This window comes from Podarcis tiliguerta, assembly GCF_965153285.1.
Source record: "Podarcis tiliguerta genome assembly, chromosome: 16".
NCBI classification, from domain to species: Eukaryota; Metazoa; Chordata; class Lepidosauria; order Squamata; family Lacertidae; genus Podarcis; species Podarcis tiliguerta.
In genome coordinates this window covers 6,420,567-6,548,812 of record NC_139549.1, presented here as the reverse complement: position 1 = coordinate 6,548,812, position 128,246 = coordinate 6,420,567, and the positions used below count along the sequence as shown (strand labels likewise).

The window sequence follows — 128,246 nt, the reverse complement described above, 5'->3', positions numbered from 1 at the left end:
TTTCTAAGTTCCTGCCACTTGAGCTTAAAAATTGTTGGTGAGGAACATATCAGGAGGGAGGTAGTCTAACAATCCTCCTCCCATCTAGCCATCCTTTCATTTTCAGCTCATAAAAGAATAGGGCTGTAACATCAACACTCCATCTCCCTTGAGGCGAAACTCTGCCAGTACATCAGCTGCCATTAAACCCAAATCAGGTGATAACTATTGTCAAGAAAAGGGAGCAAATCATATTACACAAGCAAAGGTGCAGAGACACAAACACATGCCCAGTTTACTAGAGTAGCCCGACCTATCTGCATTAAAAAAAATAAAAAATCCTTCCAGGAGTTACAGAATTATCACACGGCCAACTCCTTATTACATCAACAGGCTCCTATCAAAGATACACAGCCCTGAATCTAGTCCTGAAATGCAGGGATTTTCTGGGCAATTAATTCACTGGCTTTTCTATCATTTCAACTGTGTGCAGAGGAGGGCAACCTAGATGATCAAGGGCTTGGAAGCCAGGCCTTGTGAGGAATGGTTGAAGAAGCTGGGTATGTCTAGCCTGAAAAAACAAGGCTGAGAGGAGATATGATAGTCACCTTCAAATATCTCAAGGGTTGTCAGATGGAACATGTAGCTTGTTTTCTCCTGCTCTGAAGGGTAGGACTCGAACCAATGGCTCCTTGTTACAAGAAGGGAGAGTCCATGTAAACATCAGGAAGAAGTTTCTGACAGTAAGAGCCATTTGACAGTGGAATGGTTCCCCTCAGGCGGTTGTGGACTCTTCTTCCTTGGAGGTTTCAAAGTAGAGGTTGGCTGGCCATCTGTCATGGATGCTGTGGCGATCATACAGGGTCTCCGGACGTTTAATGGCCTATTGATCCCTGTGCCACCACTGTGCTTGCTTCCCCACCAACCAGTTACTCTCTGGTAAAACACTGAGTCCAGTCAGTTGTTAAAAGTAAACAAAAAAACCCCCAAGTTTATTTTACAAACATTAACGAGTTTATGGTTTCTCAGATAATATTCATGTCAGTATCTTAACTTTAGTTTCTTTACCGGCCTATACCTTCCTAATACCTTCTGACTGATTAGCTCAACTGTTTGACTGACTCCTCTTAACAAATTATCTCCCTCTCTCACACCAGACTAGCCCAACCCACAGACTTCTCTGTCTCTCCTAACTCCAGACTGTCTTCTCAACAACTCTAACACACTAAAAACCTCTGTGCTTAAACTTATACACAGTTAACTCTGCCCACTGTGTTCCCACTGGAAAGTCATATTACAAATAGTTAACCCTTTCCCTATGAACCCAGTATGATGTCACACACATAGGAGGGCAGACACCACAGATGCTTTAGTTGACTAGATGTCCCTTGGGGTCCCTTCCAACTCCACAATTCTATGATTCTATGATTAACTGGAAATCAGAAAGGGGGCTGGATCTGGAGACTCAAGATGCTACTACTACTTTGCAGTGGAGACTGGCTCATCAGGATGAATGAGGCAGAATTCCACAAACCTCTGTCTGCCTTATTAAAACCAGACCACAGAGTGGCAATGTCTGCCAGCTTCCTCCTCCTTAGTCTTAGGGTTTAGCAACACTAACCTTTCTTGCCCCACCCAGCACTCCTTCTGCAGCGGGTTGGACTAGATGACTCTGAGTGTCCCTTCCAACTCCACAATTCTATGATTCAGTTCTGTGATTATTTACAGGCACAGGGCCACACCGAAACTCTTTGTGTCTGAGCTTTGTTCCCCCATCCCAGTGTTGGATTTACGTATAAGCTAAACAAGATATAGCTTAGGCAGCCTTCCTCAACCTCGGCCCTCCAGATGTTTTGAGACTACAATTCCCATCATCCCTGACCACTGGTTCTGCTAGCTAGGGATCGTGGGAGTTGTAGGCCAAAAACATCTGGAGGGCTGAGGTTGAGGAAGCCTGGCTTAGGGTCCCACTCTCTTGGGGGGCCCCCAAAAAAAATTAAAGGAAAAACAAAGTGTTTCTAAAGGAACCTTTGTTATTGCCAAATGCCAATGTGTTTGCATTATTAAGTTTGTTATGAATAAAAAAATCATTTAAAGTTATAGCTTAATAATTATTTAACTAATAATATACTTCTTCTTAATTGTATTTCACTATTAATACACTTCTTAAATCAGTTCAACAATTACTTTGATAAAATACATATTTTGTTATGTGCAAATGGCTTTAGATACTTCTTAGGTCCATAAAGTACCATATAGCATATATTCTACACAAAAAAAAGTGACAATTTGTTGTTGACGAAGGACAGCTGGACATATAAAGGGCCCCATTACCTTCAGTAGCCTAGGGCCTCATCAAACCTAAATCCAGCCCTGCCCCATCCCCAGGCTTTCCTCACAAAAACCCATTCTTTAGAGCTCAACATCAATTCAGTTTTTCCGCAGTTTGCCATTTGCTCAGGTTGAGCTTTAAAGAGCTGGTTTTCATGGAGAAAGCAGGGAAAGGCACTCAGACACTGAGCTTTAAATCATGAACCATGCCTGGAAAGAATCATAGAACTGAATCACAGAATTGTGGAATTGCAAGGGACTCTGGGGGCCATCTAGGGTCAACTAGTGTGGATAAGCCCTCCGTCTTGTCCCTTGTAGAACTCAGTGGGGAAGAAGATGGAGATGATGTTACAAGCAGTTGGGACCTGGCTGCCATTGGCTCTGGCGCCACCTACTGTTTGGGTTCCATGCATTCTACCTCACCAGTCCCAGTGGGTGCCACTCACCACTGCTGCTGGTTAGGGTAAACACTTTTGAATTTCCTACAATAGAGAGGGCAAAACCAAGGGCAAAGTTTGCATTAGGGTTGTGCGTGGGGACCAAGATCCTGAAGGAACAGAAAAGACTTCTTATGTACATGACAACAGCTGTACAGATGTTACTAGCCCAAGAGAGGGAAACAAGAACAAGTCCCTATCAGAGAGGAATGGCAAACTAAGCTGTTGGAATAAAGTGGTACCTGGGGTTACAGACGCTTCAGGTTACAGACTCCGCTAACCCAGAAATACCTCGGGTGAAGAACTTTGCTTCAGGATGAGAACAGAAATCATGTGGCGGCAGTGGGAGGCCCCATAGCTAAAGTGGTGCTTCAGGTTAAGAACAGTTTCAGGTTAAGAACGTACCTCCGGAACGAATTAAGTTCTTAACCCGAGGTACCACTGTATGCTGAAATGGCAAAACTAATCGGTAAGCTCAGGAACCAAGAATACCAAAACTTTAATAAAGAATGGAGAAAATTTATAATTTACCATATTTTTCCATGTATTAGATGAGGTTTTTTGACTCAAAAATCATGTCAAAAAACTGAGGTCGTCCAATACAAAGATAGTGGCATGGGGGGGGGGGAGAAGCAGCGTGCCCCCCAGCCAGCTGATTGGCAGGAGTGCAACTTCCCCCAATGCCGCAGTGAGCGGGAAGCAATCTAGGGAGTGTTTCCTGCCTATAGCTGGTGGGGGGCTCAACAACTTTGGGCCATCTCCCCTCATTTTCTTAAAATTTAGTCCCACAAAATAGGGGGGTTCTTATACATGGGGGTGTCTTATAGACAGAAAAAGTACGGCACTTGGGAAACCACTGTAAGATGAAACCTTTAGCAGGATTGCAATAACACTTGTAATGTAGCAAATATCATGGACAAAATGGAGAGAGATAAAATATGGCTTACTGAATAATATGCAGTTGAAAAGCTGACAATAGGACCCATGGAGGGGAAGGTGGGAAGTCCAGAGAAATCTCTATTATTATTATTATTATTATTATTATTATTATTATTATTATTATTATTATTATTTTAAAAGCTGTGCATGGACATTTTGATCCATCCTCTGGTCCTAATCTGTGGCACCCTGATGGGCTTATTCATCCTGTGACACCCTGGCAGCTACCCACCCTCTCCTAGATCCATCCATGAAACCATCTGTGAGTGAGGCTAAGGGTTTTGAAAACTGAATTTTGTGAAAGTTCAAATAGGATTTTTTTTTTTTAAAGTAAGGGGTGCACCAGCACCACAAAGACCAGAGCCTCTTGCTTAACAGCTGTTCTCTATAACACAGGGCACGTTGTCACCCTGCAGCTAACCAGGAGGTTGCTGTTGGAGGAATTCCCAGAATGACCTGTGAAGGCAGATTGTTAAACCTCTCTGGGAATTGTAGCTCTGAGAGGGGGAAAGGGGATCTCCTAACAACTCTCAACTCCATTAACCAGTGTTTCCCCAACTTGGGTCTCCTGCTGTTTTTGGACTACAACTCCCATCCTCCCTAGCTAGCAAGACCAGTGGTCCGGGATGATGAGAATTGTAGTTTAAACTGGTATCACACCGCTTTATGATGTATAGTGTGAATGTGGCCCTATTCATGTGGAGAAACCCTCTTGCAAATCTCCATGCTTTCTCATCAAAATTCTTCAAGGATCTTCCTTTGGAATTACCTGGACATTCCACACACTTACAGGCACAAAATTTTAAGGTAGTTGCTCTGAGCAATATCTGAAGGACTGTGTCTTCCCATATAATCCATCCTGGACTTTGCGTTCATCATCTCAGGCCCTCCTTTGTGTGCCTCCTCCACATAAGGTCCAAAGGGTGGCAACACAAGAACGGGGCCTTCTCTGCAGTGGCTCCCTGTTTGTGGAATGCTCTCCCCAGGAAAGTTCACCTGGTGTCTTCATTATATATTTTTGGGAGCCAGGCCTTTAGCTGACTGATATTCTACAACCTTTTAACAGTGTCTGTTGGAAGGGAGGATTATTGTTTTGTTGTTTTCGTTTTAATTATCTACCTGTGTTTTTATCCTGTATTATATTCTCTGAACCACCATGAGATCTTGTGATGAAGGGCAGTACATAAATGTGGGAAGCGGGTGGCACTATGGACTAAACCACTGAGCCTCCTGGGCTTGCCAGTCAGAAGGTGGGTGGTTTGAATCCCCATGACAGGGTGAGCTCCCGTTGCTCTGCCCCAGCTCCTGCCAACCTAGCAGATTGAAAGCACGCCTGTGCAAGTAGATAAATAGGTACTGCTGCGGTGGGAAGTTAAACAGTGTTTCCGTGTGCTCTGATTTCCGTCACGGTGTTCTGTTGCACCAGAAGCGGTTTAGTCATGCTAGCCACATGACCCAGAAAACTATCTGTGGACAAACGCCAGCTCCCTTGGCCTGAAAGTGAGATGAGTGCCACAACCTCATAGTTGCCTTTGGCTGGACTTAACTGTCCAGGGATCCTTTACCATTAAAGGTAAAGGTACCCCTGCCTGTACGGGCCAGTCTTGACAGACTCTAGGGTTGTGCGCCCATCTCACTCAAGAGGCCGGGGGCCAGCGCTGTCTAGAGACACTTCCGGGTCACGTGGCCAGCGTGACATTGCTGCTCTGGCGAGCCAGAGCCGCACACGGAACGCCGTTTACCTTCCCGCTAGTAAGCGGTTCCTATTTATCTACTTGCCCCCGGGGGTGCTTTCGAACTGCTAGGTTGGCAGGCGCTGGGACCGAGCAACAGGAGCGCACCCCGCCGCGGGGATTTGAACCGCCAACCTTTCGATCGGCAAGCCCTAGGCGCTGAGGCTTTTACCCACAGTGCCACCTGCGTCCCACCCTTTACCATTACCTTTACATAAATGTTAATGATAATGATAAAGTGCTGTGCTAGTCCAATTGTAAAAGTGAGAGGGCAATACCTTTGATGTTCTTCCAACAGTTACCCCTGTTGTGTGAGATATAAATTGATTCTTTGTTTTTTTTATTGCATTGAGATCATCCCTTTTTCTTATTCATAGAGCTCAAGGTGGCCTGCAAGTTCTCCCTGTCCTCATTTTATCCCCACACAACCCCATGAGCTAGGCTGGGCTGAAAGACAGGGACTGGTCCAAGGTCACCCATTAACCTTCATGGTTAAGTGGGGATTCAAACTCTACTCTCCCAAGGTCGCAATCCAGCAATCTAACCAACTCACCACCACTGGCACTCACTGGAGATCCATCAAAGCATTCTATAGTGCAGAAACTCATAAACATTTTTTTTTTTTTTTATGGAGGCAGGAAAGCAGAGAGCTGTATTTCATACCTTCCAAACAGCAGCCTCCTATCCACAGTGGTGCCAGCTAGGCTGGTGCAACCACATACACGCAATATAATTTAATAAGTAACTATTATACTGCAATCAACAATCAGCATCACAGGCTGGGCTGGGCTGCCCCCACTTGCCTTCCGCCTTAGCAGCAGCCTTAGCCAAGGCTGTTCCCTGCTGCCTTGCTCTGGCACATCCTGTCCCAGATCTAAAGATTGCTGAGAGTAAACCTTGAACACACCAGGCTTCGGAAGAAGTGGGCTTTCTTCCTTCATCCCCAGGGATGAATTCCCCATTAGCCTTCCTTTCTCTTTCCCTGTGTAATATTCCAGTGTGTTTTGACTGCAGCAAAACTCCATGGTGGACTTGGAGATTCATGTTTGGGGTAAGAATCCAAGGACTTTCAAGGGAACTTTGTCAAACAAAACAAAACAATTGGACTTGCTCGCTCCATTTTGCTGGTTCCTGACATTCATTGGATCCTATAACTACAGTCTCTTTGTAGCTTCTTGCTGGTCTTCCCCTCTCCCAGAAGTTTTTCCCTAGTGGGTTTCAGTAGGAGGAGAGAAGTGGGGAAAGAAGGCAGAAATGTAGGATAGAAAATGTAGATAATGAAACAGACTTTTTGCATCTGAATCTTGCAGGAATGACATTTGGCAACATATGGGTTGATTTCCGTCCCGTCAGTTTCTCTCATTTTCTCATTTCTCCAGTCTTCAATTCAGTTCTCCATATTTCTGCATTAGTTCAGATTTGCTTTTAAATCCTCATAAGAATTCATCAGCATTTTAGTTCACATTTTCACAAAAGCACACAGTTTGTCTGCATTTTTCCTCCTTCACACGTTTTTGGAAACAATTTCCCTTACTAGCATGCACAATTGCTTTCCATTTTTGTAGGCATAAAAGCATTTTCATGCCCCTTCCTTTCTCTGCTTTTGAACATATTCTTATGTTGCAAAATTGCGTTGCAAAATCTGGTGAACTGCAAAATTTGTAGGGTGGGACGCAGGTGGCGCTGTGGGTTAAACCACAGAGCCTAGGACTTGCCAATCAGAAAGTCGGCGGTTCGAATCCCTGCGATGGGGTGAGCTCCCGTTGCTCGGTCCCTGCTCCTGCCAACCTAGCAGTTCGAAAGCACGTCAAAGTACAAGTAGATAAATAGGTACTGCTCTGGCGGGAAGGTAAATGGCGTTTCCGTGCACTGCTCTGGTTCACCAGAAGTGGCTTAGTCATGCTGGACACATGACCCGGAAGCTGTACACTGGCTCCCTCGGCCAGTAAAGCAAGATGAGCGCTGCAACCCCAGAGTCGGCCACGGCTGGACCTAATGGTCAGTGGCGCCTTTACCTAAAATTTTTAGGGTAGGTGTTTCTGTTGCAGATCATTAGAGTATAAGAGGTTGGTTTTGGCCCAGCCTTATTTGAATTGGGAGAAGCAGTTGATGGGTTTTGAGGGCAGCAAAATAACTTTTGGCAAAGCCAGCAATCCCTCTAGCTTCAATCTGCATGACCGCTTGATGTGGATCTCAGGTAGAGGTGTATGAAACAAATACTCTGAAGCAAAACTCCATAACCAAAACCACTATGGTTCTTCTTGACAGTCTTCTAATTTCCCAGGACATTTCAGAGGTATTTCATCCAAGTAGAAAGGTTTGAAATCTGCTTTCAAATTTTGCTGTACATGAAGGCTGAAGAACATTTTGCCCTCTGGATAATAGATGAAATACAGTTTCCATCAGCCCCAGCAAGCTCGGCCAACAGCCAGGGGTGATGGGAGCTGTAGTTCAGTAACAATTGGGAGACAAAATCTATCCACACCTGTATTAGATAATAAGGTGGTGGAGATGCTCTGGGAGGTACCCCCTGGAGAGCTTATGGTCCATGTTTTCCAACAGAAAATGAACAAATCCTGGAACAGATACTCCTCTAGCCCCAAGAAAGAGATTGTTCTCAATGAGAACTGAAAGCTTCTACCAGACTGCTTAAGGGCAACAGTGATGAGAAGGCAGGTCACTCTCTGCAGGTCATTCTCTGGGTGATCTGAAGTGGATCTGTTACGGATTGCAATTCCAAATATTTCAGCAGAAGCAAGATGAACTGCCTATGCTTCCATGGTCAATGTCCAGAGAACCTTCCTAATTGTTAAGAATTGTTTGCTGGTGGAACAACCAGCCTCTGGGCAGCCATCTTTCAGGAGTGTTATACTTGCAAGATCCCTGCATTGAGCAGAGGGTGGTAGGCATGGCCTTGATGGTCCTTCTCAACTCCAAAATACTATGATCCTAAAAGTCACGTTTTCAGATTTTATTTCCCAGTCTCGAGCACTACATACCAGCAATGTTAAAGTTTTGTTAAAACAAGAAGAGCTATGCAGAATGACTTCAGATGCTGGCATCTGACTTTGCATGATGCATCTTCAGACAGGGCTCTGCCTCCCAGCTGAATGTTTTCCATGTGGAAAGAACTTCTAATTACAGTAAGTAATTGAGCGCTCTGTTTATGAGCATGAGTTGCTCACAAACCTCAGAACAATACCGTGTGCAAGCTACACCCTACAGGTCCTTTTCCTCATAACAAGCTAAAGCCACATTCTTGTATGAGATGCAATCTCTCAATTCCTGAGGTTTCGTCAATTGAAATCAAAGGAATCATCAAAACGATCAATGTGTCTCTGGTTTCTTGCGTTTAAGCTGTGCAAGAACAAGGACTGATGGATACAGTCTTGCCACATGAGAAGGAACGTTTTAATAAATAAAATTTCTCATTTGCTTCTTTGTTCCCTTTCATCAAAGGTAGGCTGACTCCAAACGTGGATGTTCACTAATGCCTCCTTGGTTATGATTGAGAAGATGTTGCTCAGAGTTCCAGCCAACCATGCCCTCTTATAAGCTACTCCATTCCATTCTCCTGAACAATCCTCCCAGTTTTCCATTCCCACACCCCAAAATACTGTGTTTTGAGCCCCCTGCACATGCTCAATCCTCATTGATCTACCCAGCTGAATTTGTTGTTATGATCTACCCAGTTGAATTTGTTTTGTTCTTCTAGAAACGTTGTGTTTTCTTCCCAGAGCCTGCTCATAGCCCTCTCAGGAGGCATTTATTTAATGAATTTGCTAGTAGAATCTGATTGCCAGACCAAGACAGCCTGAACACAGCAGTTCACAAATTCATAAGCTCAAGACTTGATTACTGTAACACTTTACAGTGGTACCTCGGGTTAAGTACTTAATTCGTTCCAGAGGTCCATACTTAACTTGAAACTGTTCTTAACCTGAAGCACCACTTTAGCATGATTTCTGTTCTCATCCTGAAGCAAAGTTCTTAACCTGAAGCACTATTTCTGGGTTAGTGGAGTCTGTAACCTGAAGCGTATGTAACCTGAAGCGTATGTAACCCGAGGTACCACTGTATATATATATATATACCTTAACACTTGTTTCTGATGCAGAAGCTGCAGCTAGTGCAGAATGCAGCAGACAAACTGGTCGCAGGAGGAGGCGACTAGCAATATGCTACTCCAGTCCAAGAGAGCTGCACAGATTACCTGGGCCTTGCTTCAGGTTGTTGTGTTCATTTAGAAAGCCTTAAAGATCACATGGTTCCTTGTGCTCTGCCTCAGTTGCTGAGGTCTTCTGATGGAGGATTTTGGGTGGTCTCACATGACCTTCGTATTCAGCTGGCTTCTGCTAGGGGGCAAGCTTTCGGTGTAGCTTGCCTCCCCCATGGAACTCTTTGCCAGTGGAGACTCAGCAGGAATCATTCCGACAGGGCTTTCAAAGTCTCTGGGATTAAAAGGTAAAGGTACCCCTGCCCGTACGGGCCAGTCTTGACAGACTCTAGGGTTGTGCGCCCATCTCACTCAAGAGGCCGGGGGCCAGTGCTGTCCGAAGACACTTCCGGGTCACGTGGCCAGCGTGACATCGCTGCTCTGGCAAGCCAGAGCCACACACGGAAACGCCGTTTACCTTCCCGCTAGTAAGCGGTCCCTATTTATCTACTTGTACTTAAGGGTGCTTTCGAACTGCTAGGTTGGCAGGCGCTGGGACCGAACAGCGGGAGCGCACCCCGCCGCGGGGATTCGAACTGCCAACCTTTCGATCGGCAAGCCCTAGGCGCTGAGGCTTTTACCCACAGCGCCACCTGCGTCCCCTAACTTCTACTGATGCAGATATTATTATTTAACCTTTTTACTGTAATTTGGAAGTAATACTGTGTTTTTAGGTTGTACCTTGTGATCTCTCATACAAACATGCAATTTGTATCTATTCAAGTACTTAAATTAGAAAAATAAAACTGTGCTGGAAATGGTTGTTGAAGGACAGCATAAATTCTGTGAAACAAAGCAGTCTCCATTAATGTTATCCGTTCAACTCCACTGTTCAACTGCACTGCATATACTGTAATGTTTTATTGTTGCTATGGCTAATGCGGATAAAGTTTTTCTCTCTCTCTCTCTCTCCACTGTTCAACTCCACTCATTTAAGGGTTTCTAATGGTTCTCTGGAAGACACTTCTGATGTAGAATGAGAGCCCCAAGGTATCATTTGGAGCTGGATGCTGCTGAAACTGTGCTGAAGCTAAGCTGGTCTAGGTCAGCTCAATTCCTGGACAGGAGGCAACAAGGGAACCGTACGCATTGCCACATTTCAGTTCAACCATAGAAGAAAAAGGGGAGGCAAATGTTTTGCGATGCAATTGAAATTTTAATATGAGAGCAAAGAGATGCAAATAGTTCAGTGAAAAGGGCAAATAGAATACAGACTAAAAGACACCATATTCCATAATACTTTCTTCCCACAAGAAAAAGAAGGGTCATAGAACAGGATGGAAGAAGGCCACGAACCAAAATGGTATACAATGCATTTTCAAAAATGGGAGCATTCACAATCAGGGTTGCAGTTCCTTTTTCTTTTTGGGAGGAGAGAGATCTTCTTAGGATATTACACTGGGGAATTTAGGGAAGGGCCCCAGTGTGGCATTCATATTGCAATCTCTCTCTGGCTCTTTCTCCCAATTCCATAATTCCCAATTCAGATGCCACATGTTGTTGCTTCTGCCAGTTCTGATGCTGAGTGTTCAATCTCTCAGAAGGCAGTGGTAAGAACTGATCTTCCTTTATTTTTGTTTGCCCCATTGTTCTTCCATGCACATTCTTCTTCGGTCTTGATTTAGAATTGGCAGCTACCATAATTGCATGGTAGCTGGGGCTGAGAGTAGAAGTCGGACACGTTGGAGCCACCACTGCCATACAGAGAAGGTCTGCCGAGAGGGTATCTAGCACATGGGTTGTACTGCTCAATGCAGAAAGGCTGGTCAGGGCAACAGAGAGCTGGCCCTGGGATGGTCAGGACAAAAGGTGGTGGTCGGATGGTCACTGTTGAAGGAGGGCACTGGGCATAGCAAGGATCCTGCCACATACCAGAACGATGGCCATAAGACATCTTTGAGGTTTAGAGGTGGATCTAAAAGAAGAGTCAGTGTTATGCAGAATTCCCAGAAGTTTGAGACAGACACAGGTTAAGGGCTCTTGGTCTGTTGGATCAGATCAAAAGGCCATCTACTTGCACACCATGGAAAAGATAATCCGATCGCTTGGTAACTTCCTCTTTGTGGGACTCATAGCCGGGCAGTAATATATTCTGGATTATCTAGCTCTGTATTTTCCTCATTGAGTAAAAAGTTGCTCTTGTAAATCTACATGGCCTCCTCCAACTCTACAATTTAGATGAGCCAGTCTTCTGGCTTGATATAAGCAATCCCCATAACAAAATGAGAAGGTGCAGAAGGGCCAAGGTCTAAATAGTGGTGGTATCAGTTTAAAGGACCTCTCATAGAAAGAATGGGAAATACTTCAGCCTGACACAGTTTAGGATAGATAGTCAAAGGGCCTGGTAGTTTCCTCTTGGTGGGACTCACAGCTTCATGGTAGAGCTATGTAGAAGGCAACAACTGCTGCCCCCACTGCTATTGCTACTGCAAAGCTTGTGAGTTCTAGCAAAAAGGAAGCTACCTTCCATTTGGACCAATGATAAACCTCAATCAAGTATCTCATCAAAGCATGTAAATCAGTGGTGAGAAACCTGCGGCAACAACTGGCAACCATACCTCTACCACAGAGGTTTTGAATTCTACTGAAAAGGAAGCAACCTACAATTGGACTTTCTACCCCAATAACAATATTCAAGAATGATTCTCATCTATGCTGGTAAATCCTTGGTGAGGAACCTGCGGCACTGTAGAAGGTGCTGGACTGCTGCTCCCATTTGTTGGAGAGTTGGAGTCCAATGACATCTTGAAGACTGCATGTTCCTTACCTATATTGTAAGCCCCAGAGCTTTTGCCGGTTGCACTACCCCAACCCACTACAATATTCCAACATGCAAAGAAGAAGCAACACAGGCTGATTTGCTTGAAACCCTCCCACAATGCAGCAAATCCCTGAGCCTACTTAATCCTCAACAATCAGCAGCTACTGACAGACCCCTGCAGAACTGTGGCACACTTAGAAGAAGAAGAAGAAATAACCACAGTTCCAGAATCCAAGTGGACTTACCTATTTCTCTGAGAAGTGCAGAAATTAAGATAAGTGTTTGGAAGAAGCCTAGAGCAAAGGCTTTTTATACTGCTTGGTGGTAGCAGGAAGTGTATTTAATACTTCCTTTTTTTTCTTAGGGGGTATGATGGTGAGCTGATAAATTGCCACAGGGAAAATCCCAGATTGCTTCAAAGAGCTGACACCCTTTCCTTTATAATCTAATATTCATGAATTATCACCTCACTTTCATCATACATTTCTCTCGAACTCTGTATCAAAGTCTTTTACAATACCAGTGGCTGCATGACGAATATTTCAGCCGTGCATGGACAAAGTGCCATGACTCAGCATTTCGTCTTCATGAAGCTGCTTCCCGGAAAATTGTACATCACATCAGCAAGTGGTGTTGGGACATAGCTGGTGTTGGTGGTCATCAGGATAGAGTCACTGTCAATACCTTGAAGCCACTAATTTGGCCACTCAATTCTCCCTTCATGGAAGACCCTGAGAAGATGGGGATCTGGAAAAGGTGCAGAATAAGGCAACCCAAATGATCAAGGAGCTGGAGCAATATCAGCAAAGCTTGCAACATTTGAAAAGCTTGCAACTCTTTAGAGAACAGACAAGAAAGGGGAGAGAACATGATAGAGGTCTGTGAGATTATGTTGGTGTGGACAAAGTGGACCCTCTCTCAACCCAATGGGGCCATCCGATGAAGCCGGATGTTAGAAGATCCAGGTGAGATGAAAAGAATGATTTCTTCATGCAGTGCATAGTTAAACTATGGAATTCACTCATTAATATACAGTGGTACCTCGGGTTAAGTAATTAATTCATTCCAGAGGTCCGTTCTTAACCTGAAACTGTTCTTAACCTGAAGCACCACTTTAGCTAATGGGGCCTCCTGCTGCTGCTACACCGCCAGAGCACAATTTCTGTTCTCATCCTGAAGCAAATTCTTAACCCGGGGTACTATTTCTGGGTTAGCAGAGTCTGTAACCTGAAGCATATGTAACCTGAGATACCACTGTATAGTGATGGCAATGAACCTTGGAAGACTTTAACAGAGCAATAGACAAATTCATGGTGGCTATCAATGGCTCCAAGTCATGATGGTTGCCCATTACTTACTCCACTCTTGACCAGTGGCCATGCTAGCTGGGCCTGGTGGGGGTTGTAGTGCAACAACAGCCACAATACCACAGCTTCCCTACGTTGGTACTAAACCAATGCTTGAACTAAACCTTGCTGCCTGTACCACCTCCATCAAAGCACAGGAATAGGGAACTTGTGGTCCTCCAGATGTTATTAGACTACAGTTGTCATCACCAAACCTGACAGTTATCCACGCTGGCTGTGGTTGACGGGAGTTGGAGTTCCACATCCTCTAGAAGCAGGGCCTCCACTCTTGGTCCACAACAAATTTTCTTGAGAATCTCCTATATTCTCAGAATAACAACTGACGGGAAGATGTCATTTTGCAGCTTCTCAGCTAGTTGTTGATGATTTGTTAGCTGTTGCTAATGTGTTCTACAATAGCTAACTGATTTAAGATAGTTTGGCAAGTAGAAAAAATATATATAACAATCTGTTTGTGGCAGATTGGTGCTGTTTTATTGTTTATGCTAGCAAAGTTGAAACACCAAGAAATGTCCAAGCCACAAACGAAACTCAATAGCTGCTCTGAACATCATGGACTTGAAATTTAATAATTCCTGTCAGGTAGTATTGATGGATTAATGTTTATAGTTTGTTTTCAACGCTTGTTTGGAACTCCCCTTGTCTCCTCTACAAGATGAGAAGGGAATTAAAACTATTAAAACTATGTTAATTACAATTTTTACTTTCACCATAGTGTTGTAGGGGATGCAAGTAAGTATGTGATTATAGACATCCCTGGGATTGTGGAAAAATACAAAAGTCCTGGCTTTCTGTGTTTTAAGAGATAATTGCAATTACAAATTGTAGCACATTACCCACCTCACAGCTGGCTCTCCTAAACATTTTGGAAGAGAATATTAAAAGATTACACTGTAAGGAGTTCGTTATTCATGTGCTAAATGTGGCCAGAGTCACAATAGTCCAATTTTCAAGGGATCTAGTCAGGGCAGATATTTCTTCAGGGGACCCAAAGGTATGGGAATCAGCCCTACCAGAAAAATCAAAATATAAACTGAGAACCAACAAAAACCAGGAACAAATTTATTTGTTTGAAATTACTATTATTTGCATCAATAATTCAGAACATAACCAATCTCCCTCCATATATAAATGGCTGTGAGTTATAAAAAAGGAGTATGTGTAGAGTTTCACAAGCTAAAATTTGTTGGAAATACAACTCCTCCCCTCACCCCAGAAAACAAGGAATATCTGTCTATCCGTCTTTCACATTTATATCCCATATTTCCCCCAAAGAGTTCAAGTTGGCATACATAGTTCTTCCCATTTTATCCTCACAATAGCCCTGTGAAATAGTTTAGGTTGAGACTGAGTGATTGGCCCAAAGTCACAACCCAGTGAGCTTCATGTCCAAGCGGAGATTTGAACCCTGGTCTCTCAGATTCTAGTCCAGAACTCTTAATCGCTACACCACACTAACTCTCATTGCCAGTGGTGTTTCTTAAATTGTTTATAGACTAACTATAGTTTCTATTATATCTAAAGAGAAGAGGAGGTTAAGGGGTGATATGATAGCCATGTTCAAATATATAAAAGGATGTCACATAGAGGAGGGAGAAAGGTTGTTTTCTGCTGCTCCAGAGAAGCGGACACGGAGCAATGGATCCAAACTACAAGAAAGAAGATTCCACCTAAACATTAGGAAGAACTTCCTGACAGTAAGAGCTGTTTGACAGTGGTATTTGCTGCCAAGGAGTATGGTGGAGTCTCCTTCTTTGGAGGTCTTTAAGCAGAGGCTTGACAACCATATGTCAGGAGTGCTCTGATGGTGTTTCCTGCTTGGCAGGGGGTTGGACTCGATGGCCCTTGTGGTCTCTTCCAACTCTATGATTCTAAAGTCAGGAATGTATTGCTGATGTCTCTGGGCCCTCTTTGCTTTGATCTTTCGTACCTGCTTTCTGTGATGATTTTGTTCTATGCTTTATTTTTTCATTTTAATAAAATAAGCATTGAAAAAAGGAATAGCAACCGGAGGAGCTGACCAGCTTCACAGACACACGCACACACATCCCACAAACACAACCCTGGTGGGGACGGTGGAGGGTAAAGGAAGCTCTGAGACATCTTGCCAGAAGTCTCATCTTCTAAATGTGAGGACAGTTGCAAACCTTATTTGTTTACATGCAACATTCCAGACAACCATCTTGTGACTCCCAGTTCTGAAGATAATGAACTGTGGTTGGTAGTGCGTTGATTTGCTCAAAGCTACCAGGCAAGTACATGCCTCCACAGGCAACTGAGTCCCAGAATGGTCCACACCTTTGTGACTGAGCTCTGCCCACTTGGACCACACTGAAAGTGTGATTCGTAAGTTAAGTACAGGAAATATGTTGCTCAAACCACAGGTAATACTCGCTATTACGGATGGTGTTGACACTACGAATTGATATATCTCATAATTGCTGGGTGCCCTGGGACACCAGGTAATAATTACCTGGAAAGATATAGAAGGGAAGGTGTAATTATTCGGGCCCAAATTGCAGCGTGCTTGCCATCTGCCAGTGTTAACTGGAATGCTTGTAGGAAGAGAAGTCCAATTTGGAAAATGATTACCAGAAGTAACAGCAATTGCCAAGCAGTTGAGGGTAAAACCAAAGATCATTGCAGCAGGCTATTTGGTGTTCTTGGAGGAAATAGATTATCTTGATCCCTTTCAGTCTGGTATTAGCCAGGATTTCAGGCGACTGAAACCATTTTGGTTGCCCTTAATTATGACCTACTGTGCAAGAGGTACGTGTGTGTGGAGGCGAAGGCTATCAGTGGCTATCAAAGCTATGCTTTGCCTCCACAGCTGGAGGAAGCAATGCTTCTGAATATCCAGCTGCTGCAAACCAGAGGAGGGGGAGAGGGCTCTTGCGCTTGAATCCTTCTTGTGGGCTTCTCATTGGGGCATCTGGTTGCTCACTGTGAGAACAGGGTTATGGATTAATGGGCCACTGGCCTGATGCAGATGGCCTCTTCTTGTGTTCTCATGTGTGAGAGAACTTCCGACTTCTACTTTAAACTAAGGATCTCATTATATCAGAAGAAATTGCTTTGCAAAAAATGCATATTTTAGGCAACGTTGCATGCAAGATGATGTTTATGAACAGAAATTCATAATAAAATCTTGATGAACTGTCATAGGGACTTCAAAAAAATAAAATAAAAATATTCCTGAGCTACTGGGGAAGTCTGAGTAGCAGACCTTATTTCCTTTTTCATTCAGTTGAACCCACCCACCAAAGTAAAAAAAAAAGAAAAGAAAAATATTATTCTATTTTATTTTAAAAGGGAAAAGAAAGGGGAGGGAGCCTTTGTTGGAACTTGGTGGGCCTGTCTGTCTAATGAAACCATAGGAAACTTCAACTATAAAGAATAGTTTCCAACACTATGTTTTACTCAGATCCTGGACTTCTCATTGGGCCATCTGGTTGGCCACTGTGATATCAGGATGCTGGACTAGATGGGCCACTTGCCTGATCTTTCTGGCAGAGAGACCACCTGCTTGAAACCCAGGAGAGCCACTGCCAGTCAGTGTAGACAATATGTATGTAACGCAGCTTCTTATGTTCCTGTTGCCTATTTTTGACTGGCATAGCCTAATTCATGGGTGGGAAACCTGTGGTCCTCCAGATGTTGCTGGACTTCAACTCCCATCATTCCTGACTGTCAGGGAACTGCCATTGGCTCAGGGACGAGAGGGGGAAAGGTGGATGGATTACAGAGAGCCCCCAAAGATCATGGGAAGCAGCACTTCCTTAGCGGAGGAAGGAAGCCATGCCTCTAGTGGGGAGGAGATGCAGGGCTTGGAGGATGCAAGGCGGTGCAGGACACCTTGCTTGAGCAAAGCAGGGAGGAGGGAGGTCCCCCTTTACCCACACCTTCCTTGTTCAGTAGGCTTTCACGCAGAGAGGGGAGGCGCAGACTGGGGGTCAAGAAACTACTCTGCTGGGGAAGGTTTAAGGACCGCCCACTCTCAGATTCTGACAGTGAGTGAGCAAGACATGGAATAGAGGCGCTCTGCATTGTAAAGGTTTTGTTTGTGCAAACAAGAAAGCTTTAGGACAGACTAGTGAGGCATAGTGCCTGATTGCTCTTGAGCAACCACCTGATACCCCTAACACTGGCCATTGACCATGGAGGATTGAGAATGATGGAAAATGTGATTCTGCCATAACTCAGAGGCAGAAGGTCCCAGATTCAATTTTTGGCATCTCCAGGTATGGCTGAGAATGTCCCCTTGTCTGAAACTCTGGAGAGCCATAGTCAGTCAGTATAGACAATATTGAAGTAGATGGACCAAGAGTTTGACTCAGGATAAGGGGTATAATATAAGGAAAATAGGATATAAATGCTAGAAGATAAGTAGATACACAGCCAGTCCACTTGGCCTCCGTACATCAAATGGAAGATATTATCTTGTCCTTTTCCAGAGGAACCTACTGGTCTTGGGTTGGCTCTGGGAGCAGTGGAAATCATTTCAGTGAGTCTTGGTAGTTTCCTTGTAGCAGGAACCACCCCTAAGTTCCCAGGGGGAAATGGTGAAATCCAATTTAGATTGTACAGCTGTGAAAGGAGCCTTGTCATCGGTGGATTACCACACAAATCCTGTGTTCTTGGGATGCTTTCAGGAGTATAATTGCCTGGAGAAGGTTGTTTTCAGCATATCTTCCATGTTCATCAGAAGCTTCAATGTGTTATACATTTACCCATCCCTAATCAATAATTGCAACCAAGAAATCTGAGCCAATATATTATGGGAAGCATCTGCCTCTGCTAGATGTCTCAACGGTTTCCCAACTATTGAAATAAAGGCTTGTCTATGTAAAACTCACAATTTAGATGGCGTCTTCCTGCTCATTTTGGTAGATTTGAATATCATTTTGGGATATGCAAATGAAGTATGTCTGTATTAAGATGTTAAATGGCCCAGATGTCTCCCCTATCCCTAGATATTGCACAGGGAGTCATTGAAGGCTGGCCAACATTGGGAGTGGTTGGTCAAAGAACCTAACAGTAGGTAGAGTCAGAGCCAATGACAGCCAGTGCCCAACTCATTCTGGTTTTGTCCCCATCCTTTTCCCCACTGCTGAGTTGCATAAAGGGCAACATTGAGACCAAGGGAGATGAAACTGACAATCTGATACTGGTTGTCAGTATGAAGGCTATCAAAGGAGAAGAAGGCAACTGATGGCCACTAGGCATGATGCCTATGCTCTCCCTACATGGTTGGAGGCAGTTATGCTTCTGCAGGCCAGTTGCTGGAAACCACGTCAAGGGGGATTTCTCTTGTCCTTGAGTCTTGTTTGATGGTTTTCCATAGGCACCTGAGAAGCTGTGAGAACAGGAAGCTAGACTAGATGAGCCATTGGCCAGATCCAACAGGCTCTTCCTCTGTTCTGAAGGCAAGTGGGGGGGCACTGATTTAGGGCAGACTGAGTTGCTGAAGCAGTGCTCCATTGGCCCTAACACAGCAGCCACCACTGTAGGGAGTTTAACCAAGAAAGGGGAAACCAGTGGTTACTGGGGCACACAAACACCCCACACTTTGAAGGAGCGGAAACATCTCCCACCTATGTAATATTATATTTGGGTAGAAAGCTCTGTACCTCTGTGTTCTAGCTGGAGCCAAGGCAAACATATATGTGAGGAACTTTTGGCATCAATGTATATTTTTTGTGGGGAGAACAAAATGTGTCTCCACCTCTGCTACCCCTTGGTTCATCTTTCTTTTACCACCACCTGTTCTGCACTGGTACAACTTCTTGGGACTTCCAACCAGCCTCTCCCTTTGTCCCCCCCCCCCCCGACAATGTTACTACAAGAGCCACCAGTCTCTGTGGTCACAGTCATACCACACATTCAAACCACAAGGACAGTACTGTGAACAGTTACGGCTTCCTCAAAAGAATGAGGGGAACTGCAATATGTTTAGGGTGCTGAGAGTTGTTAGGAGGACACCCCCCCCCCCAGCTAAAATTTGCCAAGTGGCTTAACCTGACAACTCTTTGCTCCCTTAACAAACTACAGTGGTACCTCAGGTTACATACGCTTCAGGTTATAGATTCCGCTAACCCAGAAATAGTGCTTCAGGTTAAGAACTTTGCTTCAGGATAAGAACAGGAATCATGCTCTGGCAGCGTGGTGGCAGCAGGAGGCCCCATTAGCTAAAGTGGTGCTTCAGGTTAAGAACAGTTTCAGGTTAAGTACGGACCTCCGGAACGAATTAAGTACTTAACCTGAGGTACCACTGTACTGTTCCTAAAATGTGGCCTGTGGGTAGCACCATCGTGCTCTCCAGCAAGTTCTGCCAATTTTCGCTCCTACACTCCAAGACATCAAATGATCAAAGAGACCCCTTGACTTTGCCAGATGTCAATGGGGAAGTGAAATTGGGGTAAGGGCAATGCTGCTTTTTCAGCTGTTTGCTGAAAGGTCTTCAAGGTGGTGTCAGACCATGAGTTCATCTCATTCGCCATTGCCTGTCCTGACCAGCAGTAACTCTTTGGGTGTTTCAGACAGAGATATTTCCAAGACCAACATAAAGATTCCAAGAATCGAACCTGGGATATTCTACATGCAAGACAGATGCTCCGCCACTGAGCTACAGCCCTACTAGTGTATTGTCGACACAGCATCTGAGTCTCAGGTTGAAAATGCCCATTCTTAACTGGAGATTCCATGGAATGGACATGGGAACTTTTGCATTTGAAGGAGATTCTCTATCACTGAGCTGTGACCTAACATGAAAAATAAAAATGTCTTGAAAAAGACACCCACACAAAACTGGTAGAATTAGTCTTAGCCAAAGGAGGCCACTGCCAGAAGAACTAAACAGAACATGTTCACATGAAAAGTGAAGAATGTAAAAAGGTAATGACTTGGCAACTTCACGGGCCAAAGACAAGTTGCCAACAGTTTTCTCTTTTGCCCTGGCTTTTAATTTGAGTCTGGGCAGAAGCACCAACTTGAATAAAATATTGGAGGGGGCAGGTAAGCCCCAGTCTGTGTAATCAATCACAAGGCGTGGTCTATGCACACCATTTGAATGGCAATGTCCATCAAATTTGAGGTGACCCGCCCTACTCAAATATTTTAATAGGGGCAGAAGGGACTTTGGACCCTAGGAGTTGGCTCCTATCAGTCTAGGTTGTATCCAACATAGTCAGAGTTAGACCCACGAAAACGAATGAACCTCAGTTGGAGTAACACATCCTTCAGTTATTTTGCAGACTATCATTTCTTGTGGTTTGTCATTCATGAGCCGGAGGGTTGTTGCTAGTCCTGCTTTAGCTATGCTTTAATTTAACAGGCTGTTACTGTTTTTCTTTGTGGTTTGCAGTTGTTGTTATTGTTCTTCCTTGACACTTGAATGTTATTTGCATCTCCAGACTTGCAACCTATATCAAAGGGGAATCTTTATGAGGGAAGATAAACCGCAATTCAGTAAACAGATAAACATGCATCCACAGGGAGGCTGTTCCATAAGTAGGGCATCAACACAGGCCCAATGAGGGGGCCACATAGGCCCCTGGCATAATTCCATGCATTTGGCAAAGAGGGGGAAATGAAGGGGAAAGGGTGGCTGAGAAAGGGGGAGGGGAGCAGCTGAGAAGGAGAGAGGAGAGGGGGTGGCAGAAAGAGGGGCAGAAAGACACAGAAAGTAAGCAGTGGATGAAAGAGAAAGAAAGGGCAAAAGGTAGCAGAATGAAAGAGAATAAGAGAGTAGCAGAAAGATAGAGGGTGAGAGTCAGGGGTGGAAGAATGAGGGGCTGAAATGGGATGGAAGAAAGCGGGAGGGAGGAGTGGGAGAGGAAGGGAGAGAGAGAAAATCTCTACTCACTTCTGGCCCACCACTGACCCAACCACCACCAGTATGTCACCTCTGACAGATGAACCTTTGAAAGGTAAAAAGTTACCCACCCCTGCCTATATCTACTATATCCTGTAGGCAGACACCTCACCACTAACAGCCAGAAAAAAAATGGAGGTGGCCCATGGATGGTGGCCTCACACAGACCCTTCAAGTGTCCCTATTTTCCAAGAATGTCCCTGATTTAGAGAAGCCATCCCGGTTTCTGATTTGATCCCTGAAAATTCCGATTTTCCTTAGGAGGTCCCTATTTTTATCAGAGAAATGTTAGAGGGTATGGAGTTATCCAGCCCCTGAGCTGTCTGAAGGCAATCCTGTATAGGGGAGTTTTTTAATGTTTGATGTTTTATTAGGTTTATACAGTGCTTTTTTTTCTAAAAAAAAATGTTTAGGGATACTCTCATTTTTTCGCAAGAAAATCACCATTTTATAGTTCAAATCAGGAAAAATAAATACAGTAAATCGATACGATACAATACATCAATACAATATTGTCATTGTCCCATACAGAACAATGAAATTGAAAATCTACATCAGACATTCAGAAACCAACAAGCCTGCTATCCCAGCTATCCCAGCCTGGTTGTCATCCTAAAAACTCTGATACCCCATAATTGAATACAATATACTCCCATAGAGACGACCTTACACTGTGTTTAAAACCAAAATCGCATTTGAATAGAAACTGTTTCTCAGGCAGCTAGTGCTAGTCTTTATAACCCTGTACCTTCTTCCAGAAGGCAGAAGCTGAAAGAGATCATTTCTGGGGTGCACACTATCCTGCGCTAGCTCTGCAGCTTTCTTATGACACCTGCAAGTGTAGATTTGATCCAAGGTGGGAAGAGCGCACCCAATTATTCTCTCCGCAGTCTTTACAACCCTGGACAGCATTGTTTTCCCCCTGACTGTGCAGCTTCCAAACCACACACATAGACCATAAGTTAATACACCAGTACAATGGTAAAATGCCATCAACAGGTCCTTTGAGAGATTATTTTTCCGGACAAAATGGACAAATGTTTAGTGTACCCCTGCATCCCCCCCCCCCAGAATAAAAGCACTGTGGGGGGGGGGGAAGCTGCCCAGAGTGCTAGGGCAACCCAGTAAGATGTGTGGTGTATAAATAGTAAATAGCTGCTCCAAGTTGCCCAAGGAGGTAGGCTGGCAGGGACAGCAGCAGCAGACACGGAGAGGCAATGGGATACTCTCTCACAGCTGCCGCCACCGCTGGCAAAAAGCACCAGCTCATCCTCCTCCCGGGAATGTCCCTGGAAAATCAGGGCACTTGGAGGGTATGAGATGGTCTCTATTTTCTGGTCCCTGTCTTGAGAATCTCTGCCCCTGTCTGTGCCCTTAACTCCCTAGAGTCTCAAGAACAGTGATGGAGGAACTCAAGTCCCAGTGACCAGGCCCTCTAAGCCTACCTGTGTGGCTCGTGTGCCTTTATCTAGGCCACAGCCCTCACACTCTCATTGAGTGGCCACCGAGACCATATAACACTGGTCCTGAAAAACTTACATTGGCTCCCAGCATGTTTCTGAGTGCAATTCAAAGTGTTGGTGCTGACCTTGAAAGCCCTAAATGGCCTCACCCCAGTATACCTGACGGAGCATCTCCACCCCCATCGTTCAGCCAGGACACTGAGGTCCATCGCCGAGGGCCTTCTGCTGGTTCCCTCCCTGTGAGAAGTGAGGTTACAGGGAACTAGGCAGTTCTCAGTAGTGATGCCCACCCTTTGGAATGCCCTCCCATCAGATGTCAACGAAATAAGCAACTATCTGAATTTTAGAAGACATCTGAAGGCAGCCCTGTTTAGAGAAGTTTTTAATGTTTGATGTTTTATTGTGTTTTTAATATTCTGTTGGGAGCCACTCAGAGTGGCTGGGGAAACCCAGTCAGATGGGCAGGGTATAAATAATAAATTGTTATTATTGTTATTATTGAGAGCCCTTGCTGGGCTGGAATGTGCCATTGAGTTCTGTCTATGCCTGTGGCTTGTCTGGGTGGAGGATGGGTGGGGGTGGGGTGAGCATGTTTTGTTTGCGCCAACACCATTGGTCTGTGGCCCCCTAAAAGGGTGACCAAGAGGGAATGTGGCCCAACCTATCACAGAAGTTAAATCTCCAGCTACAGAGCACTGGATTAATTGTCCCTCTAATGGGTTTTTATATAAATGTGCATAGACACTGAGGCACGGCAAAGTACAGTGTGGTGTAGTGGTTAAGAGTGGTAGACTCGTAATCTGGTGAACTGGTTCACGTCTCTGCTCCTCCACATGCAGCTGCTGGGTGACCTTGGGCTAGTCACACTTCTCTGAAGTATCTCAGCCCCACTCACCTCACAGAGTGTGTTTTTTTGTGGGGAAGGAAGGGAAAGGAGAATGTTAGCCGCTTTGAGACTCCTTCAGGTAGTGATAAAGCGGGATATCAAATCCAAACTCTTCTTCTTCTTCTTCTACACAGCCTGCCATTTCACAGAAGAGCCCGCGCACCCCTCTAGTCCATTGGTCACATTGTCAAATTGCTCTTGCCACCAAGGTTTTTATCCTTAAGTCCCAGTGGAATCCACCCTCATGTCGCTTAAGCTGGTGAGACCTAGTCCCTTGGGCTTTTCTGAGGGAGATAGAACCAGCAAGAGAGGCCTCTCTGCTGATTGTCTATAGGGTTGGTGGCACTTGTGATAGATCTCAGATTTCCAGGATAACATGCCACATTTAGGCACGTAACCAAGAACATTTTCTCCAAAGCATCTTTATTTATCTTTGACCTTTTTTTGGGGGTCCATCTTGTTTTATTAATACAGAAAATAATGTATTTAAAGATAGACAGAGCAGCTTACTAGAGTTTAATGGCCTTCTTTCTCCTGGGAAAGCCTCTCACATTACAATCATACCTCATGTTACGTTGGCTTCAGGTTGCGCGTTTTCAGGTTGCGTCCCGTGGCGACCCGGAAGTAATGGAACGGGTTACTTCCTGGTTTCACTGCGCAAAATACCGTCACACGCATGTGCAGAAGCGGCGAATCTTGACCCGTGCATGCGCAGATGCGCAGACGTGGATTGCTTTCTTTTCGGGTTGCAAACGGGCCTCCGGAATGGATCCCGTTTGCAACCAGAGGTATCACTGTATAGGGAAAGGCTACCCGTTCACTAGGAGGTCTTGATTTCTGGCACAGCTACATAGTGTGAAATTCAGTGTGGTGTAGTGATTAAAGTGTTGGACTAGGGCCTGGGAGATCAGGTTTCAAATCCCCACCTGGCTATGAAACTGACCAGGTGACTTTGGGTCCTTCGCTGCCTCTCAACTTAACCTGCCTCACAGGGTTGTTGGGGAATTAAATAAAGAAGGAGGAATTGCGTACACCACCTCGAACTCTTTGGAGGAAAAGGTGGGGTATAAATGCAACAAGTAAATAAAATTATACCCCCCTAGTTCAAACAGTGAAAACCTTACACGTGAAGAGAAGCGGACACGGAGCAATGGATCCAAACTACGAGAAAGAAGATTCCACCTAAACATTAGGAAGAACTTCCTGACAGTAAGAGCTGTTCAACAGTGGAATTTGCTGCCAAGGAGTGTGGTGGAGTCTCCTTCTTTGGAGGTCTTTAAGCAGAGGCTTGACAACCATATGTCAGGAGTGCTCTGATGGTGTTTCCTGCTTGGCAGGGGGTTGGACTCGATGGCCCTTGTGGTCTCTTCCAACTCTATGATTCTATGAATCTATGATTCTATGAAGATATCAAAGAGGTCTCACCAATCATAGAAGGTTTATGTCCCATGCTAGTCCTACACAGAATAGACCCATTGAAGTCAGTAGACATGACCAACATAGGTGGTTTAATTTCAGTAGGTCTACTCTGAGTTGGAATTAGTGGAATACAATTCGAAATATTTCCACTACCACCCTTGGGCCAAACCTCTCATACATTGCAATCTCAGAAAATCCACCAAGGCAAAAACACGGAATTTCCATTTCAATACTTTTTGGCCACTATGGATCTGAAACTCCTGACGTTTTGGGAGTGCCCAAGGTATATATCCCAGGATTAAAGTATTAAAACAGTTCTAGTGAGGATGACAAAAATTAAGGTTAATCCTTGTGCTCCCACATGCTGTCAAAAGTATATAGAAATCAGGCTGTCAAAATAATACAAAGTTAAGGCCACCCCACCAAAGAACAAACAGAGAATAAAATAACAAAAGCACAGCATGTGCTTGGCAATGCCAAGGGGCAATTATTATCAGGACATCTGAAATGCTACATGAAATCATCATGGTTGGCAACTCTTAACAGCTGGCATTCTCCCTGTGGCTTTTGGTTGAGAATACCTAGATCTATTGATTCCTATGTTTCCAAGGGTTAGGGTTCCAATGTTTCCCACTTTTCCAGTGGATCCGGTGAGAACAGCCCAAGAAACAGGCCAGTGCTGTTTTGAAATAAAACCAGGTATTTAGGGTGTAACATATTAAAACATAGGGTTGCTGAATCCAGGATAAACTCATAAACACTATCAGCAAGATTATTATTCACAACATTTTGGTAATCGCCGTCAAGGATGTAATTATTTCTTTTTCCAGCGTGAAGTAACAGCACACACAAAAATGTCTCAACTTCTTGAGGCCACCCAAGAAACCATATAAAAAGGCAGAGCTTGAGGGATCTTCAAACCACTTCTTGCGATTTCTGCTCCTCCGAGACATCAGGTAAGCTCTGAGAGGAAATCTCAGCATGCATGGGGTTTGGGAATGGTGGACATTGGGAGTGGATGATGTGTCAGTTAATTATATCACTGTGGTGGGCAAAAGATATAAGGCTCTAAACTATTGTGGGGAAGGTCTTTAACTGTGTGGGAGAGTACCTGCTTTGCTTGCGGGAGGTCACAGGTTTCATCCCCAGCATCTCCAGGTAGGACTGGGAATGTTCCTTGCTTGAAGCTCTGAAGAGGCACAGCCAGTCATTGTAGACAACACTAAACTAGATGAACCAATGGGTCTGACTCAGTATTAGACAAGTTCCTATGTCCCTGTAGCTGACATACTTAACTCCCCTTTGATTGGTAACAAGAGTGTAATGGTCTGAAAATCATTTCCACCTGGCTGGTGTGAATCTAGAAGGGCAATCTAGAAGGACACGGGTGGGCACTGTGGTCTAAACCACTGAGCCTCTTGGGCTTGTTGATCGGAACGTCGGCAGTTTGAATCTCTGCGACGGGGTGAGCTCCCGTTGCTCTGTCCCAGCTCCTCCCAACCTAGCAGTTCGAAAGCACGTCAAAGTGCAAGTAGATAAATAGGTACCACTGCGGCGGGAAGGCAAACGGCGTTTCTGTGCACTCTGGTTTCCGTTACGGTGTTCAATTGCACCAGAAAAAGTTTAGTCATGATGGCCATATGACCGGGAAAGGTGTCTGTGGACAAACACTGGCTCCCTTAGCCTGAAAGCGAGATGAGCGCCACAACCCCATAGTCACTTTTGACTGGACTTAACCGTCCAGGGCCTTTACCTTTACCTTAGAAGGGCAATGAGGCAGTACATCCACCATCTTTTCTCTCACCACCACCACTGAAACCTTTACAATTATAACCTATTTATTTACACAAGAGAAGTCAGAAAAGAGGTATTGTTTCTAACTTGGGTTCAGTCACACTCAACAAACTTTTCCACAACTAGAAGATCCACCGTGCTTTTGACCAACCCACCGTGCTTTAGGTCAGTCCTCACCTATAATTCTTTTATCCCAACCTGTTTTATTTTATGAAGACATTAGGGCTGAAAGGGCACATCAGGAGCAGACTTTAGCAATATGGCACCTTGAGTGAGCACAAAATTTGGCAACCCACTCCCTAAATATTTCTTATAATTCCTTTTGGCACAGTTGCTTTCTAATGGATCTTCTCAGTAGGTATCCCTATAAATATAGGTGGCATGATGATGATGATGTGCCCCCTTGACTCAGCACCCTGTTGAGGGGGCAGACTGCCCAAACTGCCCTAAATCCAGCGCTGGACACATTTCTATAAACCCTTAGTTGACTTATATACTGCTTTTGACACCTTTGTTAGAGAACAGTTGTTATTAAAGCTTACAAATTCAAGTGCAGATTTACATTCCCTGTTACTGTGCCAAATGCTCTGCAGGCAGTTACCAAGTTGCAGGTTAAATTTTCTTTCCCCCTAAATACTAATTAAATGTATTTCAGAAAACAGGAGAGGGAATTGAAGATGGTTCTGCTCACTTACTGCTTTAACTATGCCTAAATAGCTGAACATAGTTTCAGTGGAGAACATTTCCTCCTTCGTGGCTTATTACCCTCACTTTATCTGTAATAATAGGATTGTCACGGTAGAAGACGTTACTCTACTACCCTTCACATACAAATGGGATTGGGCAGATTGTTGGCATATTTGGATACTTACGGCACTATGATTAAGCACATGGGGAGATGGGTTGCACACGGAGAAAGAGACCTTTCTAGGTTAAGGTTGGGGAACATAATAATAATAATAATAATAATAATAATAATAATAATAATAATAATAATTTATTATTTGTACCCCGCCCATCTGGCTGGTTTTCCCCAGCCACTCTGGGCGGCTTCCAACAAAGATGAAAAATACACTAAAATGTCACATATTAAAAACTTCCCTGAACAGGGCTGCCTTCAGATGTCTTCTGAATGTCAGGTAGTTGTTTATCGCTTTGACATCTGATGGGAGGGCATTCCACAAGGAGGGCGCCACTACCGAGAAGGCCCTCTGCCTGGTTCCCTGTAACTTGGCCTCTCGCAGTGAGGGAAACCACCAGAAGGCCCTCGGAGCTGGACCTCAGTGTCTGGGCAGAACGATGGGGGTGGAGACGCTCCTTCAGGTATACTGGACCGAGGCTGTTTAGGGCTTTAAAGGTCAGCACCAACACTTTGAATTGTGCTCAGAAACGTACTGGGAGCCAATGTAGGTATTTCAAGACCGGTGTTATATGGTCTCGGCTGCTAGCCATGATGGCTATCCTCTGCATAGTAAGGGGCAGTAATGCTTCTGAATACCAGTTTCTGGAGGAAGTGCTCTTGTTTTGGGGTCCTGCTTGCATCCGGTTGGCCACTATAGGAACAGGATGCTGGGCTAGATGGACCAGTGACCTGATGTAGCTATGTCCTTATGCTTTTGTTGTTTTCGATGTGGAACTGGTGTATTGAAAACCATTGACAGTTCCTTTCTAAAAACAGTCCAACCTGGTCATATAGGCAGCGTATAAATTGTTGTTGTTGTTGAATAGGATGTCCCTATTTTTATTGGAGAAGAGACCTTCTGTTTGCAAAGCAGATACTCTACCACTGATCAATAAAGGCTTATTTAAATAGAATATAGGAAGCCTTTCCCAGCCCAGTCTGAAATTGAACACTTCTCTGTGTGAAGTGACTTTGCTCTGTCTTGAGCTCTTGTCCTTCCCTTTGATTAAACACACACAAACTCTGGACTGGTACTTTTTATGTTTGTACAGTGGTACCTCAGGTTAAGTACTTAATTCGTTCCAGAGGTTCATTCTTAACCTGAAACTGCTCTTAAACTGAAGCACCACTTTAGCTAATGGGGCCTCCTGCTGCCGCCGAGCCGCCGGAGCACGATTTCTGTTCTCACCCTGAAGCAAAGTTCTTAACCCGAGGTACTATTTCTGGGTTAGCGGAGTCTGTAACCTGAAGCGTATGTAACCTGAAGCGTATGTAACCTGAGGTACCACTGTATAGTTAAGAGCTATAACCCCCCACCCCATAACAATCTTCTTCCTGGAAGCTGCTTATCTAGTTCCCAAAAGTAAGTGCTGACTCAGTTGATTATAAAGCTTTTGTTCATAATCTCTCTCCCTGTTGTGTTGTTTCAGATTCATCATCATCCAGCCATGAAGGGTCAAGGGTCATTTAACCCTCGGTGCTATGCTAGCTGCCCTCCCTCAACTGTCACGATACAGCCACCAGCATTTTGCTTAACCATCCCAGGACCGGCCCTCTACTGCCCTGACCAGCCCTTTTGCATCACCCAATGCAACCCCTGTGCTCGCTCTGGTCAGGGCGGTAGAGGACACAAAAGCCTCAGCTTTGCAGAGTTCCCTGCCCCGGTCTTTGCAAGCAATTCAAGCCTGGTGGATTTTTATTCCAGGCCATCATACCTAGAAAGAAGATACAGCTACTGCAGCAATTATTAAACTCAGACGGAATACCATTGCTATGAAGGAAAACAAGGAACCCCCACCAACGGCGTGAGATCACCTTGCCTAAGCTTCTATGAATTCCTGTATCCCAGGAGTGCTGAGCACTCGTAGCCCCAACCATGGACCACAAGAACTCAGCACCTCTGAGAATGAGGCCTGCATCAAAACTTCCCCCTTCTCGCTCTAAGCTTCGTTTTAATTGCATACATCTATAGTTAAAGGGCTTTCCAATCTGAATAACATTTCTCCTATATAATGAGCCTGGGGTATTATTTGCACAAAACGGAATGTTTATTCATGCAAGTTTGAATTCTGGGAACAGGGGATAACTTGCATGTGTGAATCGGCCTTCAGAAAGATGGAGCATTTGTTTTGCTCAGGGTCAAGCATGAGCCTTTTCTATGGGAATGGTCAACATGTCTCACCAAGAGCTGTCAAGTAATGGGAGGCAATGCCGATATACATCCCATGAATCTGACCCAACATGTGATGGAGGCTGGAACACCTGACTTCATCTGTGTCACATGATCACATAGTTCTTCACTGAATGAAATGGCACGGATGGAAGAGAAGACCTCGTTGACATGGATGAATCACTTTATAAAACCGAAATAAAGTCAACGTTGAGACACTGGACACTATTTGGGGAAGGGGAATTGATTCTGCCCTTGAGAGCCTTCCCCCCTTCCCCTAATTGTTCAATGGGTCAATTCTAAAAGTCATTCATGGAAGGCAAAGTATCCACATATCTACTGTACTTGAAACTGACTACTAATATTCTAACTGTTATCTCTTGACTTGTTACACACATTAAAACCTCTGCTATGCCACAGCACACAATGTCTATCTGTGTTTTAATCAGTAAAGTTTTTCTTTTTCTAAAAATCTAGCAACAAGAAGGGTGGCACTCCCATTTATTACATATATGCCTGAATCAGGACTTAGTCCTAGAGCAGACCCACTGAAAATTAAAGAAATCATGACCAATTTCAGTCTGATTGATTGCAATGGGTCTCTTCTAAGCATGACTAAGTCGGGATCCAGTGAGTTGCATCCCACTCGATCCTAGAACAACTGACATCAATGGACTTAAGTTAGCCATGACAATTTGGTTGTAATCCAATGCTAGTCATCCTCAGAGCACAGCCATTGAAACCAATTGCTGTGTCTCACTTAGGTCCATTCATTTCATCCAGTACATTACTGAGGCAAGATCTCAGTCCAGCACGTCCACAGCCACACCTGCGGATGTAAAGGATGTGTCATCAGCATATTGCTGACGTTGTACTCCCAAAATCCGGAGTACAAATTCGTCTTAACCATAGGAGAAAGAAACCTCATCTTCTCTAGTCTATAAACAGCTATTCTTTCTGGTAAAAAGCTTCATGAATCACTCTGCAGACCTGCTTTTCCCAACCCTGCTACCTAAGATAATTCTGTTCATTCATTTTCTATCTCAGCCTTCCTTCCAAAGGAGTCCAGGGCAGCATAATATCACCTCTGCTTGATCAGACAAAGAACTCACCCAGCCAAGCATCCTGGTTTTTCACCATGTCCAGTCAGCTACCTTTAGGGAGTTCACAAGGAGCGCATGACTGCATTAGCCTTTTGAACAGGATTTTAAAATAAGTAGGTAAATAAATAAATAAATAAATAAATCTCCCATATATTTGTAACAGACATCATTCCCAAATTAGTTTACCAATCAATCCATTTTCACAGAGAACTCTGGGAATCATAGTCCTTTGAGGGGAATATAGGGGTTTCCTAACAACTTTCACGCCCTACAGCTCCCAGAATTATTTGGGGGAAGTCATGGCTGTTTGAAGTGAGTCGTGTTTTGGGGTTGTTGTTTTTTTAATACTTTAAATGCATGGTGTGAATATGGCCTCTGTTGTGCTGTCTTCCTTCCGTTTTTGGAAAGAGTGGGTGTGGTGTAAGCTGTTTGAGCACAAGGGCCACTAGGTGGCACTGCGCAGGGTGGTTAAGAATTCAGTGGTACCTTGGTACTCAAACTTAATCAGTTCTGGGAGTCCGTCCGACTCCCAAAACCATTCAGAAACCAAGGCGCAGCTTCCAATTGGCTGCAGGAGCTTCCTGCGCTCGGTCGGAAGCCACGTTGGACGTTTGGCTTCTGAAAAACGTTTGCAAACCAAACTTCTGGGTTTGCAGCGTTCAGGAGCTTATTTGTTCGACAACTAAGCAGTTCGGGAACCAAGGTACGACTGTTATAAAATCATAGAAACTTAGTGCTGAAAGGGACCACAAGGATCATCTAGTCCAACCCTCTGCAATGCAGGAAGCTTTTGCCCAAGAGTAGATACTAGGGAAGTTCAGCCTGCCCCTCTTCCTGCCCCCAGAATACCCTATTTGGGGGCTTTTGCCAGCTTCCAGAGGCAGATCTTCTACCCGCCCGCACATTTGCTAGGTGGAATAAGAATATAAGAAGAGGCTGCTGGTTCAGGGCAATGGCCCATCTAGCCCAGGACCTGAGCACAAGAACATTCTCCCCTCCTGTGGTTTTCAGCAGCTGGTATTTAGAAGCATTACTGCATTTACCTGTTTCTCTTGAACTAGGTAAAGTCAGTGTCTGATGACCCTGACTTTGAGCATAATAACCTGGCAAGACACATTGCATTTTGGGTCAAATAAGGCCACAACTTTTATTGATTACAGATGTGAGAGGTTTGGCATAGGCATTGTGTATCACAACCATTAACAACCAGCCCACCTGCTGGAAGTAGGGTTTAGACCAGAGTCGTGGAGGACATTTGACTTACTTCAAATAGGCTTAATGGCTGCTTTGAGGAGTGCTGCAGCCATAACCCCCACCAGGTTGTCCGGACAACCAGGGATTCCTCCTGGATCCCTTTAAAAGGATACACCTGTCCTTGGAGGGGCAGGCAGAGGCTTACAACCTCCCCTCCACTAAGACTAAGGCCAACCTAATGCCTAAACTGGCCAAGTTGTGACAATTGCTATAAGGTAGGCAAAAACCCTAGACAGGGCCAATTAGTCTGAGGGAAAATTCCTGCCTGGCTCAAAATACAATGACCAACTTTGTCCACAGCAAGTTCATTCATTAAGTGAGGAGAAATTAAAGAACCTTTTATTGAGGGTGAAAGAGGAGAGCGCAAAATATGGTCTGAAGCTCAACATCAAAAAAACGAAGATCATGGCCACTGCTCCTATCACCTCCTGGCAAATAGAAGGGGAAGAAATGGAGGCAATGAGAGATTTTACTTTCTTGGGCTCCATGATCACTGCAGATGGTGACAGCAGCCATGAAATTAAGAGACGCCTGCTTCTTGGGAGGAAAGCAATGACAAACCTAGACAGCATTTTAAAAAGTAGAGACATCACCTTGTCAACAAAGGTCTGAATAGTAAAAGCTATGGTTTTCCCAGTGGTGATGTATGGAAGTGAGAGCTGGACCATAAAGAAGGCTGACCGCCGAAGAATTGACGCTTTTGAATTATGGTGCTGGAGGAGACTCTTGAGAGTCCCATGGACTGCAAGAAGATCAAACGCATCCATTCTTAAGGAAATCAGCCCTGAGTGCTCACTGGAAGGACAGATCGTGAAGCTGAGGCTCCAATACTTTGGCCACCTGATGAGAAGAGAAGACTCCCTGGAAAAGACCCTGATGTTGGGAAAGATGGAGGGCACAAGGAGAAGGGGACGACAGAGGACGAGGTGGTTGGATAGTGCTCTCGAAGCTACCAGCATGAGTTTGACCAAGCTGCGGGAGGCAGTGGAAGACAGGAGTGCCTGGCGTGCTCTGGTCCATGGGGTCACGAAGGGTCGGACACGACTGAACGACTAAACAACAACAACAAAGGGGGGAGGGGTTGGTGGGACATCCAATGAGGACCTAAACACAACAGAAGGAGGAGGGCCACTACATGCTTGAGGAGCGGACCCAAGTAAGCCTGCTGGATCAGTTGGTCCCGTCCCTCAGCAAATACCCATCCTTTTGCTTGCCTGCCGTTGGTCAATGACACCCCCACAACACGCATGGTCTGTCCTCTTTGATTTCCGCACATAAATGGAACGATGTGTAAAAAGCTGGCTTTCAGTTTCAAAACATTTTGTCCGTTTGTTTCAAAATATATTAATCATATTGCCTCTCTTGAGTGCCTTATTTGTCCTTGTGAGGTGTTCTAGGGCTGGGGCAAGGGAGGGACGTGAACTGAGTCACCGGTGGAGACTAATATTTGTTGAAATGATCCCAAGCTCCTCATAGCTAAGACAAAGGTCATCATCGGCATCCCAGAGCATGTTGAAAGTGGCTAATATTGCTTCTTAAGGGTGCCACCATGTGGTTGCAGCGTGTAGATGCAGCAGCAGAATCCATGGCTGTTGAGAGTATGGAAATAAGTTGAGATCATAAGAAGAGCCTGCCTGTGGGGTCAAGCCAAAGGCCCACTTAGATCAACTTCCTGTTCTCCATGACCAAATGCCCCAAAGTGTCTAGGAACCTAGACAGCCAGCCTCTGGACCTGGAGGTCCAGTAAAAAGAGCCTAGCTGCAGGATCAGGCCAAAGGCCTGTCTAGTCCAGCCTTCTGTTGTTTGTTTAAAAATAATAATATTTATTACTTTTCCAACAATTGAAACACTACAAAACAAAAAAACACACACAAAAAATACAATACAATACAATACAATACAAAAACACCACATATCACTAACACATTAAACTAACAAAACCAAACAAGAACAGTTTAAAACACCTCAAACAATTTCAATATCTTATCTTTCATTCACTTATTTCACCGACCTCCTCACACCTCCCTTTTTGTATTCCACTTCTATCAATTGTTTCAGCAATTCCTTTCCATCTTGCTCTGTTTTCTATCCTATAATTATCTTAACACATTCTAACCTTATTTTTTCCTTTAATATTCTATTAATCTATTTATACTTAAATCCTTATAACATTTCTACTAAAGCCATATAACTTCATTCCAACATTCTTCTAACATTCATTAATTTTACAGTATTTCTGTAAATAGTCTTTAAACTTTTTCCAGTCTTCTTCCACCGACTCCTCTCCCTGGTCTCGCATTCTGCCAGTCATTTCTGCCAGTTCCATATAGTCCATCAACTTCATCTGCCATTCTTCCCAGGTGGGTAGATGGTTGTGTCTTCCAATACTTCGCGATAAGTATTCTTGCTGCCATTGTAGCATACATAAAAAAAGTTCTATCCTTCTTTAACACCAATTGGCCGACCATGCCCAGATCGTATAAATCTTTCGCTTTTTACTAGTCCAGCCTTCTCTTCTCAGAGTGGCCAACCAGAGATCCCTCTTCTAGAAAGCCTGCAAGCAGAAACCAAGCACACCAGTGCTCTCCTGACCCAGATATGAATCGACGTGCTTTGTGTCAGAAGAAGAATACCTCAAATCCTGCTTCCCTGGATCCATTTTTGTTTGAAAATCCCTAGGGCAGGGATGGGGCGCCTCGGGCTCAGGAGCTGAATGCGGCCCTTCAAGGCTCTCTAGCTGGTTTCTGGGAGGCTCTCCAAGTCACACCCACTTGCCTTCCCTCTCTCCCCCCAGCTTCAGTGCTCCAAGACTTCTTTTGGTCACCTCCAGTCACCTCCGGTGGAGGTGGTGGCAGCAACAATGGCAGGTGCCATTTTCTGTTTTGCCTCATGTGTTGTGAGCTGGTGTGAGAGGATACTAAACTTGTGGACAGCAGCATATAGATTCATTAAAAAATAGATGAGAATACATAGATACATCCCCATTTGCAGAATGCTCTCTCCAGGGAGACTCGCCTGGTGCCATCATTATACAGTGGAACCTCGGGTTAAGAACTTAATTTGTTCTGGAGGTCCATTCTTAACCTGAAACTATTCTTAAGCTGAGGTAACACTTCAGGTAATGGGGCCTCCCGCTGCCACCGCACAATTTCTGTTCTCATCCTGAAGCAAAGTTCTTAACCTGAGGTACTCTTTCTGGGTTAGCGGAGTTTGTAACCTGAAGCGTCTGTAACCTGAAGCATCTGTAACCGGAGGTACCACTGTATATCTTTAGGCACCAGGCAAAAACTTTTTTTTTTAAGCACCTGTGATTGTTTATTGCCCTAACAACAAATCAGTCTTCTCCAATCTGATATACAGGTGGAGAACTATAAATGGTTCCTATGCAGGTATATAAGGGACGCAGGTAGAGCTGTGGTCTAAACCACTGAGCCTAGGGCTTGCTGACGGAAGGTTGGTGGTTCGAATCCCCATGACGGGGTGAGCTCCTGTTGCTCAGTCCCTGCTCCTGCCAACCTAGCAGTTCGAAAGCATGTCAAAGTGCAAGTAGATAAATAGGTACCACTCCGGCGGGAAGGTAAACAGCATTTCTGTGCGCTGTTCTGGTTCGCCAGAAGCAGCTTAGTCATGCTGGCCACATGACCTGGAAGCTGTACGTCGGCTCCCTCGGCCAATAAAGTGAGCTGAGCGCTGTAACCCCAGAGTCGTCCGCAATTGGACCTAACGGTCAGGGGTCCCTTTACCTTTACCTTTATGCAGGTATATAGGAAACTGTCTTATATGAAATCAGAACATGGGTCTGGCCAGTTCAGTTGTCAGTGACTGGCAGTAGCTCTCGGGAATTACAGGGAGGGGACTTCCCCAGCCCTACGTGGAAATGCCATCCAGTAACCTCTGTATGCAAATAAGATGCCCTAGCACTGAGTCATAGTCCTCCCCCTAGGTGGCAATGCCCTAAAAGAACTATGATGTAGATTTACTTGCAAGTCAAACTTTTGGCTCCCAAATGCCGCAAAACCAGAAGTGAGTGTTCCAGTTTGCAAACATCCTTTGGAACCTGAACGTCCAATGGGGCTTCCGTGGCTTCCGATTGGCTGCAGGAACTTCCTGCAGCCAATCGGAAACTGCACCTCGGTTTCCAAACATTTTGGAAGTCGAACAGACTTCCGGAATGGATTCCGTTCAACTTCTGAGGTACCACTGTACATCTGTGTCAATTGTACAATTGAAAATGCACTTGTAATTTTGCTGCTTGGAACCTTGGAACCATCTTGGAACCTTGGGACCCTCTGCATGCAAACATAAATAAATTCCTGCAACTTTTTAACGTAGTCACCTTTTCCTTAAAAGAGAATGGAACAAACATCTCAAGAACGTTCTGGGGGCAAAGTCTGCTGGTCCATCCAGCTCAGTCTGGCCCACAACAGGTATGTGATCCACCACCTTCTGAGTGTGGATGGGTTCTTCTTCACTCTAGGTCTCCAAGCAGAAGCTGGACTGCCATCTTTTAAGGTCTGGATTTCCTTCATTAGGAAGGAGGTTGGATACCTTCCACTCTTGCGTTCAGTGTGCCCTAGCTAACTGATGTTTGCTCAGTTTGCTATGGGTGTTTGGAGGGGATTTGTGGAACTCTGTGGTTCTCTGAAATAAACTCATTCAATTCATTTTAAATCAATATTTTTTTCTCTCCAGCTAATGATCTTTAACCCACTAACTTCCTCCTCTGAAGGGGAATAAAATGCAGAAAGATCGAGTGACTCAGTTTACCTGGAAGGTTTCAGTATACCTTGTGAATAGGCCCCCATGTGGTAATGGCTGGAATTGTTTTTTACAGACCAGCTTGAATTGAAGTGGGTGCAAAAATCACTCTCAAGTGGAACCCTCATTTGGGTGCCCTTGAATCATTTAGCTCCTTGTTCGTGTGTCAGCCCAACCTGCCTATTTTGAAGTATGAGGGGAATACAAACTAGACAGGAGGAGAAATTTTATGATGCAAAAAAAAGCTTTAATGACATAGGAAATGAAGAAACAGCAGTATTTTTTTTTCAGCAGGGAAAAGGGTGATAAATTAGAATGCAATTGATTTTTCAATCTGCACTATTGCTTCATTGGTTGTGGAAACAGAGGTTTCACAATGCTTCAGTGGTTACAGTTCAAGGCATTCAAGAATCTCTTCAGACAGGACATGCAAGTGCACAGTTGTGGGTTGTTCATCGTCAGAGCGGAGAGAAGGGGTGGGCTTATATGCTCTCCCCCACCGGCTTCAAGTCATAGTCGTGAAGTCTGTAGAAAGCAACATAGCCTGGAAAGAGGTTATTTCTTCTTGTGTGCAATTGTGGAAACAAAAATGCACACAGAGTTCAAGTGTGGATTCGCTGATCATTCAGTTCACGAAGCTTGCATCAGCAGGCGACAGAAGGCGAAGGGTTTCCCCAAGTCCACCCCTGCAAGTTCAAGCTTTGGGTTCATCGTCTTTTGTTTCTGCGGTTGTCCCGTGAGTTCTGGGTTGTTTCCTCTGGGTTCAGTAGCAGGTGTAGCATGCGGTACTAGGCAGCAGCGCCAAGCTTCCACCATAGGAGCCGCCATAAGACCTGCTGCTGTAGCCGCCTCCACCATATCCGCTTCTGCGGCCTCCAGAGTATATAATCCTTCTGGTGCCATAGCTTCTGCCACCATATCCACCGCTACCGTATCCACCACCATAGCAGCCGTATCCACCACTGCCATATCCGCCCATGCCATATCCGCCACTTCCACCATATCCACCACTGCCATATCCGCCACTTCCACCATATCCGCCACTGCTGTATCCGCCACTTCCACCGTATCCGCCACTGCCATATCCCCCACTTCCACCATATCCGCCACTTCCGTATCCACCACTTCCACCATATCCGCCACTGCTGTATCCGCCACTTCCACCATATCCGCCACTGCTGTAGCCACCACTTCCACCATATCCGCCACTGCTGTAGCCACCACTGCCACTGTATCGGCGTCCCCCGCTGATTCTGCGTCCTCCTCCTCCACCACCCACACTGCCTCCAATTCCACCAGTGCCACCACCAACACTACCTCCAGATCCACCAAGACCGCCACCCATGCTGCCACCACCTATGCTGCCTCTACGTCCGCTCACACTGCCACCACCTATGCTGCCTCTACGTCCGCCCCCGCTGCCACCACCTATGCTGCCTCTACGTCCACCCCCGCTGCCACCACCTATGCTGCCTCTACGCCCACCCCCGCTGCCACCACCTATGCTGCCTCGACGTCCACCAGATCCACCAATGCCACCACTGCCACCCATGCTACCCCCACCTAAACCACCCATGCTACCCCCACCTAAACCACCCAAGCTACCCCCACCTAAACCACCCCCACCACGGCCCCCCATACTTCCACCCCCATAACCACCACCAATGCCCCCATAACCTCCTCCACCGCCCAGACTGCCACCTGAACCTAAACCACCAAGCCCACGGCCTCCCATACTTCCACCCCCATAACCACCTGCACCACCAAGGCCTCCATAACCTCCTCCTCCACCCATACCACCACCTATGCCCATGCCGCTTCCGCTACCAATAGCACGGCCTCCCATTCCTCCGCTGCCTCCATATCCACCGCCATAGCCTGCGCATGGGTTGTATTGCTCAATGCCAAAGTTTTGGTCAGGGCAGTAGAGCGCTGGTCCTGGGATATTTAGGACGAAGGGTGGTGGCTGTATAGTCACTGTGGATGCAGGACAGCTGGCATAGCACATGTTTCCACCGCCTCCGACGGACATCTTTGCAGGATGAGAGCTGTTTCTGAAAGAGCACAACGAGAGATCAATGTGGTATGCAACATTTAATTCAACAAACTCGTTCCAAATCCCTACAGATTAATAGAGAGGTTGATAAAGTCATGCCCTCTGCTGCAGCTCACAAAGGTGTCCATGAACAGAAGCGCCCCACAGCTGGATCAATCCAATGGCCCATTGAGTCCTCTTTTCACATTGGCCAACCAGATGCCTACAGAAAGCCCACAAGTAGCCAGTCTCCCCACTTGTCGTTCCCAGAAACTGGTATTCAGTGACATTGTGCCTCTGGCAGTGGAGAGTGAACACAGTCATTGTGGCTAGAAGCTACTGATATCCTTCTCCTCCATTAATTCAATGGTTCTAGATTGCAACTCCCATCAGCCCTGACCATTGGCAGTCCTGGCTGCACGGGCTGCTGGAAGGTGACATTTGTATAAACATCAGAAGAGCCCTAAAGACACTGGCCCATCTAGTCCAACATCCTGCTCTTACAGTGGCCAATTAAAGTCCTCTGGGATGCCTATGAGCAGGGCAGGAATGCAAGAGCCCCTCATTGTTACCCATAAAAAACATAAGAAGAACCTGACTGCTTGATCAGGCCAACGACCCATTTAAACCAACCTCCTATTCTCACAGTGGCCCACAACCACTGCAACAGCACTTTGCCCATTTATGATACCCAGCAACTAGAATACATTCTATTGTAGAAGCAATTACCTGCCAATTGCCCAGCTGGCATAGTTTACTCAGGTCGCATATTAAGGAAATTAGGAGCAGTATAACATATTGGTCATGAAGTCACTTTGGAACAGGGTTCTTTAACCTTCAGTCCCCAGAGGTTCTTGGGCCACAGCTCACATCATCTCCAACTGGTTTAGCGAATGGTCAAGAATGATGGGAGTTGCCCAACAACATCAGTGGATCAATGAACATTGCTTTAGACCTTAATGCTTCATGGTAGTATCTAACAGTGCAACTGTCTTTGGCAGACAGTGGCCTGTGAAGACTATAATGCCCATGCCCTTCTTGGGGGCTTCTGATTGGGCAACTGTGGGAAACAGGACGTTGGGTCTGGTGGACCCTTGGCCTGATAATCCAGAAGGTTATACAAATCTATGCTGTGGCCACATTTGGAATACTATGTCCAGTTCTGGCCACCTCAGCTCAGGAAGGATAGTTTACATATCAAAAGGGATATTTGTAGAGCTGGAGAAGCTTCTTGAAAGTGCAAACAAAATGATCCAGGGGATGAAGGACAGATTGGTCCTTTGAGGACAGGTTGTAGCATTTGGGACTTCTTAGTTTAGAGAAAATGTGACTAAGAGGTGACATGATGGAAACTTATAAAATTATACATGGCATGGAGAAGGTGGATAAGACAGAGCTTTCTGTCCCTTTCTCATAACAGTAAAACTCATGACTGTCCAATGAAGCTAAGCGTTAGTAGAAAATGCTTCTTCACACAGCAAATAGTTAAAACTATGGAGGTCGCTCCTGCGGGAGGCCATAATGGCCACCAACTTGGAAGGCTTTAAAAGTGGATGGGAAGAAATAATAGAGGATAAGGTTACCAATGGCTACTAGCCATGATGTGTTTGCTCTGCCGTCATGGTCAGAGGCAGTAATGCATCTGAATATCATTTGCTGGAAACCACAGGAGGGGGAGAGTGATGGTGTGCTCAAAACCCACTTGTGGGTCCCACAGGCGTCTTGTTGTCCACTGTGTGGACAGGGTGATGGACTAGATGGGCCACTGGCCTGATCCAGCAGGCTTTTCTTATGTCTTCAGGGAACTGACAGACTTTTGGTCTGATAATCCAGAAAAGAAGTTCATTAGACAAAGTCCCTGTGTTTAGTGGTTCTTGAACTGGGAACAGATGAAATATCTTCTGAATTAGTGCTATGGGAGTGGATTTGTCCAGGTTTCATTATTTAGTCATTCGTTTTGGAAAAGGATTGATGAAGAAGACATTTTCAGATGATAGTTATGATCACGGGGAAATTTGTGTGGGAAGCAGGGATGGAACACTTTGGAAAGAAAACCAAGGGAGTTGGCTGCTCAAAGCCCGAACAAAGCGTCATTACTCAAAAGCAAGGCCTGCTGAAAACAATGAGTTTCCCTTCTAAGTGAACAACCCTAATTTAATTGGCCATCAGTCTTCAGGACAGGGCGATCATCTTAAGCAGCACTGCAAGATGTTGCAACTTGCCCTTAGGTAAGCATGATGCAAATCTGAAACCAACTAAATTGACAATGAGTTTTAATTAAAAACCATTAGAGTAATCTCTTAATATCTGACCCTTTAGCTATGTAGTGCTGAATGCAAAAAGAAGAAATTTCTTGCAAACCAGCAGCTCCCAAGTCCAGAGGTTCCCTACCTTCCCAATAGACTTGAAGACTTAATGATAGGAGATCTCTTGCCTGGCTCAGGTTCAGATGGTGCAGAAAGCAAACTGAATTACTCCCCCTGAATTACTTCCCAAATGGGAAACTGTAACAAAAGGCCATCACAGCCTATATTCATGTCCTGCTACCAATGAAAGAGGATGAGGACTGCAGAACCCACTCTTTGTGTGGTTAGAAGACCACCATTGCATTGGCTGCTAAGTTTTGTTTAAATGGAAGTGGATTGAGATCGGAGCAGCTGGTTGGGTTTTTCTTTGGCTCAGATTTCAATTAAGAATTATGGAACCTTACAATACCCTTATTTTCTTTTAGGTGAGGATTCTAAGCATGAAAAGGTCATCTCTCATTCCAGAAAGCATCATCTGCATCTGTATTTTGTATAGTCAAAACTGTTTCTCACAGAAGTGATTGTACCGTTTGGGGTGATGGCAAGCTCCTCCACATAATATTAAAACCAAGGAGGATGTGTTGCATCTAAATAGCAAACAAGTCAACATAGATCAATCACTTTTGCCAGAAACATACTTAGAAAGCTTTCAGAATGCAAGGTTTTCATTGTGCGTGTTCTGCTAAGGTAGTCTCCCAGTATGTTATGATCTAGGGTTAACAAGCCAACTCATTCCACTTTCAATCATGTATATGGAACTGAACACACACACACATTCATTTGGGTCAAAACACATTCAATATTGGTGCATGCAATGTCTTGACATGAGGGATGCCCCCACAACTTTCCATACCCAGAATTTAGGAAGGGTCATAAAATGCTGCTTTATACTAAATGGGACCATCGGTCCAAAGCAATCTGCTGCAACCTAATCCTTTCCAGGTGTTATGGATTTCAACTCACATTTGCCCCAGCTGGAATGATTGTGCCCAACTGAGTTGATGGGAGTTGAGGTCCAAAACATCTGTAAGGCACCAGGTTGGTGAAGGCTGAACTACACTGATTGGCAATGGCTCTCCAGTATTTCCATAACAATAGCCTTCCCAGCTCCTCCTGAAGATGCTGAGATGCTACTACTGAGATTCATTCCATGAGGACATAGTAATGCCACTGAGCTATGTTCTTTTTAACATAAGAAACTGCCTTACATCAAGTCTGACTACTGTCTATCCAGCTCAATGTTGTCTACACTGATTGGAAGCCGCTCTCCAGAGTTTCTGACAATGGTTATCCTAGCCCAAGCTGGAGATGTTGGGGACTGAACCCAGGTCCTTCCACATGAAACTCTGAGAAACAATCCCTTCTCTGGTTTTTTCTCTGGATTTCTGAGTCCCCAATAAACTCACGTTATTTTGCAAGAAGTTCCAGCGAAATGAGAATTAATCACTGCTCTTCTATTGATTTCAAATTATATATTGTGTTGTTGTGTGTGCAATTTTTACACAGTTTACTCAGGTTTCCCACCCTTCCTTTAAGGGTGGATATGCATCAAACCCCACACAGAAATAGGGTCAGTTTAATGGGGTTGGATCAAGTGCCTTTGTGTACATCATTTTCTCAAGGTGCAGCAGCAAATTTTGCTCATTGGTGAAAACAATGTACAAAAAGAATCTTGATGTAATCGAGCCTGCGGTTATACTGTATTTTGTTGTTTTATTTGTTTGCAATAATTTAGCAATGTACACATGCACTTTCAGGATGTGGAGGGGTATAATGCAAAGGAAGTACCATCTGCAGCAAATTAGGCATTCCAATACTGGATTACTTGCAATGCACAAGTAAGTACTTGGACTACTACAACGCGCTCTACGTGGGGCTACCTTTTAAGGTGACCTGGAAACTACAACTAATCCAGAATGCGGCAGCCAGACTGGTGACTGGGAGCAGCTGCTGAGACCACATAACACCCGTCTTGAAAGACCTACGTTGGCTCCCAGTACGTTTCTGAGCACAATTCAAAGTGTTGGTGCTGACCTTTAAAGCCCTAAATGGCCTCGGCCCAGTATACCTGAAGGAGCATCTCCTGCCCAGACATCATTCTGCCCAGACACTGAGGTCCAGCTCCGAGGGCCTTCTGGCGGTTCCCTCACTGTGAGAAGCGAAGTTACAGGAAACCAGGCAGAGGGCCTTCTCAGTAGTGGCGCCCTCCCTGTGGAACGCCCTCCCATCAGATGTCAAAGAAATAAACAACTATCTGCCATTTAGAAGACATCTGAAGGCAGCCCTATTTAGGGAGGTTTTTAATAACTGATGTTTTAATGTATTTTTAACCTTCTGTTGGGAGCTGCCCAGAGTCACTGGGGAGACCCAGCCGGGGTAGAAATAATAAATTATTATTATTACTATTATTATTGTTATTAATTCTAGAAATTCTCCATATTAAATCAGAACTTGAGAGAAGTCTATTGCAATGTGGAAAGAATCCATATTACGACAAAGGGATAAGGGAATACTTTCCTTCCTAGTTTACTTGCCAGCTTAGAAGGTATTTTGGAGTTCTGAATCATTCATTCTTTCCCCTGCTGCATCCTTTTTATGACTTGTTTATAGCCGTGCTTCTCTGTTACGCTATATAGGCTAGAGGAGATTGCATATGGATAAGAACTTAAAAACAAAAGAATTGCAACAGTGAGGATGGAAGGCAGGACTGATCCCAAGGAGGGGCATAGGCACCTGCAGAGGGCCTCCATCTGTGGAGAGAACTTTCTTCTAACTGCTTCTCTAACTGGTAATGTCGATGGGAAGAGCCAGTGGTAGAGCTCCTGAATATCATGCAGAAGGCTGAAGGTTCAACCCCCAGCATCTTTAAGTAGGGTTGGGACAAACTCCTGTCTGAAATCCCAGAGATTTCTTCCCAGTCCACGGAGAAAATGCTGAGCTTGATGGATCAATGACTTGGCTTGGTAGAACATCACCTCCTATGGAGACTTCCAGCAAGTGGTCACTGTACTTGCTGGAAGCGAGAAGATACTGAGACAAGGGGCTTTAGGTGGGTTATTTTGCTCCAAGGCCCACCAAAACCTGAAGGCAACCCTGGTGGCAAATTCCACTCTGCAGCCTCCACAGCCTCAGAGTTCTAACCTGAGGAGAAGCCTTCTCCTGCTCCACAGGAATGGAGAGGCCCATATGTGTGGAAATCAAGCTTGAAAAGAACATTTTCAAAAGAATCCATAATCTTGTTGATAAGTTCTAACTTAACTTTGGCAAATTTGCCATTTTTTTTAAGTTTCCCCACCCTCTAGAAATACTTGCATCTGTTTCCTTGATTCATAATGTTTAGCAGACGGGCAGAACATAAGGACATAAGACCATAAGAAGAGCTTGTTGGAAAAGGCCAATGGCCCATCTAGTATAGCATCCTTTTTCTCACAGTGGCCAATCAGATTTTTCCAGGAAGCCCACAGGGAGAGCATGAATGCAAGAGTCCTCCCTAATAGTTACCCATAAGAACATCAGAACAGCCTGGCTGCTAGATTAGGCCAATAGTCCACCTAGTCCAACATCCTGCTCACACAGTTGCCAAGCAGATGCCCTAAAGATAAGCCCATAAGGAAGACCAGAGCACAAAAGCACACTCCTCCCCCCCCCTGCAGTTTCCAGCAAGCAGCAAACAGAAGCTTTAGTGCTTCCAACCATGGAGACATTGCATAACCATCATCTGCTTTGCATGCAGAAGTTCCCAGGTTTGTCCTCCAGCATCTCCAGGTAGGGTTGGGAATGTTCTTCAGCCGCAACCCCTGTTGCTACTCAGTAAAGCTCACACTGAGCTAAGATGGACCAATGGTCTGAACAGCCCAAAGGCAGTTTCTCATGTTCCTAGGATCAAAATTCAGATTCAAGCAACATTAAATGTGGGCATAATCAAGCTGAGAGAATCACCTTGAAGAGGTTCATTCATCTCCAAATTCATTTCAATTGCAATATCAGCTTTGAAAGACACCCGCTTTGACTTACCTGTGCTTGTTATTGGAGGATGGAAAGAGTCAAGTGAGATGATGAAGGCAGTCCTTGGGTGCCGACCTTTTTATACAGTTTCATCCACCACCAGGTGAGTATGACACACTTTTGGGTGTGAATTAATCCATTGACACCTCCATGGAAATTGCTCTTAAGTAATCACCCACTCCCCATACTCTCCAGTGGTTGATTATCAAGCCGATAGGAATAATCACCTTATTGATTGTGTTTACTATTTTTTTTTCCTGCGACTCAGCACACTATGGACTCCACCCAACAAGGTTGCCAAATTGAGGTTATGAACTCTTGGTCTTAATACCTTAAGTGGAAAGAAGTCCAACCTATGAACATCTGTGTAAACACTTTGCACACTGTTCCAAATGTGGAATCACATGCCTTGCTTGCTCCAATTGTCCCTAATTATCAGGGAAGGTCCCAGTGTTTGGGATCCTGCCTTGGAATGAATATATATATATATATATATATGCTTTCGTAGATTTTCACGGGTACAGGAATGCAGGTTTTGGTGTCCTCGGGTGTCTTCCCGTGTAAAAGTTGGGGTGTCTAGGCGACGTTTCGACGAGGTCTCACTCGTCATCTTCAGGCTGGTGCTTTCGGCTTCTTGTTACTGGAACAGAGCAGGATCTCAGTGTTTGAGTTCCTATAAATACTGTTGAGGAGGTGTGGTGTATAGCCTCGAATGTTCTGGGCAGAGAGGAGGTTCCCAGGCTAGTGTGCCTTTTCTTCTTTTGTTCCTTAATTACTTGAGGGATATCTTGAGTGATTTCTTGAGTGATTTCCTGAATCCCACTTAGGTGGGTCATTAGGTGTGGATTAGTTGCTAAAGCCTTCGTGTCTTGAACTCTTGAACTTTGTGAAGAGTTTTTCTGAGAAGATGGCTGTACTGCACTTGGTTGTGCTCTGGCTTGGCTTCGTGTATAGGGGCGAGCTGTGGTTTTGTGGCCTGTGCCAGCCAAATCTGTGTAGGGATTGCAGGGGGGTGCAGCATCCGGAGGTGCCACCCTGGTTTGGCTGCTGGATGGTGTCTGTAATTTATCTGTGGAGAGGGTCTGGGTTTGGGTCTGGTGTGGTTGATTGGTGATGGCGTTCTGTGTGCCTCTGGATCTGGTGTCAGATTTTGTGGGGAGGGCTAATTTCCAGATGTCTGGCAAGCGGGATGTGTCGTCACGCTTGTTCATGTTGTGAGGGTGTTTCTCTATCTCGATGGCTTCCATGATTATTCTCTTGTGGTGATGTTCCATGTTAAAGAGCAATTTGGAATCTGCAAAATTAATTTCGTGTCCTGTTTCTTTCATGTGTTGGAAAAGAGAGGAAGTTTTTTCTTCTTTTTTGACGGCATTCTTGTGTTCTGCGATACGTGCATTTATTCGTCTGTTTGTTTGTCCAATGTACGTGGCTGGGCAGACTTTGCAGGGTATTTCATAGACCCCTTGGTTTTCCAACTGAATTTTATCCTTGGGGTTTCTGAGGATATTGGCTATTTTTTGGTTGGTGCAAAAGGCTGTTTTGATATTGTGTTTATGGAGGATTTTGCTAATTTTATCTGTAGTGCCCTTGATATAAGGAAGGAGGGCTATGCCATTGTTTTCTTCTGTGTCTTGGTTTTTGGGGGGTGTTTCTTTTTGGATTAGCTTCGTAACCCTGTTTTGCTGGTATCCATTGGCAATTAACACATTTGAGAGATTCTGTAACTCAGTTGTCAAGTGGTCTTCGTCAGCCAGGCGTTTGGTTCTGGAGATGAGAGTCTTGGCTACGGAGTTTATTTGTGCAGGGTGGTGGTGTGATTGTGCATGTAAGTAGCGGTTGGTGTGTGTTTTTTTCCGGTAGATAGTGTGTCCTAGGGAGCCATCAGGTTTTTTGTAGATTAGGACGTCAAGGAAGGGAAGTTGGTTGTTGGCTTCTATTTCCATAGTGAATTGTATTTTGGGGTGTAGGCTGTTGAGATGTGTGAGGAAGCTATCCAGTTTTTCCTTCCCTTTGTAATTTGGCCACACGGGATTTGGCCAACAACCAACTTCCCTTCCTTGACGTCCTAATCTACAAAAAACCTGATGGCTCCCTAGGACACACTATCTACCGGAAAAAAACACACACCAACCGCTACTTACATGCACAATCACACCACCACCCTGCACAAATAAACTCCGTAGCCAAGACTCTCATCTCCAGAACCAAACGCCTGGCTGACGAAGACCACTTGACAACTGAGTTACAGAATCTCTCAAATGTGTTAATTGCCAATGGATACCAGCAAAACAGGGTTACGAAGCTAATCCAAAAAGAAACACCCCCCAAAAACCAAGACACAGAAGAAAACAATGGCATAGCCCTCCTTCCTTATATCAAGGGCACTACAGATAAAATTAGCAAAATCCTCCATAAACACAATATCAAAACAGCCTTTTGCACCAACCAAAAAATAGCCAATATCCTCAGAAACCCCAAGGATAAAATTCAGTTGGAAAACCAAGGGGTCTATGAAATACCCTGCAAAGTCTGCCCAGCCACGTACATTGGACAAACAAACAGACGAATAAATGCACGTATCGCAGAACACAAGAATGCCGTCAAAAAAGAAGAAAAAACTTCCTCTCTTTTCCAACACATGAAAGAAACAGGACACGAAATTAATTTTGCAGATTCCAAATTGCTCTTTAACATGGAACATCACCACAAGAGAATAATCATGGAAGCCATCGAGATAGAGAAACACCCTCACAACATGAACAAGCGTGACGACACATCCCGCTTGCCAGACATCTGGAAATTAGCCCTCCCCACAAAATCTGACACCAGATCCAGAGGCACACAGAACGCCATCACCAATCAACCACACCAGACCCAAACCCAGACCCTCTCCACAGATAAATTACAGACACCATCCAGCAGCCAAACCAGGGTGGCACCTCCGGATGCTGCACCCCCCTGCAATCCCTACACAGATTTGGCTGGCACAGGCCACAAAACCACAGCTCGCCCCTATACACGAAGCCAAGCCAGAGCACAACCAAGTGCAGTACAGCCATCTTCTCAGAAAAACTCTTCACAAAGTTCAAGAGTTCAAGACACGAAGGCTTTAGCAACTAATCCACACCTAATGACCCACCTAAGTGGGATTCAGGAAATCACTCAAGAAATCACTCAAGATATCCCTCAAGTAATTAAGGAACAAAAGAAGAAAAGGCACACTAGCCTGGGAACCTCCTCTCTGCCCAGAACATTCGAGGCTATACACCACACCTCCTCAACAGTATTTATAGGAACTCAAACACTGAGATCCTGCTCTGTTCCAGTAACAAGAAGCCGAAAGCACCAGCCTGAAGATGACGAGTGAGACCTCGTCGAAACGTCGCCTAGACACCCCAACTTTTACACGGGAAGACACCCGAGGACACCAAAACCTGCATATATATATATATATATATATATAATCACTCTCCCTATTTTGTCCATAACCTAATGGGGTCATTCAAGGAAACTAAATATTTCCCAGCACATAGTTAAACTTGGGAATATGCTTCCATGAGAAGTAGTGATGGTCACCAACTTAGACAACTTTGAAAAGGGGCTAGACAAATTTATAGAGGATAATATGACTAGCATGGGACGCGGGTGGCACTGTGGTCTAAACCACTGGGCCTTGGTCTTGCCAATCAAAAGGTCGGTGGTTCCAATCCCACCGATGGGGTAAGCTTTCGTTGCTCAGTCCCAGCTCCTGCCAACCTAGCAGTTCGAAAGCACGCCAAAAAGTGCAAGTAGATAAATAGGTACCGCTCCGGCGGGAAGGTAAACGGCGTTTCCATGCACTGCTGTGGTGCCAGTGTTCCGTTGCTGGCCATATGACCCAGAAAAACTGTCTGCGGACAAACGTCGGCTCCCTCGGCTTGTAAAGCGAGATGAGCGCTGCAACCCCAGAGTCATTCGCGACTGGACTTAACTGTCAGAGGTCCCTTTACTTTTAATATGACTATCAATGCCCAGAAATCATTATGGACATATATACTACCTCGAAAATACTGTTTGCTAGGATTCAACAGTATTAGATAGAGGGCTACCCTGTTTGCAGATTTCTTGGAGACATCTAGATGTTCCTTGTGCAGAAAAGGTTGCTGGCCTAGATTGATCTTTGGTCTAATACAGCAGAGATCTTCCTGCATTCTCAAAATCAGCCTGTTTGTGATCTGAACAATTTTTGTATATGTTTCACTTCCATTACCTACAGAGATGGAAAAATCTGTCCATTTTGGTTTCTCTCAGTTTCTCATTTTTTCTAATCTTTAATTCAGTTTTTCCCCCATTTCCACACCGGTAAACGGATACAAGTCTCCACTCACTGGACAGCTGGCCAATCTACACTCAGTGTTGACACAAGATACATTCAGATACCATTGATTCTGTTTCTCCATTATTTCCTTACCTGATGTCCACATTTTATGTGATCTGCCACATGCAACAAAAATCACTCCTGGAAATCCAGTGGAATATAGTGGAAGTTTAGCCTCATTTCTGTGTTAACTGTTTTCAGAAAAAAAATCAATTTGCAACCTCATGAACCTGCAAAACCACAAGAGTTTTGCACTGCAATTTCCCTCTGATTTTCATGGATTGTGTCATGAAATGATATATGGGGCAGTATTCCAGCATATAGTTCATGCTATTCATGACAGCAGAACCACTAACATTATAACCAGGGAAATGAACACTATAATCCCCGCTACTGAATGCACCCATTTTCTAGGGTGTTTGCAGTCTTTTTAAAAAATATATCTTTGACCCAATGAGCCAAAAAAAACACTGACTATTAAATCACTGAAGGCCAAGCTGTTGTATAGCATAATGGATGCTGCTAACATCTGATCAGTGATGTATAATATTGATGGGGTGTATGGCTCATGAATTGGCAGGAGAAAATGGGTGTTTCTGCATAATTTCAGAGAGAAATGAGGGAAGGCAGAAAATGGAAGATCATTTCTTTTTTGGCATTTATATCCCATTTTTTTCCTCCAAGGAGTTCAAGGTGGTATACATGTATATTACCCATCCTCACTAAATCCCAGCAGCAGCCCTGTGAGGTAAGTTAGGCTGAGAGGTACTGATGGGCTCAAGGTCACCCAGTGGGCTCACCAGTGGCTGAGTGGTGATTCGAACCCTGATCTCCCAGGTCTTAGTCCCACATGTTAACCACTGCACCACACTGGCAGACGGTGTTGGCCGCAAATGGATTTCTCGATAATGCACCCTACCAATTCTAACCAACACTGCATTTCAAATCTACAACAAACAAGCAAGCCATCTCTTAAACATGGGCTGCAAGGAGATATCGCGCCACATCGCACACATATATTCAAGAATCATGTAAAATATTGCAGTGGGTTAACTAACAGCCTGTTTTGCTCTGAGCTGCAAGTTCTAGTTATAAACTGTATCAATGAATAGAAATTTCTTTAAATACAGTTTATAAGAAAGGGATAGCGAAGGAGAGAGTAAATACTAGGGAGAGAAAGAAAGACAGGTATAGAAAAGAGTGAAGAAATGTGTGTGTGAGAGAGAGGAGTGCCAACTTGGCCCCACAACCATGGGTGCCCAGGCCTTGGGTGCCGTGCAGGATGCATGGCCCTGTCATCGAAATTTGTGGCTGTCCGGTCCATACATTGGGAATTTGGTGGTTGCTCAGGCACCCAGGGCCCCAGGGAGTTGGCACCCATGGGGTGGGTGGGTGTAGGTAGGTAGGTAGGTAGGTAGGTAGGTATTTCTAGCATCTCCAGGCAGGGTGAGAATGTCCCCTGTCTAAAACACTGGACAGCCACTGCCAATCAGAGTATACAATACTGAGCTAGATGAACCAATGATAAGACTCAGTATAAGGTATCTTCCTCTGTTCAGTACCAGGAGAACTGTAAGCTTACAATTATTTTTCAGGGAAATGCCATAGCTCAGAAATAGAATATCTGTTTTGAATGCAGAAGACCTTGGGTTCAATATCCAGCATTTCCAACTAGGGCTGGGATTGTCCCTTGTCTGTAACCCTCGACAGCATTGCCAATCAGTAAAGAAATAATTGAGCTTGACGGACCAATGGCAACTTCCTCTGTTCACCAACTGTATACATGCTTAAAGACACAAATGATAACAGGGACACTTTTGTAGACACCCCCCCCTTGTTTATATATTACAGAGATTCTTCTGCCTGGTGTATTCATTCACTTTGCAGAAGTCTGCCTCGCCCAGGCTTCTGAAGCAAAAGATAGCTAATGTAGTGATCAGAAGAGTTTTCGAAATAAAGAAAAAAAGCTTAAGAAGCATTTAATACAACATGTAATCTCTCTACAAATCTAGTTGTGCTTATATAATCACCGGGATGCTCAGTCAGCAGCATTTACTACACTGAGGTTACAGGAGAGGAGGGAAGACGCAACCACATTTTGCCAAAAAGGATAACTAACAACTCTTCCCTGGGGACAAAGTGGTCATGATGACTATGCTCTGCCTCCACATTCAGAGGGAGTAACTTCTGAATACCAGTTGCTGAAAGCCGCAGGAGAGAGTAGAGTGTTCTTGCATCCAGTTCTTGCTTGAGGGCTTCTCAGAGGCATTTGGTGGACCACTGTGAGAACAAGATGCTAAACTCTCTGGGCCATTGGCCTGATACAGCAGGCTCTTCTTTTGTTCTTCTTCCAAATATTTAAGGGACTCCCTTAGGCAGTTAAGATCATCAGAAGTGGTCCTATGGATATTTCCACCACCCTCAGAAGTTTGAGTTGTTGTAGCCTGGGAGAAGGGCTTCTCTGCGGCACCCCCTAAGTCCTCCGTCCCCACAGAGATGCATCTGACAACTTCACTGTACAGCTTTTGGTCAATGCTGAATACGTACCACTTTGCCCTGGCATTTCACATCTGAAATGTTTGTTTTCGGAACCTACTTTATGCCTGTGTGACTACAATTTGTTTTAACCCTCATAGGGGGTCAGGTTATATGGTTATAACACACCCTGAGACTAGGTCAGGGTTTCCCAAACTTGGGTCTCCAGCTGTTTTTGGACTACAACTCCCTTCATCCCTAGTTAGCAGGACCAGTGGTCAGGGGTGATGGGAACTGTAGTCCAAAAACAGCTGGCGACCTAAGCTTGGGAATCCTTGGACTAGATGATCCTCAGGGTCCCTTCCAACTCTATGATCCTATGCTCTGTTGTTGTTTTTTATTTAAAAAATAAATTAATGTTTGTTTTTAAATGGTTCCCCCCTGTTTATAGCTGTTCTTATTTTATCTGCAAGCTGCCTTAAGTCCCTGTCAGGGAAAAAGTTGAAGTAAAAAATAAATACATAAATACATAATAAAACAAGTGAATTCTTTTTTATGGCTCCCAATGAACCAGGCCGGTCAAAGTTCCATCTTTTGCAGCCCTGTTCTCAGACTGATCAACTGGATGCCCTGCTGTGAAGTCTGCAAGCAGAACAACTTCCATCTTCATAGTTCTAGCCTCATGAGAGAGGAAGAGAAACTTTTCTTTGCCATGTCATGCAGGATTTTTATAATATATGGGCCTTTTGCTTGCCTTTTCTCTAAGCAAAACAGCCCAAATGCTGTCTAAAGTCTACCTAGTTCAGAGCTTTCAGCCCTAGTTCAGGTGGTCCCTATGGTATGAGGTTTTGCTCGTTTATCTCAGTTGGCCTAGGTGGGGCTCTAAACAACATGGTTTACACAACACAGATCTAGCCCTCAATCAATGAAAGGAAGATGTTGGAAAACACCCAGATCACCTGCCTCGTCTCTCAGGGTGAAGCCGATGGATGCACACGCCTTTTCCAGCTGCTATGCCTTTCGGCATGAATCAGCTGATGATTACAGCTTTATCTGAACAAAGGGATGCGAACATTAAAAGAGAAAGAAAGAAGACAGCAGGACATGCCATGACCCATTTTGGCACACTCGTCTCCACCCTTCCGCCAAGAATTGGGTTTTGGGACATCTCTGTCCACAAAAGCCCTACAATACAAAACAAGTCAGGCTGAAAGAGATTGACCCATCACCATCCTGTTAGCATCAAGGCCTTGTTTATTTATAAGCCTTTTCGCCTGATCCAGCGGAGCTTTTTAAATTTCTAAAGTCCAGCACGGTTTCAGCATTTCCTACTTATCAACAACAGAAGGAAGGTACCAGTAGTAACAACCTTATTGCCCAGGCAGGTGCAATCTGTGGTCCTGAAATCAGTGCAATGACTGACACGGGACACAGGTATTGGGTGAAATCAGGCCAGTGTTGGCAAGTTAAATTAATGGAATATGCTGAAATGTCAAAACTGACAATGAAACTAAGAGGAAGAGATGACAACGAATTTAAGGAAGAATGGAAAATGTTTATTTCATAGATACAGAAGCATTGCACACAGGTTAATACATTAACAGAGTTTTAAGATTACTTGTAATTTTGTTATGAATGGAGAATAGGTCATTTAAATAGGTTCAAAATTTAATAATGGGCATGCAGTATGTTGATAAATAATAGAGCCAAGGAAGGGACTAGAGGGAAGTCAATTTGTTTTGCTTTGTTCTTGTATTGTTGTTTTTATTTTTGTTATTTTTGGAAAATTTATAAAAAGTTATCAAGAAGGAAAGAAGGAAATCAGGCCAATGGACTGATTGGCCCTGCTGGTGGAGTGCCACTCCACTGTTTTGGGGAAGCACCCAACCTCACTCCAATGGAATCACCCAGCAATGTACCTTTAAGCAGGACCTAAGCACAAGTCTCTGCGGTGACTGAGGTGAGAGATTCCAGGCAGACAGATACCCCAACCCAAGCTCAGGGTGTGGCAATGGTGGACTTTGCTCTTTGAAATTTCAGCAGTGCCCTCTGAGATGTAAAAATTCTGTGTCTCCCCTGCTTTGCACCTTCTGTTGTTGCAGTGCCCATCTTGGCTTGGCACTCAGTGCTCCTGAGAATCAGCCCTCTAGTCACAACCTGTTTTCTCCCATAACGTTTGCCTGCCCCCTTCCTAATGCTTCTTCCTCTTATTTATGCTGAAAATGTGAGGTTTAGCTGCTTTTTTTAAAGCTGCTAATAGCGTTTTATAGATTGTATTTTTGTGCTGAGATCTTTGGATGAAGAGTGGTATATGCATTTAATCAAGAAATAAATAAATCCCAATGGGAACCAAGGGAGGACTTGATAAACGTAGGTTTCTTCACGCCTTTAAGATCGATTGATTGTGAAAATCAAAAGAGGAAGGAGACAGGGAACGCATAACAGGGTGAGGTTGTCCAGAAGAGAAATGTTGCAGAAGGGTTCTGGTTTGTTGGTAAAGCACCTGTTTTGCATGGAGATAGTCCCAGGTTGAAATCCTGGCATCTCCCAAAATATTCCCTGTCTGAAATCCTGGAGAGTTATGGCCAGTCAACGTGGGGCAATACTGAGTTGGATGGACCAAAGGTTTTGGCTTGATAAATAAGAACATAAGAAGAGTACAGTGGTACCTTGGGTTACAGATGCTTCAGGTTACAGACGCTTCAGGTTACAGACTCCTTTAACCCAGAAATAGTACCTCGGGTTAAGAACTTTGCTTCAGGATGAGAATAGTGTTGGGAAACTGTGTACGTGCAGCTACACACACAGAGGCAATTAAGGTTTGGCAGACAGCCAGAAGGCAATCTGAAGGAGTAAGTCTGCCTGGTGGTAGCAGAGGTCGATGGATCGTAACCATCCTCTGCTACCACCAGGCAGACTTACTCCTTCAGATTGCCTTCTGGCTGTCTGCCAGAAATTGCGTGGCGGCAGTGGAAGGCCCCATTAGCTAAAGTGGTGCTTCAGGTTAAGAACAGTTTCAGGTTAAGAACGGACCTCCAGAACGACTTAAGTTCTTAACCCGAGGTACCACTGTATGCTGGATCAGGCCAATGGCCCATCAAGTCTGGCACCCTGTGCTCACAGTGCCTAAGCTGATGCCTACAGCAAACTCACAAGCAGGACACAAGGACAGCAGCTGTCACGTTTAAAAAACACTTCTGTTTTAAAACCAGAAGCATTTTTTATTGGGTACAGTGGATAGGGAGATACCGAGACAAGAGAAAAAATTGTTCTTATACGCAACAACTGCGGCAAGATTTTTGTTAGCCCAAAGATGGAAACAACAGGAGTTACCAACAAAAGAAGAGTGGCAGATGAAGCTGATGGACTTTGCGGAACTGATGGGAAGAATCCGGAAACCAGTGTGACCAAGCATTCCAAAAGGACTGGAACAAATTTATATTACATTTGAAGGATAGCTGTAAGCAATTAACATCATCAGCAGGGTTATCTGAAGATTTGTAAGATGAAACTGCTGCCTATTCAGGTTGAGCAATATAATATTTTAGGTAACCATATAACTAGGAAACGAAGCAAAATGGAACGATGCAAAGTTTAATTTTGTAAACCATCAGATGGGAAGGGAGGGAGGTCATTAGGCTCAGTTGAGCCAAAGAGATGAAATAAGAGGATATGATGTGATGTAATGAGATTATATGTAAAACCAATAAAAATTATTATTATTATTATTATTATTATTATTATTATTATTATTATTATGAAAACAGGTGTTGTTCCTGCTGTGGTTTCCAGCAACTGGTATAATACAGCTTCTTGTTTTCCTTTGGGGACGGGCTGTAGCTCAGTGGTAGAGCATTTGCTTAATATGTAGGACGTCCCGGGTTCAATCCTTGTCATCTCCAGGTGTTGTTGTTTAGTCGTTTAGTTGTGTCTGACTCTTCGTGACCCCCTGGACCAGAGCACGCCAGGCACTCCTGTCTTCCACTGCCTCCCACAGTTTGGTCAAACTCATGCTGGTAGCTTCGAGAACACTGTCCCACCATCTCGTCCTCTGTCATCCCCTTCTCCTTGTGCCCTCAATCCTTCCCAACATCAGGGTCTTTTCCAGGGAGTCTTCTCTTCTCATGAGGTAGCCAAAGTATTGGAATCTCAGCTTCAGGATCTGTCCTTCCAGTGAGCACTCAGGGCTCACTCAGGGCTCATCTCCAGGTAGGTCTAAGAAAAAACTTGCTGTCTGAAACCCTGGATAACTACTGCCGCTCAGTGTATGCAGTGCTGGCCTAAGATGAACTAGTGGCCTCACTCAGTATAAAAGAGTTTCCTATAATACTGAACTGGGTTGGGGGATGAGGGTAGTCTCTGTAGAGGAGAGAATATGGTTATAGATAAAGATATAATAATTAAATCAAAACATTAGTTTTATTGTTTTGTAACAGCACGTTCCACTGTTGTAACCCTCCCTAGGGCCTAATGGAGAAGGGGTGGATAAGAAACCCCATTCATTAAGTAATTAATTAGAAAGATTGCTCACTTCCTGCTTCAGGCAACGAGGGTAGTGGTGACTCACATTTAGAAACATCTTGAAGGAACCATGGAAGAAGCTTGACACACTTAGGTTTGTTTTCCTCTCGATACGAGAGAGATAAATTGGAGCAAAAGTTTTGCTTGCTTAGAGGCCAAATAAAACAAGGCACGTTCCGTTCAGCGTCATTCGGTTTACACGGGGACAGAAAGAGTTTTGGAAAGGGCTGGTACGATAGGCACTCTTCTGAAATGGATGGTAGAGCCAGTTCTTCATTCCAGAAACTGTGTCAGAAAAGAAGGAGCATATGCATACATGCAAAGTGTGCCAGAAAAAAATGGGACATCCTGGGGTTTTTTATGCGCACAATAGCAGTGGCCATTTGGGGTGCCATGCTATTGCGCCATACTCTTGTCAGGAGCTATACCGCACAAGATCTCAGAATGAAAAAGTGTTTTTTTCTGGGTGGGATCACAATGCAGGTCATGTGGACTGACTCAGGAGCTCGTCCAAGCAGACGTGTGTCCCATCTGTTTATCTAAAAAAGTTGGATGGTATGCACATGCCATATGCAGCAAATAACCTATGGATAGACAGGCAGGTTGTGCCATACCCTCCAACATTTCTCTGATGAAAATAGGGATGTCCTATTCAATTATTTGTATTGGTAATTTTACCTCACTCGTCTGACTGGGTTGCCCCAGCCACTCTGCAGTTTCCGACATATAAAAAAATTTAATAAAACATTAAACAACTTCCCTATATAGGGCTGCCTTCAGATGTCTTCTAAAGGTTGTCTTCTAAAAGTTGCACAACTCCATACCCTACAACATTTCTCTGATTCTGTGTCAGTCCCTCAGTTGTGGCAATCCCTCCCCACAGAGGTGCAGCTGGCTTCTTCACTATCTGGCTTTCTGCAAAATGTAGAAGACACACCTCTTCCACCGGCCCTTTGAGACCTGAGATATGAATTTTCGGGAGCCACCCTATTCCTGTGATTGCAATCTGTTTTAACTGTCTATACTTCTGAATTGTAAGTTCTTGTAAGCTGCTCTGGCACCTGCTGGTGAAGGGCAAGAAATAAATGTAATGATTACAGTAATAACGATAATAAGAGTAGTAGAAGGTTGTGTGTGTGTGTGTTTGTTTTAAAGAAAAGCTGGGCAAAGACATCTGTTTCTGAAAGTTGAAGTCAGCAATACATAGTTTTGGGGTGCAAGGAGAATCATAAAATCATAGAATTGTAGAGTTGGGAGGGCCATGAGGATCACCTAGTCCAACCCCTCTGAATGCAGAAATATTTTACAGAATGTAGAGCTCGCCTAGTTAGCATCACCTAGGGTACAAAATAGCCTGGTGCTGGCACACTCAGGACCTCAAGTCCCTTGCAAGAGTGGACCAAGCTTAAACTATTCAGTATAACAGTCCATTTCAAATATGTCCATTCCCCCAGTTAGCATCATTTTTCTAAGCACCTAAGATTGGGCCCTCCAAAACCAGAAGTCCACAATTCATATAAGAGTCTTCTGTCTCGTATAGGCCTCCACTAACTTAAAGGTAAAGCTAAAGGACCTCTGGCAGTTAAGTCCAGTCACGAATGACTTTGTGGTTGCGGCGCTCATCTTGCTTCACTGGCCGAGGGAGCCGACGTTTTGTCCACAGACAGTTTTTCCGGGTCATGTGGCCAGCATGACTAAGCCGTTTCTGGCGAAACCAGATCAGCACATGGAAACGCCATTTACCTTTGCATCGGAGCGGTACCTATTTATCTACTTGCACTTTTGATGTGTTTTCAAACTGCTAGGTTGGCAGGAGCTGGGACCGAGCAACGGGAGCTCACCCCGTCGCAGGGATTCGAACCGCCGACCTTCTGATCGGAAAGCCCTAAGCTCAGTGGTTTAGACCACAGTGCCACCCACAGCCACTAACTTAGGCCCTCGTTAAGTAGAAGGGAGTGAATTTCCAGCAATATTTGCAGAAATAGGGGAAACTGCCTTATAGCAAGTGAGACCTTTGGTCCATCTAGGGCAGTATTGGCCAGCGACAGAGACTCTCAGGGTATCAGGCAGGGGTCTCTCCCAAACCTACCTGGTGATTGAACCTGGGACCCTCTGAGTGCAAAGCAGGTGTTCTTCCACTGAGCTACATCCCCTAACCCTCTGGAGCAGAAGCGTTTATAGGGGTTTAGTTGAAAAGTAGAGTTGATAAAGTCATCCCCAAAACTCTTCTGCTAGTGGATGAAACTGCTGGATCCAGAGTCCTTGCAGGAATGAATATAATTTAAGAATATGAGAAAAGGCATGTTGGATCAGGCCAATGCCCTTCTAGTCAACCACCCTTGTTATCACAGTCGTCCCAGTGGTGGAGGAAGGGGGCAGCTAATCCCAGGTGCCATCTCTAAGGGGGGTGATGAGAAGGCACTCTGTGGGGGGCTTGCCCCACCACCCCTGGGAGCACTGCCCCGCTGCAACCGCGTGAGGCGGATCCTCCGCTCGTGGCTGCAGTGATGGCAGAAGGATCCCGCCGCCGTCAGTACAGCACTTGAGTGGCTCCATCAGCAAACTGCCCCATGGCATATGTGCACTGCTGCTACGTTCTGCGCATGCATGTTGCTGCCACATACGGCACACATGCATGTGCAGCACGTAGTACCACCACACATGTGGCATGCATACGGCACACACGCATGCCCTGCCGGGCAGTTTTTCCCGCCTCCTGACACCCTGGACCGGATGCTGATTAGCCTTCCTTTGCCCCTGAGTGGTCAACCAGATGTCCCAATGAGAAACCCTCCAGCAGGACCCAAGTGAAAGGGCAATCTCCCCTCATGTTCCTTCCAGCAACTGATATTCAGAAGCATTATTGACTCTGACTATGGAGGCAGAGCAAAGTCATCATGGCTATGATGAGAGAGGGGGGGAAATATGTTGGAGAAAAAAGCTAACAGGAACATTGATGACAAAGTTCTCATCAGGAATTGCAACAATCTCACCTTCACAAATAATGAACCATATAATTAAAAGCCACTACTCCCTTAAAAGTGGAGTAAACATTGTATTAAATCTTGTTTGGGTGGCAATTAATTGCATTGTGTGTGTGTAGTGGGGGGTGGCTCATATCCTTGATGCTGCCCCCAAAACAGTATAAAAATGCAGGGAACTCAAAACACTCCTAGAATCTCCATCTGATTCCATTGCAGCTTCTACTTGCTAGATATCAAGGTAAGAGAGTAAGCAGACCAGCTTCTGAAATGCTCCTTGGTGGCTGCTTTTATTTTTACTTGGTTCAGGTCTGGATTCAGAATTAGAGTTGTGCTGCCCATTGATGCTAGGGAATAGCATAGCATAAGGGTAGTAGATGTGTGTGTATGTGTGCTCATGTTGTTTTGTCAGTTACGTATCTATAGGTATCTTGATTTTCTTGATTCAAATATGTTTTTGGAAGCTCAGGTCTCTAACATCTCAATATCTAGCACTGTAGCTAAGTTTGTTTCCTTGACCTTGTTTCCTTATCTGATTTCTCCCATTACATATATTTATTGTACTACATCTGCATGGTAGACAGCATACTGCTTTCCAAATGATGTTGGACTCCCACCACCATCAAGTACCTAAACACATGAACTGGCAGATAGGAGCAAAGGAGCTACATTACACCAAATCATACCATTGGTCCATCAGATTAGGTTATGTCTACACCTGGGATGGTGAGCCTTCCAGATGTTGTCGAGGTACAACTCCACTCATCCTTGGCCCAAGGCCCTTCTGGCTAAGGCTGATAGGAGTTGGAGTCCAACAACACCTGGAGGACTTCATATGGGCTACAGCAGTGGTTCTCAACCTGTGGGTCCCCAGATGTTGTTGGACTACAACTCCCATCATTCCTAGCCGGAATGGGATGATGGCAATTATAGTCCATCATCAGGGATGATGGCAATTGTAGTCCAACAACATCTGGGGACCCACAGGTTGAGAACCACTGGGCTACAGGCTTGCTCTGCTCTCCAGTCCTCTTCTACAGAATTCTGGTTTAACCAGGAAAGCCTTGGGAATCAATCCCACAAATGGAGCATGAACAGGCCCAGAATGATGGGATAGATTGGGCTGTGGCCCCTTCTCAGACAAGCCAGGTGGTGATGGCCACCAGGTTGGATGACTTTAAAAGAAGTGTAGACAAGGCTAAGGAGGATAAGCTGCTTCAACTGCTGGTAGCTATATGCCTCTGAATACCAGTTTCTGGGAATCACAAGCAGGGAGCATGCTGCTGAGTTTAGTCCCCTTGCAGGCTTCCCATAGACATCTGGTTGGCCACTGTCATGAACCACATGGAGATATATTGACCAGACTGGTCTGATGGGAAGATGAAAATGGGGAATTGTTGACACTGGACTCTCGTGAGGGGCCCAGTAGTCTGGAGGACATTGATTCAGACCCCAGGAAAGTGACAAGCAGACTGTAAGGACAGAATCCTACCTTGGTGCCATCAGACACCTCAGATGCTGCATCACCTTTTCCTGACGCAGCACCAGAATTATTTCCCATTACACAGCGAGACGACCGTGTCAGTTCCACCTCCATCACCAAGGATATGGAGATGACTGTGCCCAGTCACATGGCTTTGGATGCCACCCACACAACTGACTGTGCCCACCTCACTCTTCAAAAGGAGAGCCATGGGGCGTGTTAAATGTTGGAACAACCGCAGCCCCTGTGGTACCTGTTGAGTGCCGACCAATGTGCCTTTTAACCTGACTTTAATCTGTGCGTGAAGGCCTTTGTCTAAAACCGAGCTGAGAGTTTAAGTACTGTATTCACCAGTGAGAACAAGGACAGCCGCTGTAAGAATGGGATGCTGGACTAGATGGGCCATTGATCTGATCCAGGTGCAGGACTTTTCTTACGTGCTTATGAGTAACAGTGAGGTCTGGCTCCTGCCCTCAAGCCCTGCCTGTGGGCTTCCTGGAGGAATCTGGTTGGCCTCTGTGAGGATGCCAGACCAGATGGGCCATCTTCTTATATTCATGATGTGGCTTGAAAGCAGAGCTTTGTTGTGGGGAAAGGAGATAAGTTAAAAACTAGCATGTAGAAGGAGAGAGAAGGAGTCAGAGTTGAGGCTGAGAGTGATGCAGTCAAACCCTGGAGTTCTTCTGGTAATATCCATGAACTCAGGTTTCCCCCCCATAAAGTTGGGATCTCTTTTGCATTCTTTAAACTAATATCAGATTGCTTTGAACCTTTTCTCTGCACATCCGCTGCTTAAAAACACTTATGGGATCCCCGTGGGGGAATGCTGATTTTGACACAACCTTCCATTCCTTCAGTTCATTTCGCCTTCCTTTTTTATGTCCTGATGCACATTGATAAAACACTACGGAAAGCAATTACTGTGAGCAGATTGTCTCATGAGTCTTCTTGTGTAGAGTTTAATCATGCACACATCCGTTCCTGCAGATCAGGAAACCCCTGCACAAAACATCAATCAGATTCATTCCTTTGTAGTGAATTATCACAGCCTGCATGAGTATTGCTTATGTAGGGCAAAGTTGGCACACAGGTATTCAAAGCTGCTAAGGAGAGGGCCTTTTCAGGGATGGCACTCAGCTCTGGAATGCTCTCCCAAATTCTTATGCTTGGGGGTCAAATGTGCCCCCCCCCCCGATCTCTCTATCTGGTCCTCAGGACATTTTCCAGGCCACAGCCTTCAATGGTCCTGCGGTGCACCCTGAGTGTTTTTGTCTAGCTCGAACATGACCTTGAATTGTGATAATGCCATTAATTTGCCTGGTTAGAAAATAAAGAGGGATATTTGAGTCAAATTACATTTCTTGCTTTGCCAATTTTTGCTTCTGGCCCAATGCAACATTGGTTCATGGCCTAGGTTGTCTAGAAGAAAGTGTGGTATTCAGCCTGAAAGTTTCCTAGCCCTTGTCTTAAACCTTTAAATTAAGTTTAAATCTGCTACTATATGGCTTTGTGCTAGTAAGCTTTTGTAAATATCACCCAATGGCCATTGGAACCTCTCGGATAATGTATTTATTTAAGAAGGCAAACGGCAATAAATAAATAAATAAATTCCAATATATGTAAATAAACATTTCTGCAAATTTTAGCCTGAGATCAATGAATTGGCTCCTGGGTAAGGTAAACATGGCCCTTTTTGAAATCATTGGGGCTCCATCACCAAGTTTGTATTTCAATATTTTGCGGATATTCACAGAGCCACCCAGAGAAAGTTTTTAGTGGGCACACACATGGAAAATAAATGGAATGGAAGGCTACAACAAACTGAACATCATGTGAAGAATTCTGGAAATGTATTTCTATATTTAAACTGATTACTCCTCCTGCGTTGGTTCCACAATGGAAAGAAGACCAGATAATTTCAAAATCTAAGAAGAAAATAGCTGAGAATAATTACGGAAGATCTCTAACCATGTTTTCCTTACTTGCTTTCCTCCTTCGCCTTCTCCTTAGCTGTGATTCCTCCATTGCAGGGAGTTGGTCTACATGATCCTTTTGGGTTCTTCCAACTCTATGGTTCTAATATTCCTGTATGCATCTACCTCCTCTTCTCACCATCCCCTGGAGTCTCTACATCAATATTTCAGCTGTCCTTCATGTGAAGGCCCCCTGATCTTAGCTACCCTACAGAATTGCCTGCAAAACTAGCTAACCCACAGAATCACCACCAAATGGGGCCTGAATTCAACTTCTGTAGGACACTTAGAGCTCTAGGGGATTGCAACAGCATGACTAAGACTCTTTGATAAGACTTGTACATTCTCAAGGAGGTACAGTGGTACCTCGAGTTACAAACGCCTCAGGTTACAATTGCTTCATGTTACAAACTCCGCTAACCGGGAAGAGTTACCTCAAGTTGAGAACTTTGCTCCAGGGTGAGAACGGAAATTGTGTGCCGGTGGTGCAGCAGCACCAAGAGGTCCCATTAGCGAAAGCACGCCTCTAGTTAAGAACAATTTCAGGTTAAGAATGGATCTCTTTAATGAATTAAGTTCATAACTAGAGGTGCCACTGTACCTCATATCTATATAGGTCACCTGCCTCCTTGTGTTGATTCCCAAATGGTTTTTGCTCCCTCTACAAACTCTGTTTTGCACCTCCCTCTGCAATGCTGCTTTGCCTCATTCTATTACTAACACCCACCCATTCTGGAAGTTAGAATGCTGATAGACATTCTATAACTTCACAGCAACTTTGTCGGTGATGGAAGCATCTCAGCATGAAGACAAGCATGCCACATATATTTTAGTTTAGTCATAGATTTAGAGGGAAGACACTTATATTTAGATAGAAGGATAGATAAGTCTAGGCATTGCCTTGACTAACGAGGATTAACAACAATTTCAAAATTAGACAATGTTTATTTCTGAAACATTTTATTTTCCATGCTTTATATGGTCTTGAAGCAACCCCATGAGGTAGATGAAGTTTAGAGAGTGTGATTAGCCAATACCCACTATTGTAGTTTGGGCAGAAAGTGGATCTGAACTAAAGTTGCCTTGCTGGATAGTGGCCCACCATTGACTGGAAAAACAACAACAACAAAGTGAAGAAATCAGAGACAAAGTATATTAGTATTGTGTTCAATGGTCATCAGCTTTCCAACTTTTGAAATCTCACCAGGCATTGTCTGTGTAGCTTAATAGCCAACTATGCGGAACGCGGGTGGCGCTATGGGTTAAACCACAGAGCCTAGGACTTGGCAATCAGAATGTTGGCGGTTTGAATCCCCGTGACGGGGTAAGCTCCCGTTGCTTGGTCCCTGCTCCTGCCCACCTAGCAGTTCGAAAGCACGTCAAAGTGCAAGAAGATAAATAGGAACCGCTCTGGCAGGAAGGTAAACAGCATTTCCGTGCGCTGCTCTGGTTTGCCAGAAGTGGCTTAGTCATGCTGGCCACATGACCCGGAAGCTGTCTGTGGACAAACGCCAGCTCCCTCGGCCAATAAAGCGAGATGAGCGCCGCAACCCCAGAGTCGGCCACGACTGGACCTAATGGTCAGGGGTCCCTTTGCCTTTACCTTTACCTTTACTCAGCAGCCTTCAGTGTTAGAAACTTTACTTTTCAAATTTGATATTCCCAAAGGAAGCCCAAATGCTGTCCCCCAAATACTAAATGCTTTAATGAGTGCAAAAAAGGTTCCCCATATTTTGACCATCCATGTTTACTCTTTTGCCTGGTGTCTTGTTCCAGCGTCACCTTCATCAGGAAACAATATGTCCGGAAGACACTCATGCCATGCATCCTGTCCTTCATCCACGGTCAGAGTACAGCCACCACCCTTTGTACTGACCATCCCGGGACCTGCTCTTTATTGCCCACACCAGCCTTTGCGCATTCAACAACACAACCCTTGTGCTCGTGGCGGTGGGAGATATTCTGCCTTTTTCTATGAAGCTCCCTCCGAATTGGAATTTGAGGATGAACCGACTTCTGGATATGGTTCAAGCATAGCAATGCTGTACCGCTCCAGGATGGGGCTGCCTTATCCCTGGCTCTAAGTGAGGAACAGAGGAACCCAAGGAAACAAAGGAATAAAGAAACATGGATGAGCTATTTTGCATGGACTTCTGGAAGCCCCCACAACCTCAAGTTATGTCATCTAGAACTGTTGAGGGCTAAAACTTCTGAAGTTCAGCTTTAAACATGACAGATCTTCTTGCTATTTGTCATTTGAAGGATCTTTCTTCTATCTTCATACCCCCAACCATGGCAGATCCATATTAATTATCCATATTAATATTTATGGGCACTAATTCTAAGTTGTTCTGTCATGTTCTTTTACATATATGCTTTCTTAAAAAGAGGTATTTTATCCATACATAAGACTGCCCCTTAAGAAAGCACCCCTAAATTCTGAGAACCTAAGTAAACTACTGACCAGTTGCCAACCTCTTTTTCGGGCAAAATTCTTGACCAGATCCCGGTGCTCTTGGGGGTGACTATCTTTCTAGATGAAAAAAAATCCTCACACGATTCTATTGGCAATTAAAAGATCCAGTCTACATTCTCATAAATTTACCCCCTAAATATATACTTGAAAACAGCAGTTGCCCTCATGTTTTGGCATATCTCAATATTATTCGTGTTGGCAATGTTTTAGAAGGCCATGGACCACTTTTAACACACACTTATTCTTAGAAAAGAGATTTTTGGTGATATCCTATCCATGGCTACTCAGAAGTAAGACCCATTGAGATTGGTGAAGCGAGTGTGTATATAAAATTTAAGACGAAAGCATGTGCTTTCTTCACTATGGTGAAAATGGATTTTGCACCTCGTTTGCCACAAAAATCTGATGCAAAGCCTAAAGTTTTGAATAAGGAAAAAAATTAGATTACATTATTCATACTGTCTCTTATAGCTGATTTATGTCTGATTTGTTGTAAAACTTTGTGGTTGAAAGGGTAATCTCTTGTGTAATCATACCTGCCTGTTCTGTTCTCACTTCAGTTTCAAGAGTCTATGTTATCACTTGCTTGTCACTTTACTGTATATTAAACCTTGCAATGCATCATAGAAGCTTTTATGTGTCTAATAGTGCTTCTTACTTAGCATGGCAAACTGCTTAAGAGACTGAGGTTGCAATCTTTAAGCGCACGAAAAAAGGAGGAAGCCTCAATTAATTCCTAGGATCACAGAATCAGAAATCAGAGTCCCCGGGAAGGAGGTACTTATTATTAAAGCACTCTTGGCACCCTCCACAAACAAACATCTTCCAGGATTCTTTGGGAGAAGCTAGGAATGTTTAAAATGCTCTGAATGTATAAAGGTAAAAAGGTAAAAGCCCCCTGGATGGTTAGATCCAGTCAAAGGCGACTATGGGGTTGCGGCGCTCATCTTGCTTTTCAGGCCGAGGCAGCCGGCGTTTGTCCACAGAAAGCTTTCCGGATCATGTGGCCAGCATGACTTAATTGCTTCTGGCACAATGGAACACCGTGACGGAAACCAGAGCACACAGAAATGCCATTTATCTTCCCTCCACAGCAGTACCTATTTATCTACTTGCTCTGGTGTGCTTTCAAACTGCTAGGTTGGCAGCAGCTGGGACAGAGCAACAGGAGCTCACCCCATTGCAGGGATTCAAACTGCCGACCTTCTGATCGGCAAGCCCAAGGGGCTCAGTGGTTTAGACCACAGCGCCACCCGCATCCCATACTGAATGTATAGCACAGATGTGCCCATTATGTGTTGACCCCCATTTAAAACCACACATCTGTCTCTGTTGCTTCGTGTTTCCCAATCAAAAGTGTCAATGAAAGTCATTCTGAATCGCTGGTCCACAGTCAGCTTAGAGGCTGCATATTGAATGGCTATAGATTCAGAGGCTGGGACTGGGGTGCACATCTGTTGTTTGTTTGAGACAATGATCTGTGAAGGCATACATACACACACACCCCTCTCTAATCTTCCATCCAAGAGGCATTATCTGAGTTCAAAGATATTCAGACCAGGCCAAAAAATTTCAAGGAAGGTGCAAAGCAGAGCTGCCGAGGATTATGGCCTAGAAAGAGAGTCCCAAGGGCAACACAGAGAGGTCTGGAGGGATGTATTTGACCCCCAGGTCTACACTAATTCTACCTTTCACACTGCCTCTCCAGAGCTTCTGAAACAGCTCCATGTTATAAATGATTTCTGTAATTCCTTGCAGCTGAAAGTTGGAAGATTCAGGTCAGATAAAAGTAATTAATGCAGTGCATAGTTCAGCTATGGAACTTGTTAACCCCAGGAGGCAGGGATGGCCACCAATTTAGATGACTTTGGAAGAGGATTTGACAAAATCATGGAAGAGAAGGCTATCCCTGGCTACTAACCCAAATGGCTCTGCTCTGCCTCTGCAGTCAAAGGCAGCAATGCTCCTGAATACCAGTTGCTGTAAACTGCAGGTGGGTAGAGTTGATCTTGTGTTCAGGTCCTGCTTGTCGGTTTCCCACAGGCATCTGATTGCCACTGTGAGAAAAGGACGTTGGACTGGATGGACCATTGGCCTGATTCAACAGGATCTTCTTATATCCTTATGCTGTTGTTCTTCCTTCAGATGAAGAACCGGCCATAGCGTAGAATCTGCATGGAATGAAACACTGGACTCAGGTGTTGCTTTGAACACTGTGGTTTCATCTTGACCTTAGATAACTCTTGTGGTTGCCTATCTGGTCTAGGCAGCCAGGTGTATGAGCATGATGGTGCTCAGATAGGCGTTCCTTTGAAGTTGCCCAATGATTTTTCTTCCAGGCCTGGATTAACTTCAATGGGATTAATTTCAGGGAGAACCTGAGATCTTAATCTTGCCCAATTTTTGGTGGGGTGGAATTTGGATATGGTTAAGCATCATTCAGGGGTGAATTTATCCTGTTAGATTTATGAGCTGTCGTGATCTTAGATGAACCTGCACATCAGGATAAAAGTTCAGCAGCAACGATTAATCAAATGATCCTTCTTACCAAGCAATTAGGAATTTGAGTTGGGATAATAACTGGAGACGTGGACATTTGCCATCTGAAATTTGTCATTTGTCATCAGGGCAAGGAACTAGCATGGCCCTGGGACAATTAAGGTTTGCCTACCTATAACAGGAGGCCATTTTCAATGCATGACTAATAATTTAATAATGACTGCAGTATTGTTGTTGTTTTTAGCATTAGCGTAAGCATTTATTAGCATCAGCATCTGTTAGGCATAGGCCCAGGCTATCAGAAGCACCATAGTCTTCCTCTCCAAACCTGTCTGGGCTCTAAGATCTTCAGGGGAGGTCTTCTTCTCATTCCTGCCACTCTCACAGGCATGCTTGGTGGAGAAATGGGACAGGGCCTTCTCTGTGGTGGCTGCTAGACTTTGAACCTCTTTCCAAGAAAGGCTAGACCTAACTATCCTTCTGCCTGTGAAGACTGTTTTATTGTGGGAGGCTTTGAAGAACTGGCTACTTTTAAGTAAAGGGCTTTTAATAGCACTGTGCTCTTTTTAATATATTTGTCTTGACATCATTTTAATTCCATAGTTTCATTACATTTTAAGCATTACATTTATATATTTTAACTATCTGTGTTTTATCCGTGTTTCTTCTAATTTTTGTGAGCTGTCTTGAGTCCCAGTTCTGGAGCGAAAGGTGAGCTATGAATAAATGAAATAATAGTAATTAGTCACTTTACACAAACAAATTCTCAAAGCAACTTAACAATATAAAATAAGAACAATTAAAAGCTAAGCTAAAGCTGTTTAAAGTGGTATCATTTATGGTGTAAATGTGGTCTCTCTCACATACCTACACATACACACTGTATTTGCCCATATCAGATAATGTTGTTGTTAGGCTTGCCACATAAGGAGTCTCACAGCAAGTCACAAATATAAAACAGAACAAAATGGGGGGGGGGAGCAACAAGGAGAAAAATACTTGCAATAACTCATAAGATAGACTCAATGAACCTCAAGTCAAATAGGGTTGAATCCAGCTAAGACTGAATTTCAATTGGTCTTCTCTGAATAGGACTAAAATTGGATGCAAGACATAATCATTAAACTGCAAAATAATTATAATCCATCAAATACCTGGGAGAAGAGATGTGTTTTTACCTGGCACCGAAAGTGTGTTAATGATGGTGCTAGGTATGCCTAACTGGGGAGAACATTCCACAAGTAGGGAGCCACCACCGAAAAGTCCCTTTCCGTTGTCATCGCACTCCAAATCTCCCTCAGCTGGCCCACCTGGGACAGAGTCTCAGATGAATACCGGAGGGTCTGGGTAGGTTGATAGAAGTTAGATATGAATCAAAATTGAAACTGAATTGGGGAGTTTGTGAAAGCCCACACGTACAGACAAAAGCTTTCCTCATATATTAGCCTTCCAACTTTGAAGAATGATAACTGCTCCATCTCTTTGCTCTCTAACTCATGAGGAGTGAGTTAGAAGTTAGAATTTTTGTAACCCCCCCACCCCCTTCATGTATTGAGTGAGCTTAAATTTAGAATGTCTGAAAAGCGCATTGTTGTTGTTGTTGTCGTCATCATCATCATCTTGGTCAAAAAACAACAGAGTAGTTTATCCATACCCACCTTTTCCAGACTGGGACTCAGAGCAGCTTACACGAATTAAAATAACCATGATAAAATGCAAAAGCTAAAAATGTCTGAAAAATAATTGTTAAACATAGTTAAATTCTAATAGAATTAAAATGATTTACAAACCAAATCTATTAAAATACAGCTCTTTCCTTTAAAAAGCGGTCAGCTCCTAAAGGCCTGTTAGAATAAAACCATCGGGTTTTATTACCTCGGGTTAAGAACTTAATTCATTCTGGAGGTCCGTTCTTAACCTGAAACTGTTCTTAACCTGAGGTACCACTTTAGCTAATGGGGCCTCCTGCTGCTGCCACACCGCCAAAGTACGATTTGTGTTCTCATCCTGAAGAAAAGTTCTTAAACCGAGGCACTATTTCTGTGCTAGTGGAGTCTGTAACCTGAAGCGTCTGTAACCCGAGGTACCACTGTATTCATCTACCACCAAGACAACGAAGATAGAGCCAGTCTACCTTCTCTAGGATAGAAGACCCTCCGTTACTATTCATTTAAACATATCAGAGCAGCTTACAACAATTATATATCAGACCATACAATGAAGGGAAACATACTAAAAAGTTATAACCAAAAATCTGCTATTATGGAAAGATGTCTTCTTAATTGCCTGCATACGCCTGATAAAATTTTCAGCCAACGTTTACAGCACAAAACATAACAGCACTATATAAACACATAATATGATATCCATACTATACTATACTATTTAAAAAGAATCAAAACAGTTATATAAATACAATTTGTAACAATAAGCAATACATAGTACCTAATCCACAATGAATACATGCTAAGTAGCAACGTCAAAGGATACACAATAGCACCCCAACAATAAACTTGGTGACACTTGTCAGTTGTTGAGTCTTGTAACATTAAGTTATTACCTACTTAACTCGGGCGCAGCTATACAACATAATGCATATTGAACAACAGCCTCTGGAAAAATAAGGGAGGGGGAAATCAACAGTGAGGTATCCGAAGTGCCCAAATGGTATAGAATTACATCATCTTCTTTCTATAGAAAACTTAGTCTAAATTTCCACACACCCCAAAAAGGACAGACCTTCTCAATTCTCTCCTGGGACCTTTGCTTATCTTTCCCAGTCTCTCACCCCAGGAAAGCATGTCCTTAGTATTTAGTTGTTCCATGGGATTCTTGCAGTCATCACTAGTTTTTAATGTTTGATGTCTTATTCTGTTTAATATTCTGTTGGAAGCTGCCCAGAGTGGCTGGGGAAACCCAACTAGATGGGTGGGGTATAAATTACCATTACCATTACCATTATCATTATTATTTTGAGGGAGGTATTCAAGCAAGAACCAGAGTTTCAGATCTGTGCCCTTATAGTGGATTCACACACTTTGACTGCATTACAGTGCCGTAGCGTGGGTTGTCAGCACCCGGGGCAAGGCAAGTAATTTGCGCCCCCCCCCCGCTGCACTGTCCCTCCCCCAGATAGTCCCTCGCTCTCTCTCCGCACCGCACCGCACGCCTGGCACCCTCCCCTCCACAGTGGGCGGCGACCTGGCGGCTCGGATCGGATTCGCACAGCCAGCACTGAAGTGAGTGAGCCAGGTAGGGGCAGAGAGCTGTGAGTGCAAGCGCGCCCCCCCAGATGTTGCGCCCGATGCAGCCGCCCCCCCCCCCTGCACCCCCACGCTACGCCACTGCTGCATTAACATGGTAGTTTATCCCCTTTCCCCAATGTTTCCCTAATTGTTTTATCTCCACTTTATATGTGAGTTTTCCAGTGGTGCAAAAGCCACTTCTGGAAAACTAATGGAATGCAATGCATCTTTGATGCTCGCTTCTGTGTTACTTGACAAACCCATTTGCAGGACACTTAGTTCGGAAAATCGTGGGAGCAAAGTGATGCAATTTGGGGTTGTATGCCAGCAGGCAGTTCTTCCTTGCCAATTTCACGGGAGAATATTAGCCATGTCCTTCAAATTGATTTGGGGCCAGATCCTGTTTTGATGTTCCCAGGTCAGCTTGCGTCATGATAGCGGGGTGCATAGCCCTTGAAAACAACAAATCCCATTATTCATTTATAAATCACTGTTGTTGCTGCTGTTGTTGTTTGGAATTGCTGAGCAATGCTGGTTACTTTCTGCTAGTGATCAATAAACAGGCTGTGATTTCTGCATTGCATGGGGTTGGACTAGATGACCGTTGGGGTCCCTTCCAACTCTACAGTTCTGTGATGCTATAATTCTATGATAGGTCACCTGGAAGAGCCCTGTGACTGTGAGGAATTCAATCGGTAGTGTTTTGTTGTTGCTGTCGTTTGTCTGTTTTTAGCCACCTGCTACTGATATGACGAGGGTGGTTCTGTGGGTTAAACCACAGAGCCTAGGACTTGCCCATCAGAAGGTCGGCGGTTCGAATCCCCGCGACGGGGTGAGCTCCCATTGCTCGGTCCCTGCTCCTGCCAACCTAGCAGTTCGAAAGCACGTCAAAGTGCAAGTAAATAAATAGGTATGGCTCCGGCGGGAAGGTAAACGGCGTTTCCGTGTGCTGCTCTGGTTTGCCAGAAGCAGCTTAGTCATGCTGGCCACATGACCCGGAAGCTGTCTGCGGACAAACGCTGGCTCCTTCGGCCAATAAAGCGAGATGAGCGCTGCAACCCCAGAGTCAGCCACGACTGGACCTAATGGTCAGGGGTCCCTTTACCTTTACTGATATCTACCGGTGATGCATTCTTTTGGTGACAGCACAGGAGTCACTGAACACAACAAATTCACTTCTTCCATACTTGTGGTTTGACCTTTCTTCTTCGTCTTTGGTGGTATGCAATGAAAGAAGGTGTGCAGAGCCAGCAACTGACTCATTTGCTGAAAATCTTCCCGGAATCACTACCTGCATTACAGGTAACGCAGGTTCTGCTGTTGGGATCACGCTGTCGTCTTCTCTCACCCCCTAGAGAGGGCACTGTTCCCATGCGCAGCAGAGCAAGCAATGCCATGGAACGCATCTATTCCTTTCTTACATAAAGAGCCTACCTGTCATTATCTCCCAAACATCAGCAACAGCTTTCATTTCCAAGCAGATTCGCTGGAGGCTGAGAGATAATGAGCATGGCATCAAATGTGCCGAGAGCAAGTCAAATGGCTTATCGGGCGTGGGAGGAAGATTACAGCAGGGAGACACAAGTTATTGAGAAGGGAGATTCTACGGAAGAAAAAGAATTTTGTATGCCGAGTCAGGTACCTGGTTTATCAAGTCTACAGACTGACGGAAGAAGCACTCAGGCTGAGGTATGTCCTACCCTGACTATCCGAGATCCTTTTAACTCAGTGAAAGAGGGAATGAAAGCTTACCCTCAGAGGCCCTGGGATCTTTCAGCAAGTCTCTGGGGTGATTCTCCCATTTCCTGGTGGAAGAGGGAGGGTTCTCTGCTTGGCATGGAAAGCTTTGTCCTTCTGGGTCATATTCTTAGTGAGTGGGAGGCTATGGACAGGGGCCTTTGGGCATGGCAACCTATGTAGGGGAGCAGAAACCTTTGGTCCAAGGGATGAAACCTGGTGGCCATGCCTCTAAATCTGGCACCTAGCATTTTTCAGGGGAGGTGGGGTATGAGTTGTGCTTGGGTGTCCAAAGAAGCTGGCAGAGACGACAGGAAGGGCTTTGTGTGCTTCAAGGTCCTAAAGACAAAGAGCACCATGCAGTGGGCAGAGTAAATGCCAATTTCCAGCTAGGATTAGAATCATAGCATTGTGGAGTTGGAAGGGACCCTCAGGATCATCCAGTCCAACCCCCCACAATGCAGGAATATGCAGCTGTCTCATAAGGGGATCGAACCTGCAACCATGGCATTATAGGCACCACTCTCTAACCAGCTGAGCTACCCAGCTGATCATTAAGGTCACTCAACATACTATGTTCAAGCATAGAGGGTGGAGGAAAGTGAAGCATTTAATGGGAGCTTCCATCTAGAGACGCTCCTCCCACTTTTCAATCTCCTTGCCTGGTTGGTTGGGCTTAGGAGAGATGACCTTTTCCTTGTGCCTACTTTTGTAAAAATATTTTTGATTTTTACTAGTAGTGATGGAGTTCATACATGTGGTTGTGTAGCAGAATTATGCAAAGTTGTCTGCTAAAACAAGGGGCAGTAACTGCCTAACCTACCTCACAGGGCTGTTGAAGGCATTAAATGAGGATGAGGAAGAACATATAACCATCCTAGGTTCCTTGGAGAAAAAGCGAGGGAGAAATGAGGATTATCTTCTGCATCTGAACTATGGCATCCTCCCTGTGAAACATTTTTCTGATACCCTGGTCTTGATTTTCCTCATCCAAGGCTACCATACTAAAACTCAAGGACTTCCTGGTTGTAACTGTCCAAGGATTCCAGCATTCAGTCAGTTCCAGGCCAAGCCAAATTCCTTTTAGATCCCCCAAGGGGAACAGGTTTTGTTGCTGTTCTAGTCCAATAAATAACATAAAAGTGGGTGGAGGGGGAGAGCGGGGAGGAACAAATTTTGTTCTTATTTGTTTTGTGGGGAACAAATAGTGCACTCTAGCTATTCCCTGATCTTCCTCAGGTGCATTAAATGCATGGTGAGGATGTGATCAAAACGTCACCAAAGCTCCATGGAATTCACCCACAACCAATAACTAAGCATATCTCTGATGGTTGACTGACCCAACCCAAAGAATGCTTTCTAATGGTTTCTCATCATCCGGGGGGGGGGGGGGAGTGTCAAGTGGGGTGAGACAGGATTCTGTCCTGGGTCTATTGTTGTGCATGACTTGTAACATGACTTGGTTGAGGGAATCGAAGGAGTGCTCATCCAGTTTTCAGATGGCACCAAAATTGAGAGAGGTAGCTAATTCTACAGAAGACAGAATTAGGATCGAAGATGACTTTAACAGATTGGGGAACCGAGTCCGAACTAACATATTGAATTTCAATAGGGGCAAATGTAAGGTTCTGCACTTAGGCAGGAATAGCCATCTCCTGAGGCGCTTCTTCATGTGCCTCCTCCAGGAGAGGTCCGAAGGGCCTTTTCTGCAGTGGCTCCTTGCTTGTGGAATGCTCTCCCCAGGAAGGCTTGCCTGGCACCTTCATTACATATCATTAGGCACCAAGCAAGAATGTTTCTCTCCACAAGCAAGGCATCTGACTGATTAACGTTGTGTGGCTTTTAAAAGTATCTATGGGGAGGGGGTGTTATTGATTTGTTTTTGTTTTATTATGTATTTTGTATTCTCATTTTGCGTTTCCTGTTGTGAACCACCCTACAATATTTGGATGAAGGGCAATAAGCAAATTAATTAATTAATAACCAGCAGCACAAATATAAGACATGCGACAAATATAAGATAGTAGACCACAAGCTGCACAAATGTAAGATGGTAGACCAAAAGCTTCACAAGAGTCAACAGAGTGATACAGCAGCAAAAAAGTTAGTGCTATTCTAGGCTACATCAACAGAAGTCTAGTGTCCCAATTAAGGGAATAAATAACTGCTATATTCTGCCTTGGTCAGACCACATCTGGAGTGCTGTGTCCAGTTCTGGGCATTACAATTTAAGTAGGATATTGAGAAGTTGGAGCATTTGCAGAGGAGGGCTAGTAAAATTATCAATGGTCTGGAAACCAAGCCTTGTGAGGAACAGTTAGAATAATAGAATTCTAGAGCTGGAAGGGACCCTGAGGATCATCTAGTCCAAACCTATCCAATGCAAGAATATGCAGCTGTCCCATACAGGGATCAAACCCGCAGCCTTGGTGTTATCAGCACCATGTTCTAGTCTAACACTTGAGGGAGCTGGGGGTGATTAGCATGGGTAAGAGGAGACCGAGAGGAGATATGATAGCCATCTTCAACTATCTAAAGGGCTGTCACATGAAAGATGGAGCAAGCTTGTTTTCTCCTGTTCCAGGAATTAGGACCAGAAACAATGGCTTCAGCTTACAAGACAGGAGATTCTGACTAAACATCAGGAAGAACTTTCTGATGGCAAGAGCTGTTTGACAGTGGAACAGACTCCCTGTGGACTTTCCTTCCTAGGAGGTTTTTAAGCAGAGGTTGGATGGCAACCTGCCATGGGTACTTTAGTTGAAATTCCTGCATTGCAGTGGGTTGAAGAAGAAGAAGAAGAAGAAGAGTTTGGATTTGATATCCCGCCTTTCACTCCCTTTAAGGAATCTCAAAGCGGCTCACATTCTCCTTTTCCTTCCTCCCCCACAACAAACACTCTGTGAGGTGAGTGGGGCTGAGAGACTTCAAAGAAGTGTGACTGGCCCAAGGTCACCCAGCAGCTGCATGTGGAGGAGCGGAGACGCGAACCCGGTTCACCAGATTACGTGACTACCGCTCTTAACCACTACACCATACTGGCTCTAGATCAGGCTTCCTCAACCTTGGCCCTCCAGACCTTTGGAGACTAAAATTCCCAGCATCCTTAACCACTAGTCATGCTAGCTAGGGATCATGGGAGTTGTAGCCAAAAACATCTGGAGGGCAGAGGTTGAGGAAGCCTGAACTAGATGATCTTTGGGGTCCCTTCCAACTCTACAATTCTATGATGGAACAGAAGCGCACCTGCAGAAATAATTTGTTCTTTCCTGCCTCCCATAATTGGCTTTCCCTAGACAGATGCCTCAGTCACCGTGTGCCTTGGAGACCTGTTGTCTCCCAGCCCTTGAATAATAGGTACGTCTCCCTAAACCATTAACTTCAACTCACTTTTTTGCTCTTGGCCCAGATGTGGTAATAATATACTAGACAGCAAGTTCTCATTTTCTTTCTTCCACAAAGACTGAAGTCAGGTGATTCATCAGAAAATAAAGCAAGATGATTCCACAAGAAAGCCAGGGTGGAGTTTAAATAATTATAAGTAATGACATTTTTATCCTAGTCTTTCTACAAGGAGCTCAAGAAGTACCAGGTTCACGGTCTCCCCACCACCACAATTTTATCCTCATGACAATCCTAGGTTAGGTAGAATAGTGGCTGGCCCCAGTCACACCCAGCTAGCTTCACAGCTAAGTGGGATTTGAACCCAGACTCACCACTGCTCCATCAGGCTCTCTAACCACTATTCATAGACTACCACAGGTATAATCCTTGAATGAAGGGCAATCTTCTACTCTTAAGGCATATGCCCTGACTTACTGTCATCTTGATGCTTTTGGAAACCATAGCTCAATGGCTGAGCACATGCTCTACATGTTGAAGGTGTAATAATAATAATAATAATAATAATAATAATAATAATAATAATAATTTATTTATACCTCACCCATCTGCCTGGGTTTCCCCAGCCACTCTGAGCAGCTTCCAACTGAATATTAAAAACACAATACAACATTAAACATTAAAAACTTCCCTAAACAGGGCTCCCTTAAGATGTCTTTTAAAATTAAGATAGTTGCTTATTTCTTTGACATCTGATGGGAGGTATCTAAGTATCTAGATAGGACTGGAAAAGACTGGCCACTGTCTGAAAATCTGGAGAACCAGTGTAAATAGGCAACCTATGATCTTTCAGATATTGTTGGACTCCAACTCTCATCAGCCCCAGACAATAGAGCCTTTGGTCTTGGATGAAAGGTGTTGTGGTTCAACAATATATTTGGACTCTCCATCTCCCATCAACCCCAGCCAGCATGACTAATGGTCAGGGATGAGTGGAGTCATACTCCAACAACATCTGGAGGGCCCCAGGCTCACCATCCCTGGTGCAGACAGTGCCGAGCTTGGAGAACCAATTGTTTGATTTGGTAGAAGGTAGCTCATTTGCTCCTATCTGCCAGCTCATGCATTTAGCTGCTTGTAGCAGTGGTGGGGCAGCATAAAATCTACTATCAGAGGCAGAATTCTAGTTACCAGGAATAGTGAGTGGGGAGAGCACTATTGCACTGAGGTTCTGCTTTGGGGCTTTCCATAGGCATCTGAGAACAGGTTGCCATTGGCCTGATTCTTATGTTATTCACTCCAACCATGCCTAATGCAACTTGAACCTGTTGTGGCCATGTGCATTACCTTCTCTCCAATGGCTGGAGGGAAGCCCATGGCTTGGATCATACCACACATTATACTGAAGGTTTAGCAGGCAGAGGGGCTGCTTTGGTGAGTGTATGTGGAAGCAGGCCATAATTACCATGGGCTATTACGTGTGAGTACAGCTCACACATTTTAGCGAGTCTTCTTGCTACACATCCTAAATTATACTCCACCCTCCAGCAGCTAAATGAAATAGAACATATGTGGGAGTTTGTAGTGTGCAATGCAGAGCTTAATGGGCTTGTATCCTTCTAATAGACCTGATGTCTCATATCTTGGTTTGCTGTAGTTACTGGAGAGATATTCATTTTTAATATGAACCTACCTAGTTGACACTTCCTCAAATGCAGCTGTGCTGTGAGATTTCCACCTTTCCAAATTTCCCCCCTAATTATTTCCAACCCAATAATTAGTACAAAAAGTTGCATGTTAGAGGAGGAAGTCGTATGTCTGTGGTATAGCGTTTGGAGTGTTGGACTAAGAAGTGGGAGATACCAAGTTTCAAATCCCTGCTCCACCGTGAAATTCACTGGGTAACTTTGGGCCAGTCTTTCGACCTAACCTACCTCCCAGAGTTGTTTTGAGGATAAAAATGGGGAAGAAGAGAGTGCTGTGATCACACTGAGCTCCTTAGAGGAAAAAAGGAATATAAATTTAATAAAATAATAGTCATATATCTGTGAAAATAACAGGAAAGGGGGCATTCAATTGAAAATAACTGCTTGCAAAAATGAATCTGCTCAGCAAGGGAGGAGCACTGTAATACCATCTGCAACTGGCGTGATCCTTTCTCTGTAAATTTAAACCTACAGCTTTCACATCTCTCTGTTGTCTGTTTGGTCTTCCTGCCCCTTCCATATTGCCAATGCAGATGTGTTCATTGATAAAAAGCACTACAGCAAAACAATTGCTTTTGATGTGACCGCACACACACTGTTGCATCAAGATCGCTTCTTTGTGCAATGCTTACTGACTCGCCTGTGAAATTCTGTGCGTTGAGCAACTACTTTTTGCAGGGAAAGGATAAAAGTAAAGTAGCAGATATGAAAATTGTTCGCTGTGTTGTTTTTTTATCCCTAATGTGCAGGGCATTGGTGCAGATCTGCATCAATGAAATATCCCCACCCCCACCCCCCACCCCACTCCAAAACAAAAGCCATCTGGTTCTGATCATATGCATCGTTTCATCAAGATACTCTTTCTATAGTGTTTTGTCCAGGGCAGATCATTCCATTAGAACGACAGTTTCAAATCCTTTTGATATGGTGAATCATGTATTCAATTTCAAATTCATTATTTATTACTGTTTATTTATTACATTTATACAGTGGTACCTCGGGTTACATACGCTTCAGGTTACATATGCCTCAGGTTACAGACTCCGTTAACCCAGAAATAGTACCTCTGGTTAAGAACTTTGCTTCAGGATGAGAACAGAAATCTTGCAGCGGCAGTGCAGCGGCAGCAGGAGGCCCCATTAGCTAAAGTGGTACTTCAGGTTAAGAACAGTTTCAGGTTAAGTACGGACCTCCGGAACGAATTAAGTACGTAACCAGAGGTACCACTGTATATGTCACAGACTGGCTGGATGCAGAAACAACAACAATAACAACAAAGCAATAACCCCCCCTCCCACGACACATTTCAAAGGGCGTTGGGTGTCACCAGCCAATCAGCCAAAGGCCTAGCTGAAGAGGAACGTTTCTGCCTGGCATCTAAAGATGTATAATGAAGGAGCCAGCCGAACCTCCCTGGGGAGAGTGTTCCACAAAAGAGGAGCCACTGCAGAGAAGACCCTGTTCTCGTGTTGCCACCCTCCAGACCTCTCATGGAGGAGGCACACGAAGAAGGGCCTCAGAGGACGATCTCAGGGTCTGCATAGGTTCATATGGAGAGAGAAGGTCCTTGAGGTAGTGCGGTCCTGAGCCATTTAAGGCTTTATAGATCAAAAAACAGCACTTTGAATTGCGCCTGCTAAGTACTTGCAAAGTTATTCATAGTTTCCTTTATGGGGATATAAGATCAGCAACATTTGATTGCAGGATATTGCTTCATAAGCTATACATTTGTATTCTAAGTCCAGATGACTTTGTATCAGAGGGATGCTGTAACAGTCACTCTAAATAACACTCTATATGAGCACCTTGAGTTGAATTGTCACCTCATTATTATTTATTTATTTATTTATTTATTTATTTATTTATTTCCTACCCTTCACCCAAGATCCCAGGGCATATTACAACACTAAAAAGCAATTTTAAAAACGTGGACAGACAACATGAATACTTGTCACTCTAAAGGGCTTTCGACCAGGATGTTAGCTGCAACTAGAATTTCAATTTCCCAGCCGTAGAAAACCTGGAAAGAAAATGTATTTGGCTATTTTGCACAAGAATATGGGGATTCATATAAACTGTGTGTTTCTAGGAAGTTCAGAAGATCCAGAATGCTTTTATGAAATCTGGTGGAAATTTATTTCCTATGCTTTGGACTTAGACATTCATCATTCTCTATCCATTCCGTCTTGGTTTCTTTCTCTTCTCATTTATTTATTCTTTGCTTTAGTTTATTTCAGGGGTAGTCAACCTTTTTATACCTACCGCCCACTAATGCATCTTTCTTGATGGTAAAATTTCCTTACCACCCACCAGCGCTCAATGGAAGGAGGATTCAGCTTGTGCCATAGAACCCCCTACTGCCCACCTAGAATCCTGAAACGCCCACTAGTGGGTGGTAGGGACCAGGTTGACAACCCCTGGCTTATTTTGTTGGCATCTGTCTGAGAGACAACGGAAGAGTGTGCCATTGGAGGTAAAGTCAAACTGTTGCAGAGTTACAGCGCCTGCTGCGGCCGTAGAGACCAATATGGGATAGATCTATTTTGTTGCAGCTGGGGTAGAAGAAGGCATCTGGTTTCCCTTGTACAGTTGCACCATGCTCGTCCCAGTGATCATTTATTCTCTGATTATTACTGTGGATAAAAGAACTGACTGTTTGCCTCTAGGCACTGCAGTGGTCTAGGCTGGAAGGGTTAATGTTGCCAGCCTTCATGTCATGATTGCAGACATCTTTGTAATCAGAGCTGTCTTAAGCATATGTGGCACTGGGGTGCAACAATCTGCCCAGTGCTCCCCCTGATTGCTCAGTCCCAGGCGCGCAGGAGGGCAGAGCCAGCCAGCCACCTCAGCATCTTGCTGGTTCGGTCGCCCCCGAACAGCACAGAGCCGCCTGCAGCAGAAGAGCCTGCCGTGGCACTCCGACCAACGGGTGGGCTCTTCCCAAGCCTCAGCTCTCGGGTCCCGGACTCTTGGCCTGGCATTCCTGAGAGCCCAGCACCCGGGCGCCCCACACCCCTAGCGCCTATGGGTAAGATGGCCCTGTTTGTAATGCAAAGTTGGCCTGCCAACAGGCCTAATCCCTGAAGCCCTCTCTCTGTAAAGCTCATCCTTGGAGATCCTGCCATCTTCCATTCTATGTACATGACCAAGCCAACTTAGATGTTCTAAGACAGATGTATAAACATGCTGGGCATGTGGGCTTGGAAGAGCACATCTTTGTTTGAGACTCTGTCATGTGATGCCCCAAATCTTCCTGATGCCGTATATATGGAAGCCACTGAAGTATCACTCCTGGCGGGTGTCAGTTGCCCAGGACTCACTTACATAAAACAGTGTGTTCAACACACAAGCCTGGTAGACCTTCATCTTGGTATGAGAGCTTCTCCATTTGCACATTGGGGGAAAACAAATGTGCTGCTTGTGGGTTTCCCATAGGATCAGTTGGACTATGATGGATCTTTGGCCTGATTCAGCAGGTTCTTCCGATGTTCTTCTGTTTCTGGTGGTGGTGGGGATATGCAAAAGAACAGAAGCAACCCAAACCTGTAGCAACCTGCAGATGCTCCCATTACATAATTAACGTTAGAAAATCTTTGTGGTTTGGTTAGGATTCAGGCAGTGTAGAACGTGGGACTGAATAAATTAGAGGAGGCAATTAAAGGAACGGGTTGAGGAATGGCCTTTCATCCTGACAGTTCCTCTGCTGACATTTGCAATGGCTCCTCACCCATTCCTCTCTACGTTCTCCCCAAAAGCTTCTGTTTCTCTATTTCTCTTCTCCCCCCGACACCCTTTCTTGTCTATCTCCCTGCCCAGTGGACCACCAGAAGAGGGACAAGATCCCTCCTGTGAGAGGCCTGATCTGATCTCTTGCCCAGAGCTCTTGAACATCAACCAAGAGCCACAAGTTGCCCACCCTTCTCTAAAGACTTCAGACTGTGTCCTGAAGTCACATGTGGTGGAACATTCAGAGACCGCATGAAGCTTAATGTAAGGGAAAAAATGGAGTGTCATTTGAATAATCTCTCAGTTGTGGTTGAAAAAAATTAATGGGGCTGGGTCAGGGAGTTTCTGGGAATCAGTTTCGCTCAGGGGTATCTTCTGAGTTAGGCAAAAGAAAAGCCTATGCAATCGACTTCTCCCAAATGATTCCCATAAAGATCACGAGGGGTCAATGCACTGTGGTCAGAGAGCTCGCTTTGAGGTTAGGCTAATAATAAATCCCATGAAGCAATGTGTTCTCAATTGTTCCTGACTATAAAACAGCCACATGTGTAAGACAAACATCACGTCTCATCCAAAGAATAAAAAAAGCAGAAGAACACAAGCAGGTTTCCCGACAATTAGAGCAAATTGAGCCGCGTGGAGCAAATTTTGGCCGGGATATAATTAAGACCTTTGTGTTCAAAGGCTGTCTCATCCCCTTAAGGCTGTCTGAGAATCTTTATAAAAGCTTGCCATGACTCTTAAAAAGAGCTTATTTGAATCCAGCCGCGGAGGGAACCAGGTAAGCCTGATATAACATGAGCTTGCTTATGATGCTTCTGTGACTGTTTCCGTTCTGAATTGCCCCCCACAACCCAACAAGGAGCCCATCTAGGACCTGCTAATTTTGTGAAAAGTCCAGTTGACTGAAATGGGAGCACCTTGGATTAAAACAAGAATGCTTCTTCAAGCATCTTGAATGACTCAGACAGAGCACCTGTTGTGCAAGCAGAAGGTCCAAGGTCCAATCCCTGCCATCTCTAGGTAAGGATTGGAGGGACCCCTGCCTAAAATCCTGGAAGGCAAGTGCCACTCGGTGTAGATAATATTGACCTAGATGGGGCAGTGACCTAACTCATAGAGGAAGGCAGCTTCCTCTATTCTTGTGTAAGCGCACTTCTTTGTAATGCTTGAGTTGATAGTCAAATTGTTTCTCCCTTTACGTCCTTTCACATCAGTCAAAATCTGGACCATCAACAGCTGCCTTTTATCCATGACTTTGTTTAATTGTTTAAGGAAGGGACATAGCACTCATAACTCCTGGATATTACCAGATTCCATGGGTTTGGACAAGAAAACTCTTAGGATCCCATCCAACTCTCCAATTCTGTGGATCCTAAGATTAGATAGCTTAAGGAAACTCAAGGAAGAAAAGATGTTTTCCTAACCCACCTCCTGCACCCCCTAAAAACTTCTCCAGAGAATCAGAGAGGTCCTCCTAGGATGGTTTGCTGGGGGAAGAGGGGTTGTTTGAAGCCAGGCTTAGAATCTAAAATGAGTTGAGTAAGGTCATGACAAGGAAGCTTCCCACTGCTTCCTTCATTCATGAACCTCCCTCTTCATTCCACAATGGTCTGGAGTCCCCGCTCCCCAGGCCACAGGTAGCTTCAGAGAGGACAAGGGAGTAGAAACTTTCCTTCTGTGAACTTCCTTCACTAAATGCATCTTGGGATCCAAGCCACTAAGGCTTAAATCTGAGTAGGCATGCGTGTGTTTTGCTGTACATGACTGTCTGCTGGTGTTCACTACAATTGGCAGCGGGGAAAAGTCAAAATTCAGTGATGCTTATTGGAAACCATAGGATGAATCTTTACAAACTTTCTCTTCTTCTTAATTCACCTACTCATTATTATTCTTCTCTCTGTAGTTGGTTTTGGTGGTGGTGACACAGTATAGTTGAGAAACAGGGATGGGGAAAAATTCCAGTAAAACCACATAAGTCTTTCAAAGAAGGAATCCTCTGTTGTATTCTGAATTTCACTTGCAAGAATCTTTTGTCAACAATTCCATCATTCCAATGTAGTCTTCAGTCCCCTCTCTGTATTTTAAACTGGAACCTTGGAAGCTGCCTTTACTGTGTTTGACAACTGGTTGATCTAGCTCAGTATTGTCTACAACGACTGGCAACTTCCTTTCCCAGCCCTACCTGTAAATGCTGGGGGTTTCACCTGGGGCTGCCTGCGAAGCTGATGCTCTACCACTGAGCCACGTCCCCTTCCCATCCCCTCCCTTCCTGACAGCGTCCTCCTGCTATGCTCTCTTTCTGTCTCCTTCCAATTTTGATTTTCATGGCTGAAAATCAAGATACCCTTAATGGCACAAAGACAACCACATTTATCAATTCCTCCATTGATTCCCATTTGGCTAAAAATTGCACCCTGCTTTGGAAAATACAAATTGAGATGGCCTGCCATTCATATTTTCTTTTTCTTTTTAAAAATTATTTTTATTCGCTTTCATTTTTAACAATTACCATCATACTCAAATCATAATCATTTTACAAGTAGGATTATCAAAATCCCAAAATTTCCCTCCACCCCTCCATGGTTTCCCTAAATATTCTTTTCAAACTGCATTGTATCATATTTTCCATATTTTCTTAAAACTCAGTTGTAACCATAATTCTCGCTTCATTGCAAGTGTTTGCTTTTTTTACAATCCTGCAATGTTTTTAATTGTTTACAGTGTTCTTTCAAGTAACTTATAAAATTTTCCCATTCTTTATTAAATTGATTGTCTGCTTGATCTCTGATCAAGTTCCATTCATATTTTCAATATAGCATTAGACAATAAATAGGTAGGTAAGTAGATATCATATTCAGTTTTCCAAGATACTGACTCTACAAATGATTGGGAATGGACATAGAACTGGGGCCCCTTCAGACAGGTGTTTTTTGTTTGTTTGTTTGTTTGTTTGTTTGTTTGTTTGTTTGTAATCTATTTATTTTGGTAGATGTGTTCTGAAACATGTTATTGATGCAATAAGAGTGCAATACTAGTGACTTATAAGGTAAAGGTAAAGGTACCCCTGCCCGTACGGGCCAGTCTTGACAGACTCTAGGGTTGTGCACCCATCTCACTCAAGAGGCCGGGGGCCAGCGCTGTCCGAAGACACTTCCGGGTCACGTGGCCAGCGTGACATCGCTGCTCTGGCGAGCCAGAGCCGCACACGGAAACGCTGTTTACCTTCCCACTAGTAAGCGGTCCCTATTTATCTACTTGCACCCAGGGGTGCTTTCGAACTGCTAGGTTGGCAGACGCTGGGACCGAACAGCGGGAGCGCACCCCGCCGCGGGGATGCGAACCGCCGACCTTGTGATCGGCAAGCCCTAGGCGCTGAGGCTTATACTGTGACATTATTCTGCTTTATGAGCTGTTCTGTGGTGTTTCTCTATTGCTACTGCATTAGCTGGAGGGGGACTCTCATGCTATAGTTCAAGAAAAGAGGAGCAAAATGTAAACAGGAGCATCTGCAGTGTAAAAACTTAGAGGATATCAGCAAGAAGTTATGGGCTGTGTACCAGTTGGAAAGAAAGCTATATACCCACCCCTTAAACTCTTGCTGGTGTAATTAGTATCGAAAGTGAATAATCACCCAAATAATCACAAATTGGCAATAACAATAAGGGCATCCTGAGGGGATTCTGGTCAAGGATGGAGAAACGGTGGACCCCTAGGTTTTTCCGGTATCCAAATCCCATCAGTCCCGGTAGCACAGTGAATGGCCAGGGATGCTGGGAGACACAGCCCAACAGCTACTGGAAAGCAGTGGTGTAGCGTGGGTTGTCAGCACCCGGGGCAAGGCAAGTAATTTGCGCCCCCTAACCCGTGGATTTGCGCCCCCTAACCCTAACCCCCAGATGTTGCGCCCAGTGCGGCTGGCCCCCCCTGCACCCCCCATGCTACGCCACTGCTGGAAAGTCACATATTCTCTGTTGCTGACTTGCACCCAGTTCTTTGATGTCAACCATAGTAAGGCTTTTGCTGTTAGTAGTCTAAAATTTATAGGAAGGTCTTAAATGGGAGTGAGGTGCATTCACTTTAATTAAAAATGAGCAAGGAACTGGTTTACATCAAGGATACTTGCAGTTTCTCCCTCTGGCAAACATATCCCAGTAAATACAAGAGATGAATCCCGTGCTCTGTACATTCATTTCATCCCAGGCTTCTCCAAACCGACTCATTTATTTGTTCAGAAGTCAAAGTGTTGCTTTTGGAAACCCGCCTAAACTGGTTCTTGCGATGATGAGACTAGCCCTTTAGCAATTAAGATAGCTTCTGGAATGCCATCCACACCCTGCTCACCACGCTCTCATTTCTCTCAAATGCTCTCTGAATTGTCAAGTTAGCTTCCCTTTCGACAGATGAGTTTATTTTACATATCCATCTATTTATTTTGATCAATTGTATACCATTTAACTACAGTCATCCATGGTATGCTAAAGAAATACCATTGGGATAAACTCAGAAATGACTTAAGATACCTGCTGATTTTTAAGAAGTCTTTTTCCGCAAGGTGGTGGAAGTTCAACAGGGAGGTGGCTTGCTGACCTCAGCAGGGAGGGAGCATCATAGAACTGGTTCCACCATAACTGAACGCACAGCTCCTGATGTATGCAAGCAACACAGCATTTGCATTTTGCAATAGATAGCGTAGAAAGGATTTGCATTCTTATTTCTGTGAAATGGGTACGCAGATATTCCCCCCTTCCCTCTTGCATCTGTCACAATTGTGTGTGGGCATCTCATTCCCATCTTTCACTCCAGTAGTGCATGATTCAGATAAGCGGACTACGCCCATCTTGGAGCTTACTCAAAGATTCTCTCCTTTATGTATTGCTACACCTCTGCTACCTGTGCCCTCATTTCACGGCATATATTGAGGTGTGCAGTCTGCTAGGTAGGTTCCCCTCAATCACAATGGCCTTGCTCAGGAATAATAATAATAATAATAATAATAATAATAATAATAATAATATTTATACCCTTCCCATGTGGCTGGCTTTCCCCAGCCACTCTGGGTGGCTTCCAACAAAATATCAAAATACAATAGTCCTTCAGATATTATAAGCTTCCCTAAACAGGGCTGCCTTCAGATGTCTCCTAAAAGTCTGGTAGTTGTTTTTTCCTTTGACATCTGGTGGGAGGGCGTTCCACAGGGTGCGTGCCACTACCAAGAAGGCCCTCTGCCTGGTTCCCTGTAACTTCACTTCTCACAGTGAGGGAACCACCAGAAGGCCCTCGGTGCTGAACCTTAGTGTCTAGGCAGAACAATGGGGGCGGAGATGCTCCTTCAGGTATACTGGGCCAAGGCCATTTAGGGCTTTCAACACTTTGAATTGTGCTCGGAAACATCCAATGTAGGTCTTTCAGGACCGGTGTTATGTGGTCTTGGCAGCCCCTCCCAGTCCTCAGTCTAGCTGCCACATTCTGGATTAGTTGTAGTTTCCGGGTCACCTTCAAAGGTATCCCCACATAGAGCGCATTGCAGTAGTCCATGCGGGAGATAACTAGAACTAGGAAGGAGAGGGATGCAGGTTCTTAGGTTCCTCCTTGACCTCTTCCTGATGAGACTTCTGTGCCAGTTACACTGTGAGGCAGTTAAGCAGCTTCAAGTTCTAGGTTGCATGGGGGGGGGGGCTCCTTTTCAGAAGTTAAGTCACTCCTGATGTATTGAAGGCTTCTTCTTCTCAATAAGACCATCAGAAAAGTCTGGCTGTTGTACGAGGTCAAAGGTGAATCTCATTCAACATCCTGTTCTCATGATGGCCAAGCAGAACACAGGAAGATGCCATATACCAAATCACACCAGCAGTCTATTTAATTCTATATTGCATGCCAAGGCCCAAGGCCCCGCAGTTCCCTTATATAATAAATATGCAGACATGAATATTTTAAGTTAACGGGATAAAATAGGCCACAACTTTGATTTGAGCGGTTTGGCTTAGGCATTGGGTGAAACCAGACTATATCCTCACTCCTGCCCGTCCTCAGGGAGTCTCACTAAGGGTAAACCACCAGTAGGGGGAGTCCTATGACGAACGTCAAATACGGGCACCCCCTGGGTCCCTGATGGGGTCATGGCATGGCCCTAGACTATGCCCAGGCTTTGGAAAGGATCCAAACCCCTGGATCCCTTTAACAGGAAACCCTTATTGAGGAGGGACAGCAAAAGGAGGACACCCCCCCAGCTGTGCCGCAGTTTAAATGGCCTGTAATAATAATAATAATAATAATTTATATCTTGCCCATCTGGCTGGGTTTCCCCAGCCACTCTGGGCAGCTCCCAACAGAAAATTAAAAATAGAACCAAACATTTAAAAACTTCCTTAAACAGGGCTGCCTTCAGATGTCTTCTAAAAGTCAGATAGTTGTCTATTTCCTTGACATCTGGTGGGAGGGTGTTCCACAAGGCGGGCGCCTCTACCGAGAAGACCCTCTGTAGCCACGCCCCCGGCCGTGCTGATTGGACAGCTGGGGGCGTGACGCGGCTGGGAGTCCCCATGACACAGGCGGCATTCCTTCGTCTTCCAGCTGGGTCACTGGGAGGTCCCGGATGCTGTGCCGCAACACCGCACACCAGGGGAGTGTCAGTGGCTCCCCAGAAGTTCAGACTGGGTTTTCTCCTGCCTGGAGATGCTGCAGACCGAACTTGGAATCCTTCTGGATATAACACAGATGTTCTACAACTGTGGATCTTCCCTTAAAAATAATTTTAAGATTCTAGTCCTCATTGTTCTGAATAAAGAGCTGTCATAAACAGAAATATGAAAAGCTGCATTAGTCCAAGTCAGACCATTGATCCATTTAGTTCAGTATTGTCTACACTGACTGCCAGCGGCTCTCCAAGATTTCTGCCTCTTGCAACCCTCCCTGGAGATGCCAGTGATACAAATTGGGATGCATTTTTATGCAAAGCAATTTCTTTCCCATCAAACTTTGTTTATTTATGCTGGATTTTATGTTGATGTGTTTTATTGTTTTACATTTTTAGACTTTGTATTGGAAACTGCCTTGAGATGACAGTGTAATGAAGGGCAGGCCATAAACTGGGTTAATAAGCAAACAAAAGAATTTCTTGAATTTATGAGCCACCCTAATTAAACAATAATAATAGTTCTATGGGCGTTGTGCTTGGGAAAAGAGTTGAAACTAAAGCATGCCGTATAAAACAACTCAATGAAATCACTGCATGAATAAAAACCACCTGCAACAGTAGAATTATTGCATTCAGATGCAAAACTGAATGTTGACACACATCAAGATGCCGTCATCCAATCTAACAAGACGTAGACCAGCTATGAAAGCTAAAAGCAGCCGGATCTTCATTATTCTGTACTAAGAAAAGAAAACAAAACAATAACAATGAATGTTAAGAGCTATGAATATATCTTAAATAGGCTGGCATTCTAAAAATAAAAGCTTTGCGTTGGAGAACATTCCACAGGTAGGGCAGCCAGGCTGACTCAGAACATTTGGAAAAATACAATATCCCCACATAAGCATTCCATATAGAGAAGCTGGCTACCTCATCACTGGCAATGGAATGCCATCCCCCACAGAACCTGAGGGTAGCAGGTGGGTTAGGCACTGTCTTATATCGAGTCAGACCCTTCATGCATCTAACTCAGCTTGTCTGCAAGGACCAACAGTGGCTCTCCAGGGGTGCAGGCAGGGAGTCCTACCTGGAGATGCTGGGGATTGAACCACTGAACTATGCAGCCCTCGCCTTCAATATAACAGGGAGATTCCAGTCCTCATGGTTCTGAACAAAGGTCTGGTTTAGAAAATAGGAATGTAGAGAGAATAAGTTTGTTTTCTCCTGCTCAGGAGGCTAGGGCTCGAACCAATGGCTTCAAGTTACAAGAAAGGAGATTCAGACTAAACATCAGGAAGAACTTTCTGACAGTAAGAGCCATTTGGCCGTGGCAAGGTCTCCCTCAGGAGGTGATGGACTCTCCTTCCTTGGAGGTTTTTAAGCAGAGGTTGGATGGCCGTCTGCAATGGATGCTTTAGCTGAGATTCTTTGCATTGCAAGGGGTTGGACTAGATGACCCTTGGGAACTCTTCCAGCTCGAGAAGTCTATGATTCTAAGCTAGCTTATGCAGAGTCCAACCATTGGTGTCAACCATTGGCAGCAGCTCTTTGCCCAACATAGAGAAATCTCATTTATACCAAATTAGGTCATTGGTCCATTTAGGTCAGTGCTGTGTCTAAGGTGACTGGTTGTGTTTCTCCAGAATTTCAGACAAGGCTTCTTTCCCAGCCCTATCTGAAGATGCTAGGGACTGAACCTAGGACCTGCATTCAAAACAGATGCTCTACTTCTGAGCAATGGCCCTTTCTTGGGTTGTTGTTTAGGGGGGCACCTGAGGGCTCCCGCTGCCAAGCATCCCCCCATAATGGTTGCAGCACACTGCCTCATGGTAGGACGGACCCTGCAGTGTGTGGAGGGCACAGTCAATGGCGTTGCTGATTTAGCTCAAACTCTGGTGTAGTTTGCTGAACTGAACTATTTTCTGGGGGGGTTGGGTAATTTAGTCTTCTGTTTGAAAGCCCAACAGGGGAATTTCACCCTATCATTTCTTTTGAAGTCCAACCCTTAATATAGACACACCTTTTCCAGCCTCTAATTTAGAAACCACAAATGCTTCTTCTTCCCCTTTGACTTGTTTCCTCATTGTAGAAACACCCATATTGTAGATGACTTTCCTCCCCTAACCGGTCTGTCATTGCGTCTATTTCTATGATGCATCCCTGATCTCATCTGGGCCTTTTAAGGGTTGCTGCTTGGGCTGGTGAGACATAATTAGAAATGCTGAGAAAGCTAGGGAGAGAAAAAATAATAATAATCAGGGAGTGCCTGAGCTCTCCTAACACATATAAAGCCAGGGGCAATAGCCCTGTAACTCCACATAGGTGATGAGTTCGTTAGTGTCAAGCAAGAGTGAAGCAGGTATGTACCAAATTCACAATGCTCCTCATTGAATTGGACTCTCAAAGAAGTCAAGGAATCAGAGGAAGGAAGGAAGGAAGGAAGGAAGGAAGGAGAAGGGGAAATTGTGAGCAGGCAATGGGATGTAGGGAGGACAGTGTACCCTTTGGAATGTGACCTGCCCCCAGAGGAAAGGATGTTTCCAAAATGGCCATGGGGCTGCTTTATGTAAGCAAGTCACCATAATAACCAGCCATGCAAGCCATGTGGAAGGCAGAAGGAATTCAAACAGGTCATTAGGAATGTCACAAAGAATCCCAGGCAGGCAGGAAAGGATTCATTTGGAGCAATTGAGGCAGGATGGTCATGTGTGAGCAAGTGCAATTGCCATTTCCAGCGGGAAGTGAGTGACAGAGAGCCACGGGCCTTGGTTCCCTAGATTCTTCCATGGTCTCCCCAAAATTTCAAGAGCAGCCAGGCACATGAAGAGTTTGTAATGAATTTGGAGAGTCTTCCTTTTGTGTGGAGTTTTGAGGAACACAGATGGAATATTATTTATTAATGTATTATTTGCATTCTCCTCTCCACCACCAACTCACAATACAACTTCTCTGGATGATCCTTATATTCAAGGATGGAAAAACTGTGGCCCTTCTCAAGATGCTGTTGGACTCCAACTCCCAACAGCCCCAGAAGCCAGTCTGGCCAACAGTCAGAAGTGTTGATGGGAGTTGTAGTCTAGGAAGATTTGCAGGGGTAAAACTGTTTTTGTAGGCATGGATGTCTACAAAATTTTAGAACCTGGACTTGATAACCTTATAGGAAAGCGAGTAGGGAAACTGGTGCCCTCCAGATGTTGTTGAACTCCCATCAGCTCCAGCAACCAGCATAGCTGATGACCAGGGACCATGAGAGTTGTATTCCAACAACATCTGGAGGGCCAAAGGTTTCCCTACCTTGTTTTAAGTAGACAGACAACAATAGAAGGGGTTGGAAGAGGGTCTTCACATTCCTGTTGACTCTGAACTTGGCCAAGAGTGAAATTCCAAGGTAAAATTGGGGGCTTTGAGGTACAAAGGCATATGGGGAATTGAGAGAAAAGCTACAATCACTTCTTTGAGATTAGTGGACTTTTTATGAGGATGGAAGTATGGTGGCTCCATCCAAGCACTGTATATCCTTTTTTAAATAGCCTCAGAACACCAAACTAACTCTGCTTCTCCCTGATCTATTTTCTGTCTCCAGGCTGAAATCCATCCCAACAGAATGTCCACATCGGGTGTGAAGTGCGTCACCACACCATGCGTCACGTCGTGCCCAGATGCAAAAGTGGTGATACATCCACCACCGATGGTCCTCACTCTACCAGGACTGAGCCTCACCACAGCCCCTAACCAATGTCTGGTGGAAACCCAGACGTCGTGTCTCACCAATGGCTCCGAGCTGTGCGGTGATGGATCTTCCAAAGCAATTGTCACTAAATCCTCTGGTCTGCGTGCTGTTTCTGGTGGAGACACCCCCTGTTGTACAACCACCTGCCCTGACTCGCAAGTGGTGATACAGCCACCTCCTGTTTGCATTACAATCCCAGGTGCAGTCCTCACTAGCTACCCCAACGAATGCCTCATCCAGACCTCAGACCCCTGTGTCCCTAGTGGTTCCCAGCCACATGCCATCGCCCGCTCTACGTCAGTTTCTGACTGCTCCCTTACCCCACAGCGTATGACTCGTTCTACCTCTGTCCCATGCGGTCTCAATAGCACACCGGCATGTGTGACACAAGGTCCTGGTTCCAAAGTGGTGATATACCCACCACCGATTGAGGTCACCATCCCTGGCCCTATTTTGGAAATTGCTGCAGAGGAGTGCACAGTGGAGGTCTACAACCCGTGTGACACAGCTGGTGCCATCACCAGTGGTGAAGAGCGATGTGCCATCACCAGTGGCGAAGAAGGGGAAGTCAAAGCCCTGACGGCACGTGCCTTGTCCTGCACTAAAGTGTGTGGGGTGTTGGGTGCTTCTTCTTCATGTGTCTCCCAAGGACCAGAGATGAAGATTATGATCCAGCCCCCTCCAATTGAAGTTGAGCTTCCTGGACCAATCCTCCAAGTCTTCCCAGAAGCATGCAAAGTGGAAACAATTACCCCATGTGCTCCTGAGCCACAGGCACTGTGCAGCAACAGTGATCCAGCTACCTCAACAGCTCTTGCCACCAGGACCAGCTCGCTGTCCACCATGAGACGTCCTCTGCCTGATATGAGAAGGCCTGCCCGTCCTTGGGCTGAGATGTACAGCCGGTCCATAACTCCAAGAAGCATTTTGGCCAAGACTTCCAGATTTTCCAAATACCATCATGGCTTCAGCACTTCAAGCTATCAGTCATCTTACTGAATTCCTCCATGAATATTGTACAAGAGACAGCTGGAATAAAGAGGTGGCCTTCGTGGCTTGGCTGATGAAGAAGAGCCTTCATCCCAAACACCTATCAGATAGATGGACAATATTATTTTCCCTTAAATTCTTTGAAAGGCATAGCTAAGATGTGCTTTCTGTACTATTGTGCCCAGTTGGGTCCCACAGGGATCTAAGTGTACACTGTCGAAAACCCTGCATTCCATTGATTGCAGTGTTTACATGCCCTTAATTGTATCCTTTGTCTTTGGTCTTGTTTCTCTTGACGGGGCATTGCAAATGAACAGAAGAAATGGTGCCTTATAGAGAGACCAGGGTGTGTCTCTGAATACCAGTTATTGGAATCAAAAGTGAGGAGAGTTGTTGTTTCACTTCGGTCCTGCTTGTGGGTTCGCAGAGGCATCTACTTGGCCACTGTGACAACAGGAAAATGAACAAGGTGGCCTTTGGCCTGATCAGCAGAGCTCTTCTTATGGTCAGCCCTGCTATTGTAGTGTAAATGGACCAATAATCTAATGTGAAATCAAAAGGCCGGGATCAGGTATCATCACTAACTATAGGTGATGGGCAGTCTTCAACTAATACTATTACATCATTGCAAGGATTTCTGCTTGTGCAATGAGACTTGCCTTCCTCTGTTCTGTCCCCCAGAATCTGCTCCAGAGGATTGGCAGAAGAACCCACTGGTCAGATTTAGGGGAGGAAAGGGGCAGAACATTCAATTGCACAAGCAGAAATCATTGAGCTAGAAGGAACATTCACATGGCACTGTGATGGATTCAACCCACAAATCCTAAGCATCCTCACAAAAGAGGAGGTACCCTTCCACTCAACAGCAGTTACTTCTGAGTAAACAACCACAGAGCCACATGCTGCATAAGAGGTTCAATAGTCCATGTAGTGGGAGGAAATGGAGGCTGGAAGATTTAGCTCATAGGTCACATTGCGTTTTTAAATACTGATATATTTAAAATAATGTTTATCATAATTTAAAGGAAGCCTTGTTTTGATCATGTGTGAAATGTGTTTTGTTTTTAATTTAGGAAAAAAATCCATTTGTCAAAGTGCATATTTGTCTAATAATAAAGCAAACGATGACTTCTCAAGCTGGTGTTTTATAATGCTTTTGTGCAACCAGGATGGTGGTGGGGTTTTGGAAACCATGCCCTATGAGGAGTGGCTGAAAGAGCTTCCTTTCTTTAGCGTGGAGAAGAAAGTGGTCTTCATATATCTTAAGGGATGTCAGTCACACAGAATATGGAGCAGGCTTGCCCTCTAGAGGACAGGACTAGATTGTCTCTAGCAAACTGAGATTCCAACTTGTCTGAAATTTCCCCAAAACAGGTAGAACTAGATCAGGGATGGGGAACTTCAGTTGCAGTGGGACAGTTGCAGCCCTCAAGATTGTATACTGGGCTCTTGGGACTCAGTCCAGGTCACACATCCTCCAGAAACATATACCCTCCAACATTTCTCAGATGAAAATAGGGACTGGTGGGGAAAATAGGGGCATTCCGGGGTCAAATCAGAAGCTGCATTGGCTTTCATAATTCTGTTTCTGTCCCTGGAAAATAGGGGCACTTGGAGTGTATGGAAACCCACCCATCACTGACCCTGTTTTGCAACCACATTAAGTGTTTCTGTCTGAATGGAATGTGCCTTTGAACTCTGGTCACACTGGGTGGAGGATAGAGAGGGATGTGTGTCTGTGTGTGTGACTTTTAGAAACTGGGATACCTTACACAGGTGTCAGGCTTCAGGGAATTGGCTCCACACCCACCCACAGGGGCAGTAGTTAAGCAGAACAAAGGGAAAAGAGTATTCTTACTTTAATAATCACAGTGAGAGAACAAAGAACCTATCTCCTAGAATGGCAGTGCTCCCAATTAAGAATTCTACCCCCTTATGTCCCTATTTTGACCACACTGCAGGAGGCAGTGGAAGACAGAAGTGCCTGGCGTGTTCTGGTCCATGGTGTCACGAAGAGTCGGACACGACTAAACAACTAAACAACAACAACATGTCCCTATTAATCCACTTCACTTCTGTGTCTTGTAATCTGAGTGAAATATACTCAGAGTCGCAAAGTGATTTCATGCTCTTTATTCAGCTCATAGTGGTGAGGAGGAATGAACGAATGTCCCCTCAAAGTATCTGCTTTATATACATTATTTACACAATGGGCTGCACATGATTGGCTAATTCCGGAATTCTACTGTAAACCAATCAGGTTGTGGATTCACTTCTATCTGGAGCATGATTGGGTGGTTCCTGCCAACCAATCATACTGCTGCATTGTTCTAGGACCAATCAGACTGCTGCATTTTGGATCCTATTGTTCTAGGACCAATCAGACTGCTGCATTTTGGATCCTATTGTTCTAGGACCAATCAGACTGCTGCAGTTTGGATCCTATTCAACTCAGTACATAACACTGAGCTTGGAGCCTCTGTGTTTTCTGTTCTGCCACTTTCTGAGCTCTTCTTGACCTTGGGGAGAACAGGGGAATACTTTCCAGAGAGAGTGAATCTCTCTCTCCCAGTGTTTCTTCTCCTAGCTGTTCACCATCCAGTGTTTCCCAGCTTCTGCCTTTTGAGCTATGTCCCTTTGCAAACCACTGTTCCAAATCTATACTGTCCTCCTGCTGCTGGGAAGATTCAGGATACGAATCAGGAACAGGGGGAGAGGGAAGGCTCCCACCATTCCTCCTCAGTGCTGCCCTCTTCAGCACAGTTCCTGACAACAGGTGAAATTTAAATATTCAAAGTGGTTTAACAATCAGTCCCTCTTCCCAGGGAACTCTGGGAATTGTAGCTCTGTGAGGGGGAATGGGGGGGGGGGACTACTAACAACTCTCAGCAACCTTACCAAACTATAGCTCTCAGTATTCTTTGGGGGAAGCCATGACTGATTAAAGTGTTATCTTAGGCTTTAAACGTATGTGGGTGAATGGGTCTGAACATTCTTAAAAGACTGCACTACACTGGCTTTCATAACAGCATAGCCACATATGCAAAAAAGCTACCCTGCATTTAGATAAGGGGTCAGCAGCCTAAGGCCCATGGGCCACAAGCAGCCCATGGGGGTCATTTAACTGGCCCATGGACCCCCACCGCTCACTTGGTCGCGAAGCAGAGTGGGGATCACCTTCCAGATGCTGGCTGGCTTCCCATTGGCTGCAGGAGCCAATGGGAAGCTGTGCACGCCTCCTTCATGCCAGAAGGAGTGTCGGAAATAGTGTTTGTGCATGCACACATGCACTCCAGCCCACCGCAGCGTCTGCGGGACTATGAACTGGCCCAAGCCACAAAAACTTTGCCAACCCCTGATTTAGATTGATGGCACCTGCAATGAAAAGTTGCAGCTGGGAGTGCTTTGGTTCAAAATGCCAATCAGCCATGCCTTTTCCAATGCTACTCAGTTCTATTCTCCTTTTCCTTCCCCTGCCCCCTCAACAGTCCCCCTCCTTTTCCTGCCCCCTCAACAGTCAGCCAATATCTCACATTGAATTAGCATGCTCAGTCTTCACAGGGCTATTTCTTGTTTCTTTGCTCTCTTTCAAGTTCCACCCTATTTATTTATTTATTTATTTATTTATTTATTTATTTATTTATTTTTGTGCTTCTGTAAACTTTGGGACCCCTCCTCATAAAACTGTCCAATCTCTCCCTCTGGTCCCTTGAAGGTGGCAGTCACATTGGTTCCATAAAGATGCATACTCAGAGGATGAGTTTACTATTAGCGTACTTTCCTTTTTACTTAAAGGTATTGATACACTGTAGTTTGCATGGCCAATAGGGGGGTCATATCAATTGCAGCAGAAGGATTGGAAAACAGGTCCAGGTGAGCTTTTTAACAGAGTGGAGGGGGTGCTGTGAAAGGCCTATCCCCTCCGCTAAATGAAATCTGTTGGAAAATCTTTAATATTAGAGAGAAACACGCACACAGAGAGTGAGAGAGAGCGAGAGAGAGAGCAAGCCACTCCTCTAAGTGCACCACCACAGAGCCAGTGTGGTGTAGTGGTTAAGAGCGGTAGTCACGTAATCTGGGGAACCGGGTCCGTGTCTCCGCTCCTCCACCTGCAGCTGCTGGGTGACCTTGGGCCAGTCACACTTCTTTGAAGTCTCTCAGCCCCACTCACCTCACAGAGTGTTTGTTGTGGGGGAGGAAGGGAAAAGGAGATTGTTAGCCGCTTTGAGACTCCTGAAGGGGAGTGAAAGGCGGGATATCAAATCCAACTCTTCTTCTCTTCTTCTTCTTTAGGCTTGGGGAGAGAGGGAAGGAGTAGCTTGGGATGAGCTGCATGAGGAACGGCTTGTGGTGGGTTGTGGACAAATAGGTGAGCAGGCAGCAAGGTGTAAAGGAAGAGAGGCTTGGTCAGGTGTGAGAGAAGAGCAAGTAAGAGGTGACAGTAGTTTATCTGAAAATAGAGATGATGTACATATTTTTGTGGGATGCGGGTGGCGCTAAACCACTGAGCCTAGGGCTTGCCGATCGGAAGGTTGGCAGTTTGAATCCCACCAACCTAGCAGTTCAAAAGTACATCAAAGTGCAAATAGATAAATAGGTACCGCTCCGGCGGGAAGGTAAATGGCATTTGGTTTATTCATGCTGCCCACATGACCCGGAAAAACTGTCTGCAGACAAACGCCGGCTCCCTCGGCTTGTAAAGTAAGATGAGCGTCACAACCCCAGAATCGTTTGCGACTGGACTGAACTGTCAGGGGCCCTTTAGCTTTACTATATACTTTTGTAACCCAAGAAAATTACACACACACACACACACACACACACAGCGTTGATGATGATGATGATGATGATGATATATTTATACCCTGCCCATCTGGCTGGGTTTCCCCAGCCACTCTAAGCGGCTCCCAACAGAATATTAAAACACAATAAAACATCAAACATTTAAAATTTCCCAAAAAGGTCTGCCTTCAGATGTCTTCTAAAAGTCAGGCAGTTGTTTATTTCCTTGACATCTGATGGGATGGCGTTCCACAGGGCTGCCGCCACTACCGAGAAGGCCCTCTGCCTGGTTCCCTGTAACCTCCCTTCTCACAGTTAGGGAACCGTCAGAAGGCCCTCAGCACTGGACCTCAGTGTCTGGGCTGAACGATGGGGGTGGAGACACTCCTTCAGGTATACTGGGCCAGGGCCATTTAGGGCTTTAAAGGTCAGCACCAACACTTTTGTTTTTGTTTTTGTTTTATTTTTATATAATAAATTTTATTATTACTTTGAATTGTGCTCGGAAACATACTGGGAGCCAATGAGCCAATGTAGGTCTTTCGGGACTGGTGTTATATGGTGTTGATGGCCACTCCCAGTCACCAGTCTAGCTGCTACCTTCTAGATTAGTTGTAGTTTCCAGGTCACCTTCAAAGGTAGCCCCATGTAGAGCACATTGCAGTACTCCAACTGGGAGATAACTAGAGCATGCACCACTCTGGCAAGACAGTGGATAGAGTCTTGACAAAGTGGACAGAGACAAGTTTTCCCTCTCAGAACTCTAGAACTCATGGGCATCCATTGAAACTGAATATTGGAAGATTCAGGACAGATAAAAGGAAGTTACTTCTTCACACAGGGCATAGCTAAACGATGGATCTATGTCCCAAAGAGGACCATGTTGGCCACCACCTTGACTGACTTTAAAAGAAGTTTAGATGAATTCATGTAGGAGAAGGCTGTTAATAGCTACTAGCAATGTTGGCTATGCTCTGAGCCATGGTTGGAGGTAGTAATACTTCAGAATACAGTGGTACCTCAGGTTACATACACTTCAGGTTACATACGCTACAGGTTACAGACTCCGCTAACCCAGAAATAGTACCTCGGGTTAAGAACTTTGCTTCAGGATGAGAACAGAAATCGTGCTCCAGCGGCATGGCAGCAGCAGGAGGCCCCATTAGCTAAAGTGGTGCTTCAGGTTAAGAACAGTTTCAGGTTAAGAACAGACCTCCAGAACGAATTAAGTACTTAACCCGAGGTACCACTGTACTGGTTGCTGGAAGTTGCAGGAGGTGAGAGTGGCTCTTGTGCTTGACTGCTGCTTGCAAGCTGTCCTGTGGGCCATCTGCTTGGCCACTGTGAGAACAGGATGCTGATCTAGATGAGCCATTGGCCTGATCCCAGAGGTATCTTATCATATTCTTAAGGGCAAAGAGTTAGCAAATGGGATAAGTGGAAGCAGCAGCAAGAGGAGTCCTTAATAGAAGTGTGTGTTTGTGTGTGTGTGAGAGAGAGGGGGGGGGGAGTTGGGAATTTTCATGAATTTTGGGGGGAGAGAAAGCACACAGATTGAAGCAGAAATGAAACAGGACATAATTTCCCCGCCCCCATTTCTTTCTCCCCTTGCAAAAAAGAAGGCCACCTTGCATATTTTTCTATGAATTTTCTCCATCACTTTCCTTGTGTGGTGGCTGCCCTAACTTCCCCCTCAACTCCTCCTATTCCAGGGAATTGTGAAGAATGCAAAATGGTGGCCAGTCTGATAACAAAGTTTTCCCCCACCTCCTGTATTTTTGTTGGAAGCTGCCTAGATAAATAGATAGCAAATAAATGCATCATCATCACCACCATCACCACCATTGCATTACCACAGATAATGATGTGAACCACCTTCAACAAAGTGTTGGAGTATTTCTCCTTACTCCAGAGAAATTTCTCTCCCCACAAATAAGGTGGTTAATTTTGAAAGGACATTTGGGCACAACACAGATAAATATGTCTGCAGAACATTGGTCTAACAAGCCCAATGTCCTAGACCAGATGTGGGATGGTGGGGATTGTAGTCCCAAAACACATTGAGGGCCAAGTTGGCCATCAATGGGTTAAGTCCATAGAGTAAGCTGTCCTGCCAAGCTCAGCTAGGTCTCATCCCTTCACCTTGGAAGGGTTATCAAACTTCTTGTTCTGTCTGTCTTCCAACACATGAACACTACCAGGAAGGGGGATCCAGGTTTGGACTGTGTAGCTTAAGCAAGCCATCTTTATGTTTGTATACAACTAATTTAGAAACATTGCCCACTTTTAGAACCTAAATTAAACTGTCCATCTTTACCTGCTGCTGCATGGAAAAGCACATGAATCTGATATTTGAAGAGTTTGTAATTAAACCATTTTAAATTTACAAAGCATAGGGTCTCTTTCTATGGTAAGAAAAGTGGGGACATTTGGAAGTAACCTAGAATGGGGTCAATTAAAGTTATAACAGTCTATATTTCCACACTTCCCTCATATTCACTTTACCCAAGAATGGACACAGATTTGTTCTCCATGCCTCATCAAGAAAGAAACCAACTGATAAATGAATGAGAGGACAAAATAGCCATGATGCATTGAAGTTTTTAATGACGAAAGATAGAAAATGGATACAATTGGAGAGTGAAAAAGAATGGTTACAGAGTTTTAAAAAGCTAACATTGTTCAAGTTTCAGTACAATCAATCACCTTCTGAGTGGAAGGGGGTAGGCACTTACAATGACAATATATGAGTAAACAGTAGCAAAAAGTAACTATAAACAGTAAAGAGTAGCAAAAAGGAAAAGTATGAGGTAACTATTGTGATGAGGAGGAAACTGAAAGAGTCATATCCAGGGAAGGTAAACCCAGAGGTCGAGGACCCAACAATCCCACCAAGACGGCAAGAGTGGAAGGTGCTCAACCCTCTGAGAAGACAATCCTATTTTGCCCGGTAACGTTGCATGGTCTCCGTAATGACTTAACATGGACCACATTCACGGCATGAAGTGTTGACATTACCACAGTGGGCAGTGCTGAGCAGGAATCCTGCTGGCATGATCACATCATAGCCTGGGTAGCGCATATCGACTCTCATGCCTGGGCCATAGCCTCCATGACCCCCATGTCCACCCCCATAAGACCCAGAGCCACAGCAGGAGGGTGGGCAGCATTCGGAAGCGCACACACAGTGGCAGGACACTATGGGGTCGCAGTGACAGACGAGACGGGGTCCTGGAACTGTCAAGGAGCAACAGCCGGGTTGGACGGTCACGATTGTGGTGTCACCAGTGTCAACCAACACTCCGCCACTGCCGGCGCCAGCTCCGCCACCACCATATCCTCCGTGTCCGCCACCATATCCTCCGCCATATCCGCCACAACACGATGTTCCACAGCAGGCCATCTTGAGTGAGAGAGAGGGATCTGAAACACACAACAGACGGACAGTGAACAAACAGGAGAGGATTGGATGGTTGGGCCTCGGACATACTCCCAGGCAAGCCGTGATGAGAAGCTTAGATTTGGTGTTAGATGTGGTCTAATCCAGCTCTATCAGTGTCACTAGGAGCCCTTCCTAAGAGAGTGTCAGTATTTCGGCCCCATAAAAATGCATTGTTCATGTGCTCCAGGATTCCTGATCCCATTTGCATCATGTTGTGAGGAGGGGAAGGACTGGTGTTAAGACTGGTAGCAAGATAGTCATGCTTGTGTGCATGAAGATATTGTGAGTATTCAGATAAAGAAGCTTCTGGATTTTGTGTAGCTGGAATGGAGCCTGTAGTACAGATGTGGGAACCTTTGGCTCTCCAGATGCTGCTGAACTTCAACTCCCATCTTCCTTTGCCATAGGCCATGTTTACTGGAGCTGATGGGAGTTTTAGTTCAGGAATATCTGGAGGTCCAGTGGTTCCTTTGTACTACAAATAGATTAATCAATCCAATTACTAAACAGTTGGGGGTGGGGTAGGTTTTCCACAATACATTTCACAATCCCTGTTATCTTGGAAATACCCCTCCTCTCATGCACAAATAATAGGTGGATGGGTGGGTCTGCAAATCAAAACTGGAAAATAAAAATACTATAAATTGTTCCTTTTAATTTCCAGTTTAGAGCACAGTACACCATGCTTCAGTTCTGGGGAACCTGAAACCCTCCAGCTCCCATCATCCCTAAGCATTGGCTGTGCTGGCCGGGGCTGATGGGATTTGGAGGGCAGAAATTCCCCATCCTTGATTTTAGATCTGTTGGGCTTTTGACATGTTAAGCTGCATGACAGAGTTCAGACATGGACAGGCAATGGATAATCTACTATAGGGATAAATAATAGAGGACATATTACCACAAGCTCCCTGTGTTGCTGGCCCCATGTGAAGGACAACCAGAACTACAGGCTGGAGAGCTCCTTAGCAATACAGGAAGACTACAAAGTCATCAAGATCTGACTGGAACTGTGCCCAGAAAGCTATACCCACAGGATCTCACACCTAGTTGAAAGCTCTCACTCAGTAGCTGCCTAGGTCGCTGTTCTGACCCATGACCTCCTTGAGACACTATCATAAGAGGGAAACATGTGGTCTTCCACATATTGTTATAGTATAACTCCCCTCATTCTTCACTCTTGGCCATGCTGGCTGCTGGAGCTGCTAAGAGTTGGGGTGCTGTTGGACTCCCATCACCCCCAACCAGCTTGGTCATTGCTCAGGGATGATGGGAGTTGCCATCCAGCAATAATCTGGAGGACCATAGAGTTCCCCATTCTTGCAATGCATGAGTACATGAAGATGGTTTGTGCAATATCTCCCCTATATTCTCGATCCCTGCTTGGAGACACCAGGGATTGAACCTGGGACTTTCTCCATGGACCACTGAGCTATGGTCCAACCCCCATTCTATCTGCTTGCATATAGAACAAATCAATGTCTTCCAGGCCTTTTAACATGCAAAGAAACACGATCACTCACTGCAAAAGTATTATAGAGATTATCCCTTCCATCAATAAAAACCAAATAACTGTCAAGTCGGATGGATGAAGGTCTGCCTATTCATTGTCGCATTTCCAATAATGGAAGCCTGAAAACAGCAGCTAGCCCTTGTTTTTCTCTCTAACACCTGGCCATTGAAAGTATAGCATCCAAGTTACACCTGGCCAATAAAGCTACACCTTTGCCAAACAGACAAAATGCAACACGTTACCTGGTTTGCTGAAGGTAAGTCTTGAGTGTGAAGTCAACTGAAGCTGATGAAAACGCTCCTGAGCTCGGTGCTTTTATACAGACCTGGCCAGCTTTGAAAAGCTGTGACCTTTTTACATCAGTTGCTAATTATTGACACCATGACACACGGCTATGTATGTCAATTCTCCAAACAGATTCCTTATTCACTGCCTGTGGTCTCGTGTCCGATCCATATAATAAAGCATCTCTATTCCAATTCATAGATTCCTTTCTTTTTATAATTTTAATGGGGAATGGTCAGCCAGGTGATGAGGAAATTAACCTGGCTTCATTTATTCTGTGAATCACCCCAGCAACAACACTTTCCATACACAACTCCTCACATAAACTCAGCTTGACTCAATAAATTCCAAAACAATGTTTTTATGGTTAACCCTGAGAGGGGGCTTGTGAGTTCATGACCTACCTGTTGGCTTTCTGGAGCAATTTGATTGGCCATTGTGAGAATAGGATTCTGGACTAAATGACTAAATGGACTAAACCGGCAGAATTGCGGGTTACATCCAGTGTTAGTCCTATTCAGGGTAGACCCATTAAAATGAATAGGCATGCTCAGTTTAGAACTATTAATTTCAATATTTCAATGAGTCCACTCTGGAGATGAATTAATTGTATACAACCCTGTGTGTTTATTTCCCCTTTTAAAAATTCCCACCTTTTCTCCATCATGGAACCCAAGTTCTTATGTGGTTCCCAGGAGGTCTACCATCCAGCCCCTGACCAAACCTAGATCTGCTTAGGTCCAGCAAGGCAGTCACCTTGTATGCCTTTAGACCAGGATCTGTGTACCTTCAGACAGAGATTCAGTGTTTTGCACTTCTATTTGTAGTTTGGGGACAGAATCAATGGAAGTACATGTACTCTTGCAGTACACTTGCAAAAGAGCACAGGTATTTGTGGGATGTGAAACACAAGAGCAGCTAAGTACAACATCCCTAGAGTGGACATAAAAGGGGATGTCTGGACCAGGCAGTCAGGGCTTCCTGTTTCTCCTAGGCTGGGACAGAATTCCTCTGCATCTGACTAGAGGTGGGCGTGACCTCACCTGCCCAGGTAACAAAAGAACAGGACTGGTCAGCCATCTCTCTCTCTCTGACCACATTCATTGAAGAAGCAACATCTGCTTAGCCTAAGATCCTCTCTTGGCTTCCAGCCAAGAGATGACAAATGGACTGTCTCATTTTGGGATAGTTTCCAGGTATATTACTTTTCTAACTTAAATCTGCCTTCTGGGATCCATTTGTGAACAGAATGTGAGTGAGTAAACACTTTTTATACTTTTATGGAAGACTGTTTCATGTCTATCTTTTTATGGGGGACTAAATGGGGAATTACCAAAGAAACGTATTTTAGAGGCTTTAGCAAGCCTGAGCAAACGCATCTGCTGTTCAAGTTTAAAAAGGTGAATGTTACTCTGCTAAATTGTAGAACTTATTAACACAAGTTGGAAATGATATAATCAGGGAATATATCCTCTCCTGCATCCCTGAACATTCCCACATTATTGTCACCAGCATCTCCTGTTCTCAGGTGCCATGCGAAAAGAACATGCTCCTTTACCTGATATATTGGATGCATGTTGCTAGTCAAAATAGAGAATATTGGTGAAGTGAAGCATGCACCATGATATTTAGAGGAACATTCTCCAGATGTCAACATCAGGGAAAGTCAACCATGTGGTACTACAAGAGAGAGTTTTCAGTATTCACGGAATTCTCAGAACTGGGATTCTAGATGACCTCAACAGATTGGAGAACTGGGCTGAAACTAACAAAATGAATTTCAAGGGAGACAAATGTCAGGTTCTGCACTTGGACAGGAAGAAGCAGCTACACAAATACCGGCTTGCCAGTAGTACATGTGAAAAGAATCTAGGGCTCTTAGTAGACACCATGCTTAACACAAATCCATAGTGTGATGCAGCAACAATAGAAGCTAATGCTATTCTAGGCTGCATCAACAGAAGTAGAATATTAGACACTGGCTTACCATGGAGGAGGCTGGAATTGCATCGCAGCCATTCGCATGGCTATTTAGAGGCTGAGATGGGGGTAAGCAGCCCCCCAACTCCCCCAGGGTTGGGGGTGGCAGTCTCATCTGCAGTTCACCCAACATCTACCACCAAATCTGGAAGGAATGAGGGGGCAGGGGGCGCTGGATGGAAAGCACCGTGCGTTTCTTGGCAACTCTCCAAAGTCGCCTCCATGAGCAACAAACTTCCATTTCTTAAGATAAAAATTTGGATTTAAGTAATGGACATGCTCTGAACGAGGGGGGAGAAATGACTCTGCTAATCAATTTAGCCACTAAGGTGCTAAAGGATTTGAGTGGAAGAAGGATTAACATCTGCGTGGAGATTGTCTATCTGAACGGAAGGGGGGTGAGCCTTTTTTGTTTCACTCTGATATTGCATTTTGCTATGTTACTTGGCAATATCTCCTCTGGTAGGATGGACTACCAGATTATTTATGAAGCAAGTGAGATTGGAGAGTATTGCATCTACTGATATAATATGGTTCTAACAATCAATGAAAATAACAATTAATAATCCACACAGAAACATATTGTTTTGATTTAACTCGCTTGCTGGACGAACTCAGAGGCTGTTAACAATGAAGGATTAATATCAGAATGACTTATGGGAATTATCTGAAATGACTACGAAAAGTAGCATAAATATGAGAGGAGCATGGGAAGTCCTCCAAAAATTTATAATCTGGTACAATATTTGGACAGTTTGATTATTGGATAATTTGTATAATTTGGAATGTTTATATTGGATTGTTAAAATGGAAAACTTAATAAAATTTCATTTTTTAAAAAGAAGAAGTAGAATAATAGAACCATGGAATTATAGAGTTGGAAGGAACCCTGAGGATCATCTAGTCCAACCCCCTGCAATGCAGAAATGTGTAATTGCTCCATATAGGAATTGAACCTGCAATCTAGCTGTTATTAGCCTCATGCTCTAACCACTTCTGCCCACATTGTTATTACTTTGGTGCCAGATTAAGACGCCCTTGTTTACTATGGCATTTTAAGGATTTTAAAACAGCACATGATACAGCCCTCCCTGTTGCGGTGGTATAGTTTGTTTGTTTTTAGCTCCCTTTATTTGTTCTCTTGGAATGGCACCGGAGAACCTTCTAATGACAACCTGGAGATGCTGGTGAGAATACCTGTGCTCTTCTGGATAGTAAATCTCCTAGGAACCACATAAGAACTTGGCTTCCATGTTGGAGAAAAGGTGAGTTGTTGTTTTTTAAATGGGGAAAATAAACATACAGGGTTGCATACAATCAATTCATCTTCAGAGAAGGCTCATTGAAATTAATAGATCTAAATTAGTCATGCCTATTCATTTCAATGGGTCTACCCTGAGTAGGGCTAACACTGGATGTAACCCACAGATTCTGCCAGGCTTTGTAATGTCAACATTGACTGACAAGTGTCTTAAGCATTGAAGTTCCTAAAAATGTGACAGAAACACTGCTGGATCAGACAAAAGACCCATTTAGTCCAGAATCCTATGCTCACAATGGCCAATCAAATTGCTCCAGAAAGCCAACAGGTAGGTCATGAACGCACAAGCCCCCTCTCACTGTAAATCATAAAAACATCAGAATTGCTCATATGATATTAGCAGGAAAGGCAACGATAGCTTTAGGTTGGAAAGATAGAGAAAAATGGAAGGTAGAGGCATGGAAGGGGCGGAGGAGGAGAAGGAAAAACTGTACAGGAAATTTAAAAATTGGAAGGAGATGATATAATGTATGTAAAAATCCTGAAATAAAAATTTTAAAAAAGAAAAGAAAAAAAGAGGAGCTCATCATGATCTCTGTGTGCAACGTGAATAAATGAAACCAGGTTAATTTCCTCATCACCTGGCTGACCATTCCCCATTAAAATTATAAAAAGAAAGGAATCTATGGATTGAAATAGAGATGCTTTATTATATGGATCGGACACGAGACCACAGGCAGTGAATGAGGAATCTGTTTGGGAAATTGACATACATAGCTGTGTGTCATGGTGTCAATAATTAGCAACTGATGTAAAAAGGTCACAGCTTTTCAAAGCTGGCCAGGTCTGTATAAAAGCACCAAGCTCATGTGCCTTTTCATCAGCTTCAGTTGATTTCACACTCAAGACTTACCTTCAGCAAACCAGGTAACATGTTGCATTTTGTCTGTTTGGCAAAGGTGTAGCTTTATTGGCCAGGTGTAACTTTGATGCTATACCTTCAATGGCCAGGTAGTGGAGACAGGAAAACAAGGGCTAGCTGCTGTTTTCAGGCTTCCATTATTGGAAATGGGACAATGAATAGGCAGACCTTCATCCATCCGACTTGACAGTCATTTGGTTTTTATTGAGGGAAGGGATAATCTCTATAATATTTTTGCAGTGAGTCCATATAGAAGGTGCCAGGTTCAATCCCTGGTGTCTCCAAGTAGGGATAGAGACTACAGGGGAGATATTGCACAAACCATCTTCATGTATTCATACATTCCAAGAATGGGGAACTCTATGGTCTTTCAGATTATTGCTGGATGGCAACTCCCATCATCCCTGAGCAATAGCCATACTGGCTGGGGGTGATGGGAGTTGGAGTACAACAGCATCTGTAGGTCTACAGGTTCCCTATATTTGCTCCAGGGAACAGGGTCAGATCAGAGACACTTCAGGACATGGGAGAAGAAGAAGAAGAAGAAGAGTTTGGATTTGATATCCCGCTTTATCACTACCCAAAGGAGTCTCAAAGTGGCTAACATTCTCCTTTCCCTTCCTCCCCCACAACAAATCTCTGTGAGGTGAGTGGGGCTGAGAGACTTCAGAGAAGTGTGACTAGCCCAAGGTCACTCAGCAGCTGCACGTGGACGAGTGGAGAAGTGAACCCGGTTCCCCGTTTTTGGAGTCCACTGCTCTTAACCACTACACCACACTGGCTCCACAGGAACACCACCCCTACTTCATACTGTCAGTGAACCTGCTCTTCGAGTCTGTGTCCATATGTAGCCAAAATTGATGAATCCACACAGAAGAGAAAACATCTGCCTTACTTGGAACACCAAGCTTTGTTTTGTTTTTTAAACCAAACATATTGCAGGTGAAATAAAAACAGTCCAATGAAGATCAAGGGTGCTCAGAGGGCATGCAAAGCCCACTGACTGTTGGGGAGAAGAATGGAATAGGGTGGTAGGGGAATGGAATTTCAGTGGAGTATCATTGAAAAGAGCATGGGTAACCGGGAGCTTGAAAAGATCACTCAACACTACAAAATTTTGTATTAGGTCCCATGACTTATGTTTCCAAAGCCGAATGTTCCTGCCGTACAGGGATCACTAATGCTAAGATGTACAGTGGTGCCCCGCAAGACGAATGCCTCGCAAGACGGAAAACCCGCTAGACGAAAGGGTTTTCTGTTTTGGAGGTGCTTCGCAGAACGAATTTGCTATGGGCTTGCTTCGCAAGACGAATATGCCTTGCGATTCCTGGGGTTTTTTTCCCTCCCCCCCTTTTTCCCAAGCCCCTAAGTCGCTTAACAGCTGTTCGCTAAGCCGCTTAACAGCTGATCTAAGCCGCTTATCAGGTGATCTAAGCCGCTAATAGCCTTTTAGCAGCTAATCTGCTAATCCCTTAAGCCTTTAATAGCCGCTAATAGCTGCTAAACCGCTAATAGCGCTAATAGCGCTAATAGCGCTAATCCGCTAATGGGCTTGCTTCGCAAGACGAAAAAACCCGCAAAATGAAGAGACTCGCGGAACGGATTCTTTTTGTCTTGCGAGGCACCACTGTATAATAATAATAAGTACAAAACTACTTAACTTATATTTGTGGGTGGGTCTTCAAATTCACCCACTAAGGGAGTGATGCATGCAGATGTTACTGGAGTCCAACTCCTAGCAGCTCCAGCAGCCAGCATGGCCAAAAGTGAAGCATGATGGGAGTTATACTATAGCAATATGTGGAAGACCACAGGTTCCCCTCTTATGATATAGTGTCTCAAGGTGGTCATGGGTCAGAACAGCGACCTAGGCAGCTACTGAGTGAGAGCTTTCAACTAGGAGTGAGATCCAGTGGGTATAGCTTTCTGGGCACAGTTCCAGTCAGATCTTGATGACTTTGTAGTCTTCCTGTATTGCTAAGGAGCTCTCCAGCCTGTAGTTCTGGTTGTTCACTGCATGTGGCCAGCAACACAGGGAGCTCCTGGTGATAAGTCCTCTATCATTTATCCCTGCTGTGGATTATCCATTGCCTGTCCATGTCTGAACCTTGTCGTGCAGCTTAACATGTCAAAAGCCCAACAGATCTAAAATCAAGGATGGGGAATTTCTGCCATCCCTGGGAAGTTGATGGACTCCAACTCCCATCAGCCCCGGCCAGCACAGCCAATGCTTAGGGATGATGGGAGCTGGAGGGTTTCAGGTTGCCCAGAACTGAAGCATGGTGTACTTTGTTCTAAACTGGAAATTGAAAGGAACAATTTATAGTATTTTTATTTATTAGTTTTGATTTGCAGACCCACCCATCCACCTATTATTTGTGCATGAGAGGAGGGGTATTTCCAAGATAGCAGGGATTGTGAAATGTATTGTGGAAAACCTACCCCACCCCCACCTGTTTAGTAATTGGATTGATTAATCTCTTTGTAGTACAAAGGAACCACTGGACCTCCAGATATTCCTGAACTAAAACTCCCATCAGCTCCAGCAATCATGGCCTATGTCCCAGGCATGAGAGTCGATATGTGCTACCCAGGCTATGATGTGATCATACCAGCAGGATTCCTGTTCAGCACTGCCCACTGTGGTAATGTCAACACTTCATGCTGTGAACCATGCAATGGTCCATGTTGAAGCACTACGGAGACCATGCAATGCTACTGGACAAAATAGGATTGCCTTCACAGAGGGTTGCGCACCTTCTACTCTTGCCATCTTGGTTGGATTGTTGGGTCCTTGACCTCTGCGTACACCTTCCCTGTATATGACTCTCTCAGTTTCCTCCTCATCACAATAGTTACCTCATGCGTTTCCTTTTTGCTACTCTTTACTGTTTATAGTTACTTCATCCTTTTTGCTACTGTTTACTCATATATTGTCATTTTAAGTGCCTATCCCCTTCCACTCAGAAGGTGATTGATCGTACTGAAACTTGAACAATGTTTTGTTTTTAAAACTCTGTAACCATTCTTTTTCACTCTCCAATTGTATCCATTTTCCATCTTTTGTCATTAAAAACTTCAATGCATCATGGCTATTTTGTCCTCTCATTCATTTATCTGTTGGTTTCTTTCTTTATGAGGGATGGAGGAGAACGAATCTGTGTCCATTCTTGGGTAAAATGAATATGAGGGGAAATATAGATTGAATTCATAGAGGATAAGCCTATCATTGGCTTCTAGACACTCTAGTTATGTTCTTGCCTCTGAATATCTGGTTTCTGAGAATCACATGCAGGGAAAGTTGCTGCTGTACTTAGGTCCTGCTTGCAGGTTTCCAGAAGAGGTATCTGGTTAGCCACTTTGAGAACAAAATGCTGGAACAGTTGGGTCTTTTATTGCTTTTTGTTTTGTATTTGGTTAAAACGATAAATCCTTTAGTTCTAATGAAAGGGTGATTCCCTGGATTCTTAATCTTTGGGGCTACTAATCTTTGCTGAGAGAGTGCCAGCAGAGATTTCCAATCACAAATCATGTGGTACTACAATAGAGAGTTTTCAGTATAGTGCATTAGAAGGTCATAGAAATATCAGAATTGGGATTCAAGATGACCTCAGCTGATTGGAGAACTGGGCCGAAACTTACAAAATGAATTTCCATAGAGACAAGTGTCAGGTTCTGCACTTAGGCAGGAAGAAACAGCTACACAAATGTAATATAGGTTACACCTGGCTTGCCAGTAGTAGTAGTAGTATAGGGTAGGTATATGGGAAAAGGATCTAGAGGTCTTAGTATACACCATGCTTAACATGAATCCACACTGTGATGCCGCAACAAAAGAAGCTAATACTATTCAAGGCTGCATCAACAGAAGTAGAATAATAGAATCATGGAATTATAGAGTTGGAATGAACACTGAGAATCATCTAATACAACCCCCTAAAATGCAGGCATATGCAACTGTTCCATATGGGAATTTAACCTGCAATTTTGCTTTTTATCGGCCTCATGCTCTAACCACTTCTGCCCACCTTGCTATCACTTTGGTGCCAGAATAAGATACCGTTGTTTACTAAGGCATTTTTAAGGATTTTAAAGCTGCAAATGATAAAGCCCACTCTGTTGCAGTGGTATAGTTTATTTTTTTAGCTGCTTTTACTTGTTTTAAGTGTTTCATTGTTTTATAAATGATTATGTTTGTTGATGAAGGGTTGGGTTGTGTATATATCTTGGAGAATGTGCACAAAATCCATCCACAAAGAGGGCATTGCACACATTTCCTGGTCCATATGTATTGTGGAAAAGGTGCATAGATTGACTGAATTTTGGACAATCTCTGGTCATTATGCATAATTTCCATCAATCTTTGGGAACATGCATGACAATATTTTGTAGATCCTTCAGCCAATATGCATAACCCCCAACTGGCTTGATGAATGTGGTTCTTCATGATGTACGTTAACCACTTTCCCTCCGTCTACTTATCTACCTAGCTAAAGATAAGAGAGCAACATTGAAGCTGGAAAGTATTCAAAAAGACTGCCACCCTTAGGAAAATCACGAGGAAATGTTTACAGCAGCAAGTTCCTTCATGAGCATCAGAAGAAAAAGAAGCAAGGGCATTCCTATTTCTGTTGTAATTAGGTCAAGAGGTCCTCATAAACTTATAAAAAGAAAGGTATAATATTCAAACCTAATTATTCGGGGAGAAGAATATTCCACAAGGAATGTGTACAGTAATTATGTCTAGGGAGAATATGCACATAAACTATGACCTATCATGATGGATCAATTGATTTAGGAGGTCATGAATCAATGGTGGATCACTCCTTCTCAGCTAGTGAACTTGTGTAACCCAAACTCAAGGCTCTCTCAAACACTAATTTGTGGGATGTGGAGGGCAGGTTGTTATTCTGAGTTTGGGAATTTGCATGAATTTTTGGGGAGAGAGAAAGCACACAGATTGGAGCAGAAATGAAACAGGAAATAATTCCCCTGCTCCCATTTCTCTCTCCCTTTGCAAAAAGGAAGGCCACCTTGTATATTTTTTGCTGAATTCTCTCCACCACTTTCCTTGGGTGGTGGTTACCAGAACTTCCTCCTCCTCTCCTCCTATTTCCAGGGAATTGTGAAGAATGCAAAATGGTAGCCAGTCTGATAACACCGTTTCCCCCCACCCTCTGTATTTTTGTTGGAAGCTGCCTAGATAAATAGATAATAATAGAGGGGTATAATAAATGCATCATCATCACCACCACCATCGCATTGCCACAGATAATGATGAGAACCACCCTCAACAAAGTGTTGGAGAATTTCTCCTTACTCCAGAGAAATTTCTCTTCCCACAAATAAGGTGGTTAATTTTGAAAGGACATTTGTGCACAGCTCAGATAAATATGTGTGCATAACATTGATCTAACAAGCCCAATGTCTTAGACCAGATGTGTGCATCACCTCTCTCCCCTAATAATGATGTTTCTTTGTCTTATCATTTGGATACCCTTAAAATTCCTTGCTTCTTTTACCTAAGGAGGAGTGCTAGTAGGAATGAAGAGCAGAAGAGCCCTGCTGGATCAGGCCAAAGATAAATCAGCCTCATAAAGCCAATGTGTTTAACTCTAATTAATGCATGAAGAGGGAAGGAGGGATGTCACAAGCTCGGCAGAGTTAAAAGTACATATGTGATTTAATGTATTGTACTGTAAAAGAATGTGTAAGGAAAATAATTTTAAAAATGGTTAATTAATGCATGAAGGGGTTAAGTCAGTGATGGCCAAACTTGGCCCTCCAGCTCTTTTTGGACTACAACTCCCATCATCCCTAGCTAACAGGACCAGTGGTCAGGGATGGTAGGAATTATAATCCCAAAACAGCTGGAGAGCCAAGTTGGCCATCACTGGGTTAAGTCCATAGAGTAAGCTGTCCTGCCAAGCTTAGCTAGGTCTCATCTCCTCATCTTGGAAGGGTTACCAAACTCCTTGTTCTATCTGTCTTCCACCATGTGAGCACTACCAGGAAGGGGGATCCAGGTTTGGACTGTGTAGCTTAAGCAAGCCATCTTTATGTTTGTATACAACTAATTTAGAAACATTGCTCACTTTTAGAACCTAAATTAAACTGCCCATCTTTACCTGCTGCTGCATAGAAAAGCACATGAATCTGATGTTTGAAGAGGTTGTAAGTAAACCATTTTAAACTTACAAAGCATATGGTCCCTTTCTATGCTAAGGAGAGTAGGGACATTTGGAAGTAACTTAAGGTCTAACAGCCTATATTTCCACACTTCCCTCATATTTGCTTTACCCAAGAATGAACACATATTTGTTCTTCTCCATGCCTGAATAAGAAGGAAAACAAACTGATAAATGAATGAGAGGACAAAATAGCCATGATGCATTGAAGTTTTTAATGACGAAAGATAGAAAATGGATACAATTGGAGAGTGAAAAAGAATGGTTACAGAGTTTTAAAAAGCTAACATTGTTCAAGTTTCAGTACAATCAATCACCTTCTGAGTGGAAGGGGGTAGGCACTTACAATGACAATATATGAGTAAACAGTAGCAAAAAGTAACTATAAACAGTAAAGAGTAGCAAAAAGGAAAAGTATGAGGTAACTATTGTGATGAGGAGGAAACTGAAAGAGTCATATCCAGGGAAGGTAAACCCAGAGGTCGAGGACCCAACAATCCCACCAAGATGGCAAGAGTGGAAGGTGCTCAACCCTCTGAGAAGACAATCCTATTTTGCCCGGTAACGTTGCATGGTCTCCGTAATGACTTAACATGGACCACATTCACGGCATGAAGTGTTGACATTACCACAGTGGGCAGTGCTGAGCAGGAATCCTGCTGGCATGATCACATCATAGCCTGGGTAGCGCATATCGACTCTCATGCCTGGGCCATAGCCTCCATGACCCCCATGTCCACCCCCATAAGACCCAGAGCCACAGCAGGAGGGTGGGCAGCATTCGGAAGCGCACACACAGTGGCAGGACACTATGGGGTCGCAGTGACAGACGAGACAGGGTCCTGGAACTGTCAGGGCGCAACAGCCGGGTTGGACGGTCACGATTGTGGTGTCACCAGTGTCAACCAACACTCCGCCACTGCCGGTGCCAGCTCCGCCACCACCATATCCTCCGTGTCCGCCACCATATCCGCAGCCATATCCACTGCTATATCCGCCGCCACAACTCGATGTTCCACAGCAGGCCATCTTGAGTGAGATAGAGGGATCTGAAACACACAAGAGACGGACAGTGAAAAAACCGAGAGGATTGGACGGATGGGCCTCGGACAATCCATGATGAAGCTTAGATGTCGTGTTAGATATAGTCTAATCCAACTCTGTCAGTGTCACTAGGAGCCCTTTCTCAGGGAGTGTCAGTACTTCGGCCCAATAAATATGCCTTGTTCATGTGCTCCAGGATTCCTGATCCCACCTGATCCCACCAACGTCTCAGAGAGAAATTCCCCACCCTTGCTTTCAGATATGTTGGGCTTTTGACATATTAAGCTCCATGACAGAGTTCAGACATGGACAGTCAATGGATAATCTACTGCAGGGATAAATAATAGAGGACATATTACCAGGAGCTCCCTGTGTTGCTGGCCCCATGTGAAGAACAACCAGAACTACAGGCTGGAGAGCTCCTTAGCAATACAGAGTTCTGCACAATCATTGGCTTTTTCCGACCTGGAAGGACTACAAAGTCATCTAGATATGACTGGAACTGTGCCTGGACAGCTATACCAACTGGATCTCACTCCTAGTTGAAAGCTCTCACTCAGTACCTGCCTAGGAAGCTGTTCTGCCCCATGACCTCCTTGAGACACTATATCATAAGTGGGGAACCTGCAGTCTTCCACATATTGCTATAGTATAACTCCGATCATGTTTCACTCTTGGCCATGCTGGCTGCTGGAGCTCCTAGGAGCTGCAACATCTGCATGCATCACACCCATAGTGGGTGAATTTGAAGACCCACCCACCCACATATATAAGTCAAGTAGTTTTGTAATTATTGTTATACATCTTAGCATTAGTGATCCCTGTACAGCAGGAACATTCGGCTATAGAAACATAAGTCATTGGACCGAATACAAAATTTTGTAGTGTGGATTGATCTTCTCAAGCTCCCGATCACTCATGCTCTTTTCAATGATACTTCATTGAAATTCCACTCCCCTACCACCCTATTCCATTCTTTTCCCCAACAGTCTGTGCGCTTTGCATGCCCACTGAGCACCCTTGATCTTCATTGGGCTGTTTTTATTTCACCTGCAATATGTTTTGTTTAAAAAAACGAAACAAAACTTGGAGTTCCAAGTGAGGCAGATGTTTTCTCTTCTGTGTGGATTTGTCAATTTTGGCTACATATGGACCCAGACTCGAAGAGCAAGTTCACTGACAGTATGTAGTAGGGGTGGAGTTCCTGTGGAGTTCTCCCCAGTCCTGAAGTGCCTCTGCTCTGGCCCTGTTCCCTCGAACAAGTATAGGGAACCTGTGGCCCTACAGATGCTGCTGGACTCCAACTCCCATCAAGCCCAGCCAGTATGGTCATAGCTCAGGGATGATGGGAGTTGCCATCCAGCAATAATCTGGAGGACAATAGAGTTCCCTACTCTTGGAATGTATGAATACATGAAGATGGTTTGTGCAATATCTCCCCTATAGTCTCTATCCCTACTTGGAGACACCAGCGATTGAACCTGGGACTTTCTCCATAGACCACTGAGCTATGGTCCAACCCCCATTCTATCTGCTTGCATATAGAACAAATCAATGTCTTCCAGGCCTTTTAACATGCAAAGAAACACAATCACTCAGCGCAGAAGTATTATAGAGATTATCCCTTCCCTGAATAAGAACCAAAATACTGTCAAGTCGGATGCATGAAGGTCTGTCTATTCATTTCCCCATTTCCAATAATGGAAGCATAAAAAGAGCAGCTAGCCCTTGTATTTTTCTCTCCAGTACCTGGCCATTGAAGGTATAGCATCAAAGCTACACCTGGAGAATAAATCTTTCCAAAAAGAGAAAATGCAACACGTTACCTGGTTTGCTGAAGGTAAGTCTTGAGTGTGAAGTCAACTGAAGCTGATGAAAAGGCTCCTGAGCTCGGTGCTTTTATACAGACCTGGCCAGCTTTGAAAAGCTGTGACCTTTTTACATCAGTTGCTAATTATTGACACCATGACACACTGCTATGTATGTCAATTTCCCAAACAGATTCCTTATTCACTGCCTGTGGTCTAGTGTCTGATCCATATAATAAAGCATCTCTATTACAATCCACAGATTCCTTTCTTTTTATAATTTTAATGGGGAATGGTCAGCCAGGTGATGAGGAAATTAACCTGGCTTCATTTATTCTGTGAATCACCTTCAACAACAACACGTTGCACACAGAGGTCATGATGAGCTCCTCTCACAAACTCAGCTTGTCCCCAAAAAATCGAAAACAATTCCCAAACAATTCTGGTGTTTTTAGGGTTAACCGTGAGAGGGGGCTTGTGTGTTCATGCCCTACCTTTTCGCTTCCTGGAGCAATTTGATTGGCCATTGCAAGAATAGGATGCTGGACTAAATGGGTCTTTTGTCTGATCCAGCAGTGTTTCTGTCACATTTTTAGGAAGTTCAGTGCTTAAGACTCTTGTCAGTCAATGTAGACATTACAAAGCCTGGCAGAATCTGCGGGTTACATCCAGTGTTAGCCCTACTCAGGGTAGACCCTTTGAAATGAATAGGCATGATCAATTTACATCTATTAATTTCAATGACCCTACTCTGAAGAAGAATTGATTGTATACAACCCTGGGTGTTTATTTCCCCTTTTAAAAAATCCTACCTTTTCTCCAGCATGGAACCCAAGTTCTTATGTGGTTCCCAGGAGGTCTACGATCCAGCCCCTGACCAGACCTAGATCTGCTTAGGTCCTGCAAGGCAGTCACCTTGTATGCCTTTAGACCATGATCTGTGTGCCTTCAGACAGAGACTCACTGTTTTGATCTATTATTTGTAGTTTGGATCATTTAGTCCAGCCATCTGCAATGCAGGCATATGCAACTGCACCATATGGGAACTGAACCTGCTATCTTGCTGTTCTCAGCCTCTTGCTCTAACCACTTGTGCCCACCTTGCTATCAATTTGGTGCCAGAATAAGACGCCCTTGTTTACTAAGGCAATTTAAGGTTTTTAAAGCTGCAAATGATACAGCCCACTCTGTTCCAGTGGTATAGTTTATTTTTTATCTGCTTTTACTTGTTTTAAGTGTTTCATTGTTTTATAAATGATTAAGTTTGTTGGTGAAGGGTTGGGTTATGTATATATCTTGGAGAATGTGCACAAAATCCATCCACAAAAAGTGCATTTCACACATTTCGTGGTCCATATGCAGTGTGGGAAAGGCGCATAGATTGACTGAATTTTGGACAATCTCTGGTCATTATGCATAATTTCCATCAAGCTTTGGGAACATGCATGGCAATATTTTGTACATTCTTCAGCCAGTATGCATAATCCTCACCAGGCTTTATGAATGTGGTTGTTCATGATGTATGTTAACCACTTTCCCTCCGTCTACTGATCTACCTAGCTAATGATGAGAGAGCAGCATTGAAGCTGGAAAGTATTCAAAAAGACTGCCACCCTTAGAAAAATCACGAGGAAATGTTTACAGCAGCAAGTCCCTTCACAAGCATCAGAAGAAGAAGAAACAAGGACATTCCTATTCTAATTAGGCCATCTGAAGTCAAGAGGTCCTCATAAACTTATAAAAAGAAAGGTATACTGTTCAAACCTAACTATTTGGGGACAGGAATATTTCACAAGGAACGTGTACAGTAATTAAGTCTAGGGAGAATATGCACATAAACTATGACCTATCATGATGGATCAATTGATTTAGGAGGTCATGAATCAATGGTGGATCACTCCTTCTCAGCTAGTGAACTTGAATAACCCAAACTCAAGGCTCTCTCAAACACTAATTTGTGGGATGTGGAGGGCAGGTTGTTATTCTGAAGTCTGCTCCAGAGAAAGAGAGGGAGGAAAAGAGATTTAGATATAAATATAGATATAGATTTGGCCACATCTCATATTCTGAAATGCAGATTTAGTGTCAGGATTCACAGTCTCTTTCTCACACCAAGAGACGGCAGGCTGACGGTTTTATGGTTTTTCAGATTTATTGGTATTTAAACAGAAGCTTGGTCAGGGCACACAATTCAGTCATTATCACTCGATAGCCCAGTTGAGCCCACTGAAGGGTGGCCTCTTCGCAAACTGGAATTACGCCATTGGCTCATCCGCTTCTTGTGGGCTTGATGCCAAGCCCGCAGTCTGCCCCATCTCTGAGAGCGAGGGGATTCCAGCACAGACTGTCTAGCTTGCCCCTCCTCTCCCAAGAGTGTGTCTGAAAGTTGTGTCTGCTCTTCCTGCCTTATGTCTCCCTGGGAATTAACAACTTGGATTCCAGGGGGGGGAGGGGCTCACTTCCCCCTCTGCCTGTGAAAAAAGCAAACCTCCCTCTCTTTCTGCCTCCGCTTCTCCTAGATCCTATTTTAACAACGCTAAGGAAAGGGACCCAGCAATCGACCGTGATCTACAAGAACCTCCTGGGAATCTACCAGTAGATCGCGATCGACGTGTTGGACATCCCTGTTCTATGCATATGTATGAAACATTTATTTACTGAATGTTTGAGGGTATATATGTGTGTGTTTGTCTCTCCTATGAAAGGTTTGGGGAACCTTTGGCCTTCCAGATGTTGTTGGATTCCTCCCATCAACTTCTGCCAACAAAGCTGATAGATATCACCATCTGAAAGGCCCCAGGGTCCCCCACCTTATCCTATGACATTGATTATTACACAGTTCAGTATTTGTTAAAATACATTTGATTTTTTTAAAAAATTAAGACTGCAGTTCTGTACTTACTTTCCTGGGAGTAAGTTTCAATGAACCTAATAGGAGCAGAGCTATATAAGTTTTCACTGTACGTATCTGATGGTGGCCAGGTCTGGAGGTCACCCATCTGCCATCCCATTTGGGAGAGGTCACCAATTTGCCAGGGTCCATGGAAATGTTAGTTTGCTAATTGACTTAAACCACAAATACCAATTGAAGATGGAATTGGCATATGTATGTAGTCTAGTCTACGGAGATGAATGTTACATCTAGTTGTTCCACCTATCTTTCAACTTCTCTGAAGGCTTTGTGAGTCTTCAAAACCAGTAATGCGAGTAAAATATCAAGGATGGAAGATGGGGTAGGGGTCAAGTGAGAGACAGCTTAGACAAAGGAATGGAAGTTCTCTACTACCTGAAAATAATTCACAGAGGGTATTTAATTCTGAGAAGGCTTGCTAAGATGTATAAGAGTGAATTAGATAAGTGCTGGAGAGGCAAAGAGGTGGAGGGAACATTATTTCATATGTGGTGGACCTGTAAAAGGGTAAAAGAATATTGGGAAATGATCCATAATGAATTGAAAAAAATGTTTAAAAGTACTTCCCCCAAAAAGCCCAGAGTCTTTTCTGATGGGGATAATTCAGACTGAAATTCCCAAGTGTCAAAAAAGTTTATTTATATATGCCACTACTGTGGCCTGTGTTTTTTTAGCCCCAAAATGGAAATCAAGTGAGGTCCCAACCAAAGAAGAATGGCAACTTAAGTTGACAGAATATGCACAAGTTGCAGACTTAACATATAGAATACGAGAACGAGAAGAACATATGTTTAAAGAAGATTGGAAAACGTTTATTGAATATACGGGAAATAATTGTGTACATTTGAAAATGTGGGCAGCATTAAGATGAATTCAAGAGTGTAAATAAACTTTGATGGATGCAACAATGGAATACTGAATGGTGTAGTTTTTGTAAAATATGCAGGGATTAGATAGCATTTTAATAAGTAGAGACATCACCTTGCCAACAAAGGTCCGTATAGTAAAAGCTATGGTTTTCCCAGTAGTGATGTATGGAAGTGAGAGCTGGACCATAAAGAAGGCTGATCGCCGAAGAATTGACGCTTTTGAATTATGGTGCTGGAGGAGACTCTTGAGAGTCCCATGGACTGCAAGAAGATCAAACGCATCCATTCTTAAGGAAATCAGCCCTGAGTGCTCACTGGAAGGACAGATCGTGAAGCCGAGGCTCCAATACTTTGGCCACCTCATGAGAAGAGAAGACTCACTGGAAAAGACCCTGATGTTGGGAAAGATGGAGGGCACAAGGAGAAGGGGATGACAGAGGACGAGATGGTTAGACAGTGTTCTCGAAGCTACAAACATGAATCTGACCAAACTGCGGGTGGCAGTGGAAGACAGAAGTGCCTGACGTGCTCTGGTCCATGGGGTCACGAAGAGTCGGACACGACTGAACGACTAAACAACAACAACAACACAATGAACCATGGAAGAAGGGAAGTCCTGGTTATCTTAAGGATGTAAAATGAGTATTTTAAACTGTAAAACAGAAAATTTAATAAAAATATATATATACACACACACACACATTTCAGACTGTCAGTTGCTGGAAACAGAGTGAGGGAGAATGCTTTTGCGCTTGGGTTCTGCTTCTGGGCTTCCCATTAAGGCATCTGATTGGCAGGACTGGCGTATCCATGAGACGATGTGAGGCGACCACCACAGGGGTAGGAGATCTGGCCTCCAAGGACTGAATCACCAGCTGTTACCACTGTAGTGGCAGTGACAGCTGTGGCATGGCATGTTCCTCGGAGACTGGATCTGCCATCTCCTTGGCAGCCATCCCACCATGCTGCTTCTACAGCAGCTTCTTGGTGAGTAGGAGGCACTGCTAGTCTCCTCCCACCCTTGTTCTTAATGTAGATCTTCACTCACCCCTCCTTCCCTAGTGGGGAGGAGGCCATATGGCAGTCTGCCTTAGGTGCCAAAATGTCTCAGGCCAACCCTGTGTTGGAGATTCATTCCCCGTGTCTGCAGTCATGGGATTGTTGTCTATCACATGACGATGTATGTTTTCATTCCACAGAGTGGGAAGTAACGGAGACAGGATGTTTGTGTTACTGCATTCCATGAAATGGGATTGTTGTCCTTTGTTCTTTCTCTTTGCTGTCTGATGACAAAGAGGAAGAAGCTAAGTCAGAACGCTCCAAGTGTTTTATATGTAGAGTAGATTAGCCAAAATGCTGAGTAGCTGAGGTCTGATACACAAACTGCAAATACTCTGTGGATCCCTGAGTGTGCTGATGTCTGTTGGCATCAGTCGCTGTGATGTTCGGGCAGAAGAAAGATTTCGAAGCTCCTGAACAATCGACCAGGAGGGAGAGAACATGCCAGTCAGGCATGTGTCTCTGCCAGGGTCCTACATGAGAGTAGGATGATCCTAACACCCTGCAGGCTGGCCACTGTGAAAACATGATGCTAGACTTGATGGGTCATTGGCCTGATCCAGCAGGTCTCTTTTTATCTTTTTTTTTGGAAATTTTACATCAAAGTTACATTATTCCCCCTTGTACTTTTGATACATTTACTTTCACTGTTCTGTTTTCCCTCTGTCTCCAGATACCCTTCTCCCTCCCAGAATATGGCCTGCAGCCCACCATCAATTAATTGCATCAGCCTGGCTACAATTCAAGACATATCTACCCAGTTGTGGTTATATTGGTTGAGCTGTCCTGTGATATCTCAATGTATCCCTATAGAGCACCTGCTTTGCATGCAGAAGGTCCTAAATTCAATCTCTATCTAGCACCTCAAGGTAGGTCTGCGAGGATGCCAAGTTGGCTACCCCTATCTCAGACCATCAGATATCTTATCCACTTTATACTTGACTGTGACATGTATAAAGATATTTGTCTTCAATCCATCTTTCCATTGCAAGCTTCTAAAATGGGGATTATCTTCCAGAAGACTATACTGTGTTGTTATTTTCTGCTAATAAAAAGCTGGTTGCATTCCATGCCTCCTGTGTATGTGCCTGCCCTGTGATTGACCTGGCTCGCTCGACAGCTCCTTGAAAAGATCTGACTCTGGCGATGTTGGACTGTAGCCTACTGTACATAGATGAGTTGTGTCCATTGCTCTGCCCACATCTGCATCAGGACCAGCCATTTGTTAGGGGGGAGCTGTGACTTTTGGTCTCAATTCAACCCCCTGTATTGCAGTGCTGTTTGAGTAATGAGGACCATGCATTTTCTTCCACCTTTCCACTGCAAAGGCCATGTCTGTGTTAGTTAGACACTCTGCCAGTGTAGTTTTGTGTCTCTGAGTCTAAAAACATTTGCACAAGTAATCAATTTTACAGGGCACTACAGGTACAGAGGTTTGACAACCATATGTCAGGAGTGCTCTGATGGTGTTTCCTGCTTGGCAGGGGGTTGGACTCGATGGCCCTTGTGGTCTCTTCCAACTCTATGATTCTATGAACTGTTTAGAAATCAAGACTGTTTTGGCTTTGATATTTCTATTTGCTCCTTGTCCCTTGTCCCTTGTGTGTCATTGGTTTTTATTTTAGATTGTAAGCCTGCAGGTAGAGACTCTCTTGATGGTGTGTAAGCCACTCTGGGAGCCTTTTTGGCTGAAGAGTGAGATACAAATGCTCTGAATGAATGAATGAATTGAATTGAATGAATGAATGAATGAATGAATGAATGAACCAGAAATAGTTGCTCACAAGGCAATGTGGCCCACATGTAGGAACAGTTCCCCCATTCTTGGGATAAATGATGCTCCGAGACTGAAGTTTTGATGCTGTATGAAAGTTTAATACGCAAAAGAAACTAAGAGAGCAATTACATATTTCCAAACAGAATAAGCAATACATCCATGTAATAAACAAGTAAGCATTGTGAGTGTCTCCCCCTGACAGTGGCTCCATCATCGCATGGAGATACCTTTAGGAGTAGCCCACAGAACAGTCTCTGACTGACACATCCTTCTCCCCATCTCTTTGAATATCATTTAACTGCTTTCAAAACCAGGACAAACCTTTAAACCCTTTATCGAATTCTTTTGCTTTCTATTAGAATCCCCTAGCAACCGTGTCCCTGGAGACAAAAGAACAAGCAACGTCAAATCTAGCATGTTGAATGGACAGAGCATGGTAGAACATCTGCTTTGCATGCACAAGAACCCAAGGTCATTCCTCAGCATCCCCAGGTAGGAGGTGGGAAAGAACCTTTCCTGAAACCCTACAAGTTATGCAGTAAATAGAAGTGCAGCTTAAATGGTTTCTGTAACACATTAAAAGAAAGCTATTGCAATGAGTGTGTGCATGTGTGTTTAAAAGGACACATCAATAAAAAAGAAACTGGAGCAGATATGTGGATCAGTAGCTTAAGCAGAGAGGAAAGAAAGGATGATGTTCAATGTATGGTGAGATATTCTGAAAGGAGAAAGAAATCCAGAAATGTTCATTGCACTCTGTACCTACTGGTTTCAATAGGATCAGTATGCAATCATCCCCTCTGGAGGTTGTGCCGATGATCTTTGTCGTGTGTCCATGCCTTGCATTTCATGTCCTGGTTGCGCCACAATTCCATGTTGAAGTTTAGCATGGCCCACAGCAGGGCTCACAGCATGAAGTGTTGACATTACCACAGTGGGCAGTGCTGATCAGGAATCCTGCTGGCATGATCACATCGTAGCCTGGGTAGCGCATATCGACTCTCATGCCTAGGCCAGAGCCCCCATGTCCACCCCCATAAGACCCAGAGCCACAACAGGAGGGTGGGCAGCATTCAGAAGCACACACAGAGCGGCAAGACACTTGGGGGTTGCCGTGGGAGACAAGACAGGGTCCTGGAACCGTCAGGGAGCAACTGCCGGGTTGGACGGTCACGATTGAGGTGTTGCCAGTGTCAACCAACACTCCGCCACTGCCGGCTCCAGCTCCACCCCCACCGTATCCGCCAGATCCACCGCCATATCCGCCACCACACCCGCCACCACATGAAGTTCCACAACAGGCCATCTTGAGTGAGTGAGAGGGATCTGAAACACACATGAAGGTTAACAGTCAAAGTACTTCAGAGGAGATGATTGGATACATGGAGCTTGGACACACTTGCAAGCCATCCATGAACAATTCTGTTAAATGCATTGATGTACAGTGGTACCTCAGGTTACATACGCTTCAGGTTACAGACGCTTCAGGTTACAGACTCCGCTAACCCAGAAATAGTATCTCGGGTTAAGAACTTTGCTTCAGGATGAGAAGAGAAATCCTGCAGTGGCAGCAAGAGGCCCCATTAGCTAAAGTGAGGCCCCATTAGCTAAAGTGGTGCTTCAGGTTAAGAATGAACCTCGAGAACGAATTAAGTACTTAACCCGAGGTACCACTGTACGTCTCCCTGAAATAATCCTAGCATGCTTGTCTCATTCTTAACTTGTGCATTTACTGCAGGGGTAGGAAATCAGAACACCCCCACGAAGCAAGTAGGATTGCCTACCAACCTTTGCTATTCCTGACCATTAATCTTCTGACTGTTGAACAAGATGCACAAATCCAACAGGTACAGCTTTCTTACACAATACAAGTTCCACGATGGGAAGCTTCAGCTGTTGGATGCATGTCTGTCATTCTATTTTTTTGAATGTGCAGAAGTTTAGGTAAGGCACACGGGGAAATATTACCAAAGCAGAACACCTAGCCATGCCTTACCACTTCACAGGAGAGGACTGGATGAATTGACCTGGGGCACAATCCCAAGCGATCCATGAACAAAGTATCTCACAGGAGAAGGTTGGATGACTAGACTTTAAGTCCAGCATCCTGCTTCCCCCAATGGCCAATCGAGTGTCTCCAAGAAGCCCACAAATTAGAGAATGGAGGAAACAGCTCTCTCCTACTTCTGCTCTCCAGCTATTAAACACTGGAGGCATAATTCCCCTGAGTTTGGAGGTTGCATGTAGCTTAAAAGCAAAAGGAAATGTATTCCACAAAACTCACCTGGTTCCACAAGAAGCACAAATTCAGAGGAGTGAGTGGAAGAGGATGTGATCTGTTGGGAGAGTTCTGAGTTTTGAGCGTTTATATATACTTTTAGGGTGTCACATAGAATAAATGCCTGCCTCCTCTGGTTCTCATAAACCATAACCTACAAACCACATATCTCTCTCCCTTTCTCTTTCTCTCCCTCTCAGTATTATTACTAGCAATAATAGTTTTTTTCTGGAAAACTCCTCTGTTTTATAGGCTACTCATGGTCTATTCTCAGCCCCATATAATAAGGTGTAGATATTGCACACTCTGGAGAGTCCTTTCTTTTAATACTTTTATGGGATCTAGTCATTCCAAGGAGCAAAAGCGAAAACAATTGTGTGCTCAGGTGCAGTGAAACCACATGCACCCCTCAACCTGCTGCCTCCCACCATGCACAAAGATACACAGGGCTATATTATTGGATCAAAGAAAGGCCACAACTTTACTGATTACAGGTGTAAATGATTTGGCTCAGGCACTGGGTAATTTTTCCATTCAGTCCACCTGCTTGCTGACTTCTTCCTAGGGGGTCAGTTCTGGGAAAGGATTGCCTTATGACTTACATCAAATAGCAACAGCCCATCAGAACAGCCTTGGGGAGTGCTATGGCCCTCAGCCCAGATCTCCTAGGATCCTTGTAACAGGATATCCCAATTCCTGGGATGGGAATGGAAAGCCATACACCCACCCTTCCAATTAATTACTATTAATCCCACCATATGCCCTAACTGCCAAAGTTGTGACGATTGCTAAGAGGGAGGCAAAAATCTTGAGGCAAACCACTCTGTCTGGAGATAAAATTCCTTCCTGGCCCCAAAATACAGCGACCGAAAAATTTCATAGCAAGGTCATTAACAAAACTAAACTGCAAAAACAAATAAAGCACAGAAATGAGGGTGGGAGGGCAGGTGGCCCAAAAGCCAAGTACAGTGCCAGGTTAGGAGGCAAGGCCCATTTTATCCTGAAGGAGCAGACCCAAGTGGAAAGTGCCACAGAGTTTCCACCTGGCTCTGCCCTGTTAGGATTCTTTTCCCGTGCTGCAGTCATGGGATTGTTTTTATCACATGACAGTGTATGCTTTCATTCCACATTGTGGGAAGTCACGGAGACAGGATGTTTGTATTACTGTGTTTCCGTGATTCAGGACATTTGTCCTTTGTTCTTTCTCTTTGCTGTCTGATGCTGAAGAGGAAGGAGCTGAGTTACGATGCTCCAAGTGTGTATGTGTACATAAACGTAGTTTAGCCAAATGCTGTGCTACTGAGTCTGTACGCTGACTGCCTATACTCTGCTGATTCTGAAGTCTGTTGATGCCTCTAAGGTATCAGTCGCTGTGATGTTCAGGCTGGAGAAAGATTTTGAATTTCACAAACAAACGACCAGGAGGGAGAGAACATGCCAGTTGGGCATGTGTCTCTGCCAGACTCCTACTTGTGTGTAGGATCACCTGACAATGGTTATGGGCCCATGAATTGTGGCCACAGAGGACAGCAGGCTCAGTGCCAGCAGGGAGGACCAGGAGCAATTTCTGTCCCAGTTGAAGCTTGTGCTGGGCCTGGGGGTTAACCCGAGCAATGCGGTCCAGGTCCAGTCCCGAATCCAGGGATTCCACAAGGAGTCAGTCGGACAGGGCCAAGGCAGGTCACAAGGCAGGAAACCAGGCTAGGTCAGGCACAGGGTCTCAGGCAGGTTCTAGCACACAGCAATGTTGCTCCCACAACCTGGGGCGGGTTCCAACAGCATTTTATCTCTGTCGGGGTAATGGTCGGTCCTGATCCCCCGGTGGCTCACCTCCCTGTCTTGCCTGAAGGCAAGCACTCCTCCTGCGAGTACTCAGGTCTCTCCTTCTCTCAGACCTAAGTCTCTGCAGCTCGGGAGTTGTCGGTGGGTTACTAGACCCAGAGGGCGCCTCAGTCTCTCCTGACCCAACTGGTAGTGGAGCAGCTGTAAGTGATTGCCCAGCTGAGGGCAACATGGTAATCCCCACATCTGGAGCCAGGCCAGGCTCAGGCCCCTGAATCGGGCCAGCTGGTGCTTGTTGCAGGGGAACCTGTGCAGACTGGGGCTCTTCAGAATCAGGTCCCAGACTTGGTTCAGGTGCCGTCTGAGGCAGAGGATCCGGTGGGGACTGAGACTCCTCTGGTTCAAAGTCTGAGCCCGAGTCCTAGGCCATCACAGAGCTGATGCCTCCTAAACCCCACCCATGATTGACCAGGGGCGTCCACGCAGCTCCCGAGATGAGACAAACCTGTCTGGGCATGTTCCTGAAGTTGCACAGCTCTGGGATGTCCCTAAATCATCAGTCCCGGCACGCTCCAGTGACACATAGCAGATGCCTATGAGTACGCACACTCAGCAGAGTTTAGCAGAAACAAAGTGGAGATTGGTGTGCTCATTCTAAGCTTTTATTAAGCAGTATATATAGGACAAGTGATCATGGTGTCTCTCACTTCAGCTCCAAGAGACAACAGAAAGTAAAAAGT

General features: G+C 44.5%; 2 protein-coding genes and 3 long non-coding RNA genes across 7 annotated transcripts; 3 read left to right on the top strand and 2 right to left on the bottom strand.

Annotated features, from left to right (window-relative positions):
- Positions 1–10,770: 10,770 nt before the first annotated feature.
- LOC310665927 lies at positions 10,771–12,858 on the bottom strand. The gene is made up of 2 exons (XR_014505719.1): positions 12,642–12,858; positions 10,771–11,550 (listed from the first exon to the last, which is right to left on the bottom strand). It is a non-coding gene; the product is annotated as an uncharacterized lncRNA (long non-coding RNA).
- Positions 12,859–26,167: 13,309 nt separating this feature from the next.
- On the top strand, positions 26,168–30,696 carry LOC310666236. The gene is made up of 2 exons (XR_014505792.1): positions 26,168–26,360; positions 29,530–30,696. It is a non-coding gene; the product is annotated as an uncharacterized lncRNA (long non-coding RNA).
- A 6,913-nt stretch (positions 30,697–37,609) lies between these two features.
- Positions 37,610–45,897, bottom strand: LOC310665944 (uncharacterized protein). The gene is made up of 2 exons (XM_083416332.1): positions 45,740–45,897; positions 37,610–39,438 (listed from the first exon to the last, which is right to left on the bottom strand). Exon 2 carries the CDS (start codon positions 39,414–39,416, stop codon positions 38,148–38,150), a length of 1,269 nt encoding a protein of 422 aa, XP_083272458.1. The 5' UTR covers positions 39,417–39,438; positions 45,740–45,897; the 3' UTR covers positions 37,610–38,147.
- A 14,269-nt stretch (positions 45,898–60,166) lies between these two features.
- Positions 60,167–66,625, top strand: LOC310666244. The gene is made up of 2 exons (XR_014505801.1): positions 60,167–60,305; positions 65,297–66,625. It is a non-coding gene; the product is annotated as an uncharacterized lncRNA (long non-coding RNA).
- A 6,578-nt stretch (positions 66,626–73,203) lies between these two features.
- Positions 73,204–94,744, top strand: LOC310666088 (uncharacterized protein). Of its 3 annotated transcripts, none has more exons than XM_083416671.1 (2): positions 73,204–73,429; positions 92,472–94,744. In XM_083416671.1, exons 1-2 carry the CDS (start codon positions 73,244–73,246, stop codon positions 93,615–93,617), a joined length of 1,332 nt encoding a protein of 443 aa, XP_083272797.1. In that variant the 5' UTR covers positions 73,204–73,243; the 3' UTR covers positions 93,618–94,744. The 3 variants fall into 3 exon arrangements, with proteins under 3 accessions (XP_083272797.1, XP_083272798.1, XP_083272799.1); XM_083416672.1 differs by lacking the exon at positions 73,204–73,429 and adding an exon at positions 82,800–83,032; XM_083416673.1 differs by lacking the exon at positions 73,204–73,429 and adding an exon at positions 90,837–91,247.
- The last annotated feature ends 33,502 nt before the right edge of the window (positions 94,745–128,246 follow it).

Coding starts and splice junctions, on each gene's coding strand:
- LOC310665944 (XM_083416332.1), bottom strand. CDS start 39,416: ATGTCCGTCGGAGGCGGTGGAAACATGTGCTATGCCAGCTGTCCTGCA.
- LOC310666088 (XM_083416671.1), top strand. CDS start 73,244: ATGAGCATGGCATCAAATGTGCCGAGAGCAAGTCAAATGGCTTATCGG. Junction 73,430..92,471: donor GAAGAAGCACTCAGGCTGAG/GTATGTCCTACC, acceptor TTCTGTCTCCAG/GCTGAAATCCATCCCAACAG.